The sequence below is a fragment of the Micromys minutus genome, assembly GCF_963924665.1.
Source record: "Micromys minutus genome assembly, chromosome: 1".
NCBI lineage: Eukaryota > Metazoa > Chordata > Mammalia > Rodentia > Muridae > Micromys > Micromys minutus.
In genome coordinates, this window is record NC_137969.1 from 69,726,802 (window position 1) to 69,870,626 (window position 143,825).

The 143,825-nt window shown below is 42.8% G+C and overlaps 5 protein-coding genes across 11 annotated transcripts in view; 2 read left to right on the forward strand and 3 right to left on the reverse strand.

Moving 5' to 3' along the window:
- DCAF8 (DDB1 and CUL4 associated factor 8) overlaps positions 1–36,650 on the reverse strand; it is a 46,201-nt gene extending 9,551 nt beyond the window's left edge. The window contains exons 1-8 of one of the 5 annotated variants that reach the window (XM_080935546.1): positions 36,348–36,506; positions 35,386–35,458; positions 33,405–33,648; positions 18,537–18,604; positions 11,287–11,939; positions 10,195–10,335; positions 8,584–8,678; positions 5,376–5,486 (exon numbers count right to left, since the gene is read on the reverse strand). In XM_080935546.1, coding sequence (XP_080791672.1) covers positions 5,376–5,486; positions 8,584–8,678; positions 10,195–10,335; positions 11,287–11,939; positions 18,537–18,585 — 1,049 coding nt within the window. In that variant the 5' untranslated portion in view covers positions 18,586–18,604; positions 33,405–33,648; positions 35,386–35,458; positions 36,348–36,506. The other 4 variants (XM_080935545.1, XM_080935547.1, XM_080935544.1 and 1 more) reach the window with 4 other exon arrangements.
- An 8,612-nt stretch (positions 36,651–45,262) lies between these two features.
- Positions 45,263–52,870, reverse strand: PEX19 (peroxisomal biogenesis factor 19). The gene is made up of 8 exons (XM_080925459.1): positions 52,788–52,870; positions 51,168–51,277; positions 50,580–50,745; positions 49,925–50,010; positions 49,350–49,511; positions 47,190–47,366; positions 46,468–46,512; positions 45,263–46,333 (listed from the first exon to the last, which is right to left on the reverse strand). Exons 1-8 carry the CDS (start codon positions 52,855–52,857, stop codon positions 46,250–46,252), a joined length of 900 nt encoding a protein of 299 aa, XP_080781585.1. The 5' UTR covers positions 52,858–52,870; the 3' UTR covers positions 45,263–46,249.
- Positions 52,871–57,674: 4,804 nt separating this feature from the next.
- On the reverse strand, positions 57,675–98,829 carry COPA (COPI coat complex subunit alpha). Of its 2 annotated transcripts, none has more exons than XM_080939401.1 (33): positions 98,691–98,829; positions 93,682–93,795; positions 92,249–92,322; positions 90,408–90,488; positions 87,925–88,001; positions 86,928–87,037; positions 81,519–81,628; positions 79,024–79,123; positions 77,826–77,961; positions 76,855–76,937; positions 75,123–75,273; positions 74,129–74,195; positions 73,197–73,272; positions 71,290–71,372; positions 69,518–69,657; positions 68,934–69,019; positions 68,692–68,830; positions 67,633–67,795; positions 67,389–67,535; positions 66,490–66,679; positions 66,276–66,371; positions 64,907–64,995; positions 64,583–64,706; positions 62,914–63,003; positions 62,632–62,741; positions 61,937–62,014; positions 61,700–61,768; positions 61,072–61,208; positions 60,620–60,806; positions 60,429–60,539; positions 59,953–60,114; positions 58,609–58,803; positions 57,675–58,339 (listed from the first exon to the last, which is right to left on the reverse strand). In XM_080939401.1, the coding sequence occupies exons 1-33, from the start codon at positions 98,728–98,730 to the stop codon at positions 58,280–58,282; spliced, it is 3,675 nt and encodes a 1,224-aa protein (XP_080795527.1). In that variant the 5' UTR covers positions 98,731–98,829; the 3' UTR covers positions 57,675–58,279. The 2 variants fall into 2 exon arrangements, with proteins under 2 accessions (XP_080795527.1, XP_080795526.1); XM_080939400.1 differs by having other exon boundaries at positions 68,692–68,857.
- A 28-nt stretch (positions 98,830–98,857) lies between these two features.
- Positions 98,858–114,111, forward strand: NCSTN (nicastrin). 2 transcript variants are annotated; one of them, XM_080939421.1, is made up of 17 exons: positions 98,858–99,038; positions 100,528–100,632; positions 104,958–105,081; positions 105,467–105,588; positions 105,994–106,139; positions 107,373–107,523; positions 107,773–107,882; positions 108,109–108,261; positions 108,797–108,901; positions 109,067–109,144; positions 110,156–110,328; positions 111,503–111,605; positions 111,708–111,803; positions 112,100–112,187; positions 112,340–112,494; positions 112,768–112,980; positions 113,425–114,111. In XM_080939421.1, exons 1-17 carry the CDS (start codon positions 98,957–98,959, stop codon positions 113,545–113,547), a joined length of 2,127 nt encoding a protein of 708 aa, XP_080795547.1. In that variant the 5' UTR covers positions 98,858–98,956; the 3' UTR covers positions 113,548–114,111. The 2 variants fall into 2 exon arrangements, with proteins under 2 accessions (XP_080795547.1, XP_080795548.1); XM_080939422.1 differs by lacking the exon at positions 113,425–114,111 and having other exon boundaries at positions 112,340–112,504; positions 112,768–112,849.
- A 10,965-nt stretch (positions 114,112–125,076) lies between these two features.
- Positions 125,077–125,478, forward strand: NHLH1 (nescient helix-loop-helix 1; the record flags this gene model as incomplete). Its single annotated transcript, XM_080919759.1, has 1 exon — positions 125,077–125,478. The coding sequence occupies one exon, from the start codon at positions 125,077–125,079 to the stop codon at positions 125,476–125,478; it is 402 nt and encodes a 133-aa protein (XP_080775885.1).
- Between the last annotated feature and the right edge of the window lie 18,347 nt (positions 125,479–143,825).

Below are 143,825 nucleotides of genomic sequence, written 5' to 3' on the forward strand. Positions count from 1 at the left end.
AGTATTGCAAAGGTCAGAAGAGGGCATGAGATATCCTGAAACTGGAGTTCTAGAGGTTATGAGCTGCCATGTGGTTATGAAAACTGGACCAGGTCCTCTAGAAGAACAGAAAGTGTTCATAACTGCTGAGCTATCACTCTATCCTTTCTTCCTTTAACTTTTTTGGGCTAGTTTTCTCTCATAAGCCACAAATACTATCACCAAACCAACAGTCTCCTGAAATTATCTTTAGACAACTACAGTCAAAATATTGAATGAAAAGGTCTAGAAAATCAATGCATTAGTTTTAAATAACTTTCATATAGTATTTCTCTAGCATTCTACTTTATTACTATTAGTCATTGCTGTTAAATCAACCAATGTGCCTAATTTATAAACTTCCATAGGTTTATCTCTCACACACACACACACACACACACAGAGAGAGAGAGAGAGAGAGAGAGAGAGAGAGAGAGAGAGAGACAGAGAGACAGAGAGCACGCACACCTTTCGGGGTTCAGTACCACGCAGAGGTTCTAAGCTAACCAGGAAATACAGCCTCTATAAATGAGGGAAAGTTACTGTCCTTTCTTTTGATGATAAAATTCCACTACCATACTTTACCTACTGCATCTCCTGACATCTGGAAATCTACTTTAAATCTGTGTCTCTTACTCTGTGCTTTATATTTACATCTACTTAACAGATGCTGTAATAGGCTGCCCAAAAGCAAACTCATTTTCTTTCCAAAACTAAACTCTAAATCTATCCCTGTCCCTTCAGACTGTCAATGACACTATTCTTAACACAAATGACCAAACCAGATATCAGCTCATTCATGCACAATCTCTCTTTCATTAAGATGCTATTTTTATAAATTCTTTGACAATCTCATACATGTATTCAATGTGTTTTCTATCATGGTTATGTCCCACTCTTCCTTAGGTATTTTCTGTCTTTTATAACCAATTTACTTCTTGACAGCTCCTCTCCCTGGGTACAGTGTTTTGGTTTTATCTGCTCTTCCCACTTCCCTCCATCATGTTCTACCTACACTACTGTCATATTCCTTCTGATTTTCCTGCTAATGTTGCCATCAAGACTATACCCAAAATGCAAAATGTCATGTAAGTTCCCTACTTAAATCTCTTCACTAATTTCTAAACCCTTTACTGAAAACAAAGTTCAAAGTTCTTAGGATGGCTACTTATAGCTGCCTTTAAGGCCCTTCACAATACATGCCTAACACTCCACAGGCAACAACAAGTCTGTGATCAAGCTACGATGGTGGCCCACACTTCCAATCCTAGCAGTGGGACATAGAGACAGGAACAAGAGTTTACAGCCAGCAATAACTACACAGAGCACAAGGCCACCCTGAGCTACATAAGATACTTTCTCAAAATTTAAGAAAGGAAAGCCTCTTCCATGTTTCCTGCAATATACAGCGTCATCATGTACTTCCACACCTCTCCCTAAATTGTTATCTCAAATACTAATTACCCAACTGTCTTTAATACTTTCTGTACAGAGACAAACTACAAATAGTGAAATGTTTTCCAGTGTGCTTGAGTTTTACTTGAGTTCAAATAATTAGTCACTTGAATAATACTGTATAAGTTACAGATGCTAAATAAACAAATCGATATATTCCTGGCAATATCTAAGCAATCTGCATAAAGAGAATACCCAGGAAAATGGTTATATTACTCCTAAGTAAGTTTATCAACTGTCATTTTTTTCTCTTAACTAAGTTTAAACCAACAGCTCTTTTAAAAAAAGATGTAAATAAGAGTTCAAATGCCACTAGCCCATTTAAAAAGTTTAGTAAATAGCCAGGCACGATTGGACATGCCTTTAATGTAACTCAGGAGGCAAAGACAGAAAGAGCGCTCCAGCTGGGAGTACAGTGAGACCCTGTCTAAAAACAAAACAAACTACCACCACCATCACACCAAGTTCAGTATGTCAGCAAATTAGTGGAAAGTACTAAATATTCAAAGCCCATGGGGGTGGTCTGTGGTGTATGGACTCCTCTGTGTTCATTAGTACCCAATACTCTTTGTTTAAGGGATACTTACCCTTCTTTTTCTTCCAGTCATAAAATAGGATGCAGGATGCCAGACCAGGGGCTGGCACACTGATAAAACAAGACAAAGAAGCCTGGCTGGCCACCAAGCATCCACTGTCACTGGAGCACTACTGTGCTGGTGAACAGTATGTGAATGATCAGTCACGGCTATGTTCCAGTAAAACCTTGTTTGCTTAAAAGGATCTTTACTTATGTGTATGTGTACATGCCTATATGTGAGTTCTAGCGTATGAACTACAGAGACGAGAGCACTGGATCCCTAGAGCTGGAATTACAGGCACTTGTGAGCTACCCAACCTGGGTGCTGGGAATTGAACTGTGGTCCTCCTAAAAAGTCATTTCATTCTAACCTCTAAATTGTAAAACTTTGTTTAAAGAAAAAACAAAAGACAAATAAAAAGGTCAGCACAGTTTACCAGGCCCTGCATAAGATAGTGTTATTAAAAAGATGAATGCAAAAATTTCCAATATTTTCTGAACCTTGGGCTTGCCAGTTCAGACAACAAGCCGCAGGGATCTGCTTGTATCTTTCTGCCGTCTAGTGCCGGGATTACAGGTGTCTGCTAACATGCCCACCTATTTCTAAGGGAGTGCTGATGATCTAAATTCAAGTCCTCGTGCTTGTGTGGCAAGCACCTTTATCAACTAAACCATCTCCCTAGCATCCTTCTCACAGCCTATATGCATCCCTCTCTATAAGCTTTCAGGCAACTTCTCACTGGTTACCCTAGACTTTTTACCCCTATTTGACCTAGCTCTGATGTTCTTCTAATGTGCTAATCTCAATCTAAGGATAGGGGCACTATCTACCAACTGTGCCTAATGAACCAAAGCCTATCCCAAATCTCACACTAGTAAGTTTACAAGACAACCAACTAAAACTACCGATTTATCTCTAAAAGATTCACCTCTGATACTCTCTTCTTTTTAGTGCTAGGGATCCAACCCAGGATTCAAACAGTAGACAACTGCTCTGATACTGTGCTCCTCCAAGTTCTTAAACCAATCTCTACAGTTTAATTGTAGGAACTCACACTCATATTGCCTTCATTTGCTAATTTCTTTTCCATTAGTTTATTTTTCTTTTTGTCTGCTTTGGCTTTAAATAAAAAAAAAGTATGTCTCCCTAAACCTGTCTTCAAATGCTTTTTCACAACCCTAAAATAAAATAATTATGTGAAGTCTTGAGGCTGAACAGGCTATTTCTCTATATTCCTTGTTTCTTTCTTGAAAGAAAACTATAGAAATTCTTTTAGGCCAGTAGTAAAAGCAATGGTGTTATTATACCAAATGAAGTATTTGGTATGTTTTCAAATCTGTACCAGAAAATAAGAGATTGCAACAACATTCAGTAAGCTAAACTGAAGTGTAAGAGAATCTGAGATGAGTATAACATTGAAGATCCGGGTACCAAAAAGACTCTGTGCTCATGCAGAATTACTATGGCTCAAAAATACATATGTGCTCCTGTCAAGTAAGTAGGCTGCCATCTGCTAAGACACTAGGGGTGCACAAAGGGACCAAAAATATTGATGCTGATAAAAGATGAGTATTTTATTCCTTTGTGCATGCACTGAAATGCTTAAAACAATTCTCAGCCATACTTTTAACCATGGGAAATTATAAGCTGTGGAATAGGGCACTCACTGAAACTTTATTAGGATCTTCGAGTAAGTCAATACAGCCAACTTACCCATTCCTCTGTAAACATCTTGATCTCTGTAGTTAAATTCTTCATAACAGAGACTTTTCAAGCAATCTATTTCTTCAAGAAAAAAAAAAAATCCCAACTAAAAGTTCAGTGACTTAACCCTGAAAGTTCTGACAACAGCCTTTTTGATCAACAGTATCCTATATAAAAATAGTAAGGGGACTAAAGAATTGTGCCAGAGGCTAAGAGCTCCTAGGACCCACATGGTAGCTCACAACTACCTATAACTCCATTTCCAGGAGATTCACAGTCCTCTTCTAGCCTCTATCCTCTATGGGTGCCAGGCACACACATGATGTGCACATATACATGCAGGCAAAAGACTCATACAAACAATACAAACACAAAATATTGGTACGTATTTAAAGACTATATGTATATGTATATGTATATGTATGTTTATACACACACGCATACATATATATATTTGTTTTTAAAGACCAAATAAAAGAAATTTTGAAAGAATAACAGATTGTCCAGGATGCCTGAACAAGGTGAACTTATCTCATGATTCTAATTAATACAAGTAATTTCACAGTAGGTATAAAAATGTGCTTTCATTATAAAAGAATTTCAACTACCAGCAGAACAGAAAAAGCAAACACCATCTTCCTAATCATGCCATTCCTCCTTCTTCAAACTGACAATCTCTAAGAAATGGCGAGCCGAGTCATGCGGGTCAGAAGTGAACAGCTGGTGAGGTGGGAAGAAAGAGCGATGCGCTTTCCCCGACATGTCTCAATAGCTGGTGCTAAAAGCATATGTTCACAGCAATGAAGACATTACTACAGATAAACAACAGTGGTTCAGAACAGAAGCAAAACTCCTCAGTTACAGAGTGTTCCCAAGGCAAAGTCCTTCTAAATCCAACCACTGTTCAAGACTGCTACTGAGGAGCTGTCAAGATGATTAACTGGGTCAACACACTTGCTGCTCAATGATGCAAGTCTCACAAACTGAGTCTGATTCCTGCAACAAGTGTTAAGGCAGAGCTGACTCCAGAGCTGTCTGCTGCCTGCCACACGCACGCTAATGTGTACAATGGCATTCATGCCCTCATCGAATGTATCATACCCACACACAGTAATACAAAAATTAAATGTGAAAGTTATCTGGAAAGACTGCTAGTACAAGTTTGATTTATATAGGAAAATAGTGGAAGGCACATATGGGTTTATGTCTTAGCCACTATGTGGGACAATTTTATCATTCTTTAAAATATAAAATTTCTTTAGAACATAATAATCCCAGGACATGAAAGCTAGCAAAGCATCAACGCTCTCTTCTGGCTTCCTCAAATACCATTCAAGAACATAGTGTCCAGTTACATATATGCAGACAGAACACTCATGCACATAAAATAGATTAATTTTGAAAACGCTACTCCCCTATAACATGAAACTTCTCCGGTTGTTTTAATAGGGAACAGAATGTCTCAGAAGACTTTTAAGCATTTCCAAAAGGGTAAAAAGTTCAACATGATAGTTAATGGATTCCTACTATTTGCTAACAGCACTGGGGAGCATCTGGCAACATACAATGTATCATCCTAAGTCTCAGACTCTCAAACATCCGAAAGACTGATGAACTCACCTAACAAACTGATCTCGTCCACCCACTGCAAACTGGTGGGTATTGGCAGGGTTCACGTAGATAGTATACAGCCCCACTTTCTTCTCTTTCTCTTTTGTCACCACCAGTTTCCTTCAAAAAGTAGAAAAAGCAGTTATATTCTCCAAAAAACCCAGATGTAGCTCAGCATGGCAGCTCAGATCTGAATCACAGCACTCAAGAGATTCACTACCTGACTTGAAGGCCAGCCTGGGCTACAGAGCAATGTCTCAAAAAGAAAACGAATACCACCAAAAAAAAAAACCAAAAAACCTAGAAGATCCAAGAAAACCAAAAACCCAGCAGATTAAATGCAGACATGGCTAGAAAGAAATCAAATTCTAATCTGTACCAAAAAGAAAAGGAAGTATATTTTGTTTTGTTCTATTCTGAACTACAAAATAAGGAAATACACTATACTATTCTGAGGACTGGGGAAAACCATGAAGAAATATTCTAGTGTTGTTTGACGAACACAGGCTGGTAATCATTGTGGTGACTGAGCCAGAGTCATAGAGATATCCCACCCACTTTCTCCCATGTAGAGGATGGGGGAAGGGAAGTACAACAGGGAAGAGAAGAGGCTGCCACAGTGGCATGTCGGTTAATCCCAGCACTTAAGTCTCAGACAAAGCACAGCCATGACTTCAATCCTTTAGACAGGTGGCACATGGCTGTGACCCAGCACTTAGAAAACAGGCAGGAAGAGCTGGAACTGAAGTCATCCTTAGCTATCTAAAGAGCTAATGACCATCCCAGGTTACATGAGACTTGTCCTTTAAAAAAAGAGAACACACAGGAGACTAGAGAGATGGCTCAGTGGTTAAGGGCACTGACTGCTTTTCCAGAGGTCCTGAGTTCAGTTCCCAGCAACCACATGGTGGCTCACAACCATCTGTAATGGGATCTGATGCCCTCTTTTGGTGTGTCTAAAGACAGCTACAGCATACTCACACATATAAAATAAATAATTTTAAAAGAAATAAATATAAGGAAGACTGTAAAGAAAAGATGTTTTGGGGCTAAGAGAAGAATCCAGAGGTGATTATCAACAAACTAAATATTATATGCAATAAGAATTCATCATTTGTACAATGTATGGAAGCTGAAGCTAGAGAGATGGTTCAGTGTTTAGAAGCACTGGCTGTTCTTCCAGAGGTCCTGAATTCAAATCCCAGAAACCACATGTGGCTCACAGCCATATGTAATGAGATTTGGTGCCCTCTTCTGGTGTGTCTGAAGACAGCTGCAGTGTACTCATATCTAATAAATAAATCTTAAAACATGAATAAATAAGATGAAAGCTGGCAAATAGCTCTGTGGTGAGTGCGCACCAGCCAAGGAAGAATAGACTCCCCCAAACTGTCTTGACTTTCATGTGCACACCTCAGCACAAATGTTATACACACAATAAGCAAAAGAAGATAATTGTTTTTAACAAATGGATGCTAAAAAGATGACTCAGTAGGTAAAGGCAAGCCTGACAACCTGAGTCTGGATTCACAAGGTGGAAAAGAACCAACTCCTCAAACTAATGTCTGATCTGCATGTGTGTATTGTGTATATGTAATGGAAAAACTAAAACTACACATACAGATGATTGGAAGGCACCATGTGGTTGCTGGGACTTGAACTCAGGACCTTTGGAAGAGCAGTCAGTGCCCTTAACTGCTGAGCCATCTCTCCAGCCCCCGAAGGATGATCTTCTGATGACCTTCATGGCATGGGCCTAAGAGAACCCTAGGGAACCTCAAAACCTTGGTTATATAAAAATTAGCTAACCAACCATAATTTAGCCCAAAGTAACAGTGATTTTATAGAACTCCTCCTAGATCTAAGTGCCCAATTTGTCAAATATGAGATTGTGAGTATTGATAAGCTTATAGAAAAGACATCAAGAAACTATAAAGAGCCTAACTTCAACTTTTTGTTTTTTAAGCTTTTATTCATTTTGGAATAATGAAAATGAAAACAAGAAAAAGACAAGTACCATATTTAAAGTTACTAACAATAGTTATCAATAACTAGAAAACTGGGCAAAGATACACCGAAAGCATTTTGTTTTGTCCCTGTATTTTTTGTGATTTAAGTTAAAGATGTAACTATTACAAAATCAATACAAATGAAAATAATGTATATATTTATAGGACTTATAGAAAGAGAGATAGCCAAAGATACTGAAATTCAGATTACTTAAGTTAATTTAACCAATAATGACTGGGTTGAGACTTGGCATAGACATGCCTGGATCCACACATGATTTTTGCTCTTTAACCAGAGAGATGTCAGTGGGTAAAGGCACTTGCTGTGTAAGTCTGGTGACCTGAGTTCAATCTCCAACCCACATAAAGGTGGGAGGAGAAAGCCAACAGTACAAAGTTATGACTTCTGCATGCACACACGCACACAAACACACATACACACAGGCACAAATAGTAAAATAAAAAAGGAATTTTATTCTTCTATTGCATTATACAGTTAGAAATGGACTTCCATGTACAAATGACTTATAGTATAACAAAACTCTACTGTATCATTGATCTTATTTTCAAGATTTTTCATTAGTTTTCTGTATGTGATTTAACTGAAAACATATAGGACTGTATCTCTAAGTCAGACTGTAGAGAAATCTGCTTCTTCTGGTAAGCTGAATGGTAGATAACTAAGTGAATGGAGAACAGATCAAATTATTAAAGTCTACCTATAAAAACTGAGCTTTGAGAAATAAGGTAGATTAAGCATTTCACTCCAAAAAACCGACACAAGAAGCAAGGACTCCCCAGCCCCTTAAGCTATCTCTTTTAATACTTAGGTGAACCTAAGTGTCTGCTATCACCATGCCACGTGGAGTATTTCCAAAGTCAAGGAATACAGTTCTGTAAAGGAAACATGACTATGGGCTAGAAAAATGACGCAGAGGTTAATAGCACATACACCTCTTGCAGAGAATCAGAGTTTGGGTCTCAAGATCCATGCTGGATGGCTCATAATCACCTGCAACTCTAGCTTCTAGGGATCAGATGCCTCTGGCCTCTGTGGACATCTGCACTACTGTGTGCATAGCTCCATACAGACACACACATACACAAAATTTAGGATAAATTAAGCCATCATTCTAGGCCTTTGGCTAAGATTAAGTATAAGAATAAAACAAACCTTAAACAAAAGAAGGCACTATGGTTAAACTTACGAGGCTGGCCGGTCTTGTCTCAGGTCAATGGTGAAGACAACTGCATCTTCGCCAGCGGACAGAAACGTACAGGGAGAGTCTGGTTCTAGGGCCAACTGAGAAAGAGAAAGGGAAAGAATGCAGCTTCTAAAATTTAAGATGAAATCTAGTTCATTCACTTACCTTTAGGAAGGGAAGCAATTAAAATGCCTTAGTAGGTTGAGCATGGTAGGCACATACCTTTAATCTTAGAACTTGGAAGCTGAGGCAGGAGGATTTTTCTAAATTCAAGGACAACCTAATCCACACAATGAAACTATATCTCAAAAAAATAGTCTGAGTAAGTGAAATGTCCAACTTTTTTACTTTGTTACAAAATCTTAAAGAGAAATAATTTAAACTTCACTCACTCCGACTGTATGAATTGATAGCTCATTTATTCTATGCAAGTCAAAGGACAGGTAATTTGCTATTTTAACTAAGTCCCAAAGAAATCTGAACAGACAGCAAAGGAAAAACATCAACTGCTGAGAACTCACTCTAAACTGGGCAGTGGTGATGCACACCTTTAAACCCAGCACTCTAGAGGCAGACTGCTCTGTTCTGAGTTCAAGGCCAGCCTGGTCTACAAAGTGAGTTTCAGGACAGCGAGAGGAGAGAGGGAGAGAGAGGGAGAGAGGGGGAGAGAGAGAGAGAGAGAGAGAGAGAGAGAGAGAGAGAGAGAGAGAGAGAGGGAGGGAGGGAGGGAGGGAGGGAGGGAGGGAGGGAGGGAGAGAGGGAAGGAGGGAGAGAGAGAGGGAGGGAGGGAGGGAGAAAGGGAGGGAGGGAGGGAGAGAGAGAGAGAGAGAGAGAGAGAGAGAGAGAGAGAGAGAGATATGTTTCTCTCTTTTTCAGTCCCTGTATCTGAACTCTTAAGAATGTGTTACCTAGTAGTTGAGGTGGGTATTTTGTATTTGTAAGCCTTCCTTTGCATGGCATGAAAACTATGATGTCTGCCCTGAAACTGGACAGCTCTGAGCGCCTCACTGGCTGCCAACCTAACTACCCACTCTATGTTCACAGCTCTAAATAAAGCTTCTAATAACATTACTATTTTTAGGCTACTAGTTGAGAGCAGGAAAATCAGGAGGTTCCACATCCAAGAATCTAACCCCCAGCACCTTAGAACCACTAAAATAATCTAAAAACAATCAGAGTGAACATCAGGGGTTTAAAAAAGACACAGGAACTCAAGGACCTCTCAACTAACCATGACTCTAGCTTGTTTATTTTTATTTTGGGGTTTAAGACAGTCTCACTCCATAACCCAGACTAGCTCTGTCTGATCTCATAGAAATCCTGCCTCAACTTCAAGTACAGGTATAAACCAGCACAACCAGCCAGGGGCTAGGGCTAATCAACCAAGTATTTTAAGTAGAGAAGCTGAGGATCCCTTTAATGTTTGTTTTTCAGGAACTTTAGGGCAGCTGTTTTTGCTCCCTTCTCCACAAATCTAGGGAGCAAATGAATGTAGTAAGGCAGTAAAACACAATAAAAGGGACACGCCAGGGAGAGAGAGAGAAGGGAAAGAAAGCCCTCTCTGTGATCCACTGAGGACCTGGATTCCCAATCTTGGAAACAAAGACTCCTTACCTTGTGGGATGCCCCCTTGTGCTGGGCCACACGCTTGGTGTTCTTGCAGCACTGTGTAGCAGACAGTTCTGCAACTCGGACCTGTCCATCCCGGGCACACATAGCCAGGGTGGAGTCACCACTGTTAGGAAGGAACTTGGCCTGGAGTATTAATGAAAAAAGGAAACACAGAAGAATTAGAGGAGAGTCTAAGAGAAAGAATGTGTGATGAGCCCTTGTCACCTTCCCATGTACAACTAGGATGTGCTTTTTCTGCTCTGTGTACAAATCCTTCCAGAAGTAAAAGGAAGAGAAAGAAAATCACTTGTGACATAAAAGTGCATTCCAGATGGCTCTGGAAGGGAACACTACAAGATTCAACATGATGGTAAACTACAATTATGCCTTACAGGGGGAGAAAAGCAAGAAACAAACAAGGACGATCTTCAAACCTAAATTTTCCACGAAAGGAAAGAAACCTAGAAAGAATGTTAAAGAAAAAGATCATTCTCATGGATGAGTGTCTGTTATCAGTGTGGAGCATGGGACTGGGGTGCAGTCATTTCACAGAATAATCATTATCAGCCAAATCTTATCCTATGTAATTAAATGCTAGCAATGAATCTACCTGCTTAGCTTCCTTTGTTTACTTTCTCTTTTACAGTATTGGGGAAAACCCAAGAGTCTCAGCATGTGCTGCATTACTGAGCTACACTCCCAATCTACGCACATGCTGGCAAGATGTGGTACAAGCCCTATCTTATAGGTACACAAATTAAATTGTCCAAACCATAGGGCGAGGATCTGAAACTGAACAGTTTGCTTCAGGAGCCTATGCTCCCTACTACACTGCTCCACTGCCTTGTGTCAATGCACCTTTATGAATTTCAAGTATTCTATCCGTATTCGACTTCACAAAAGTCCTGATGTGACATGCAAGGAAACAAAAGGCTTCCATATGTCTCTCAGTGTGTTTCTATGGAGTCAAAGCTGGATCAAGTCCTGGCATCTCACTCCAATCACAACTTACGAGTAACTTCTGCTCTAGGCAACAACTCAGTTGTCTACCTCACGCTTCATTTTCTCAGTTGCTGTTATATCTCTATGCCTTACCTGGAAGACATTACTTTTGTGGCCACTCTCAAAGTCCAGTACTGGCTGCCGCCGCACCCAATCCCACACTACCACCTTCAGGTCATCACTGCCACTGGCCAGCCAGGTGCCACGCTGGTTAAAGTGCAAGGTATTCACACAACCGGTATGGCCCTCAAGCCCATGCTGCAGGCGGAAACGCTGTACAAAGACTCTCGCTCCACAAGCCTCATACACGAAGCGAGCACTTGAACCCAATTCCCGCTCCCGAAGGGCAGGAAGGGCTTGCCAGCGAGGTCGGGGTAAAGCTGTTGTCTCTGAAGATACCCAGTCTTCCAGGGCTCGCTCATCATCTGATGAGTCCTGGTCACGGCTGGCCCGTTTGCGCTGTACACGGTGCCGAGGTGGTTCTTCCTCCTCCTCGTCTGAGTGGTCATGAACTCGGTTTTCATCATTGATGGAATAATGGCCTGTGTCCTCCATGCTGTCAGAGTCCTTTTCTTCACCTGAGCTCTCGGTGTCTGTGCCACGGCTTTCTGTGCTGGTACGGTTGGGGCCACCATCATCCCCAGTCAAGCTCAAACTCAGGTCTGATGCCTCTACTTCAATCCCTGAGGATGTTTCCCTCCCCTCTTCAGCTCCAGACATCTCCTCTGGACTGCTAGACAGGCTTCCTGAACATTAGTGGATAGATGCAGAGAAAAATAAGGAAAAACGGTTAGGACAGTGATCAGAAAGATTTTCCAACTTGGTCCAAAAATCTACACTAAAAACTTAAAACAAATTTTAGTACATGTGTTTACTTTCCAAATGTTTATAAAGAATAATTTCTAGCCAGGCATGCTGATTCATGCCTGTAATCCAAGTACTTGGTAAATAGAGGCAGGACGATCTAAGAGTTCAAGGTCATCTTCAGCAAATTTAGGGCCAGCTTGGGCTTCATGTTTCAAAAAAGGAGACTGGGAAAACTTCTGAGCAGAAATCTTGGTTCCTTTGTCTTAACTTCCAGAATAAGAAGATCAAGGCTGGACAGGTACTTGGCATGGAGGCATACACCGGTAATTCCCATTCTCAGAAGGCAGAGACAGGAGGACTACCCCAAGTTCAAAGCCAGTCAAGGTTATATACATAAAAAAACCAAGTCTCACAAAAACCAAAACTCAGAAAGATGCGGAGACTGGAACACTATCTGAGAAGTGTGCCTGTGCAGTAACTTGGGTCTGTAAAGAAAACATATCATCACTCTTTCTTATGGAGAACCCTGGCTTCAAAATTTTATAACTTGGTGTTTAGTTTTGAGTATCTGTACAGGTCAGGAAACTAGAAAGGGTTCATATGGTGTGAAAAGCAGAGTCCCTAAGAAGAGGCGGAGCTAAAACACACTGAGAGTAGACAGTGGCAGTACTAAGCCTTAAAGAGTTAAGGAAGGGGCTGGAGAGATGGCTCAGCGGTTAAGAGCACTGACTGCTCTTCCAGAGGTCCTGAGTTTAATTCCCAGCAACCACATGGTGGCTCACAGCCATCTGTAATGAGATCTGATGCCCTCTTCTGGTGTGTCTGAAGACAACTACAGTGTACTTATGTATAATAAATAAATAAATATTTTTTTAAAAAGAAAGAGTTAAGGAAGGAAAGGGCCTGTCGAGGAAGATGGAGAGGAGGGAGTAGAAGGTGTGTTAACTAACACTAAGAATATATGAGGAGCCTTATAGAAACAATTTTGTAAGCTAATTAAAATTAAATGTTTTGAATGGAGATGCTCTGCTTCTCAGACACAGGTTAATAATGAAAATCTCAATGCCGATCATGGTATACTTCCCTAGAAGGTTACAGTCAAGTGATGACCCCAAAATAACACTGACTTTTGCTGTTAGCTGTCTACCAAAACTAGATGGTAAAAGTCTACTGCTAAAGAAACCATACAGTTTCTTTACAGGACAGAAAGATCAAGCTAGAACTAGTCTGGCCATCCCTCCTTGCTGGCTGAAGAGTGGGTGCTTGGTGAGAAGAAACGCCAATGGGCTGAACACAGCTATGTTCATATATGACTATGAGCACTGACTGCTCTTCTAGAGAACCTGGGTTTGATTGCCAGCATCTACACACACACCTGTATCTCAGTCCCAGAGGATACAATGCCCCCTTGCCTTTTCAGGCATGCATGTACATGGTGCAAAGACATACATTCAGGCAAAACACCCATATGCATACAATAAGTCCCTCTTCTCCAAATTTTAAAAATACACCAATGGCCAGGCATGGTGGCAAACACCTTTAATCCCAGCACTTGGGAGGCAAAGGCAGGTGGATCTCCATTAGTTTGAGGCCAGCCTGGTCTACATATAATAAACTCCAGGGCAGGCAAAGATACATAGTGAGACCTGTCTCAAAAACAAAACAAAACAAAACAAAAAGCACCACTATTTCTATGCAATGCTAGAGCATGGATGCACAATACTGTCGACCGAAGATGATTCTACAGCGGCACAAGTGTCACAGGGATAACCAACTGCTTCCTGAGGTTGCTCAGATGGGAGCGCTTCATAGGAGGGGATTTACACCTAATAAACCTAGTCAAAAGGTCATGGCTCAAGAAATCCATAGGTCCTAGGGGAAAACCTATTATTGTTGTTTCACTGAAAAGTGAACATGTCAAACTGCCTCCTAAATATCAATGTTTATATTCACAGATATGAGTTCCTTCTTTTTTGCAGTGAGCCATGGTTAACACAGACTTATAATTTGGTCAAGGCACTAAGAATAAATGGCTATTCAGTGCTTAATCATAAATAAAACATTTATATAAACTCCCTATTAAGGCTCAGAGAATATCACAAAAGGGGCAGCAAGAATAAAAGAGCTGGAGAATGGGGAGAAACACTAAGAACTGTTTTCTTTTAGACAAGACAACCACTGCACTAATGAACTCACGGCTGTGGTTACCTGCATGTGACCCGCACAAGGTCAAGTCAATTAGGATTCCAGAATAACTGGGGGAGTGCTTATGATGCCCTGTATCATAGAACAAGTATTGGCAAATGATGGCTGCAGGGGAAAGGGAGTCACCTTTCTTCAGGGGTACAGCAACTGGTAGATTGTCCCCACTCCAAATCTAGTGGGTTATTTAAAAAAAAAAGAGAGAGAGAGAGAGAGAGAGAGAGAATGACAATATGAAAGTTGGAGGAAGAGATGTGAGAGGGGTCAGAGGAAATGGGAAAAACAGGGTGGATATGGTCAAGATATATTTTATGCATGCATGAAATTGCGAAAAGAATAAATTTTTACAATGTTTCTTTAGAAAAAAAGGTGTGTGTGTGTGATGTAACTACTTTAGATTCTGCCCTGTTTGAGACAGGGCCTCAAAGATAACCTACCTGGTTTGCCTAGAACTCATTAAGTAGACCAGGCTGACCTCCAACTGTGGTATCTTTTTTACTTCCTGAGTGCTGGGATTACAGGTATACACTGTGCACCACTACACTGTGCACCACATCTGGCTTCAGGCTATGTTCTGTTTGATTAAGGCCTATCTCAGTTGAACAATGTAAGAATATCTTGTCCAATGTGTAAAAAGGCACAGCCTGTTAATAAAGGCACAAGATAACAGGTAAGACATCCTCCCAGAGAGGAACTCTAGGAAAGAGAGAGACACAGGAGATTCGCCACCAAGATCAGCTATATGGCAGAACTTAGGATGAGCATAAATGGGTTAACATAAGAGCTAATTGGGGGAGCAAGTTTGCTTAAGGCCATAAGCACTTCGAATAAACCTATGCCTCTGTATCATTATTCAGAGCTAGGTCAGGCATAGAAAAAAACCTAAGCAGTTACAGAGAGATCTCAGAAGATTTCTCAGGGAGGACTGCTATGTCATCCTTGTGTTTGGAAGATGGTAAATAAATGACAAGAAAGCACAATGGCCTCTGCCATTTCCCAAGTCAGGAAAACACGGACCTCCTGCCGCTAAACTGCTTTCTTTCAGAAAGATCTCTTTTTGTTACCATGGCATTTACTTATTTAGTGTATGTGTGGTCATAAAAGAACAACCTGAATGAGTCCTTTCCTTCTACCATGTGAGTTTCTAGGATCAAACTCAGTCATCAACCAGGTGGCAAACAACCTTATTATTCACTGAGCTGTTACTAGCCAATCTACTGGTTCTTAAAACCCAGGAAAAGGTGACTTGAAGAATTTTAAGCTGGTCATTATGATCACTTACATAGGTTCTCACCCCTTTTCTAGCAAATATTTTAACTTCAACTAGCTAGTCTTTAAGTAGTCTCATTATATGGCCCACCTAGCCTCAAACTCACAAATATTCCCATTTTAGCTTCTTAACTATTAGGAATATGGGCACAAATCACCAAATCTAGTTTATTAAAAATAATCTTTTCCTTTTCTTCCATGTCAGGGATCAGACTTAATGCCCTGTACTTGCTTGGAAGAGCTCTGCCACTGAAGCTACACACCCAACTCTAACTTAAAATGTTCATACAATTTAGACACAAACTTTCAGTCTCTTGATTGGGTGATCAAACAGTTCTATCAAGAAACATACAAGAAGCTGATAAAAAGCAGGGCTATACTCTAAACAGTTCTTGAGAAGCTTGGTATAGTCTGGAACTGTTATCTTGGCAGCTACATACAGGTGGCTTCCAGTGCTTACAATTAAATGCTTTACTGGTATCTAGCAAAGACATCATGTGATGAGCAATTGAACAATGGTTATACTCAATACAAGCACAATTTCCAACCTAAGGTTAGGTTTGGAAAAATGGAGGGAAGAAAGAGTTTAAACCACTAGAGCACTGCTTACTGTTGCTCCTTTCCTCAGATGAGCACACGTTTGACCTGACAAGTAAATCAGCAGAGGGAGGCAAACCAACTGTGTCACTCTAGTGTAAGCTACTTGGGTCCAGGTCTAATGCTCTAATGCCAGAGCACCTCAGACTGTGTGGTTGTCTGGGTTGCAGCATTCATTTGTTAAATCTGTTGAAGAAATAAAACCTCTTTTCAGTGAACTCTGAGGCAAAGCCTAACACAGAAAACAGAAGTGTTTTCTTTGAAGTAACAAGAGAAGGCTGAACAACACAAAAGCCCACCAAAGAGCATAATAGTATAAAAACTGAGCTAGAACATAGAAGAAAAGTACATGTGTGGGAAGACCCACAGAAACCTGAACTTAAGAAGCAGATATGATATATGTGTTTAAGTGCAACTGGGCCTAGGCTTCAGGGTGGTAAGGAGATAAAAACGCCGCATCTAGGGCTGAGGGTACAGCTTAATGGTAGAGCACCTTTCAGTGTGTGCAAGGTTCTGGATTACATGCTCCAGCTCACATGTAACAGAGCCTTGGATGCAAGCAAAAGTAAAACCCCAAACTTCTAGAATTTACTGTTAAAATTATGATCAATGAAGGCCAGCAAGATGGCCCAGCAGGTAAAGGCACTTGTCACCAAGCCTGACAATATAAATTTTGAGCTTCCAGGCCCACAGGATAGAAGAACCTGATTCTACTAAAGTACCACAGCACACATGACACTGAATATGTAAGTGTAATATAAAGTTTATATTTATGTTTTGTGACTAACAAATGCAGACTTTGAAGGTGGTAGCACATTAATATGAGACAGAGTGTACCACAAACTTGGAAAGGGGCCCAGGAGTCACTGACTTAAGATCTAGCCGATCTAGCTTAAAACCTGGCAAATTGTTTTCTGAACAAGCCCAGAGGGTAAACATAAGTACAGAAAGTCATTTAGCACTGTAATAACTACTAGATCTCACTTGCACAAAAGTAGCTCAAAGATAGTACATAAATGGGTATGATTATATTTTAGTGAACCTTTCTTAACTTTTGAGTATATGCCAGAGGGTCACAAGCATATGTGAAAAGGTATAAGGTCCATTACTTTCCACCTTACAGTTAATCTATCAAGCTTGCTTACTCAGATTCTCTCCTCTTTCCACTTTCTGGGGCTGAAATTACATGTGGGCCATCATGCCCACCTGGTCTCTAAGTCCTCAAGCTTAGGCAGCAAGTACCCCAATAAAACTCTTTACAAAACCAAGTGGCAGGCAGGTTTGGAAACTAGTTTCCTAATTTCCAATGTAGCTAATAAACAAGCTAGAATTAAAAATATACCTATAAGCTAGAGATACAGACCTGTAGCAGAGAAGTTGCCTGTCATGTCCAAGTTTTGATCCTCAGAATGCGTGAATTTATGTGCATGTACACATGTGTACACACACACACACACACACACACACACACACACCTCTAAAATTTCTTTAGAATCCTGTTTCTTTTTTTTTTTTAATTTTTTTTAAGATTTATTTATTTTATGTATATGAGTACACTGTAGCTGTCAGACACACCAGAAGAGGACATTGGATCCCAGATGGTTGTGAGCCATCATGTGGTTGTTGGGAATTGAACTCAGGACCTCTGGAAGAGCAGTCAGTGCTCTTAACCTCTGAGCCATCTCTCCAGCCCAGAATCCTGTTTCTTTTAACTAAGCCCAATATAAAGGGATGGAAGAAAGACCCAATTCTAGATAGTTTGCGTTTAACCCTTTTCTGACTCTGTCTGCCTTTTTGGCACTGAAGACTGAACCAAAGGTCCCATGTACTCTTATCATTGAGGCACACTCCCAGACTAGTAGATTCATTTCTTATTCTCTGAAACTATTATCTAACATAGAAACAGACATCTCAAGCAACAGAGGGACCTCAACTTCCCCCAAACTCCCTCCACTTTTTTCCTTAGTCTACCTGTCTATAAACAAACTTTCAAAAACACAAACCATGTGGCCTTTTAGAAATGCATCTCTGGGGCTGGAGAGATGGCCCAGCAGTTAAGAGCACTGACTGATCTTTCAGAGGAGCCAGATTCAATTCCCAGCACCCACATGTGGCTCACAGCTGTCTGTAACTCCAGTTCCAAGGAATCTAATGTCCTATTCTGGCCTCTGCAAGACTAGGCACAAAAGTGGTACAAAGACATTCATGAAGGCAAAATAATCACACACATTAGAAAAAAAAATTTAAAGGAAAGAAATATATCTCTATATTGATTTTCTGAAACCATAAGTTTGAAGTAGTAAAAGTGGGCAGACAATACAAGGTGATTCCTGTGTACTTTCCCATACGCAGTCAACACACAAAGAGCTCCTCTGTCCCACTAAATTCAGGTCTCCACTCTCCCTTAGGAAAAGGTGGGAGACCTCAGCTAACAGTAAAGAGAGTCCCACCTGTTTTCACCCTCTTACCATTAGCTAAATCTGTTCGCCCATCTCTGTTGGGCCTTTTAGTGGACATCTTGAATAGGGTAGCCAGCCTGGATTTGGGAAGAAGAAAATAAAATAATTAGAAAAGTCCCTGGGAAAGTTAATAAAATAGACAAAGATTTAACAGTTCGTGTTTTACCATTTTCATAAGAACGAATCTTTTTTATGTGTACACTTAACAAGCTATTCTGTTGATAAGCCCCATACCCGGCTTCCCTGGATGTAATTCCATAAAGAAACATACTTGAAGGGAGGTCACTGCCACCTCTCTACTTTCTTACTGAGTAGAAGAATAGTGTTCTTCAGATGGGAAGGAAGGATCTGACCTAAAGCTTGAAACAGTAGGCATACATCTTAACAACATGTTGCTAGCTAAGTCTCAAATCACACAGAAGCCACTCAGCACTGCCCTAGGAACAAGAATCCCACTGTAGGTGACAGACATGTTTCCATAGACTCTGTAAAGCATCTGTTTTCACTAAATGAACAAGATTCTGAATCTCACTCATTTCACATACAAATCAATGGAAGAATCAAGCTATGGGGAAAAAATCCTGACCTTTGGTCGCTCAGATACACAGTGTCAAACCCATGATAAGCAAAGATTATAAGCAGAACCAGGAGGTAGTAGTACACATCTTTCATATCAGCACTCAGGGAAAGCAGAAACAGGCAGATCTCTGTAAGCTCAAGGCCATCCTGGTCTTGACTTCTAAAACAGTCAAGGAGGGCTACAGAAAGAAACCTGTCTCAAAAATGAATAAACAAACAAACAAACAAGAAAAATTATAAGCAAAGATGGAATTTGAACCCAGGAGTATCTTATATTTTTGGTTGTGAGCCTAGCCTTTAACAGCTGAGCCATCTCTCCAGCCCAAATCCAGGAGTATCTTACCATCAAGAAATAACCTTGAGCCCAGACTTAGGAGATGACCAGATTGGCCATACAAAGATGTATAAAAGCAAAGTCCCATTAAACCATCTCAGCTCATTTTACATAGTAGCAAACATCACTTCAACGAATTCTACACATTTTCATCAGTCTTACCTCTGTAGCAAAGCCCTAACTAGAACTAGGGAACATCTCATTTCTTTAAGGCTGTTATAACTCTTCTACCCTCTCCAGGGCCTTATTGCCACCTCCAGCAAACTCCAAAGAGCAAAGAATAGTATTATTCATGCCAGAGTTTTGTTTAGCCCTTTCAGTGTCTTAAACAAAAGGCAGTGGTAGAAGACAAAGTATGATTATGATCCAAGACCAAGTGCCCAGGCACCATCCTCCTATCTTTCAACAGCCTTTTCATTCCCCTAACAATCACCATAGGAGCCCATCCTTATACACTCTCTCTGCTTCTCTCCTTCACAGAAACCTATGCTGTTTCACTAAAAAAACAAAAACTTGTTCTCTGCAGAGACAACTGCCCAAAACTAATGAAAGGCCACCATGGGGAAGCAGAAATACTGAAGAAAAACAAACAAAAAAAAAAAAAAACACAGACAAAAAGGCAAAACAAACAAACAAACAAAAAAAACCCAGTACTGAATCTGAGAAAGCACCTGAACAGGATGACGAAGCCCAGCACAATTCAAGGTGTGAAAAGTAGACAGAAATAGGAGCCACTTCTAGAGCAGACTATTTTATTCCTCTCATTTCTTGTTTGAGACCAGGTCTCACTCTGTACCACAGGATGGCCTCAAATTCACAGGGAACCCTTCTGCCTCAGATTCCCCAGTGCTTGGATAATAGCTGCAGGCCACCACAAATTGCTTCTTTTCTCTTTGATACATATACAAATAAATATACATTATTTATTTTAAATAAAGATTTATGTGTGAGGTTTTTTCCTTTATGTATGCATGTATGTATGCATGCATGTATTTCTGTGCACCATGAATGTTCAGGTGCCTGAGAAAGTTAGAAGATGTTGAATCCCCTGGAAATGGAGTTATGAATGGTTTGTGAGCCATCATGTGGATGCTGAGAAAAAAACCAAGGTCCTCTGTCAGTTGAGTAAGTGTTCTTAACCTGAGCCATCTCTCCCACCCCATGTTGATGTATTCTGGTAAAAGTATTTTCCACACAACTCTTGGTTTTGTCTCTCAATAGTCACTATATTCTTTAGCATCTCAGTAATTTCCCCACTCTGAATCTACAGTTTAAAAAAACTAGATTATAAAATCTTAAGAAATAAGGAAAGTTATTCCACTACTGATCATAAATAAAGCAGACCACTGCTATTATGGCAAAGTAGGAGTAGATGAGAATGTTTTTCCACTTCTAGAATTAAACGGTCTACCACATCACATTCTCACCCCACTATTATCCATTTGCAGAGGATAAAACAGCAGCTCCCCAAAACCATTCTCATAACTAAATAGCCTCAGGCGGCCCGGAGCATGTAGAGTTGTCACAGTTCTCTAAAAAGGTATCTGCTTTCCTAGTCTCTATGATGACCTGGCTCTGAGAAGTAGGGAAAAGAAGCCATAATGTCCAACTCCTATCCAGAGTGTACAATGTAGTCTTCTGGAAGAGAAAATGACTTAAGGGACTTAAAAAAAGGATTTTCTTTATGAAGTTGACAGATCTCATTACTAAACTCAGAATCAAAAAAACCCTGTGAATGCTTATGCAACAAACCACAACAGATAGTTTCTAAAAATTAAATTTTAACAAAATCAGTCTCAAACTAAAATGTAAAAGATCCCAGACAGTAGTGGAACACACCTTTGATCACCACACTCGGGAGGTAGATCTCTTTAGAAATCACAGGTGGATCTTTGTGAGTTCAAGGGCAGCCTGGTCTACAAATCAAACAGCCAGGGCTACACGGTGAAACCCTGTCTCAAAAAACCAAAACAACAACAAAAGTAGAAGTTCAAGAATTTAGCAGTTGAGTGAAGCCAGTAGTCCACTGCATCCTGACAAGCTCCTGACCATCACTGGACCTTGCTTTCTTCATCTATAAAATAACACACTGAAAGCTGGGCATAATAGCACATGCCTATAAATCCAATGCTTAGGAGGTGAAGGCAGGTCTATGAGTTCAAGGTTATCCTTAGACACATAACAAATGAAAGTCAGTGTGGGCTACATGAGACCATGGCCTCAAAAAACAAACAAGAAGATTGAGTGTATCTAAGTTTAAGTATCCAGATGCCCCAAATTGTAAAACTTTCTGAGAATTAACATGATCCTCACTTTCAAATTTTAGAGCATTTCAGATGTTTATGTTATTTATATGCAAACACTCCCAAATCTAGGGTTGAAGTATTGGTTAACAGTAGAGTGCTTAGACAGCCCTATGAGGATGGGCTCAACACACAATGCTGCAACAACAATCTAAAAAGCCAAAACACAGAGAGGAAGAAGCCGCCATGAGAGATGTGGCATGAGCATGTGACCAAGAGAAGCAGCAGGTAACCGAGGACACAGGTGAGAAGCAGAAGGTAACTGAGGACACAGGTGAGAAGCAGCAGCTAACTGAGGACACAGGTGAGAAGCAGCAGCTAACCGAGGACACAGGTGAGAAGCAGCAGGCCTGCAGTTACAACAGTAGATTAGGGCTAAGCCCGGAATTATCAAGCTAAAATAACCAGTCTGGGGGGAAAAAGCCAAAACGGCAAATGCTTCTGGTCTTGACCACTTTAGGTCAGGGATATTCAACTTGTACTTATTCTAGAGATGTTATACATCAGTAACATTTTATGCTAAAATATATGCAGAAAGGGGCAATGATCAAAATTTTATTAATGAACTTCAGTGTAAACTGAGCATTTACCCCCAATATGCATGTATACACATATAATCAGAGTGCATAAAATATTAAGGTTCAACAAACATGGAAGCACAGATGGGTAATCCCAACACTTGAGAAACTAAGAATTAGAGGCAAACCTGGGTTATACACTGAGTAACAGCCAGCCAAAGCTACATAATACAACCCTATCTCAAAAACACAAAATAGGGGATCTGGAGAAATGGTTCAGAGCTTTAGAGCATCGGCTGCTCTTTCAGAAGATCCAGGTTCAGTTCCCCAAACAAATCAACACACACACATAACTCACAACATAGCTCACAACAGTCTGTAACTCTGACTCTAAGGAACAGGATGCCCTCTTCTGGCCTCCACAGGCAACAGGAATGCATGGGATGCACAGGCATGGAAAAACACCCACACACACAATAATAAAATAAAAATAAATTAAAAAAATGCAATAGGGCTAGCAAAATAGCTCAGTAATGTGCCTGACCAAGCACCAAGCTTGCAAATCTGAGTTTGAACCCTGAAATGCACTTAGTGGAACAACTGCAAATTGTCCTCAAACTTCCTCAATTTCACCATAGCACATACAAAAAAAAAAAAAAAGAAAATTTTAAAAAGGTGTGTTAATTTTTCTAGAATATATACCAAATAAATATTTCAGCATTCCTTTTCTATATACTACTGGATCGTATGTATCCTTTAGTGAGTGTATAAATTCTCATTTTGGAAACTATTTCTCTAGAAAACCAAGAAATTGTGGGTTGAGGAGAGGTTTAGTGGGTAAAGTGCTTGCCACATAAATGTTAAGAATGTGTTCGAATCCTCAGGCCCCCACAGCAAAAGCTATGGTAGCTCACATCTGTCATGCCAGTGTTCCTAGGAGAATGGAGCTAGAGACTAAGAGAACTCACAGAAACTTCCAGTCTCGTTAGCTTGGTGGACACAGGTGTAAACAACAAAGACCCCACCACAAACAAGGTGAAGTTGAGGGCAGCCACCACCTGAGGCTGCTTGCCTCTGCCCACAACACAAATGCTATGGAATATGTATGCTTGTTCGTTCGATCTTGTGTTTGTCCCGCTCCCCCCCCACACACACTTATAGGAATTATTACAATAATACAACTAACTAGCTGAGAGAATTATTGAGAAGCTATTTCAGTCAAAATGAAACATCACCAATTCAACTCTATTGCAGAAGCTATAGTAACTGCCTGCAATTCTTACATTGAAAATGTCATTTCTAATGTGACAGTATCTAGCGATGGATGAAGTCTTTAGGATACAATCAGGTTCAGATGAGGTTATAAAAATGACTATCCTCATGATGGGATCTGTGCCACTGTAAGTGACAGGTATTTCTCCCTTTCTTTCTGGCATGTGAGGGTACAGTGAGGAGGCAGACACCTATAAGCAAGAAGACAGCCACGACCAGAAACCATCCACAATGTCGCTCTTAGACTTCATCCTTTAGAATTGTAAGAAATAAAATTCTTTAAGCCAGCAGTCACTAGTATTTTGGCACAGCAGCCTGAGCCATTTTAAGACACTGGTCAAACTAAAGCAGGCAGAGACAGTACAACTGTGTCCTACAACTTAAACCCCATAACCACTGCAGAATCTCTTCCACTCACCAACAAGATAAATACCATTTGATTCAAGCCAAAACCATCGTTTTCATTTTTCAATGTATTACATAACCCAAAACTGTTTCCACTCTGATCAATTAACATGTCAAATCTGGTCCAGAGGAACCCTTCTAGCTGAGGGAGCCGATGAGGTCACTGTCTCAGGTAGCTGCAGGAGTTTAGATTCGCTCAACTGCCTATACTCTAAAAATAACCATGACTCCTGCCAAAGTGAAGGTTAAAGAGGAAACTGTTGAGTATGGGGGTGGGGGTGGGGATGATGTGTTATTTCAAGTTCATTAGTAAATCCCAGTGATCTAGTTTGTTTTTTCTGTTTTAGTAATAACACCTTAAATTTCTAGCTAGCTATATGACAGAATAACAACTAAAACTCAAGCAAAAAATAACTAAGAATCTCTTATTTAAAAATTGTTGGGGGCACACACACCTTTAGCCTCAGCACTCAGAAAGCAAAAACCTCTGAGTTTGAGGCCACGCTGGTCAACAGAGCGTGTTCCAGGACAGCCAGAACTACACAGAGAAACTCTGGCTCAAACAAACAAACAAAAAAAAAAAAAAGGCAGGGCTTCCCTGATGATGAACGATCTCAATAACAAACCGCACGTGCTAGAATAATTGGATATCACAGTGTAAACAACCTCAGCCCCTAAGCTGCACACTACCCACAAGCTGGAAATGAGGCGTAGCATATAGATGAATGGTAGAGCACAAAAAACTTTAGGTTCAATCTCTAACATCCCTAAAAGCAAATAAATCAAAAGACTTGCACAACTTCACAAAGAAAACACCACAGATAATCTTTATAAACTTTGATTAGGTAACTATTCTTAGGACAGGAAACAACCGCAAAGTTTTAACATTAATAATTGGGAGTTATTAGCGAAATGAAAAAGACTCTCCAAAAGACTAGACAATAAAAAGATAAGCTATAGACTGTTAAAGAAATATCTAGTAAACAAATGGATGGCAGCCTAAATATACTGAACAATTTACCAAAGCCTGGCACGATGGGACATACCTCACTTGGAAGGCAGACCTCTGGGAACTGAAGACTAGCCTGGTCTACACAGTAGGTGTCAGGCCAGCCAGTGTACAGAGTGGGACCTTCCTCAAAAACAAAAAGATTCCACAACAACAAAAAAACTTTTTACAACATATAATGATCATTTGAGGACAGGTTCTGAACATTATCAATAATTAGAAAACAATAAAATCAAACCACTGAAACTACTCTAACCATCTTCAGAATGGTTAAAGTACTTTAAGAAAATTTTACTGGCCTGGAGAGATAAAGAGCACTGACTGTTCTTCCAGAGGTTCTGAGTTCAATTCCCAGCAACCACATGGTGGCTCACAACCATCTGTAATGGGATCTGATGCCCTCTTCTGGAGTGTCTGAAAACAGCTACAGTGTACTCATATAAAAGAATTAAAAAAAAAAGAAAGAAAAATTTACTTTATATTGAATATAGACAAAACAGAAATTAACTAGAGGTTTCATATACTGTTATTTAAATTCCAAATAGTATAGTCAGTTTGTAAAAAACATTTTGCCAATTTCCTAAATAAAATATAAATTTCCACATAATTCAAGAATCTCATCGTCTAAGCATTAACCCTACCTCCAAAACTAAAAATGTCTGTCCACAGAATTAGCAAAACCTACAGCTATTATGTTTCAATATTATTTAGATACATTAAAAACACTAAAAATAACTAAATGTTCCTCACCTGGGTCAGAGATGAACATACTCAAGTTCTGTCCACACAGGCGAACTTCTAAGAAACAACAGGCAGACATGAGCTAATTGTCACAACCCGAAAGGGGGATGGAGCTCAGGTTTGCCTTGCTACATATCAGAAACTAAACTCAAAACATCATGATACTGGGTTATCATAGAATTCCATCTGTGGAACTTTCTTTAAAGATGAAACTAAGGCAGACACCGGCTCGGGCTCAATGGGGCAGTGGAAGAGAATGTAAACCGATCACAAAGCAGAGAAGCTTCTGGAGTGATGGGGATATAATGTTCTATGTCTCATACACAGTGCCATTATATAAATGTCTGAGCATTTGTCAGAGCAGGCAACCTAAAATTGTAAAAAAAATTTTACTATATGTAAATTACACTTCAATAAATACAGTATATAAAAAGTAGGTAAAAAGGAGTGAAGAAAAACTCATGGAAATTGCTACGTAACAGATAAGACTTAACAATTAAGCACACTAAATTTGAAGCTGGTTAGGTATCACAGTGGTTAAAAGAACACATTGCTCTTGCAGAGGATCAAAGTTTAGTTCCCCACAATCCACACTGGGTAGCTGACAACCACCTATAACTCCAACTACTGAGGGATCCAATGCCTTTATGGACACCATACATAAATATACAAATACATACATATATACATATAAATTTTTAAGCCACTAAACTAGCAAGGCTGTGTTATTATCCCTATTATTACTCTAGTAGCTTTTTTTTGGAAGGAGGGATTTGTTTTGTCTCTGAGACAAGTTATTACCACGTAGCCGAGAGTGGCCGAGATTTCACCACGAAGCCCAAGCTGGTCTCACACTTGCATTGATCTTATGTACTGGTCAATGCATCATAGCAAATGAGTAAAATGTCACATCTCCTAACCTAAGAGTCAAAGTACTAGAAGAATTTTTACAATTAAAGCACTTATCAGCAACCAGCACAAATGGCAAGATAAATCCAACATAAAAACTTCTAACTTTGTTTTGGTGAGTACTAATACTAAGCTTAAAAAATAATCCAAAGGGGGCTGGAGAGATGGCTCAGTGGTTAAGGGCACCGACTGCTCTTCCAGAGAACCTGAGTTCAATTCCCAGCAACCACACGGTGGCTCACAACCATCTGTAATGGGATCTGATGCCTTCCTTATGGTCTGTCTGAGACAGCTACAGTGAATGTACTCATATAAACATAGTAAATAAATCTTTTTTTAAAAACCCAAAGTATTTCTAGCAAGAGAGCTATTAATTTAACTTTACTTACTGATGCCGAAGATGGAGCTCAGGGGCTCATGCATGCATTATCATCATATACCACCATTAAGCTACACCTCCAGTGCCTTAATATTGACATTCTTCGGGGTTTTTATTTTGTTTGTTTTTTGTTTTTTCATTTTTTTAACTTCTCTTAGACTCAGTTTAAATCCTCTGGTGCCGAGGACCTATAAAAACTGCTCTGGTAACTGCACTTTCCCTTGGGCTTGACACAAATATCAACATCTAAGTAATACATGGTGGCTAACGTTCTTCATCCTTTTACTGAGAACTCCGTTTTAGTTAATTCCTTTGTTTAAAAAGTAGTTATTTTATGTGTGTGAGGACACTGTTGCTGTCTTCAGACACACCAGAAGAGGGCATCAGATCCTATTACAGATGGTTGTGAGCTACCATGTGGTTGCTGAGAATTGAACTCAGAACCTCTGGAAGAACAGCCAGTGTTCTTAAGCATCTCTCCAGCCCTTTAGCCTTATGATTTACATTTTCCCGGCATTCTCTCAAGCCAATCCATGTCTCATTATGCTGTGCAGCTGAAAGCTCTCCTATATAAACTTCTATATTTAGATTAAGTAAGGTTTTCTGAAATTGAAAGGTAATTTTCCAAAAGTTCAATTATTAGTGAGACAGGTATTTGTAAGCCACAGGATTCTCAGTTCCCATTGAGAAGATGGATGTCCCATACTGATCAGAACTGAACAGCTACTCAAGGCTAATCTCCACCCAAAGTACAAATTTGCTTTTCTAGATCCCATCATCACCCAGAATCCTTTCCTTATTCTCAATTCTTGTTTTCATATAAAACCAGCTCATTTAAGATTCATTTTCCAGGCTGGAGAGATGGCTCCGCTCTTCCAGAGGTCCTGAGTTCAACTCCCAGCAACCACACTGTATTAGTCAGGGTTCTCTAGAGTCACAGAACTTATGAATAGTCCCTATATAGCAAGGTATTGTGACTTACAGTCTGTAGTCTAATTCCCTAACAATGGCCAGCAGCAGCTGGGAAATCCAAGGATCTAGCAGACGCTCAGTTCCACAGGGCAAGCAGGCAAAGCCCCACAAGGCAAGCAGGCAGAAAGAGAGAGCCTTCCTTGTTCCAAGGTCCTTATGTAGGTCTCCAACTGAAGGTGTGTCCCAGATGACCTTGAACTCAGTGATCTCCTTGCTTTAGTTTCCTAAGATTTTTAGCCTCTATGCCTCAAGATCAGGATCAAAGGTGGGCCTCCCAATTCTGGATTGTGGTTCATTCCAGATATGGTCAAGTTGACAACCAGAAATAGCCACTACACACATGAAGGCTCCCAACCACTCGTAGTGAGATCAGATGCCCTCTTCTGGTATATCTGAAGACAGTGACAGTATACTCACATACATAAAATAAATAAATGAATCTAAAAACAATGTTTTTCATTCTCCTCTGGTTCCTACAATCTTTCCTTCCCATCCTCTGAGCAATGCAGGAACTGTGTTGTATTTCCCTCTGCTGAAGCTGGGCACCACATGGCCTCTTGTTCTCTACTACCAGATTAGATCTAGAAATTTCAGAAGCTGCTACACTGCCAAGTCTCAGCAGCATGACTACATAGGAGTGACACCAACAGACTTGCAAACATAGAATGGGAACCCTCACCAGGCCCCAGCACAGACAAAAGGAGGAAACAAAAGAGCTGGCAGGAGAGAAAAGGGTGTGGGAGAAAGCCCTCCAAAGAGAAATACCCACAACCCATTATTCAATACCAAATAATCAGATCTAAGAACATAAACATACAAGTGACGTTAAAAGGACCCAAGAGGTTATGTTTATCTATTTAGAGATGTGTGTAAAACAACAATTTAACAAAAGAGGCTGTAAATTTGAGGGGAGGAGTACAGAGAGATGTTGGGGGCAGAAAAGGGAAGAGAGAATATTATATAATTACATTTTCATTAAAAAAAACCAACTAAAAACAATAAAAATGAAAATAAAGATGCTTTAAAAAACAAACTTAGTTATTTATCACAGAGAAATATTCATTTTCTTACTTTAATATTCTAATATTAAGTAACTTCATCTTCATAATAAATAATTCTCCAAGCCAATTTTCTACTAATACTGATAGACACAATCTAGTTTACTATCCAGAGAACCTAAAAGCACTGAAATTCAAAGCAAGAAATTTGTATTGCATAAAATGGGGCCAGGTGGTACACACCTTTGATCCTAGTACTTAAGAGGCAGGTGAATCTCTGTGAGTTACAGGACAGCCAGGGCTACAGTGAGACCCTACCTCAATAAACAGACAGACAGACAAAATGTTAATGGGAGGCAGGACTTTGGGCTACTTTCTATTATTAAATATTTAAATGGGACAAATAACTATCTTCTCCTTTGGGAAGCCAGATGCAAGAACAGAAGAAAACTGGGTATTTCAGGATCCAGGAAATTAACCTCTATTTCCTACTGTACAGAAGAAATCTGTCAGCACGAGAATGCAATTGTACATTAGTGCTGGGTAATCCACTCAGAGGGTAAGCCTCCTGCACCGCCTTCTAGTCCACTGCTGGCATGCACAAGTACATAAGACCGCACCAGGCAGAAGAAGCTGAAAGTATATTGTTATTTTAATGTTATTCTTTTTTAAAAGAAGAGTCTCAACATGTACTTCTGGCTGGGCTCAAACTCCCAGATGCTGCCTGCTTCAGCTTCCCCAGTACTGGCAATTAAAGGAATGGACCACACACCTGGCAGAAGCTACAAATAAAAACAATGCATCCACACTCCTTTATATAGTCAACTAATCAACTAAGAAAAATAACTATACAACTATAATACAAAAGACACAAGTATCAAGAGCACTAAAAATAAATACAAGAGACTGAGGCTTGCAATCATAAGTCATAAGTTTGAGACCAGCCTGAGCTATACAGTGAGACCCTGTCTCAAAAAGAAAACAAAAAATAAAGTGCTATTATAACTTTTGAGAAGAAAGGAAAAGCTTTCATGGAAAACAAGCTTTTAAGGTACTTTGAAGGCAAAATAAAACTTCAAAAAGGAGGAAGAGAATGATGAAGAACAGGAAGATGGTAATGACAATGATATTCTGACAGCTCACCAGGAAAAATAAAATGGAAGTTACAAACCTGATAAACTCAAGAAAAACTCGTGGTATGCTTTAGCTAAATGTAAGAAAAGCTGGTCAAGCAGGAAGCTAACAAAGAAGAGCTAGGTCTGGGAAGTGTGTATATGTGTATGTGTGTGTGTGTGTGTGGGTGGGTGGGTGGGTGCACATGCATGTATGTATGATACATCAGGAAGGTTATTTTGTCAAAAGTAAGACAGTCTGAAATGGAAGAAATAAGTTTAAGCCACTGTACTTGTTGAGAACCTGTCTTAGGCTGATGGCACGTGGAAATAAGAAGGCACACACATGACAAACACTAGAGGATAGACAGTATTTGGCTTCATAAACACTGATAAAACAAAGTTAAAAAGATGCATTTTGAGTACAGAAATCAAATGCCACAAATGACAAGCTATGTTTAAATTCCAGCGGACATGTTACAAAGGTAGTGAGAACCAATGCAGTAGATGTAAAATTTATAAACCAGAGGCTGGCAATATGGACTCCAAAGACCCACATGGTAGAAGGAGATAATCAGCTCCTGCAAGTTGTCCCTGGCTTCTACATACCATCATGGCAAGTGTCTACCACACACAGTAAGTAAAAACAGAATTTAAATGTTTGAAAGAAATAAATCAGAGCTTGATATACAGACTTATACATTATCTAAACAGAAAGTTTAAACCCAGATGATACCTTGTAAACTAAACCTTACTAAAAAACAACCCAATCTGTACCTGAAAGTATCTATGCTCTAAGAAAGGAAGTCTGAGGCAAGAATTTTAGGATCCTTAACAAAAAGCAAGAGTGGACAGAAAGGGTGAGGGAAGTCAAGGACAGAAGACTTCTAATGTTTCACGTTTCATATACTATGAAAAGATCTTAAAAGTAAAGTTAGGCCTTTTGCTGGGGGCACTCGCCTTTCCAGCACTTGAGAGGCAGAGGCAGGTGGATCTCTGAGTTCAAGGTCAACATGGTCAACCAAGTGGTTTCCAGGACAGCCAGGGTTATACAAAAGAAACCCTGTCTTGCACCGCCCCCTCCCCAAAAGAGTGAAAAGCTATTTTTGTGGAGTTACCTAGGGAGCCATTTTGAGCTGGGAGGTGATGGGATGCTGAGACAAGGTCTTATGTAGCATATTCTGACCTCAACTCGCTGTCTACCTCGGCCTCCAGTGTGTGGATTTAAGATAACAGGTGTGTGCCACTGTGCCCAGCCAAGTGACTCACTCTTATTCAAGGAACCAGCTATTTCTCTTACCCATCCAAAGAGCATAAAACACTAGGATTCTATTAAATCAGTCTCACTGAGTTACAGGCTCACACCAGTAACTCCAGCACTTTGGAGGTGAAGGCAAAAAGATTGTGAGTTCAAGATTATTCTCAAGTAGTTTGAGGGCTTCCTATCTGGTGGGCTTGTGTGAGACCTATGTTGTCTCTTCCCAGGAAAACTTGTCACACAACACTCATGAACATAAAATAAAATATTTTCTTGAGACAGGGTTTCTCCACTTAACCCTGGCTGTCCTGGCTCGCTCTGTAGACCCAAGATGGACTCAAACTCAGAAATCTGCAGGCCCCTGACTCCCAAGTGCTGGAAATAGAAAGGACCACCATAGCCCAGCTACAAATAAATCTTTAAAGAATTATACCAATGTAAGTTCACTGTGTTGTCTCTCTGAGGATACTTTATTGCATATCTTAGAAACAATAGCATATGATTCTTGTTCTTTTCTTTGGGGAGGGGGAATTGGGGGACATTGGCCTTGAACTCAAAATTCTCTTGCCTCCGTGGCCTCTGAGTATATGGTATCACAAGCATATACCTACCTTTCCCTTCCTGAGAATTTTCCTCATTTTACTTAAAGGCATTTACTCAGTTTCTCTCTTGTAACTGAGTTGCTGGCATCACTATCCTCGCCTTTAGTGCCATCTAACCACACACACAAACGCTTTACCAATTGTCATGAGTTGCTGAATTCTATACTTTACCAATTAATATTTTTATTCCATGGTTGACAAGAAAAAAAATCCAGACTACAAATAACAGAAGCTTACTGCACAAACGGTTAGGAGACCATCCAGGCTACTGAGTTAGTTTACTCAGATACCTGAGTTCTAAATAGGAAGAGTGAATAACAGATTATCACTGCTTACTGATAACCTACTTAAAAAAAAAAAAAAGAAAAAAGAAAAAGACAGAATCAATCTCAAAGACTGAAAAGCCAACTCCATAAATTAACAAGTAAATTTAAACACAACTCTAACACCAATGTTATATAATAAAAACTTCAGTTTAGATCCTTTATCCGACATGGTCTCTCTCCACAGTTCTGACTGTCCTAAAATTCACTACACTGGCATCAAACTCTGCCTGCCTCAGCCTCCAGAGTGTGGTGATTAAAGGTGTGTGCCACAATACCCAGTACTTGGATCCTTGTTGATTCATAATCTAGCTATTTCCTGCATGGTTAGAATAACTTTTCTATAGCAAAAACAGTACAGTAGTGAATCTACTGAAAGCATAATTTAACTAGTCATTGCTTTTAAAGGCCAGTAATGTAGAGCCAGCGGTGGTCACACGTGTCTATAATCCTAACACTCAAGAAACGAAGGCAGAAGTAGCAGGGCGAGTTCCTCAGACTGAGTTACATAGTGAGCTCAGGATAAGGTTTGGCTAGTGTGAAACTGACTCAAACAAATAAAACCAGGAGAGCAGAACATGTTTATGGTGATATTAGGAAGGTAGAGACAGGAAGACCAGAAGTTCAAGGCCATCCTCAGTTACATACTGAATTTGAGGACAATTTGGGCTACATGAGACTCTTAAAAAGAGAGCAACAATGAAACCTCCTTGTTCTTTGGCAATATTTATAACTCTTAAATAGCCTTAGAGAGGCAAGAATTTTACAGTTGTAATACCCAGACTAAGAATATGATTCAATACATACAAAGAGGTCACCTGAAATCTTTCCTGAAGTTTGGAGAGTGGGTGGTGGGGCACTCACCCAGTACACAAGGCAGTAAGGAATGGTTCAGTTATTCTTTCACATATTTCCTTTTCTCCTCCACCGCTTTATGAAACACAAAGACCAGCTCATCTGCCTAGTTCATGACCACTGCCAAGAGTCTTGACATTGGAATCTAGCCCCTGGATGATGCTGACAAAAGCTAGTCAGCCCTCACCTCACTGATCTGAATGCCTTTATACTGTTCTGTCATCAAAACTTCAACTTTTATGAATTCTCAACTCTTCCAAAACAGACGTAAAAGGAAAAAAAAAACAAAAAGATTTAAAATTCTTTACCTGCACTGTATCGAGATGGTGTGGCCAGGAGAAGAGATGAGTGCTTATTTCTAGCCCTGATTCACGTTAGAAAACAACAGTGTTTCCTTGTCACGTTCTTAATAATCTGTTGGTGAGGCCCACCACAGAGCTCATAATCTTGGAGAAAATGTGTCTCTCCTGGTAGCAAAAGTTAAGCCCCTGTGGAGAGCTGCAGCCCCCGTGGACAGTAGAGAGGAATGAGAACGCACTCTGATAAGGTGTGCTAACAGGCCAAGAGGAAGAAACCAACAAAGAAACAGTTGATGTTTAGTTTAAGAATGCATTTAGAAATAGGCATATGTAAACATTTCCTATTCCTACACTACAGGCACCCTACAGGACATTTACAAAGCAAACAAATAATATGAACAATAAAACTGAATTTGAGGGGACAGCAATTAACGTGCTTACTGCTCTTGAAGAGGCCAAGTTTGGTTTCTGGAACCCACATGATAGTTCCCAACTGTAACTCCAGCTCCAAGGGATCTGGTACCTTCTTCTGTTCTAACCTCCACAGGTACTACCCTCACATAAATTCCCACACAGACACATAAACCTTAAAAATGAATCTGAGGGACAGAGGCTGTGTGACTCAGTAGCAGAGAGCTTGCTTAGTTTACCTGAAAACTAGGCCACAGTTTTTGTTTCTTTGTTAAAAGATCTCACTATATAGCTCCTGGAATTCACTTTGTAGACAATGCTGGCCTCAAACTTAAAAGATCCACTTGCATCTGTTTCCAAGTGCTAGGATCAAAGGCATTCACTACCACCAGCAGCCTAGGCCCCAATTCTTTAAAAAACAAACAAAAAACTAGGAAGATGAGGCAAAACAAACACGTGTTATGTATTACACCTATGATTGGCACCTCACACCCGTACACTCAGTACTTGAGAGGCTAGACAAGTTTGCAGGACCAGCTTGGTCTACACTGTGAATTTCAGACCACCCTGGGATAAAGAGAATTCTTGTCTCAAAAATCAAATAAACAGGCTAAAGAAATGGCTCGCTGTTTAAGAGCACTACTGCCTATTCTTGCAGAGGACCCAGATTCAATTCCCAGCACCCACTCGGCAGCTCGCAGCTGCCTGTACCTCCAGTTCCGGGATCTGCTGCCCTCTTCTGATCTCTAGCATTTGTCATCCAAGTGCTGCACAGACAGCCATGCAGGTAAAACACCCATATCCATAGAACTAAATAAACTGTAAAAGCTGGGTTTTTATTCTTAGATCTTACATATATGCATCCACATTAAAGTTTTTATTTTAGTTCACAATGAGCATTTTCCAGCTTGGGCACCATGAGGAACAAAAGTTAACATAGTCACTCTCAAACTTTTCCCAATACAAATCCTAAAGGAAGGATTGATCAAACCTACCTTCCAGAGCCAGGGAGCTTCTCTACCAGTCTGAAAACACATGATGATTCTTCTACTAAGCAATATTCTGCGAGCTACCCACAAAAGGAACTACTTAAAAAACACAAAATCCCACTATGTTTTGAAAAGTTGTGCCTTTGAGACTAAGTGGACTTAGACACCAACTAAATGGAGGCTCACTCCTCACTCCTAGCTTTTAGCCAGGAGTAGGTAATTCCTCTCCAGATGGCAAGGATGAGAACCTTTGGGTTTGGGAGAAGAGATCTGACTTGACAAAAGGCTAAACACAATTCAGACAAACCAATTCTCAATTTGTAACAGTCTAAGACTGATCCACACAGAGACAAAACACAGTACAAACAAAGCTTAAACGGCTAGAAGACACACAATAGTTTAGGGCAGCAGGTCAAAACACAGCCAATTACATTTATAAGTAATCTAACCAAAATTGCAACAAAGCTACGAAGGATACCCTAACTTTTGGGAAAAGGGGAGATGTTAAAATTGTTGAGTTTAGTGGTCTGCACTTACGCATCAGGTCAAGGTCTTGAATTGAGGGGTTAAACGCCTTCAAGGCCACTCACCTTCCTGCTTTTATCGCCGACCGAAGTCAGGCCCAAGATCCTGAGAAAACTGGTCTGGAGGTTCGCTGAAGAACTGAGAAAAGTTAAAGTTTACATGGCAAAGGTGTCTCTTCTGAACGTAGCCAGAATATTTATGACCACACTTTCCTTAGAACTATTTTAAACCAAAATAACTTACCTAACTCAATTCTGACCACTGAACAAAACCCATGCCCGTAATGGAAACACAAAGGATTAACACAAGATTTAAACGCCAGGCAAGTTATCTCCCAGCTATCACCAACACTAAAAAGTCACTTATGAGGAAAACCTGCATCTTTTCAACTCTAAACCAAACCACCCCTTTCAAGAAACTACAGAGCCGGGGGTGGGGGTGGGGAATCCGGGGGAGAATGTGATAGCTCTAGTGCGGGTTTGTTTACAGACTACACCAACAATCATGAGTCAGAAATTCAAGCCACCAGATGCTTTCCAACTAATAAGGACCAAGCGGGACCGTTTTACGGTGTCCTAAAAGATTTCGGGACCGGGGAAGGTATGCTAAGAGAACTAGATCACAAAATCACAAAGCATTCAAGAACAGACTGCCAGTTTCTTGGACCTCGGCCTTCCGTACGGGGGGTGCTGGGCCTGAGAACTTGGGATGGGGGAAGGGGACACATTGCGCGGGGGCCCTGAAGTGACTAGGAGACGCAGACAGGGCAGGGTCCCCAAATTATAAAGGGAAAAGAGTTTTCGAATGGGTCACCGGACCGACAAGAAGTCCCTGTGAATCATGGGGGTGGCCCTAGGGGGCAACCCCGGGGACTGACCCGGGCAAAGGACAAGTAGTCCTCCCAGCACTGACTCGGGTGAGGGGAATAAGACCTGAAGTCTGGGAGTTTTAGGAAAGGGATCGGGCCTGTCCTGCGGGAAAGCGGTCAGGGAGAGGGGGAACAGGCCGAGCCGGACGAAACACGGACCCGGTAGGTCAAGGGGAGGGCGTCCGGCTGGGGCAGTTACAAGCACGGGAGCTGGCGAGGCCCGGCAGCCCGCTTCCCATCTAGGGTCATCCTTCTGCCAGCGGATGCTCCGACTGTTCCAGGCCCAGCCGCCCCGTCCACTGCCGCCACCAACGCCGCCGCCATCTTACACTGGCCAGCGGCAGCCACCACCACCGTCTCGGGTCTCCGCGCCTGCGCCTGCGCCGTCACGCTTTCCGGCGGGGTTTGCGACGCTGTGCTGGAGGCGACTGAGCGAGAGCGGTCCCGCGAGCTCTGGGCTCCCAACCCTCCCGGTGGCCGCACAAGGGGCGGAGCCTAAGGCCAACCGAAGCAGCGAGGGGAGCGTGCGCGGGGCGGAGGAGTCAAGTTGTTTTCGTAGATTCAGAGGGATAGCTTGTCTTCTGGTAGTCCAAACACATGTGATCTAGGGGGTCCTAAGCGTTGAGACGAAAAATGAACCTCATTCCAAAGGGACTGGCAGGCAAACTACTAGGTGTCCTCCAGGCCTGAGGTTCTAATTCTTGTTCTAATTTTCTTTTAAGAAAAAAAAAAAAAAAAAGAAACAAAGCAAAAATCCCTTTCTCCTTTGAGGCTCAAGGCCTTCTGTCGAGGGTCACTTCCGCCTGACAGCATCCATTTGTCCATTTGTTTAAAAGGGCCACTAAAGTTTGAGGATGTTGCTCTAGTGTTGAAATGCTTTCTAAAGGTCTAAAAAGTTTGATCCCCAGACCTGGGGGTGGAAGTGAGACACCATAAAACAGGATCTAATTATTTATTCATCTGAAACAGGGTCCTTCTACATAACCCTGGCTGTCCTGGAACTATGTAGATCTCATGAAGATCACCCATCTGCCTCATAGGTGCTGGGATTAGGATTAAAGAAGTGCAAAACCACAGAGTTTAATTTTTAAAATTAGTATACAAGCTAACAGGTTACAAACCATACTCAGGAGGCCGAGACAGGGTATACCCAAGTTGGAGGTCAACCTAGAACAAGGGATCTAGTAAGTTCTGAGCTAGAATAAGTCCTTCCCCCAACACACACAACCATACACACAGGAACAAAGTAGGTTTTCATGTAGCATTTTCATGCATATACATGTGTCAATACCTGGTTCTTCCTGATCCCTTCCCACTCATTTTCCCCTTCTTGTTGGTTACCTTCCTCCAACAGTTATCATTAGCTTTTGTGACTCTCTTTATAACTCTTCCTTGCCTCTCAGTCTTTCTACTTCTCTTTTAAGTATAAATAAGTATGTGTAATTAATAGATATATGTACACATAAATTTAAATCCAGTTTCTGTGTATGGGAGAAGATGTCATATGTCTGAATCTGACTTAACATTGCTTATAATCTGCAAATATTATTTCGTTCTCCATAGCTGAATGATTCCATTGTGTATATATTCTATGTTTTCTTTATCCATTCATCTGCTGGTAGATATCTAGGTTTATTCATAATTAAGCTGTTGTAAAACTGTAGCTAACATATGGACATGCCAACTTTGCAGGTGACTTTTGTACATTGCTGTGTACTAACACCTAAAGGAAACCTAAACAGGATCCTAGGATTCCAGATTGCTCCTGGCTGAGAGGCTAGAGCACCTTGTTTGTAGCAGAAAAGTTATACCCAGGGAGTCCAGTAGAATAAGATAGTTGTTTTTCTCTATCTAAGGTAGACAGCAGAAGGAAGAGTCATTTGCTGGAATTTAACTTTGAAGAAATCCATGTAGAAAACTGAGGTGTTTTCTCTCATCCATGGGGTTACTGAGAAGCATTACAGCCTTTGAGTGACTTCTGGGTCTCAAGACAGTTTTTGGCATACCTGGAATGAAAGTAGCAGGGTGTTTTTCTTCAGGAAATATAGAGCTATATAAGGTCTTTAGTATAAAGGAATTTGTTTTTACCTCTACCAAAAGAACAACTTTTTCATGATAATCAATAAACATGCTTTTGGACAACTGTTCAATATTCAGTCCAGAGAGGCTGGCTCTTCCTGCTGCCTGCAAGACCGTATTTCATCCTGCCATGTCTCTCTTTGGCGTGACTCAGAACAACAGTTGTTGAAGATGTTGTTTTAGATAGGGTCTCCTGCATCCCTGTGTCCTGCCTCTACCTTCAGTGCCTAGATTACAGGTGAGAATCACCATTCCCAGTTTATGTGGTGCTGGAGGTTGACCCACAGGGCATTTGGCCATGTTGAACAAGTACCCTAACTACTAAACAACATCTTCAGCCTCTTTTTCCTTTTAACCAAAAGGTTAAGGCATTAAGTTCAGATTCCTGAACTCTACCCCATACCAATATCATTCCCCTCCCCCCAGTTGTTTATTTTGAGATAGGACCTATAATAGCTCAGAACAGCTTCAAATTCACTTCTGTAGCTGCTGCCTCCATCTTCTGAGGGCCAGGCATGTGCCACAATGTCTGATTTTATTCACTGCTGGAAATTAAACTGAGGGCTCATGGATCCTAGGCAAGCACTCTATTAACTGAGCTCTATCCCCAGATACATTCTATTCCAAGCTGTCTCTTGTTGACTACTTGCTGAAGTAGACATGGTAATTAATACTGTTAACTTGACAAGATCTATAATTAGTTAGGAGGCGAGCCTCTAGGCATGCCTGTAAGGGATTACCTAGATTAGGCTAATTGAGGGGGAAGACCCACCTGATTGTGGGTGATACCATTCTATAAACTGGGGGGCTTGGCTGAATAGAGAGAATGTGAATGAGTGCCCGTATTTATTGCTGTGTCTTGAATGTGAACACCATGTGCCAGCAAGCCTCACTCTCCAGCTGCCATGCTTTCCCCACCATGACTTCCCCTCAGACTATAAGCTGAAATAAACTGCTTCAGTCACATAATTTGTCCAGCACTTTGGAAAGCAACAAATACAGCTAGTTTGTTTATTTCCATTAGTGCCCTGGTGCAATTAAACATAAGATAACCAGAGTGTCCTTTAAAATGTAAGTCAGGTCATAGTCCCCTACCCAAAACATCTATTACTTTCTCATCACATAGTCAAAGTCAAAATTATCTGGACTGATGGCTCAGCAGTTAAGAGCACTAACTGCTTTTCCAGAGGCTTCTGTTTCAAGTCCCAACACCCAACATACTAGCTAACACACTCCAGGAGATCTGATGCCCTCTTCTGGCTGTGTAGGCATCGTACACAAATGGCACAGAGACATATATGGAGGTAAAACACCACACTTTTTCTTTTCTTTTTTTTAACCAAAATTATCACAGCAGCCCCTAAGGTTATACATTATCTGGTACCTGTCTTATTTCAGATTTTATTTATCTCTTCCTATGGTGCCTGGATCTATTCTAGCTTCATTGCCTTTCTTGCTATCAGGAACACCACATTATGTTCCAGCTCCAGTTCAGTGGTGTTTGACCTTGGAATGTTCAGCTATAATGTTTATTATATTGCTTCTCTGCTAAGTCAGCCCTCTATACAAATGGTACTTTGGTATAACACATCATTATCTACGTATACAGATTCTGCATCCATCCATCCATCCATTCATTCATGAGTCAGGGTCTCACTGTGTAGTTCCAGCTGGTCTTGAAATCACAGAGATACATCTGCCTGCCTCTTCCTCCAGTGTATTGAAATTAAAGACATGCACCACCATACCTGGCTATGCTTTTATTTTTACAAGAGGAGGTCTCACAGGTTGAGTATGGTGGCCCAAACCTGTAATTCCAGCATTCAAGAGGTAGAATCCGGAGGATCAGTAAGTTCAAGAACACTCTGGGCTATACAGGACCCCATCTCAAAAAACAAAGAAGAGAGGCAGGGAGGAGCAGGCCTCCCAACTGATGGACTCAAGTGATCCTGCAGCCTTACCCACCAATGTTGGAGTACAGATGCACAGGACTGCACTCAGTCTGCAACACTTTTTCTTAACATGTTTACTATGTAACACTTACCCTATAATTACATATTTAATTTAGTATGGGCAGTTTGCTGGAGTGTATGTCTGTATACCACTTGTGTGAGTACAGTGTCTGTGTAAGCCAGAGAGGGCACCAAATCCCCCCAAAACTGGAGTTACATAGTGAACTGCCATGTGGGTGCTGGGTCCTCTGCAAGAGCACCCAATATACTTAACCACTAAGCCATCTATCTAGGCTTCAGTTATATATTCTATATCTAACTGTACTATTAGAATGTAATCTTCACCTAGAAGGCAGCTAATGAGGAAAGTAAAGTCCCATCAGCCAACCTCATCTTTTCATTCAGTCAGCACTGTTTATTGTAATAAATAAGTTGTGTAGAGGCCTTGATTTTGGTACTACAGCAGTAAATAAAACAAACCAAGATTCTTTTGTTTACAGAGCTTTTGGTTTGTGGCTGGGAGCCCAAAGGAAGAGCACATCCACCTTGTAACCCTAGTAACTTAGTTTACATTGTCTCCCTTTATAATAGTTTTCATAACATTTTCTTAAAAGAATTACACATGTACTCATATACACTGTAGCTGTCTTCAGACACACCAGGAGAGGGCATAAGATCCCATTACAGGTGGTTGAGCCACAATGTGGTTGCTGGGAATTGAACCCAGGATCTTTAAAAAAGGAGCCATCTCTCCAGCCCCTGAACTGGGGACTGAACTGCAGCCTTTATGCCTGAGTGGAAGCACACACCAACTGAACTAGTCCCCTCAGCTCTCAAGCATGGGCTCCTGAGGATAAGGAGACTGCTGCTGGGATCCATGGCAGAGGATTTTGCTGGCATAAGATACCAGGTTAAATGCCCAGCATGGCAGAGAGCGAGCTTGGAGAGTTGGAGAAACCCCTTTTCTGACTAAGGACTTCAAGTGAGAAATCAAGCCATACTAACCTGGAAAAAAATGTTCTAGCCAGAAGGATGAGCAAAGACCCTGAGGGTCCAGCGTGCTTACAGTGGAAGCCAGACAGTGAGAGAAAAGGAGGTTCAGATCGATTACAAATTTATGGACCAAGAAGAGAACTGATTTTCTTCTAGGTGTGTGCTAGGGAGTCATAAAAGACCCTGAATAAAAGTGGCATGATTTGATTTATAACTGAAGAAGTTCACAATAGCTGATTTCTTTAACTGCCCTCAGGGAGGCAAAACAAGCTGACAGGGATTGTAAAAGACCTGCAGAACTAGTATTACAGGGAAGTGATAGAGGTGTCTGCACTGAGGTTCTCTCAGATGGCACAAAGGTGAGCTTGCTAACAGACTGAACACAGTGTGCAATACAAGGACAAAGCAAGGATGTTGGGTTGTCTTACATACAGTTAATCCTTCTACTGAGGTACAGGTGGGAGAAAAAAATGCAGGGGTTGTGAGGAGAAACAGTTCTATTTATCAAAGCACAGAGCTTTATGCTACAGAAATAATCTTATTGTCGAAGCCATGTTGGTTGTAATGGTTCCTATCTTGGTTAATGTGTTTGAGCCTATAGTGATTTAAAATTTACAGCCCAAAGTCATGACTTTTCTACCAACCTAATAAAATGGACCACACTTGTATCTACCCAATCTTATGAATTGGTTGGTGTGACAATAACCAGCTGGTTAAACGGGGGTTTGGTTTCAGTTAGTCACCTAAGTTGTTTTTCGTTTGAAGGAAATATTTTGGCTTGTGATTTCAGAGGATTTGGTCCATTGGTTGCTTGGCTCCATGTGCTTGTACATCAGGAGGTGGGTGGAGACTGTTCTTAGTAAACAAGAAGCAGAGAAACAAGATAATACATGGAGAAGCCAAGTGGATGTATAGCTTTAAGGATACGTAGTGACCAACTACTTCCTCCAGCTAAGCCCCACTCCCTCCAACCTTTTACCACCTAATAATACCATCATATTATGAATATATTAAATGAAAACTCCATTGACTACATCAGATCCTCGGTATGTTTCTTGAAAGCCATGGTATTTCACTTACCCCTAAGGCTTTTTTTTTTATAGCATTTTTTATATATGTTAATGTTTTCCCGTCATTCAACTCCTCCAAGATCCTCCCTACCTGCCTATCCATCCAACTTTATATGCCCCCCCATTAAAACAAAAAAAAAGAGCAAGAAACAAAAAACCCCCACAAAAGTGAAAATCAAAACAGTCAAAAGATCATAAACCAAAACCAAAAAAAAAAAAAAAAAAAGCAAATCAAAACAAACCATTAATTTTGTACTGGCCAACAGTCCCTAGGTTTTGGTGTAGTGACAATTTGAAATTTTGGTTTCTTTAAAAGTAAAAAATATTACAAAAATGTGTTTTAATTTTAATGTGTAGGGATGTGAGGCTGCTTTGGACTGACTGCAGCAGCTGAGTGTGATTTGCCAGCTGCCATAGATTCTGCAACTGTGTGACATTTGGAATCCTGGCAACTGTTCAGAGGGTCCCAAAGGCATGTTGGGATGGTCATTCTTGGGGTTGCTTCCGGTCAGTTAGTAATCATGCCTGAGAGAGGAAGGCCCTCCGGAGTCAGAAGCAATTCCATACCAGCAGCACTACCTGCCTGGCGTGGTTCTTGTAGTGAGGTCTCTTTTTCTTTTTAAAAAGATTTATTTTGTGTATGTGCACACTGTCACTACCTTCAGACACACCAGAAGAGGGTATCAGATCCTATCGCAGATGATTGTGAACCACCATCACATGTGGTTGCTGGGAATTGAACTCAGGACCTCTGAAGAGCAGTCATCACTGAGCCATCTCTCCAGCACCCAACCCCCACAAACGCTATATTTCAACACCTTTGAATGTCTTTTCCTGAGTGTAAATGGCTCTTTGAACTGATAGTTTGTGAGTATTAGAACTTTCTGACTCAGATGCTAACCAAAACTTAGAGGACTTTTGACTTCAATTTTGAAGGCCCTATTTATAGACCTTGATTGTCTATCTGCCTTGCTTCTAAGAAAGAGTACCTGTGTGCTATTAGCAATCTCCACTCCAGCCTGTAGAAAAGCTACCAATCTGCCTTGGCTTTCCAAAGAAATGTGGTCAGTTGAGTTTTTCAGTTATACAGCAAACAATGCATGTCCACTTCCTGAGTCCTTCTTGTACATTTCTGTATTACCTGCCATGTCTACTAATGTGATACCGGGCTGGAGGAAGGCTCAGTGGTTAGGAGCTATCTGTTCTTTCAGAGAATCAGAATTCGGTTCCCAGCATCCACATCTGGTGGCTCACAACCACCTTTAACTCCAGTCCAGGGAATCAGACACCCAGGTCACACATACTGACACATATACAGATTAACAATAAATCTTAGAAAATTTGTCAGACTTTTTTTTTTTTTTAAATGTGGACCATTTTCCCCAAAGTTCCCAAAGCTATCCCAATGGCATAGTTTTAGTCTATGGGGCCTTGAGAAGATGTTGTAGGGTCTCTGAAAACATTAAACCTCTTGCATGAATTTGATTCTTGTTTCATGAAACTATTTATCCAGAACACACAGAATTTTGGAAGGGCAGCTCTTGTAAACTTTGAGGACAGCTTAAATACTTCACTAAAGTTTAACTATGCAATTTATTTTTAGTTATCAAGAAAGAGAAGCTAGAAAAAGCACTAGACAACCATGTATGAACAGGCTCTTTGCTAAGGACCATGTTCTCTCATGTGACACAGGAGACTTCAAGTGTCTAAGTCCATTTGCCTGAGCCCTGTGGAGAAACTAGAGAGCAGCACTATCATGAAGATGTTTGCTTTGTCACTGTATCAATTTGTGACATTAGGAATCAGAAATATATAAAATAAAAACTTTAGTATTTTATATTGCTGTGAAATTCAATTATGTGACCAGCTGGATTAACCTGTAATGGAGTCCAGACAGTTTTGGTTTCAAATTTGTATGACAGGTTGTATACAGTCTCAATACATACCTGTTATGGGTAATAGATCCACATATTGATGCAGAAGGACTAGATGTTTAATTTGAGGACTGCCCTAGGACACCAGGTTTTATTTGGCTCTAAGTCCCAGAGTAATTCAAATGGTATTTAGGAAAAGAGACTTGTTCATGTTCAAGCAAAATGAAAATAGAATAAAAAAAAAAAAGTCTTGAAAATAAAGCCATGATCAACCACAGCATCACCCAGCAGAAATGAGAATAAAGGACGGCCAACATGTCACAGAGCACAGTTCCAAGGGCAGGTCATTCTTGTTCCTATCTCCTCCCTGTCCTTGTCAAGTAAGGGGCATTAATAAAATACTGGAAATTCAGGCCCCATTCATCATTACAAATCAGCTGGTACTTTTCCCCTTTCTCAGAGCATGGAGGAGCTGAAATTCAGACCTGGTCTTCTGTCGACAGAGCTGTGCTGGGTGCTCCCGCCTCAGGCCTCAAGCACTTTCCCTCCATAGAATCTGTGGCATCTTTAAACATGGCTTTAACCCAGGGCAAACGTGTTAGGAGCTCGAAGTGACTTAAATGATAAATGTGAATTTGTTCTTGCCAAAGTTATTTTCCAGAGGGGTGGATATGATCAGAATACATTGTATACATATTTAAAATTCCAAAGAATAAATAAAACGTTAATAAAAATAAAAAAATTTTTAACACGTTATTTTCCAAGAGAACCAGGATAGCTACATGGCCTTAAAAAAACTATCCATAAAACAGATGGCAACCATGGTCCTTATACCCCGTGAAAAGGCAGGTTACCTCAAAGTTAGGTAACTTAGAAAACATGTTAACAATATATCATTAACATCGATTATAACCTAAGAAGTTAAGACTGAAGTACCAAGGGGATGAAGACAGCTTCTTTTGCAGAAAGAAGTGCAACCTGAGCTGGAGGGCTGGGTCATGCAGAGCCTAACATAACATTATACAGAACTATCTCCTGACACTTCTCACTCTTCAGCTTAGAGAAACTAAGGAAGATTAGAAATAGACCTGGATGAAAATAACCCACACACTTGCTCAGAATATTTATTAAGATACTGCTCCATGGGGCTAGCAGGAAAAAAAAAAAGACTCTGGCTACACCTCTTTCCCAAGCACCTTCCTGAACCAAGGATTCTAGGGAATCTGATGTCTTAAATAAGCCACAACATATCTGGGTAGAACGGCCATTCACGTACCAGATCTGACACAAGTTGTGTTGGCCAGGGAGGAAAGGAAGGGTCTAGTGAGAATGGTCCAGGTACTCGATGAAAGGAAACAAGATTGGCCTTTATCCATTACAGAGCACTAGTTAAAAAGGGCAGAATAAATAAGACTCTAAAAAGAGAGGAGGTAAGGATAGTCACTGGGCAAAGGAAAGTCAAGAGCCTGGTTCCCTAAATCACAGAGTTGTAGAAAGAACCAGGGTAGCAACTTGGGATCTCAGGAGAAAAGCACCTAGGGACAGAAAAAGCCCAAGGCTTTGATTTCAACCTGGCTAAGTGCAAAATTCCTTTCTCTTCAGAGAATTCCAAAGGAAGGTAAGGAGATGCTGTGGCAAGCCTCCAGACCCAGCCCAGGCTATGTTTCTCCTCACTCCCAGAGGCCCCGCCTAATAGAAGCACAGAGTCTTAGGACTCAGCTTCTGCTCCCAGACACAAGGGAGGGAGTAGAAACAAGGCACAAAGTCCCTGGGAATCAAGGGGAACATAAGTACCACCATATATAACATCATTTTGGGGAGTGGGAAGAAGTAAAATGCCCCACATGGGATGCCTTCCTTCAACTGACAAATAATTGGCCTGTTTCTAACAGCAGAAACCATGATGAAGTAGGGCTCATAGAAAAGGCCTACAGAACAGATCCACAGCTGGTATGGCACAGTCTTGAATGGGATGTAGAGAGAGTGGGGCAGCCAGCTCCCACAGATGATTCTCCTGCTTCAGTTCCCAGTGACTCCGTTTGACTCCAAGTGTTCCACACGGCTGGAACTCAGGGAAGAAACTGAGGTGTGCTTCACATGATCAGACACTGTTCGCCATTAGCACCTGGTGGGCCCGATAAATTGAGGGCATCCAGGTCAAAGTTGAGGCCAGGAGGCTGGAGAAGAGACAAAGGAACTGAGAAAAATCACTGAAGGTCGGTCCGCAGCAGCCACAATGATCACCTTATACAGATTACCTATGGATCACTGGTGTCTGGGAACTGGGTTAAAATATACAAGACATACTCACCATCTCCCCAGCCAGCTCTTTTGGAGGATGGCCCAAGTCCTGTAACTAGAAAATAAAAAGAATATGAGAGTAAAAAAAAAAAGAAGAAAGAAAGAAAATTACAGAAAACACAAAAGCAACAAAAGGAATTGGAATCATCAGATTTCGTCTGACCAGGGTATGCAGTTTTTGTCGTGACATTTTTGAGAATTCTGGAGTTTTTGTTTCTTTAAAAAAACACAGACATCTTTTAAGAATGTGCTTTCATTTTAATCCCAGGTGTGGGGATGTGGGGCTGCTTCAGACGGACAGCAGCAGCTGACCATGATTTGCCGAATGCTCTAACGGAAACATGGTTTTGCCAGCTGCAGATAGTTTCTGTGGTTGTGTGAGGTTTGGAATTCCAGGAACTTTTCTGAGGGCACATAAATTCAAGGGCCCCAAGAGGGGGTGGAGGGTGTTGGTCATTTAGGGATACTGGTTGCTGTTTGTTAGTAGCCATAGTCAAAGAAGACACAATAGAAAAGAAGTTAGATTCAGGGATTTCTTTCCCCTCTATCCTTGTTTCTCTCCTATCCAGTGTTACTGGGTGAATCTGGGGGTGGAGGGTGGAAAGAATGGAAAAGAAGAACCCACAAAGGCGCAAAGAATAGCTACAATTCTTCTTTTATTTTTCCCTCCACCCTCTGCAAATGTCTCCCTGAGGCGAGCACCAGTGGGAAGGCGGTGTAAGGAGGCCTTACCTGTTGCATAAGATCTAGCACCGCCTCAAAGCGAGCCCTGTGAGTAGCCTCGCTGTCCGTGGGCGTCTCTGCTTCAAACTGCTCACAGATTTTGCCCATGACATTGTGCTGCTGCTGATACTTCTCAAACTGCTCCGGAGGAATAGATTCCTGGTGACTCTGTAACCATTCTGGATACTAAAGAGAGGAGACAGACAGGAAAGAATGAAGTAAACCAGGAGGGAAGGGGACCAAGAAGAAAAGAAGGCTAAATAAGCAAATTCATCATGAAAAGCACAAAGTACTGTTGACTCCCAACAGATCATCTGGATACACTGGTATATATGTAATGCAGATTAGTGACCTATGTCTGTGAAAAACAAGAAAGTAAACATTTTAGGCTCTAAGGGTTGTTCTAGTTTCATTCTTATTGCTGTGATAAGAACATCAAAAATAACTTGGGAAAGGAAAGGGGTTTTTTTCATCTGACATTTCCAGGTAAGAGTTCATCACTGAGGGCAGCATACTGGTTTACTTTGTTGATTTTTACCTTTCTTATGCAGTGTAGGCTCACCTGCCTAGGGTTGGTACCACCCACAGTGGGCTATGCCCTCCCACACCAACCATCAATCAAGGTAATTCCTCACATACATGGCCATAGTCCAATCTAGTCTGGGCAATCTCCCAACTGAGGTTCCCTGAGATGACTCTGGGCTGTGTAAAGTTGACAGCTGCAGCTAACTAGGACAAGGGTCACATATGGTCTTTGTTAATACTTTTGGTCTATTGTTGTATTTACTTTTATTTTGTATTCATTAGTGTTTTGCTTGCTATGTATGTATTTGTACCATGTGCATAGCTTGTGTACTTGGAGAGGTGTCAGATCCTCTAGAACTGAAGTTATGGATGGTTATAAGCTACTATGTTGGGCCTGGGAACCAAATCCAAGTGACCCTCTGCAAGAACAGCAAGTGCTCTTTAACAGGCTCCTTCTCTTGTCATTATTTGTATGAATGTATGTATGTATGTATGTATGTATGTATGTATGTATGTATGTATGTGTGTGTGTCATGTGTGTGTCTGGTGCTCTCAGAAAATGGAAGAGGACATCAAATCCTCTAGAATTGGAGCCATGGACCATTGTGAGTTGCTATGTGAATGTTTGGAATTGAACCCAGGTCTTCTGGAAGAGCAGCCAGTGTTCTTAACTGCTGAACCATCTCTCCCTGGCCCTATTGTTTTTAAGCTTAAAAATATAAGGGCTGAAGTGATATATACTGCTCTTGCAGAGAACCTGAATTAGTTCAAGTTCCATTCCCAACACCCTGATCAGGTGGTTCACTGCCAGCTGTAAGTTCAACTCAGAGGCAGTTCGATGCCTGTGGCCTCCATAGGCACCTGGACTCATGTGTGTATATGTACACCTAATTTAAAAATAGTAATAAAAATTAAATCTTTAAAAACAATGTAAAGGGCTGGAGAGATGGCTCAGTGATTAAGAGCACTGACTGCTTTTCCAGAGGTCCTGAGTTCAAATCCCAGCAACCACATGGCGGCTCACAACCATCTGTAATGAGATCTGATGCCCTCTTCTGGTGTGTCTGAAGATAGCTACAGTGTACTCATGATAAACAAACATTAAATAAATAAGGTTTAAAAAATGTAAAAATACTCTCGGCTTGAGAGTTGGACTGAGGCTGTATAAACACTGGTCCGAAGACTCCTGGTCTTGCTATTCAGTCACATGTTGCCTGTGATGCTCAAGAGCTTGCACTTCTCTACTTCAGTTCTCTGGTGAAAATATAAGCTCTTTCAAGCATGGACCATTGCTTAAACCACTCTCAAACGGTTCATAACACCACCACAAAACTGTATGAGTCCTTACTGGAGAAACCAGTAAAGCTAAGAATATAAGAAAGAATGAATCAGTCAAACTCAGTCTTGAACTAATTTATAGAAAACTAGAGCTGAAAATTTCAGCTCAGACACTCCCAGTGTAGACAGATGATCAGATTACTAATGTAGCATAATATTTTCAATAACAACTGTAGAAAACAAAGTGTTTTTAAAAATCATACTTGTCTACTCAAATTTCCCTTTTACTATATATAGTCTGAGCAAATGTCCCTCTGGTTGATATAATGAAGTGAGGAGAAAAGACAGGAATGGAGATTCACAAACCTTTTCTGTGATCTCCTTTAGGGATGGGTACAGTACATCCTTAGACAGGAGATTCTGCATGATACTCTGCATGATGGGGAGGATACTCCCTTCCCCATCTCCTTCATCCATGCCCAGCCCTTCCATGGCTTTCGTCAGTTCCTCTTCAGACATGCCTGAGTTCTAGACAAGACAAACAAGAGGTGAACAGGCACACTGCCTTCCTGGAATGCTTACCATTCTTTCAGGTGGGAAGAACTATCTAACTTTGCCTGTAACAAAAATCAAAGGGGGCCAGATATGGGGAGATACCCTGGAGCTTTTTGTAGAAGTAAACTTTTTAAAGTTTAATCTTACTTATTTTATTTTTGACTGTATGTACATCTGTGTGAAGATGTCAGAAGCCTTGAAACTGGAGTTACCGTCAGTTGTGAGCTGCTCTGTGGGTGCTGGAAATTGAATCCCTGTTCTCTGGAAGAGCAACCTGTGCTCTAAACCATTGAGCCATAGCCCCAGCACCCCACATCCCAAGAGCATCCACTTGTGAGAATGCTCAGGAAATATCTGAAACTGGACCCTTATTCCTTTCCCTTTACCTGAAGGTCAGTGGCATTTTTGGCTAGCCCACTTAATGTCTCCTTTAAGCAAGAAGTAAATTCTTGTTGAGAACTTGCATCACTGCCTAGGAGAGATAAAAAGAACCAGGATTACCTAGGATGTTAACTGTCAGCTTGTCTACACCTATCTAGTTACCAGCCTGGATATAAAGCATTTACTAGCAAACTACTACCACTTCAAAATCTTAACTGTTCTGTAGTTACCTTCACTGTCATGCCATAAATCTATACTGATGATGTGTTAATTCTTCTCCACAGTAACACTCCTTTACAAGGGTTGGTTTGGGAAAATCATATTTATTTTTGAGGCAGGGTCTCACTCTGCAGTTCTAGCTGTTCTAAAACTCACCATGTAAATCATGTTGGCTTCAAACTCACAGAGATTTGTCTGCCTCTGCTTCTCAAGTGCTGGGACTGAATGAATACACCAACTACACCTGGCTGGAATAATCTTTTTTATTACTTTCCAGAATATCTTACCTTTTTCTTTTAATAAGCAAGATTCCCACACCTCTTTCTCTTGCCTTGCCCCACTCCTTGACTGTGACATCATAACTGTTATCAATTTTACAATCCTGGTACTCTCATGCAATTAAGAGGTCTGTCCAGTATTTTATGTTTGGGGCTTCCTCACCCACTCTCCCCGCTGCCTCTGAGAGTTTCTGGAACTGCTCCACCAGATGGGGCTCTTCCTCAGCCAGCTCTTTCATTGCCTTCTCAAACTCTGCAGTAGCTTGGGAAGCTAGCTCACTGTCGAACAGTTCCTGGAAAAATTTCTCTTGGGAGGCGAAGAGAGCATCCTGCAGGGGAGAGATAGACAAAATGTACCTCCTACAGCATCACTCTGGGTCTAGCTTCTTACAGGAGCTCAGATAGTAGGTTTTGGGAAATGAAACATCTCCCCCCATAAGCACCCCCACTGACCATCCATCTGCCTCTTCTCAGGAGGGCAGCAAGCAGACTCTGGCCATTGGAGGAGGAATATGAGGTAGCATACAAATACAACCACTTAAAACTGCTCCCTACTCAAGACTCCTCCTCTCATCCCTCCATAAAACCACAGGTCCCCCTGTTTCATAGGAACTGAGGCCTGGAAGAACACTCAGCAGTGTGAGGTAAAGGTACCCTCCCAGCCACCCCTCTGGCCCACAGGGGCCTGCCCCACCCCTGTTCTGAGCCGCATGCCCATCCTCCCCCTCCCTTAAGGGGGTGGAATTTATACTTTGGCAGTGTCTCCTGGCGATCTCTTCTGAGGCCCTGAAGCATCGGGGGTCGAGATGGTAGGAGGGGGCGCTGGGGAGGGTTTGGCTTTATCGAAATCATCAAGAGCACCTTCAGAGACAAGATAGGTATGTTGAGGATAGATAAGGCTAGACAGCTGTGTGATTTGAAGCAAACCACTAGGAAAATAATGATATAAAGCACCAGCTTTCCTGAACTTCTCTTTTGCCTGGACCACAGGTCAGTAGGTTTTCCATCTTCCTTGGGAACCATCTAGTTTATTGTGACCAGGTGGGAAGAAAGCTCTTTTACACAGAACCAGTGTTCATCTCAGAACTAGGAGGAAAGAATTAGCTGTGCAGAGAAATCTTTACATGCATATTATAAAATTCCCTTAAAAATCCCATACACCTAGCATGAAGAAGAGGGGAGAGAGAGCCTTATTTCTTTGAATTCACTCTGAAGCCTTAGCTAATAACTTCTTGTAAGAAAGCACAGAAGACATCACCCAGCTTTCCACAGGTCCAGCTACTAGTTATACATCCTACAGGAAGGTGTTAACTCTTAAACTATGCTCCAATTTTGTTCTCCCTCAGCAGGCACCTATAGCCTCCTTGGCCACATATGCAGTAACCCTGGGCACTCCTCACTACATCTGTTCATTTTCTACCTGCCTACAATTGTGTCTGAGCAAGAGATAAAAGGTTCACCTCTGCCCTGAAAAGTGTGTTGTCACCACCACTCTGCTTGCCAGGACTAGGGAAAGGGCACTGGCTTCCCTCAGGCAGGAAACTGAAGTGGAGTGCAAGGCCAAGAAAGAAATGAAGGTTCACCATCTTTTCAGAAACTTTTCCCCCTGGGACTGGCTCACTTTATTTCTCCAAAGGATAAAAAAGAATGCCAGGCATGTGGTGCCATGCTAGAATTCGGAGGAAGGGACCAGAATAATCACAAGTTCAAGGCCAGCCTGCAGTACTTAGTGTGAGGCCAGCCTAGATAGACTACAGAAGACAGTCAGTCTCTCAAAACCACACTGATTTTAAAAGGAGATTTCTTCGACTACTTGCATGAACTAGGGGTCTGGTAAAAGAACGAGGAAAGATTGAGGTAAAAAGGCGTTTCGGGTTAAGAAAGATTCTACCACAGACATATGAACCTTTGGAGCTTAAGGGTTATTTTGTTCTGTGAAATCTGCTACTGAAAGGAGAGGTGATTTCAATAATTTACTGAAACCAATCCTGGTGCGTCCAGCCCATGAGCTCAGTACTCCCAAAGGCTAAGGCAGGAAGACTGCCGCTAGTTCCAGATCAGTCTGGGATACCGAGAGCCTCAACAACAGTCCGACAGTCTAAAGCAAGAGAAGTTTGTAAGAGAGTCGTGAAACATCTCATTACAGTTAGTTTTCCCCTTCGCAGGGAGATGTGCGGTTTGGATAGGTCATTGACTAAGGTGAACACCCAGATCCAGCTAATAAAGAGGGCCGGGGTCGAACTCAGACCACCTCCCCCCGCCAACCATTGGAGAGAATCTCTCGCTCCGCCCAGAAATCTCAAGTTCAGTTAACCCCCACGATGGGTCCTCTCCCCCGATACTTCTGGATTTTCCCACTGTGGACTCTTACTTTCCAGAAGCTCCTCCAGTTCCCGGTCCGCTTCGACCCCAACACCGCAACCTTCTTCAGCAGCCGCCATCTTGCTGCCTTCGACTTGCCGTAGGAGGTGGAACCACTGGCGCCACCACATGCCCCGCCCTCATCCCCGCCCCCATGACTTGCCAGCCAATAATATCGTTCTACCGTGCAGGACCGCCATTTTTAAAGGGACAGGAAACTAGGTTTGTTTTTGTTTTTGTTTTTTCTTATGCTGAGACTCAAACCTAGGTTCTTGCACGTACTAAGCAAGCATTTCACCTCTGGAGCTACACAGCCACAGCAGTTTGCCTTGAACTAGACAAGTTGCTCAAGCTGGTCTAGAAATCGGGTGTCTCCATTCTCTGTCTCCACTTCCCAAATACTTGATCCACCAAACGCAGCTGGATTGAGTGGGCGGGGCAGAAGGGGTGGGAGAATTTATTGTGTTGTCTCTTTAATCTGGGATCTTCAATCTGAAGAGGTTTTGTTTTCAGGCGGGGTTTTCTAATCCTACTGTCTCCACCTCCCAAGGACAGAGATTACAGCACAAGGCTCAGCCAAATTATGAAGCGATTAAACGAACAATTTTTAAATCGAGACAGGATTGCCAATTTGAGGCAATCTTGGTTTCATCCCCAGCGCACACATGGTAGGAGAGACTAACATGCACTGGGCTCTGACCTCCGCATATGCTCCTTGACATATACACAAAACAGATAAAGATTAGCAAATTTGTTTTTAGCGTGTAGTGAGCATCTATTGTTGTATACAATCATTCGGAGCACAGTGAAATCTGCAAATGAATTACGGTTGGTCCTACTTGTAAGGGTTGACTGGAGATAGAATTGGAAACACATGTTAATTAAGCAAACTAAAAAACAAACATGATTCTTTCTTTGAATCATTTCTTTCTTTTTTCTTGTGTGTGTGGCAGGGGGTTGTTTTTATTTTACCAAGAAGGTTCTCTGTGTAGCCTTGGCTTTCCTAGAGCTCACTCTGTAGACCAGGCTGGCCTTGAACTAAAAAAACACCCCTGCCTCTGCCTGGAGGGTGGTGGTATTAAATGGGTGTGCCACCACACCTGATTTTTTTTCCTCTTCTTTATTTCTAGTATTTCTGTATTTCTAGCATGCTACTTCAATGATTACTTGTCTTCCGATGGATCTTTCTCCTTCCTAATACATAGTGAATACTGATAAGACATTTTATAGCATCCTTCTCCCTTCTTCCTTGTTTCAACTGGGGATTCATTTAGCCCAGGCTGGCTTAGAACCACTCATTCTGTTGGCTATACCTCCCAAAAGTAGGATCACAGATATGCACCACCATGCCTTATCCTGCTCATGAAATTTTCCCATACTAGTCTTGTTTAAGGACTTAATGGCTCTCTACTGTGGATTGATTAATTTCAGATTCTTGACTGATATTTACAATTATTACACATACATCCATTCTTTCCCCCAATTAGATAAATGTCAAGAAGCAGAGATTGTCAACTTTGTTTACAAAACTCACATTATAATGTTTGTGTACAGCTGTAATTTAATTTGTAAACTTACAAAAATACCTTTTTTTGAAACAAGATCTCACTACATAGCACTGGTTGGCCTAGAACTCACAGGTCTGCCTGCCAATATTTAAAAATATTTTTAATTATTTAAAATTATGTGTGCATGTACACATGCGTTTGAGGGCATGTATATGTGACTACTGAACATACTCTCATGGGCAAGAGTTATAGGTGGTTGGCAGCCTCAGATGTGGGTGCTGGGAACTGAACTTGAGTCTTCTGCAAGAACAATATTTTCTCTATAAACAGCTAAAGCCATCTCTCTAACCCCCGAGATGTCTTTTTCTTTTCTTTTTTTGAGACAGATTCTTACTCTTTAGCCAATTGTTCTGCCTTAACCTCCCAAGAATAGGAATTATGGTGTGAACTGCTGTACCAGATTCTTGCCTGAACTTGAAGGATGTATAAAACTTGAGAAAATATCTCAGAATATACACACTTTTGAGAAAGCAGTCTTAGTTTGAGGACTATGTTTAAGAAAGCAACTCTTAACTCTGAAAACACTCAAGTCCTGTGCTCTTTGAAGCAGCTATTCCTCTTTAGTCACAGGCACACAATGTATGTTCAAGTTTATTTATTGGAGCAATGCTGATAATAGCAAAAGGTTGCAAATAACCCAGATACTATGAGACGTTCATAACTTAAAATATACGAGAAAAACCTAAATATATACATACACATGTACATATATATAAAACTTTAAAATGTGTTGAATGAAAAATATTATGTTCCTGTCATGTATAAAAGGAAGGTGGGGAAGAACAAAGTTATATCTGCTCATAAATATATACTTTTTGAAGGCCATAAAGAAACTGATAGTTATATATTTGGGGAAAGGTAATAGGAATTGAGTGGCTCAGAAAAAAGGTACACAAGGCAACTCGTCATAGTATAGTTTTTTTTTTTTTTTTTTTTTGATTTTTTTCCTCCAAGACAGGGTTTCTCTATGTAGCGCTGGCTGTCCTGGAACTTGCATGTAGACCAGGCTGGCCTCAAATTCAGAGATCAGCCTGCCTCTGCCTCCCTATGGCTAGGATTAGAGGTTTGTACCACCACCACTAGATAATATAGTTTTTTTAATTAATAAAAAAATTTAAAAATTCTGTGAGTAGGTGGAACGGTGCACACACACCATGATGTGTGTGTGGTTATATGACCAAATCAGGGGAGCAGGTTCTCTCCTTCCACCAGGTAGATTTCTAGGATCAAACTCGGGCTATCAGTCTTTTTATTGTTGTTGTTTTTTTAAAGATTTGTTTATGTATGCGAGTACACTGTCACTCTCTTCAGACACATCAGTCCCATTTCAGATGGTTGTGAGCCACCATGTGGTTTGCTGGGAATTGAACTCAGGACCTCTGGAAGAGCAGTCGGTGCTTAACTGCTGAGCCATCTCTGCAGCCCAGGCTATCAGTCTTGACTGTGCCTTCACTTCCTAGGCCATTTCACTGGCCTGACAGTGTAGTTCTAAAGACGGGTGTTTGAACTTCATGGATATATTATTAGTTGAAAAACAGATTTAAAATAAAGTGAAAAATTCAAGTAACTCAGCACAAAAGAGCTGGAGACTGGAAGGTTAAAAATTCAAGGTCATCCTTGAATACATAGTTCGAGGCCAGACAGTCAAAGCCTAGAAGCCGTATCAATAAACCAATACACATTTTATCTTTTTTTTTATCTTTTTCCTGTGGCTATAGAGAACTTAATAGAATACTTGCCTATCATGTGCAAAACCTCAGGTTCAGTCTCCAGTAACTAAATAAGATGCATTTGCCTGTTTTAGGAAAGGGGTGTACTACCACATGTAGTGCTAGGAACTAACCCAGAACCCAGCACAGAACTAGGCCAACACCCCAGCGATGGAGCTGTCTCCAGCTGTGCATTGGTGCAGGTGCTCATGAAGGTCAGGAGAAGCTGGAGTTAAGGTGGTTGTGAGCCACCTTGCCTGGTGATGGGAACTGAACCCAGGCCCTCTGAAAGAACAATACTTGCTCTTTACTGCTGAGCCACCTCACTAGCCTCTTCTGTTTTTGAGATAAGGTCGTTCAGGCTAGCCTGAAACTAGCTGGCATTATCCTAGGCTTAGAAAATGGTATTTTTGTGTATTGCGACTGTATGTAGATCTGTGTGCCATGTGCATGCAGTACCTGTGTTTACCAGAACTGAGTTAGATCTTGTGGAACCTTGATATGGATGGTTGTGAGCAACCATGTGGGTGCTGGGAACTGAATCCAGCTACTCTGGAAGAGCAGCCAGTTCTTATCTCCTGCTGAACCATTCTCCAATCCCTTGTCTTAAGCTTTTGTTTTTTAAAACTAGGTTTCACTGTGTAGCCTGGAACTATGTAGACTGGACTAGGTTGGTCTTGAACTCTCAGCCGCCCAACTACTGGGATTAAAGGCACCATGCCTGGCTAGTCTTGAACCCTTGATCATATTTCCACCTTGTAAGTGCTAGAACAGATGGAGCTACCAGGCTAGGCCTGAATTATGTATTTTAAATCAAAGGAATAATAAATACATCATTTATCCAATTAGTCTTAGAAGCAAAACGCTCTGACAATTGTGATAGTTCTATTAATATGACACAATCTAAAATCACTTGATGGAAGGACCTCAGACAATGTCTATGAAGAATGATTTTGTTAACGGATTTACAAAGACCTGCTCACTGTGGGCAGCAGTATTTCCTAGGCCTGAGGTCCTGAATTTAAAGGAGAAAGCTACCTGCCTCTGCCTCCAGAATGCTGCTATTAAAAAGAGGTAGACTTCTTTCTTCTCTCCAGTCTTGGGCCAGCTGAGTGAGACTGTTTCACAAAGAAGAAAACTCTGGCTCTTGACTGTGGGTACAATGTGAGAAGCTGCTTCAGGTTCTGCCACCTTCGCTTCCCTGCAATGATGGACAATCGCCTGATCACCTGGCACTGTGAGTCAAATGAATCCTGTCTTCCCTAAGGTGCTTTTGTCAGGGTCTTTTATCACTGCAATGGGAGAAGCTAAGACAACTATGTACTTATAGTAAATATGCAACTTATTATATACTCATTCTTTTTTATGTGCATATAATATGTAAAATACATAGAACAGTGATGGACACTGATAGGAGCTCAGCAAATACTGGCTGTAATTAGAAATGAATAGAAAGTTTCAGTAAATATGGAATAGGAAACTCTGTTTACCAGTCCCCAACAATGAAAATGTTTCACGATCTCAGGAAAAACAATATCCTGAGGCAAAGAATCTGCTTTGCTGAGAGAACTACATGAATATGAACAGGGTTAAGTGCCCAAGAAGTAAATGACAAGCCAGGAAGCTCTCAGAAATTTACTTTATTTAGTGAGAGCAATAGAACACAAGGACAATGCTAAGTTATAAAGGACAGAAATAAATCAATGAAAAATGATACACATTTTGCAAAACCAAATGACTTCTCAGCCTGGAAGTGTGTGGGCCCACATAAAGAAAGAACCTATTTATGACATTAAATGCCCAAGAAAAATATGGGATAGTTAACAATTCCTGTGGCTGAGGAGAAATGGCATTTCTTGCATCTTGCTGCTTTTTAGTGGAGTTGAAGCAAAGGTTACCACTAGGTAAGGGAGGAATAAACACTAAAAAATTTGCTAAACAAATGGCCAGCACAAAGTTTTCATTTGTTCCTGGGAAGGCCCAAGCTGAAAGGCAAAGATATCTATGATCACAAGCACAGTAACCTTCAAGACAGAGGTCTGTAGGAGCAAGATCATCAAGCTTGAAACTTTCAATTTGCCATAGAAGAGAAAGGACATGACGTTTTTAGGGAGAACCAACATTAACAAGCTGAATCAGGGCTGTAGGGGAGAGCAAGTGAGGGCTTGCAGCTAGAGACTCTGAAGAAACAGTATGTGATTAACCATGCACGTGAAGGAAGGGCCTTATCGAAACTGAAGAGGACTGATCCTCAGACCAATCACATCTTTGCCAATCTCTGTCACCTGTGGAAGTGGAAAACAGCATCAAGTCAGAGAGCCCCAAAGAGCTATTCCATGTCCCCGCCGATGAGCAGCATGGATCGTGGTGCTGAGAAGTGCAGTGGGGAGAAGCTAGCTTTCCCAGTGTCACTGCCTCAAGGAGCAGGGGAAATGCTGGTGAGGGCCAGCACTGTGCTGCCTTCTCCTGTCCCATCCCTCAATATCCTACACACTTTCTTTAATTGGATCTCCACCCCAACCCTGCTGGACACATTCCTGAGGACAGTACTTACTGTAGTGACCCTGCAGACTTGCCCTTTGAACTCAGGGGAATAGCAGGCCCCACTGAGTGGACACTTCTCCACTGGTTTTCCTCGGTAGATGGGCCGGTAAGATGCAGCACAAATGTCAAAGGGGTTGTGCATGTCATAATTGAGCTGGCAGGCATCTGTGGGGTTTTTCTCACAGGCAGACAAGATTTTTCTTGTCTAAAGGAAGGAAGGAACACTTATTTAAGAGTACAGAAAGCAACACAATCTCTGATACAAGATGCAATTAATTATATACTGGGCATGATGGTTTTTTTCTATAATCCCAGCACACAGTAGCAGGGGGATCTCAAGTTCTAGGACAGCCTGAGTTATATACTGAGACCCAGTCTCACAAAACAGAGTGCGGTAAGTAAAGTAACTATGCTATGAGGATATAGGTCCCATCCTCTGTATAGGAGGTATGTGAAAAAATGACAGTTGCCATTGTGCTGGCTGTACTGCTACATCCCAGAACGCAGATGGCAGAAGCAAGAGGTTCAGGAGGTTGAGGATCAATTTGGGATACACAGTGAAAACTCTTTCTCCAACATGACTCCACTGCTCTAAAGCCACACTCCTTTTCACTTCTGGAGATTAGATTATCAGGACTGGGTTCCATAAAGAGTTGAAACAGGTTTCTAGTGCCCAAGGAGAATGTTTTTAGGTGGCACAGGTACTGGAATATGAATGGAAGTATAATTGATCGGTAAAGATGGGTCGTCTGGAGCTTAAGAACAGATGTATTATGTGCAGGTGCACAGGAGCTACTCTAGGTTGCAACACCACAGTAGAAGGGCTGCTAAGCCCAGCACACATGTCAAATTAAAAATTGAATCAAGCTGAGTGTTGTGGTGCCCACTTTTAATCCCAGCACTTGGGAGGCAGAGGCAGGCAAATTTCTGTGAGTTCAAGGCCAGCCTCATCTACATAGGGAGTTCCAGGACAGCCAGGGCTACATTTAAAAAAAAAAAAAAAAAAAAAAAGAAAGAAATCAAAGTTGGGCAAGGTAAGGTATTTTACTTCTCTGTATTGCTTTCTCACTACTAAAATACAGTCAATTACAGGATCTATTTCATTTAAATATCTCTGTAGAGTATTTTAGAATTTATTTATATTAGCCATGTAGCTAATGCCATATCTGAATAAATTATTACTCTGGTTTCTAGGGGAAAAAGATGCCCCAAGGTCAGAAAGTAACCATAGGGCAGCATTCTACTGGGTTTCTTGGGTTGAGAGCAGTTATACTGTTTCAGAGAGGATATTGGCTTTTGATCCTTGCATTTAAGATCTGGTCCCCCCAAAATCACTGACAAAATCCCCCTGAACCTGTTGGGCTACTTCAGGCTTGGGCCCAAGTTCCAGCAGACGTCGAGCAAAGGTGGCAGCTGTCTTGAAGTTCTTGAGCTTGAAGAAAAGGTTGAGGGCTGTTCGAAGCACCAGGATCATATGCACAGGCTGCAGGTTTGCGTGTGTGAAATAAGCTGCCATCTAGTGGACAGAAAGGAACACAAAGCAAGCTCAGGTTCAGCTATTGTTTATAAACAGCTACACAATTATAAAAAACAAAACAACAATACAAAGACAACACACAATTAGCTCTAAGATAAATTAGTTCTACTTCTTAAAATATGAGGTAGAACTCATGACCTGAGAAATGACAGTGGAGAAATAGAGTACCTCTTCATGGAGATTAACTCCAATTTCTCTTCCTCCCCAAAGCCAAGAAACTTCCAAACCAAACAATTTAGATGGAATGAATGTTATGGGGATGGTGCCTGTGCGGTGCTGGTCTCACAGCTTACCTCACAGATGCGCTTCTGCTGGTCTAGGGTGTCCTTAGGTAGCTTCTTCCTTTCTATCTCCATGCACAAACCCACAATGTACTCGCGGCAAATGGTGATGAGCTGCTGGGCCTGAAGAGGTTGCAGAAGACAGTCATGATATAAACAAGAACATGGAGGAGCCCAGGATCAAGTAAGTGGCTAGACGCTACCTCTGCAATCTCCTGTTTATTGTCCACAACAAGAAGAGGCACACTGAGTAGTATGGAACGGAATTTTTCCACAGCTTCTTCAAATTTGCCAACGGTGGTGAGCTGGTAGCACAGCTGCAATCGTTGGATCAGGTCATTAAGCTTTAGGCCCACAGCTGGCACACCATTCTTTAGCCCTGCATCCTTCCTGGCAAGGGAAAATTATAAATAAAGCACAATAGTCAATAGCAAAGCAGGACTCGTGCTCTGTTTCTATCAAACACAGTCACCAACAACGGACTGAGGAAACAGCTGGAAACAGGATGGCAGCTGGTGTAAACAAACCCCAAAGTAACAAGCTTCAGATCTTCTCTCCTAGAAGCCTTAGCTCTGGAGCAATTCTGTGTCACAGTGACTATCATCTGATGTATCTACTCCAACGAGAACAAATACCAAGGAGCAAGGGTACGTACCAATTGCGATTAGGGTAACTATACATGGAGGGCAAGCAGGGCAGTGCTTGATAGGTAGTACGGCCTCGGGCATATGTCTGTAGGAAGAGTTGCTTATAGGGGCCAAACTGGATTACTCCCACCTGGTCATGAAGAAGCTAGAACACAAGAAAAAACAAAAAAACAAAAATAGGGATTTGTTTTCTACCAACTAAAAATTAAATCAAAGTTGAGCAAGGTATTTTACTTCTCTGTATACAGTCAACTATAGGATCTACTCCATTTAAACACCTATAGGGAGTATATTAGAATAACCAAAAGCGACAACAAATGTTCATGGCTGTTGTATCACCATAACACTCAGTACAGTGTCCTCAGTAAACACCCATTCAGGAAGAGGTGCTGAGTTTACTAATGTAAGCAGCAGAAATGACTGACTGGCAAACATGAGCACAGACCAAGTGGAGAGCAGATAAAAGGCCTTCATGAAACAAGTGTCTTTAGCAAGGCAACAACTGCCATGAAACACTATTTTGGCCCTGTGGGTCAGATTATTCCCACTCAGATAAAAAGATGAGTCAACCATTCTCCTTAGGACTCTGCAATACACACTCAAGAGGAAGGGCCAAGGTTTTTAGGGAAGACTTACCCGCATGGCTGTTTCAAAAGAACCTGCCAGGATGTGATCAACTGGAAGCTGGGAGTTATTGCACCAGATCTAGTAAGAAATAGAAAACATAAGTCAAATGAAAAAATTCCCTTTCTCTTTCCAATTCTTCTCTTCCATATCTGTTAAAATCAGCCAATGCCAATATTTTTACACAGCTATCAAATATTAACCAGCCCAGAAGCACTCATCTCTATAAAATTGTGTTTTCCTGCTTACTTGAGTTGGGCTTGTTCCCTTAGTTGGGGGCACAAAGAACCCATCTTCAGCACCACCGGACACCCCAGAGGGTACATCCTAAAAGGAAAAAAAAAAAAAAAGATTAAGGCTTTATTTATTTGATGAAATAGAGTTTGACAGAGCCTCAAACTCACTCTGCTACAAGGATTGAAGAAACCTCCTGCCTCTACCTAAAGTGCTAGTCTAATAACACCATGCCTGATTTACATATAGTGCAGATCAAATCAAGGGCTTTGTGCATGCTAGGAAATCATCCTTCCAACTGAGCTATGTTCCCAGGCCCCAAATTAAGACATTTAAATAGCCATCCAAGTAGTGTGTTTCGATGAACTCAAGACACAACATTTAGATGCTAACCTTTGCTTGAGAAAAGAGGTGATGATTATGGAAGGATAGAATGGGAGCCACCTCCCCAAGACCAAAGAGAAAGAACATAAGCTGCAGTTTAGATATTAAACACTTCAAGTGTTGGAGCCCCTCCTTTGTGGAGAAATCAGGATAGGCACACTACAAGGTAGGTGTGTGTGTGTGTGTGTGTGTGTGTGTGTGTGTGTGTGTGTGTGTGTGTGTGTTAGAGAGAGAGAGAGAGAGACAGAGACAGAGACAGAGAGACACCCACCAACTTTTTTTATAAGGTAAAGAAAAGAGAAACTCCAGAGCAGAACTTCACTTACCAGTTCAGGTGGGAGCTCCAAATCTTCTTCTACATCCCAGCCACCTCCTTCTTCTTGTCCCTTGCCAAGAGCATCCTCTCCCAAACCTTCTGGAGCCTCCACAAACCCATCTGTAAGGATAATCCATGATCAAAATAGACTTAGATGGGAATATCTGCCCCCCAAAGGCAAAATATTAGGATCCTATTGATTCCATGAATTAGAAGCTTGTAGATTGCTCCACGAATAATTCCTCTCCACGGAGCCTGACATCTCAGCGCAGCCCTAAAACAGCGTTCTTACCTTCATCCAGCTGCAGCTCTGCATCCTCTCCCCAGCCTTCAGTACCAACAGTGTCGATGTCAATGTCAGCAGCCAATGCTCCTCCCTTCCCTATCACGAGAAGGACAGAGGAAACTGGCTAGAGCCTAGCAAGTCTCAAATGTGACCCATCTCCTCTATGGGAAAGGTACATGCTTTCAAAAGTTGCTCAGGGCTGTGTCCTCAGAAATATGTGCTGTCCACTTAGAAACTGCTAACTGAATGCCAGTAAATATGTTTTATTGTGTTGTTAAATCTCAAAACAAACCCCAAACAAAAGACAAAAATAATTGCCAAAGTTCTGTCTTGTTTTGCTCTGTGTATTTGTGTGTGTGTGTCAGACCCTTATGCTTGCAGGGTAGGCATTTTACTGACTGAGCCATCTCCAAAGTCCCCATTCATATACTATGAGTATGAGTATTTATGTTATGCTAACTTGAAACCATTTTCACAAAGAGAAGAAATGGAAGAGATAGCCAGAGTTGTTTTGGTGTTTGTTAGTTTGTTGTTGGTTTTTTTTTTTTTTTTTTTTTTTTTTTTTTTTTTGTGGAGGTGGTAGTGGTAGAGAGCTTGTCTGGTATGCATAAGGCTCTGGCTTTAATCCCAGCTGAGGTAGGCAAGAACTACCTCCGTTACCAAACCTGGCTGTCCCTGGCTGGCCACTCTTAGAATTTCCTTCTGAAACCTTTACTAAGTGATTATTATTATAGTGTGTGCAAAGAATGAAGGCCTGGCGGGTCGAGGAGACGAGGAGAGAGCAGGGCCAGACACAAAGTGCCTGAACTCTGTTGAGGTTCTTGCTTAGAGGTGAACCAGCAGAAATGTCCAAGCAAACTGGAGGGCATGGGTGCCGAGGGAAGCACGAGATGAACGGGAAAACACTAAGTGGTGATGCCTACATGCGTGATGAGCTAGAGAAACACACGGGGTGTTCTAGATGTTAGTGGCAGCGCAGATACCCACTTACCATCATTTTCACATTTTCTCTGTGATGGCTGGCTTTGAGTTCTTTTTCCTCCTGTTTTAACTTTCTAATTGCTGAGGACACAGGTATGTGCTACACTGGGCTCAAGTCCTCTTTAAAAAGACCTCAAAAAGCTTTCCTCAGTTTGGAAACATCCTAGCCTTGGCTAGCATTTCAGTGCTCTGTGGAACTTCACACAGAAAGAACAGGAGAAGCTACCAGTGGGACTTTCTAAACATATTTTGTTTTCCTTTTTAAATGTACAGTTAGTGTTCAGCACCCACATGTGAGGACATCAGATCCCCTGGAACTAGAAGTACAGACATTGTGAGCTGCCATGTGGCTGCTGGGAACTGAACCCGGGTCCTTCGGAAGAACAGTCAGTGAACATAACCGCTGAGCCATCTCTCCAGTCCCCTTTTTGTTTGTTTTTAAGAAATGGTCCCATGTAGTCTAGGCTGTCCAAAAACTGACTATGAAGCCAAGGACAACCTTGAATTTTTTTATTTTCTTACCACCATCTCTTTAGCTGGTATCACAGGAGTTGGCCAGTTGTGTGCAAAATGCTGGGGATTGAATTCAGAGTTTTGTACATGCTAGGTAAGCAATTTACTAACTAAGTGAAGTCAGACCCACTTAGGATAGTTCTGTATAAAACAGATTATTACAAGAGTAATGGGCACTCACCCTTGCTTGCAATGGAGCCTTCAAAGAACCCTTTGGACACAGTCAATAAGGGCCAGTTGGTATCCAATGGCATGATAGGTGCAGGTGGCTGAAGCAGCTTGGCATTAGGATCAATATCTGGGATCTGAGAGGCGGAATAGTAAAGATGGTGAACATGAATAGCTCTCATGAATCACACACAAAGGGTTATGCTGCTCCTCTCGACTTATCTCCTCTCCCCAACCCTTACTCTGGTAATTAGGTGATAGAGTAAAATTTATGATTTTAAATTATCCCAAGATGGGAATAAATCCTGTTATCAGAGACATCTGTGTAAATACTCACTGTCTCCTTCTCAGGGTCAAATGTCTCCTTCAGGCTCTCAGCTTCCTCATCCAAGCCATGTGTAGCAGCTGTGAGGTAGGCCAGGGATTCTACAGAAAACACAGGTTTGTGGTATGGTACATTTCTGAGAGAAGGTTAATTTGGTAGACTCCTGAGGAAGGGATGACCCCTGTCTCCTAGGATTCAAATGCATAATACCCAACCATAACTGTAGGCTAAAGTTGTTAATCAGCTTCTAATGAACAGAATATGTCAGAAGAGATGGAATATCACACCCAAGATTGGCTTACAACAAGTGTGGACTGTTTTGGGTGTCATCTTGTTAACCTGCAAGTGCCATGTTGTGAACTTTGTGATGGAGAAGGTAACATGGCAAGGTGATACCGTTTCTCAGACAAAAGGGAACAAAGACCCAAGGAATGCCCATACCCATGCACATGAGTGTGGAAATGAATTCTTCTCCTGTTGGGTCTCTGTGTGTCTGTAGTGCTGACAATACTCTGACTGCAGCTTTACAAAAGCTAAGGCACACCCTACTTGTGAGGGATGTTTGCTTTATTTATTAAAATTTTTTGTATATTTATTGTGTGTGAATATTTATGTGAGTCTCACAGCTCAGGGGTAAAGGCTAGAGGACAATCTGTCGGGAGTTGGTTCCCTTAGTTGTTTTCAAATATAACTTAGAAAGGAGCATTAGAAACCACAAATGTGGCAATCCTCTGAAACAGCCCAAGAAGTATGCCAACAAGATGGATAGAAAGGTAAAAGAGAAGAAACCTGAGGAGCTAAAAGAAAAAGCAAGGGGGAAGTAAGCAAACCTGGTCTATGCAGTGGGTTCCTGGCCAACCAAGGCTTTATAATGGGACTCTGTATTCTAAAAAAGTATCCAATAAAAAGAAACCTGTTTATTGTGCCTTATGACAGTGACCCTTGATTCCATTCCTACTGAAATACCTGAGTTCGTTGTCACAAGATCTCTTTCCACTTATCACTAGAAGTGTTATAATAGATCTAATACACATAACATGTTTGTCAAAATATGATTTTTAAAAGAACTAAAATCAAAAGATTCTTCTTTGGAAACTACATCACAAATGTTCCAGGTTTTAGAGATTTTCAGATTTTGTAATATTTGCATAGAAATTTCAGTCTGAGTATCCTCATCTGGAAATAGGAAATCTGGACCTTCAAGATGGCTCAATAAAGGCTCACCACCACGCCTGGCAGTCTGAGTTCAATCCCAGAAATACAGTAAGTGAAAGGAAAACCAACTCCCACAAGTTGTCCTTTAACTTACACACACACACACACACACACACACACACACACACACACACACACAATGTAGGAAGTCCTGATAAATACTTACTCTGCCCACAGTTCTTCAGGATTCGCACTCTCTCTGACACATCGCCCAGGTACAGGGCATTCTGATAATGGCCACTCATGTCCTTTCGGATTTCAGCTGCATTGAGTCAATGAGAGACCATCTTAAACCTTCTTTCAAAGATTTCTCTCCTCTGTTTACCTCCCTCCTTCCCTACAAGTTCCACACTTCCCACACACAGCTTTAGAGAGCTCACCAATCTTCATCATCTTTCGAAGTTTCTCCAGGTTGCCAGTAATAAGGTACAAGAAGGAAAGTTTGTCAAAGTTCTTGGTGCGCTGATAGCACATTTCTACAATCTGGTGATTGCCCTGTAACAGGGCCACTTCTCCCAACTTCTCCCAGCAGTTCTTGTCGTCCAGTGCTTTGGCTGCTTCTAGAGCAATCTAAAAAATTCCCATGGTCAGTGTTTAGCGTGGGCACTAGGACTCTAAACCAGCGGAGTCTATCAGAGCAATTGTCTCTAAAATTTCCCAAGGAATTCTCCACACTTACAATCACTACTTTCAAGCTACTTTTCTGGAGAATTTTATTTAAAGTGCGAAGCCTCCAAAGCTCCATAGTACAGTACAATCGCCTATCAGGTGTGTGCTCCAAAGAGCCCGAGCTCTGCTATCCTATTCCTTAGCTTTGAAGCTACATAGCTTTAGACAGGGCAGAAGAAGTAATAAAAGAAGGAGTGAAATACAGGACTGGAAAAGCAGCTTTCCTAAGCCCTTTCTGCTTCAAACAATGTCTGGGCCTCAACACTTCATAAATACTTCATCCAGCAAGACCAAGTGTTAAGGAAAAGGAGCAGAGTCTTTGGATTTCTAGCTATCTAGCTCTATCCTAGAAATTCTTAAATTCAGTTTGAAAATGGTAACAAGAGCCAAAATACTGGGCAGAAGAGACAAGAAGATGCAGAAACAGAAATAGCATCAGAAAAACTGCTCAATTTAAAGTAAAAATGCCCAAAATTCCACTCTGGCTAAAATGCAAGCCCATGATGATGGCACCTTCTGGGTCCAGCTTCTAGCACACTGTTAAGTTGCACTGGCCCTAAGCCTCCCCTTTCCCTACAGCTATCTGGGACTGACGACACATTCCTCTCACCTCAATGTTTCCACACTCCAGGGCCAGGCTGAAACGAGTTTTCTCATCCTTTACAAAATGCAACGCCACTTCAGGATAACCCTTCTTTTGGAGGTAAGCAATGATTGACTGGCCTACTAGTTTGGCGTTCCTCACCATGTGGAGTACCTAGACATTCGGTTTGGTAGGCAGGAAACAGATTACTCATGAGGAAAAAGGAACACTGCCTCCTTCAACACATTTGTTAGGTTGCTTTGCTTCATACCTCATCATACTTCCTGTTGATCAGGGCCAGTTTGAATTTGAACTCAGTGGGATCAATGGTGAGTACCCGAGGACGACACTCCCGGTCTAGGCAGTATACATTATTGCCCTTCACTCTTGTGACGTAGATAGGTAAATCCAGAGTTCGGATAATCCCATGGTCCCTAGAAACAGGGGATAAAAGGCACAATTTTCAGAAGGGAGAAAATCCAGTTTGTAACACAGATAGTATTTTCCCATCACCCTTTCATCAAGTGGTAAACACTGATACAGACAGGAGGTGTTTCAAAATGACTTTATTATTTCCTGTGACAGAACAGATGCTACAAACTTTTTATTTTTTGCAGTTTGAGAACTTGAGCCTTGGGCATTCTAGGAAAGCACATTACCAATGTGTAGCCTCCCTTCAAAAATAAAAAAAAACCTCATCACTATGCAGCGTAGACTTGCATACTGCAGTGATCCGTGGAGGTCAGAGCACAGCTCTGTGCAGTCAACTCTCTCCGTCTACCACACAGGGCTCTGGCGTCAAACTCAGGCTGTCGGGCTCACCCGCCATCTTTAACCTGCTGAGCTATCTAACTGGCCAGTCCTCTACAATTGTTTCCTTAAATTTCGAAATTCTTTTAATTTTATGTGTATGTTTTTACACAATGCAGGTGTGTGTGTGTTTGGGGGGGACAGCTAGGGAAAAACTCTCAGGACCTGGTTCTTTCCTGCCGCTTTGAGGAATCTGGGAATTGAACTCAGGTTGTCCAACCTTAGAGAAACTGCTTCTACCCACTGAATTAACACAGACAGAGACAAACACAGAAACACAGATACACATACACAGAAACACAGATACACATACACAGACACACACACACACGCACGTGCACACATACACACACACACACACACACACACAGAGAGAGAGAGAGAGAAAGAGAGAGAGAGAGAGAGAGAGAGAGAGAGAGAGACAGACAGACAGACAGACAGACAGACACCTAAAGACACCTTTAGCACAGTGACTGCAAGAAGCCACCTTCTCCCACTTTTTCCCAGATAATTAACTTACCCAGTGGTGACAGCATATTTGATGTGGTTGCTTGTGGTATAGATAAACACCCCACTTTCATCCCAGGCCCCACTCTTGACACGAATGTTCTCATGAATGTTACACAGAGCATCCAGCTTTCGGTTACAGATCACAATGGCTGTAAGAGGCAAAGGGCATGAGTGCTCTGTTGGACAGGATGAGTGCAGTAGACTGGCAGGGAGGAAATGGCCTCTAAGACGGTGGATATAATGAAACCTTACCATGCTTGGCCAGTAGTGCAACATGAGACATGTCTGCCGACCAGATAACATATTTCACCTTGGAAATCTTCACTGATGCCAGAGTTCTGGGATAGCAAGAGACAGGTAGTCACAAATAGGCCTAATTCCCTTGTCTCAAGCTATGACCTACGCCTATAGCGGTGAGCTAAAATGTTTTGGCTCACACTTTGCACTGCCTCTTCCTCATTCTCTGCCTCCCCATTCTCTCCTATTATTAGGCTTTTATTCTCTATCAATTTTTACCACTAGACTTACTAAGTTCTTTAAGAACAGGAACTGTGCTTTCCACTTTGTGTTCTTCTCATCCAAAGACCTAAACCCATTCTTTGTTCAGGGATGTACTGCAAAGATACTTAAATATGCAGCCCTTGCTACACTGCTGGAATGCATGCACACAGTGGGAGAATAGCCATGGAAAGGGAAAAGGAATCACACCGTCTTGCAGTTAGTTGAGTGTATAAGAAGCAGTGAAGCCATGTGGCAAGCTTAGAAAAAAGCCCCTATTGAAGAACCCCACCCTCCCTCATTACAAGTTTGTCTGTCAGGGGCATCTGTCATGTTACCGCTTCTGCTGGACGTCAAAGAGTGTGATGGAATCTGCATCCCGAAGCAGGAGGTTGCCTGTACCAGCGTAGAAGATTTCATCACAGTTAGGCACCTGGATTTTCTTTGTGATCTCATTTTTCAGGTTTTTAATCAGAAGCTGAAATGGGTATTGGTAGAGTTACGACAAGTGAATAAAAAAGAAAATAGCTAATGATGTCCCTCAGCAATTGCTTCTTTAGAAAGAAGTTTTTCCCCTGTGCAAGTCATTTATACATCAGGTTGATTACTAAGACTCTCTCGAGGGCCTCTCAATATTCTTTCTTTTCTTTTCTTTCTTCTTTCTCTCTTTCCCTTCCTTCCTTTCTTTCTATGTGTATGTGTCTATGCATCTGTGTGTTCACTCAAATGTGTGGGTACATATAAGTCATGGTGCCCAAGTGTGTGGATCAGAGGACAAATTGAAGAACTCAGTTCTCCCCTCTTACATGGGACCCAGGGACTGAATGAATTTAGGTCATCTACTTTGGTGATAAGGGTCCTTACCCACCAAGACATCTCACTAGCCTCTCACCTCTCTCTCTCTCTCTCTCTCTCTCTCTCTCTCTCTCTCTCTCTCTCTCGCTCTCTCTCTCTCTCTCTCTTTCTCCCTCTCCCTCTCTCTCTCTCTCAAAGAAAGAGAGCTGGAGAGATGGCTCAGTGGTTAGGAGCACTTACTTCTCTTCCAGAGGTCTGAGTTCAATTCCTAGCAACCACATGGTGGCTCACAACCCTCTGTAATGGGATCTGATGCCCTCTTCTGGTGTCTGAGGACAGCTACAGTGTACTCACATGGAAAAAATAAGATCCTAAAATGGGGGTTGGAGGGGCTAGAGAAATGGCTCAACAACTGAGAGCACTGGGTGCTCTTCCAGAAAACCCAGGTTTAAATGTCAGCACCCACATGGCAGCTTACAACTGTCTGTAACTCCAGCTATAGGGGACCTAATACCCTTACACAGACATACGTGCAGGGAAAATATGAATGTACATAAAAAGAAAAGAAAAGAAGTCCTAAGAGGCTGGGCCACTTGGGAGGCTGAGGTAGGATTATAAATTCTGCAGCCCTGTCTTGGCTACAGAGTGAAAGCTCATTCTCAGTCTAGGCAGCTCCTCACCAGTCTCAGTGAGAGCCTCAAAATTACACAAAAGAACAAGTTAAAATGAAAGCTGAGGATATAGTTCAGTGGTAGAGTACTCATCTTACATGAACAAGGCCCAAAATTCAATCCCCTGTACTTAAAATAAGCTAGCAAACAAAAAAAGATAATCAACTAAAATCTGAGTTTCTCAATCAACTAGAAAGAAAATATCCAAGGTTTAAACTTTTGTTGAGTATTTAATGGAAGATACTTGCTTATCTTGCATTGAGCCTATCACATTTTATTAATATATGTACTTATGTATGCATTTCTCCTCCCAGGTACTGGAATTAAAGGTGTGTATCACCATCTGGCTCTCTAAATCTATTACATTTTAAATACCAATTAGGGGACTTGGACAAGGAGGAAAATCTCCCTCTCATCTAATCTGTATACGTAAAATCTGATGGTTTCTCCAGGTTCAGAAGCCAGAGGCCTAGTAATACTAACCTAACCAAATCAACTTTCCCTTGCCAAGGTGTTAGTCTATGACTAAGGCTGGAGGGAGACCCAGTACCCAAGGATCACAACTGCTCAAGACTAAGAAAAAAACTGTTCTTTATTATACAGTATGAACCACCATTGTACTCCCTAAATTGGTTTCCACTTACCGAATGCATTCGATCTAGGACAGCGAACCGATTTCGAGCAACCCAAACCGCTGTCAGGCCTGAGGATCGTTTCCCTTCAGGGGCTGAGGAGAACAAAACCAAAGTGTGGGAGCATGTGGTGAGCCACTAGCAGGTGACAGAGTCAGGTGCCATGGAGCTGCCATTTTGGCTTTGCCAGTTCAGCTGCTTCCTAACTAATTCAGCCATAACCTCAGGCTATTGTCAGTGACTTTATCCCATCCATTCCCTCCAAACTCCAGCCCCCAACCCCTGCCAAGCCTCTTATCTCTAGGCCAAGGGCTGCATTTCAGCCAGCACCACATACTGGCAGAAATGCTGCCCATCTTGAGAGACAGCACACTCCATCAAGCTAACGAGCAGAGTCTTCCTAGCCAAGCTGAGGCACAGCAAGCAGCCTGTCAAAGTCTAAGACCTCCTATCTACACATGCTGGAGAAATGACAGAACCCAACCCCAGGTCGCAGCTGTTCTGCTGCTTTTAACATGCTAATGTAGGACTCCCGCTCAGGCAGGGTGGGACACAGCACTTCCAGCTAAATCTTGACAGGCTCAGAGCTGGGCAACACAGCATCAAGCTGTTGCTCCTGAATGTCAATTCACTATTATCACCCTGAGGAGAGCTATAAAATGTTCCTAGGTTTGCAACTGATTACAATTTTGAAAAAGATACTCTACTCTCTGAGAAACTTGTAAAGAATATATTGAAACAGTCTTATCTGTTTTAGCAGTGGAACAACAACAAAAAAAAAACAAAAAACAAAAAACAAAAAACAAAAAACAAAAAAAAAAAAAAAAAAAACAACCAGAACATGGTGGCCAGACCTGTTTTGTACTCCTCGGATACCTGGAGTGCCAAAGAAGTTACAAAACAAAATTACTACTCCAGCTTCTGCTTTCTACTTTCTGGTGTCCATCACTAGATCACACCTTTGTAATTATTATCCCTCCCAAAGGATGGAGAACAAAAGTTCTAGTAATTGTTAACAGATATGGAAAAACAATGAAACCCAAGCTGGACTGGGCAGCATCAAACCACAGGGTTAGTTGAGAAGGCCTAACCGATTACTTTGTGAAGGAGACTGCTCTATGGACCCCAAACACATACAGGTCTCCTGCTTCTCTCCTCATCTCACTCTAAGCACACTTACAAGGCTGAAATGAGTTAGCATAATGTATAATTTCCATTACATTCCATTTTGCAGAACTTTGGAGGATATCCAAATCAAAATGTACTAGTAAAAGGGAGAGTCTGTGGAATAAACTTCAGACTGGGTAAGGCCTGAAAACCCACTGGAAGAACTGCATTGAAAAGAACATAAATGAGATTCCAATCCATCCACAGAATGTTCTGTCAGCAAGTTCTAATAGTAAGGGTGTCAACAAGGGATGGTGGTGATGAAAGAGGCAGGCAGGGGTCTCAGCTGGATCCTGGGATCCCAGGTGGGTCATGGGGCTGTGAGCAGCCTCATCTTTTTGACAAGCAAAAGGAAGCAAATCGGATCTGGATATAGATAGGAGAGTATAAATTCCCACTCCCAGGATGAGACACTGCAAGACTGGAGCCACATTTTTAAATAAATGAAACTACCAGGGTGAAAGTCATATGAGCTGACAATAATCTAGGGTAACATGCTGTGCTGAAAGAGAAAATGGAGAGTTTCTAATAACCAAATTATAAAATATATATATCTAGCTGGGGTAATAAAATGGAGGCAGAGCATGAATATTTCACACCACAATTGCCTCTGGTGCAACTGTCAGCAGCACCTGCCAACAGACAAGAGTGATACAGCCATGGCCTAGGGATGGGAGATGCAGAACCTGAAAAGAAGGGAGGCTATGGCGAGGAGAGCTGGAAGCAACATGGAGGAGACAAACAGCACCTACCATCAGGATTCTGGGAGTCTGCATCTTTGGGGATGGTGTACAGATCATAGGTACTATTTTCTAAATTGCTTGCTCTCTGTAGAGGAAAAGTGGAAACATGTTTAGTGAGCAGCACTGAAATACTGGTTTTTCCTGACAGAAAAGACATTCTTCCCACTTCCCCTACCTGCACCCAGAGGGTATCTGAGTGATTTTCTCATGTAAGAATTACAGTGCTGTTAGCCAAACAACTAAGCACTGATGGCACTCTGTTCTTTATCCTCTAAAAAATGCAAATATTATCTGACTAAAACCCAAGATTTCTCTCTATTCCACAAATTAGAAGATGATGAACCTGATGTCTCATTTGATTACACTTGTCACGTTAAAAAGAAAACAAAACAGATCTAAGAAGACATTCAAGAAAATCATCAAAAGAATATGGTAGTGTTAAACAGGAAAGGAAATTCTATATGAAAAGTTATCCAGGGAACAGTTTTCATCCAGCCACCTCGGTCCTAAAGTTAGAATGACATTGCTTCATTTTTCTGCAAACTGTGCGGCAGGAAACAAGGAGGGCTCTGATAACTCTGAAGGTAAATTCCCTGAAAAGAATGGTCTTTCCCACATGAGTCTCCTATGTTCACCCAAGCAGAAGGACAGAAAGGCCCTCTTCTGCACAACGAACACATGCCAAGGTGTCTTCTCATCACCTCACAACCCCTAATAGGTTATGACAACTAAAGCCATCTAGTTTGAGCCTCTGAGTGTCTACTGTGTTATCTTTCAAAATGTCCAGTAATAGCTCTAACAGAAAAAAACGACAACTTGCTTAGCAGGTGCCCACATGTTTAATTTTCAGTACCAGAAAAAAGATTTTAAGAGGCCATTAGAGGGCAGTAAATTACTAACAAAAACTAAGGCAAACCTACAGAGACTCCATAATTACTTACGGTGCACAGCAGCACTGCATTTTCAGCTGGATTGTATGACATATTGAACACTGGAAACTTAGAACCACTAGATAAAGAGGAAGAAATAGAATAGGGGTAAGAATAGAGAATTTATCCCTTCAAGTCTACATACTCAGAACATGTATACTCACCACTTCTGTACTAAGAAAATAGATATTGATTGTATTTTTTCTCTTTTCATTAAAACTTGACTAATTAGTTCAAACGGCAAAGCATAACACACGTTACATTGTCATCAGAGGTGGCGCGCGGCAATGGTTCTGCATGGTACAAACAGCTACGCATAGCTGCAGTGGACACCACAGAGTAGTGTGATATGATTTCTCTGCCTGTTTTCTGTCCCTGGGACTGTTCACATGAACCCTTCTTTCTGCCGCAGTGAAGCTAGCGGGTGGTTATCAACCCCGAATACCAGTGTTTGCTACCATGAATGTTTCAGCATGCTGCAGCTGGCATTCCAAAGCTCCTCTGACCAGGCATCCCAGAGGTTATCAAAGCCAGAGTTAACAGTTCTGCTTTTCAGGGTGATAGTACTTCGCTGTAAAGGTAGAGTTATGATAAACTGCAACTCTTCTAAAAATCTTCATTATTTTCTTACTGTTCTGTACTATAGTCATTTAGGTCTATCACCGCTCTCTGCCACAAGGTTCCTCAAGGCAAAGGCAAAAAGTTTTATTACCAAATTGGGCTACTCTCTACCAAGAACTTTCTGTAATCTGCAAGAGATTTTGCAGGCATCAGTAGTAGGCTATCCTCACCACAGGGTCACTAGCAGTCCCAAGAGGGGCCTTTCATTCTCCTCATAGACACCTCTGAATCTGTCATAAAGGGATTTAAATTGAGGCGGTTTAGCCAATGGGGAGTCCATATCTAATAGCTAAGGTCCAAAAGGTTGGTTTAAAGAGCCCTGCTTGAGGACAGGACATTATGACAACAGATAAAAGGATTTGGAGGAGAAGTAAGTCAGACTTGCCTCCTCAACTGCATCACAGCTACGTCTTTGGAGCTGTTGAAATCCAGCTGACGGAGGAACCGGTCCTTCACATAATGCAGCATATTGCCATGAACAGCATAGGCTGGACGCTCACGTTCCAGCTTAAATACAATCATTCCACCATCGTGGCCTAGAGAACAGAGGAAACAATTGGCTGAAGGCAAAAAGGATTGCTAGAAATAGGCGATACACAAGGATGATTATGTTCACATGTTAAAAGGGTAAGGGGCATCTACTATGGCTTGGAGATGGATTGTGCCTCAGGGTTCATGTGGAGAGGCTTGGTATGTGATACTGAGGTGCTAGAATCTTTAAGAGATGAGGCTTACTGAAATGTCAGTAGGCCATTAGAGGAGCACTCTGGGATTAATGTCCTCTTAGGATTCAGGTTGGTAACCTGGGGAGAATGTTGATATACAGAGAGTATCCTGAATTTGCTCTCAATTGTGGCCTGGTCATATGATTCTCTCTCTCTCTCTCTCTCTCTCTCTCTCTCTCTCTCTCTCTCTCTCTCTCTCTCTCTCTCTCTCTCCCTCCCTCCCTCCCTCCCTCCCACCTCCCCCTCTCCCTTCATGATGCTCAGTGTCAAACTGTGACTGAGCCAAAGGAACCCTTACCAAAGGACAAATGGTTGGGATTGTTCCATCTTGGATTTGCAACCTCCAAAATGGTGAATAAAATGCCCTCCCCCTTTTTTATTTTATATCCACATGTAAGTGCCTACAGTCCATGTACACACTATATAAGCTTGGTGCTGGGAAAGCCAAAGAGGGCATCAGATCCTCTAAAACTAGAGTTACCGGAAGCTGTAAAAGACACCATGTGGGTGTTGGGAACAGAGCTTTAGTCCTCTGTTGGAGTGCTGAGCCATCTCTCCAGACCCCCAAATTCCCCCACCCCGTTTTGGTTTCTCTGTGTAGCCCTGGCTATTCTGGAAGTTGCTCTATAAACCAGGCTGTCCTCACAGCCACTACTGCACAGCTCAAATTCCTTTTTTAAATAACACAGTATGAAGTATTTTGCTACAGCTATAAAAAACAGTAATAAACATTGCTAAACTCAGTTTTAGAACCATTTCCAAATAGTTTCCTGTCAGTCGTCTCCCTGACCTCTCTTCTCCTTCTTTAACCCAGGAACCTCACACAAACTAGGAATGCAGCCTGTGACAGCAGTCTCCCTTTTCATTCACTTTCGCTTCTCTGATGCTCACTATAAACCCATGGGCCACCACTGTCACCACCCTCCTTTGGCTTGACTTTTTACTCAAGGCATCTTCAAACACATCACTTTCTATACTTACAGTTTACAGACCATCTTCCTTAAAGCTCCACCAAGACAGAATGTTTTATGCACTGATCCTACACCAGCATCCAGAGTATAGACTGATATTTTATTACGTATTTGACAAATGAATGAATTAGACTTGGCATCTACTTTCTCACTCTGAACTCTAAATGTTCAATATTAGTTTCCTATGAGCTCCTAAAAGCACATCAAAGAGAATGAGCTTAAGGTTAAACAGATCTTGGTAGTGAACAACACTACAGAGCAGCATCTCCCAAGAGAGATAAGAATAATTAGGTAGCTCTGAAATTTCGGCTTCTCTTTGTTTTCCTATTACCACTTACAAGAGACAAAGCTAACAAAGAACCACTTTAAAATCTTATAAACTTTCAACTAAATCAGAGGAGTGAGAAGAAGTGGTCCTTACCTGCTGCAAAGAGGTTAAGATTGGGATGGGCAGCTAGGACCCAGAATCGATCATGATCCCTACGGAAAGTCTGAACCCCAGTCCTAGGAAATCAAAAGGTACCCAGAGAAAAATGTTAGTTAAAAGTCTTCGGTACAGCACAGACAAGAAAAACGAATGGTGTGGAGGTGACTGTCAAAGTGCACAGCTACAAGAACAGTGGGAAGGCTTCACACTAACCAAGGACTGGGACGAGCCAGTTTCTCTCTCATCATCTCCCACCATACTTTTAGTTCCCTTTTACCTCTTTAGCTGAACAATGAAGGGAAGAAGAACATACTCAAATTTAGAGAAAAAGAATACTTGGAGATTTCTACCTAATAAATATTGTTGATATTTTAGTCTCTAATGGTTTTTGTTATTGTTGTTGTTTTTCTTTTTCAGTAGCAGGGATTACACTTAGGACCTCATGCATGATAGGCAAGCACTTTTACCACTAAGCCATATACTCTTAAAATTTTGTAACACAGGACTTGATTTTTCTTTATCCTGAAGAGAAAAATATTCTAATTTTTTCTTTCCTTTTATAGATATTAGTATTGTATAAAGTGTGTGTGTGCATGTGCATGCATGTGTCTACACATGTGTAGAAGACAGAGGACAGCTTTTTGGGAAATGTCCCTCTTCTACTATAGATTAGGAATTAAAGCAGGTCATCAGGCTAATGTGGAAAGTAATTTTTCTTTCTTTGTCTGCTGAGCCATCTCACCAGCCTTTTCTAAAACTTTTTGAGATAGGCTCTCAGGTAGCCAAGGCTGGCCTCCATCTCACTATGCAGATGAGTCTGACCTGACCCTCCTGCCAACACCCTCTTGCTGACACTACAGGTGTGTGCTGCTATGTTTGGTTTCTAATCTAATTTTCAAAGACAAAGAATGAGACAAAGAAAGGGTCCTTCTCTTGTGTTCACATGACATAAATAATTCCCTTACCGCTTAGACATATCCCAGACTCGAATACTCTTATCCTCAGAATTGCTGAGGATCAACTCTTGGCGAGGGTGAAAGACAGCACAAGACACGTTGTTGTAATGGCCACGGCAGGTGTCAACCTCCCATGCCTTTGATTCTGAAGAACAAAAGGAATTGTTATCACAATTCTCTATAATAACTCTGGGATCTATAGATCCAATATCCTTTCTTTACATTTTTTTTATTTGTGTTATTTGTATGTGTGTTTGTGCATCTGAGTAGAGTACCTGTGGAGGCCAGAAGCAGCCTTGATTCCCCTGGAGCTGAAGTAACAGATGGCTGTGAGCTGCCTGACACAGGTCCTAGGAACCAAACTCAGCCCTCTGTGGGTCCACTGAGCAATCTCTAACCCCAATTTTTTGAGAGACAGGTTTTGCTGTACAGCCCAGGCTGGTCTTGTACTTTGATCCTTCTGCCTCAGCATGCATGCGGATGCTGCAAGGCTATACCATCATGTATAACTGCGGTGCTCTTTTAACCAAGTGCTAAGCACTACTGCAAAATGCCTAATTATTTCCAAGATTGGAAAATGTTTTCCATAAGCTTCTTCCTCTTTATTACTTTGTTGTCACTTGAACCTCCAAATCCCCCACCCCCTTTTTTGAGGCAAGACAAGGTTTTGCTGTTGCTCAGGCTAGCTTTGAACTCCTAAGATGAGTAATTGCACTTCCTCAGCCGCTTGCATAGTCGAGCTACCTCAGCTCCAAAATTCCTATTTTTCTGTGCATCTCTGTTTTTATTATGTGCCCCTACTGACTGTAACATCTATATTACACAATTAATTATGCTCCTGTTATATTTTATTCTCATAGTATATGTATTACTTGCTGACAGTTGAGAACAAATATAAACTCTGTAGCACTGGAGTTGTGAGTCACAATAACATAAATAAGGTCCTGAACACAGTCAGGAATAAAGTACTTACTATTTGTCACATGAGTTTTCACTCTTGACTAAGCACATGTCCCTCAAAATCAACACTGCCATGGGTGTGGAGGGGGGAGGAAGAGACTATGACCATGCAGTTAGTAATAGCAGTAAATAATCAACTAAGGCATAAGGCAGAAAACAGGTCAAAGTCCAGAAGAACACCTGGCTACTTTCCCTTGCTGGCCAGTCACTTTCTTGGATACGGCAACATCGCCAGTACCTTACTCACCATTCATACGCCAGATCTTCACTTGCCGGTCATCTGCCCCAGATACAATAAGGGGCATAGTCGGGTGGAAGGCAGCCCAGTTTACTCCACGGTCATGACCCTGTTAAAACGAGAGAAAACGTGGGTCTTCTAAAACAGCTTTAAAAACACAATCCAAAGAAAACCATGTTGGTGATTATAATAAAATGTATGTTTCTTTTTCTGTGATGTGAGCAATCAAACTCAGGGCCTTCCAGGTACAAAGCCAGTACTCTACCACTGACCTACTTCCCAGCCCTCTGAAATACTTTTCAAGTACTTCCCAGCCCTCTGAAATACTTTTCAAGTAAAAAGGTTTAAGTGACTGTGCCTCTGTAAGATTCACTTCTTGTTTTATTTTTCATCTGATTTTTTTTTTTTTTTTTTTTTTTTTTTTGTAACAAACATTTGTTTGGTTTTTGGCTTACTGTAAAACTTTGGACATTAGAATAACCATGTCAACATGTCCAATATTACTTCAGATTCTCATGGGATGTTGCAAACATTTCCACCAGGAAATTCGGCTTTATTCATAGGTAGGTTTTTCCATACTTTTTACTTCTCTATATATTTTTTGAGAAGTTTCTTTTTAATTAATTTATTTTATTTATATGAGTACACTATAGCTGTCTTCAGACACACCAGTAGAGGACATCAGATCCCATTATAGATAGTTGTTGGGAATTGAACTCAGAACCTCTGAAAGAGCAGTCAGTGCTCTTAACTGCTGAGCCTTTTCTCCAGCCCCCTATATGTTTTGTTTTTTGTTTTTTGGGTTTTTTTTGTTTTGTTTTGTTTTGTTTTGTTTTTAAATCTTACTTTCTTTCTCTTTTTTTTTAACAAGATTTATTTTATGTATGTAAACACATCGTAGCTGTCTTCAGATACACCAGAAGAGGGCATCGGATCCCATTACAGATGGTTATGAGCTACCATGTGGTTGCTGGGAATTGAACTCAGGACATCTGGAAGAGCAGTCAGTGTAACCACTGAGCCATCTCTCCGGCCCCTTATATGTTTTATTTTTACAGGTAACTGTAATGTCTTAAGTATAAAGACTTATAAGCTAATGGCTAAATTCTCAAACTATGATCTGGAATCCCTAGAAAGACTCCAAGATCCCACTGGAAAATCTACATGTACAAAGCTATTTTCTAAATCCTATTAAGATTTTATTTGCCTTTATCGTTCTTATCTATGACTACACAGTGGAGTTTTTCACAGGATAATAGGTAATGACATCATTGCTCTGACAGCTAATAAAATGCATGCTTGACAAAGTCCACGTTTTTAAAGGTTCTCGGGTTTAGGCTGGAGGTGTCATCCAATGGTAGGCCATGTGTACAAAAATCAAAAACAAAGGGCTGCAGAGATGGCTCATTGGTTAGGAGTACTGACTGCTCTTACAAATGACCCATGTTTGGTTCCAAGCACCCAGATATGACTTATAACTGTTTGTAACTTCAGTCCCAAGGGATCTGGTGCCCTCTTATGGCCTCTGAAGGTACCAGATATTCACATGGTACATGATACACATGAAAGTAAAATATTCCTATACATAAAAATAAACTGATTAAATTAAAAGAAAGTTCATTTCAAATATGGCTAAAATTGACAGGTGTAACACATACAAATACACTGAGATTCTTCTGAAGATTTAAGAGTATAAAGAACACGAAGGTTAAGGATGCTAACTTCATGATAGTTCCTGTTCTATTTACATGGCCGTACTATATTTCTTTGACAGAATTATGGGTATGGCAACTTTGATCCAGAAGTTTTAAGGGTATTATGTATTTGCAAAAACATTTGGGTTTTGAAGTTGGAGCCCAGAATTTACTGCATACATCTGGGCTTTGGGGAACTGTGTAACTTTTCTAAATCTCATTTTTTTCATCTGTGAGATTAAACAGTTAGCATTTCAGTGAGTAGTTTTAGGGTTTAGACTTTAATTTTAGAAAACCTAGTTTTTTTTCTTAGGATTGCTTTTCTGTTTCCCACCATGAACAAATTTCTTATACCTTATACATAATTGGTTCTTGGTCCTTCTCATTGATTTTTTTCAGGATTCCCTACTTCTACAAGGTCTAAGAATGGCTTTGCTTTGTGACAGCAATAACTCTCTCTGAGATGATCGTCCTTTCTTTGCTGACTTACTTACAATCCTATTCCTCAAATCTCACATGATGTCTGACACTTAAATATTTGCTGGAAGACTTAAATAAAGAATGTGGGCCAGTGAGATGGTTCAGTGGATAAAATGCTTGCTACTTAAGGTACAGTTCAAATCCTGGGACCCACAAAACAACAGAGAGAAATGACTGCACAAAATGGTCCTCTTGGACTCCATACATGTGCCGTGACACATATGCCCACACACATCACACACTCACACAGAGATGAAAACTAAATGAATAGCATACTGATTTGTCCCTAGAGGATAGCACATACTCACCAACAGCGACAGAGATAAATACCTCTAGCACATGCTTCACCACTGCATCTGTAGTTCCAAACAGATCAACCCCAGTTATTCCTCTCACATCGGACTCCACCGCACCAGGAGACAAGTTCTTTTTCCTTAGGCCTGTGGAGGGTTAAGAGTGGAATGAAAGATGCAAGTATAATGTTATCAGTAAGAGCATAGTAGCAGAAAGGTACACTGAAAGACTGAGGTAAAATAAAATGGGAAAATACAATTAGAGGGCAGAAAGAAACACACTCACAAGCACCCACTTACTCCTTCCTTAACACTTAAAATGATCCCCTATTGGGAGCCAACCCAAATTCTGACACAACTAAGTTCATTAAATCTCACCTCAAAGAGCTGTCTACTTAGATTAGTAACACTTTCTATTCTTTAATCTTCCCAAAATGTGGCCTCAAATGGTAATTATTGAATGTCCACATTCTAATTCATAAAATTTATACCTTTTTTCATCACCTTAAAATTTTATTTATTTTATTTTTACCTTAAATGAAAAAAAAAGATTTATTATATATATATGTGTGTGTGTGTGTGTGTGTACACAGTAGCTGTCTTCAGACACACCAGAAGAGGGCATCAAATCCCATTGCAGATGGTTGTGAGCCACCATGTGGTTGTTGGGAATTGAACTCAGGACCTCTGGAAGAACAGTCAGTGCTCTTAACCTCTGAGCCATCTCTCCAGCCCTTAAATTTTTTTTCAAGATTTATTTATTTATTATATATAAGTACACTGTAGCTGTCTTCAGACACATCAGAAGAGGACATTGGATCTCATCACAGATGATTGTGAGCCACCCTGTGGTTGCTGGGATTTGAATTCAGGACCTCTGGAAGAGCAGTCAGTGCTCTTAACCACTGAGCCATCTCTCCAGCCCCCTTAAATCTTTTTTAAATGTATTTTATTATTCGATGTGTATGGATGTTTGTCTGCATGTACATCTGTATAACATATGCATGCCTGGTGCCTGGAGATCCCAGAAGAGAAATACAGAGCCTCTGGAGTTACAGGTGGTTGCAAACTGCCAAAAGGGTGCTGGGAATTGAACTCAGGTCCTCCAGAAGAGTGGTCAGTGCTATTAACTACTGAGCCATATCTCTAATCCTCATAATAAAAAAATGTAAAGAAATGTTCTTGGGGAAGATCATACTTCAGTGTTTTCTGAACAATTTACAGGAAAGTTTCAGATGCACTGAAGAAGTAGACATATTAAACAAAACAGCTGTCTAGTTTGGGAGAACTATTACAAATACCATGAGAAGATATAGCAAAAAGGTACTAGCAAAGTATACTCAAACTTCCTACTTACCTCCTGAAAAGGACATCAAATAAAACTGTCGTGATTTTTCATGTTCTTTGCATAAAAGGCTGATTAGGTATGAACATATATTTTTCCATTAAAACCTATAGAGACTATTTTTCACTGGGAGAAATTATTAGTCTATAATTTTTAAATGACAGGAACAAAAGACACCAGGATAAGTGTCTTATTTGTAGAAGAAGAATGTACCTATGCTTATGATCCATCTACACATTTTTAAGGCCTGTCCACTTGAATTAAGGTGTAGTGGCTCATACATGCAATTTCTGCACTCAGGAGGCAGAAGCAGGAATACTGTTTTAAGTTGAGCCTGGCCTATGGAGAAAAGCCCTACTGCATAAAGCAGAGAAGGGTAAGGGAAAGCTGACTAACTGTGTTAAAACCAGAACTAAAATTATAGTGCAAGTACCAGTATCATCAGATTTGATGCTGATAACAACCTTTAAAGATAGGTAATAATCATATATAATTATACCAAATTACACAAAACAAAATTAAGATTACATTCCTACCTTTTAAAATATTTGGGAAAGAAAATGGTAAAATTACCTAGCATTTGTTAAATTTTTTTTTAAAAAAAGACAGTATTTTAAGCAAAGACTAAATAAAACATATCATTGAAATTAAATCCTTTACACTAAAATGTGTAAAGAAAGGAAAGTTGCCAATGTTGTAAACTATTGTGTCCTTCTACTGTCAGGACTGCACAGTTTTAATTATTTTATGTCCAATTCAAGAGATGCCTTAGCCATAGGCATAGAGACATAAACCAGATGAGAAAAAGAAGCTTTTCTCTCAAGCTTCATAAATACATGATCACAAGGATGCCTTATATGTATTCCATTTGTCCCTTTAATAGGATCTGTCAACTTTTTCTATTGAGTGAAGTGTATAAAACAGGTTCAAAAAGATACAAAACCAGACAGCTGTGAGGAACTTCACCTCCAATAAGCTTCAACAGACACATTAAAAGGAAAGCTATATGACAGAATTAAAGGCTTTGTTGCACTTGCCTGCAATGATCCAGGAAAAGGGGAAGGGTGAAACAGATGAGCAGTGACAGGCAGTGAAAAGATACTTAGAGATGAAGTGTTTGAACCTTCAACAGGGCACTCACTAGGACTGAGCGACAGATGGAAAATTTCTACAGCAGCTACCCAAATCCAGAGGGAGAAGAGCACACTCTCAGAATGGACCAGTTATGTATGCCTCCCAGTGGGGACCAGGGGAAGCAGTAGAGAGAAAGGGATAAAGAAAGGATTTGGCAGCATATTAATACATTTTAGTGGATATTTAAAAGAATGAGCCTGAATTACATGGGCTTGACATGCAAAGGTATAAGCCTACTATAATAATCTAACTGACAGTTTACTTGGAAGCACAAGCTAAAACAGTAACCCATCTTCCTCAGTTTTTAAAACTCTTCCCGTTTAAACACATGATTTTTGCCAAGCTAACAAAATATTCAGGTTGCAGTGAGCTCCAGAGGCCAAATCCACATGGGAGAGCTGTTAAGGGACTCTTCTGCCTTAAAGAGGTCTCTCTACTTTCTCCACTAGCTCCCAGTGTTCTTTTCGAAAGAGAGAGCCAAAATTATCAGAATTTCACTAGTCCCCTAAATTTGGAAGTATTCATCCCCTTATTTAAAATGTACTTTCCCGTCTTGAAAATGTTAATGTCAGTCCCTAAGAGACCAGAAAGTTGGTTTCTCTTCCTGTGTTCAGATTTACCAGAACTAGAGCAAAACAGAATCCCGAGGAGTATGTGAATTTTGTGGAAAGGACTAACCCTTAAATACCAAAGCACCTCTCTCTACTCTAGTTAAAGGATTTAAAGTCAACGGAGTCAGCAGAGAAACAATAAAGAACATTCACATTAGTATAACAGGTTAGCACAACATTCTCACTGAGACGTCTATGATTTATAGCAGTTGCAATACCATACAGCAATCCATGCAATTCACACATTCAAGAGCAACACAAACCCACTAAGGTCACACTCTCCCTCACACCTCTAATCTAAGCCCTTTAATTTCCATGTAAACATATTTTCTTCCAGCAAATAGTGATGAAGGGTACTTCTTGCCTTGGGCATTTCATGGTCACAAATGAGAACCTGGGTACCTTACTTTTCCAAATTGCTTTCTTATTTTAATTAACAAATTTTTAAAAAATGTTATTTCTCAAATCACTTAAGCTAGATCACAAGGAACATGCTGTGCTGGAAGCAGGTAGCACAAATAGTAACTTTAAAGTGGGGCAAAACAAGGGCCTTCTCAATCCAATGTTCTGGGTATGAACCCCTGGAACCTAAAAACAGCAGTTTAAGCATAAAATTAACCCGTGTTCTAGGATGGAATTAGCTGTATACCATTCTTTGGAAAATAGAAAAGTCACTCAAGATACTTCCTATAGCAACTTTCTCACAGAACTCAGACTGTTCTACATAACTGTCCCTGATCAGCTGGAACAGCAAGAGCTGGGAACCAACTTCCTTAGGGGTTTGTCTCCTGAGACAGAGGTGTCTTGAATGTGTGCATGGTGAGACCCTATGGAAAGCCACAGCCAGGTTACAGACAGAGCGAATGCTTAGCTCCCAGTACTGGCAGTGAGGAGAGGGCACAAGCTCACAGAGCCTGTACCAAGCTCCTCCTTTTGGCATGGCTGGTCACATCTGGGTGTACTTCAAATAGCCTAGTCAGTCTGACGGAAAACTGCAATGGCAAAGCCCTGGAGGATATATACCCTATCTCCAAAACAATCTTGTTTACAGCACTGTCTTGTGACTTGAAGCTTTTTGGAAACTGCAGAGACAGCATGGGCAATGCTTCCACTCCCCAGCTGCCTTCCTCTCTCCTTGGCTCATTTGGTTTTGTTCTTTGATATGGTTCTTTGACTCGGGGTCTCATGTAGCCCAGGCTGGCCTTGAACTCACTGTGTAGTCAACAATGACTCTGAATTCCTGATCCTCCTGCTTCTACCTCTCAAGTGCTAAGATGATAGCATCCCATTGGTTTATTTCTACAATATATAAGTCATAATTGCTATTACCACATCCCAAGTACTGTATTCAGGAATTCAGTTTTTTACTTGCTGTTCACTAATGGTTTATGAAAATAGCAAATACTAAACTGCGGTAGCTCAGCAGCGTTACAGGGAAATTGGATAGTTACCACCTTAACAGTGCAATGATGGAAATTAACTCCTTTATTTCCACAAAGAAGCAGGTAAGGGCTAGAAGGGTCTTCCTATTTTGGAAAGAAACACTGATTTGCATTTATCACCACTGACTTTCCAGAGAACTCAATCTCTAAGAATTTCTGAAGTGGCAAATAAAGATAGTTTAGTGAGTGATTTTTTTTTTTTTTTTTTAAATAATGTAACTGGGTAGAGAAGCACAGTAGTTAGTCTCAGCACATTCCCTATCCCAAAACAAAGCTCCTCAACATGTGACAAATAGCTCTCAATGTTTAAATTCTGTGTATCAACATTTTAGATCTCTGTGTTGCACTCAAATTTCAACCCTCATCTCAAAAATCACTATATGTAAACTATGACAGGAAGAACTAGCCCAATTTTCCAAAGTCTAGAAAGTCTTAGAAAGCTTATTAAAAAGTTTTCTGGATAAAAAAAGTTGTAACTCCTTCCTACTCTGTCCTCTACTATATAAAAATGTGTAGACTTTCTCATTTATAAATAAGGCAAACAGGGTCCACAAGTCTCGTTTACCTGTCTCAATTTTTATATTTTATTTTTGTAAAATACGTGAATGGGATACATTTTGTAAAATATTTGAATGGAAAGCTTGGCTCTTAACCAAATAACTTAGATGTACGTATTTTAATGAAAATCTGAGGTAACTAAACCAAATTAGCTTTCTAGAGTAAGCCACTTTCTCAGAAATACTCTAACATGAACGTTCAAAGCAGATTCGATACCTTCAAAAATAAACATGATATTATATAGGAATGGAATATTCTAATTTTTGTTGTTCTAAGCCTAATACCCTTGCTATTTTAAGCAATTGCAGTTTTGCGCCAGACATGACTAGATTGTCCTCTGAACTTGGGCAGCTCACCAGAAATATCCCAAACGCGGACAGTCTGGTCCAGGCTAGCTGATACCACCAGGTCTTCAGAGGGGTGGAACTGAGCACACATTACATAATGGTTGTGCCCTGTTAACACACTGCAAAAAAAAATCATATAAATTATAGACAGAAACCAAAAGCCCCCCCTAAGCTAAATAAATACCTTTCTTCATATTCAACAAGTGTTTATTTAATTGTATTTTTTGCGGCAGCAAGGTGAGTCATCCTAACAACTTTGAGCTAGTAATAAGCAATGCCACCTGTGCTAATAGCTTTTTTAAAAACATGTATTTCTTTTTTTGTCCAGGCAGTGCTGGCACATGCCTTTAAGCAGGAGGATCTCAAAAAAAAAAAAAAAAAAAAGGTGCTTTTATATTCACATTCTTTTCTTATTAGGGGAGCAGCACCGGAGGTACCATGTAGAGTCAGTTTTTCCTTCCACCTTTGCATGGGTAAGACTCAGGTTGCCAGGCTTGCACGACACCTTTATCCACTGAGCCATCGTTGCCTGTTCCAGTAATTCTCTTTCTGACACTAAATGTTTAATATTTAAATATCATTAATTCCATAGAACTGAGATTATACAATTCTCTCAGATTAAAGACATAAAAATATAAAAATAAATGCAATCTTAGTAATTCTTAATTGGAAATATACTTTATAGAATTTAGTAGGGTACCTCTAAAGGCTGTGGCTCTACACAGTCCCTACCTCTTGTGAAAATTCTAAAGGACCAATTCAAACACAAAGACTCACTGTCCAGTTTTATAGGAATAGAACTGAAAAGCAGCTAAACATTCTATTCTAAAAGCCTACTTATATGCCTTTCTTCTTGTTAAGATGTTACAAAATCCAGACTGATATCATTACAATCAGGAGACATGGCCCACATGGGAAGGAAAATGACTGACCTGAAAAGGAGCTGACTATAAAACTCAAGGAACAATCAAACCCTCTTTGAGGCTACTACTGCCTCTTGGTTTACCAGACACAGGTTCTAGACTGCCAGTTCCACACCCGAATGGTCTGATCATCTGAGGCGCTCAGAATCCAAGGATATTCCTGAAAGACATTTCAGACAAGGCTCTAAATAGTCTTGTTCTGTCAGGCTAGAGCCTAGTGCATGCTTGACAAGTTTTTTGTTGTTGTTGGGTTTTTTGTTTTTAAGATTTTATTTATTATATATAAGTACACTGTAGAGGTCTTCAGACACACCAGAAGAGGGTGTCAGATCTCATTGCAGATGGTTGTGAGCCATCATGGGATTGCTGGGATTTGAACTCAGGACCTCTGGAAGAGCAGTCAGTGCTCTGAACCACTGAGCCATCTCTCCAGACCTTGACAAGTGTTTTATTATCCCCAGGCCTTGCTTTTTCAGACAGGGTCTCATTATGTAGTTTAGGCTAGCCCTGAAATTATGTGTTCACAAGTAATGAGGGTGTTAAGATTTAAAAGTATATACTACTATGCCCAGACTTACTCTAGGCAAGGCTCTTCAGGAGGTCTTTTATGATAATCACAAATGGTATTTATTAGTAAATGTTTTAGTTTACTATCATTTTATCCTGTGCTAAGATTATTAAAAGAAAAATCCCAGCTAGGTGTGGTAGCACACACCTTTACAGTGCTTGGGAGGCAGGCGCAAGTGGATCTCTTTGAGTTCAAGGCCAATATGGTTAATGTAGTGAATACCAGGACAACTGGAGATACATAGTGAGTATTGCAGGATATTTGATCACACTGTGAACCCCAATATTATGTTGTTTACTGGAAAAAATCTGTTTCTAGTTGTGGTGTGGTTCAGCCTTAGCACACACCTTTAATCCCTCTGGCTGGAATACAAACACACTCTTAATAAACACCTTTAATCCCAAACAATAAAGGTAAAGTTAGTTTGTAGAAAGAAGCCCCATGTTTGAAAGTGATATCTAATTGAGTGGCAGACAAAGCAACAAATCAGAGAAAGATTGGCAGAATAGGACACATGCCCAAACTCACAACAAGTGAAAGGAAAGGGAAGCTACTTGAGGTGCAGTACAGAGAGAGGAAGGAGGCGGTTTTACCAGGACAGTTATAGAGAGAGACTGCAGAGAGATAACAGGACACAGGTGAAGACAGAAGATTAGGACAGACTGCCAAAGTCAAAATGAGGCCAAACAGAGCAATTTAGAAGTCCAGAAAAGCAAGATTAAATCAGTCATCTTGGAGAAGAGTTTGAGTCAGAACATCTGAGTTGAACCAGCCAGGCAGAGATCCGAAAGAAGCAGAAAGTGGTGAGCTTATTCAGTGGTAAGTCTCAGAGACTGAAAACATTCTAGGCCTAGAAAAGATTGTACAGAGGCTAGAAGCTTCCAGGACTAGGCCTAGGTTAACAGACTGAGGCAATAAGTCTTGGGAGACAATTACAACAGGAGAATAAAAGATAAATTTACAAGTGAGACTATGCTTCAAAAAACAAAACAAAGCAAAACAAAACAACCCATGTCCCTCATCCCCACCCAACAGTAGGCCATATTTTAAATTAAGGAAATAAGTAAACTTAATCAGTAAGTATTTGTTTCATTGAATTATAACACTGAATTATAGGGAGATCTTGTCATTACAGGATTAGATAAGAGGCTAGGAGTCTCTCTAATTCATTTTCGAATCTACCATATGAAATCAGACAAATGGCAAGACATGGTGATTCTCACCTCTAACCCCATCACATGGGAGCCAAGCCAGTAGATCCCTGTGACTTTGAGGCCAACCAGATCTACATAGTGAATTCCAAGGCAGATAAGACTATATAGTAAGACCCTGTCTCAAAGGGGAAAAAGAAACTTGAGAGAGAGGGAGAGAGAAAGAAAGAGAAAGAGAAACTTGATAGATTAAAGGCAGTGAGCCTAAGACTGGCTAAGGAAACAGCTCCACCAGATTCCTAAAGTCCTTAGACAGAGGAATCTGACTGTTAATGCTTCAATATATTTGTTAATTTTTCTGGGTATATCTACTGCTAAATAACAATACCACACATGGGATTAGCCTACAACTTTGGTTTGGCAGCTCAGGAACAAAATAAAATCTCGACATTTCTCTATAAAAAAGCAGTAACTTCCTCTTGGAGCCCATTGGATCCAATTAAACTGAATATAACATAGTTTGTCTGGCTCTGTCTCCCCAACACTGAGATTAGAAGTGTGTGCCACCAGGCTTGGCTTTGGGGACTGAACTGCAGCCTTTATGCCTGAGTGGAAGCACACACCAACTGAACTAGTCCCCTCAGCTCTCAAGCATGGGCTCCTGAGGATAAGGAGACTGCTGCTGGGATCCATGGCAGAGGATTTTGCTGGCATAAGATACCAGGTTAAATGCCCAGCATGGCCAAAACAAAAGGCAGGGAGACTGGTCAGTAAGTATGTCAGGTAAGACACATATATTACTATGGACAGATTCCAATGCTGCACAATGAGGTCAGCAGCCACTTACATGATGAAAAAATGTTGTACGGATATAATCCAAGTGTCCAAGCAAAGTGAAGAGGCAGCGCCGAAGTTTGTAATTCCAAACCTGCAAAGGCAGAAATTCAACCAAGCATGAGGATTTAAATGCCTTGGACTTCTGAAAGGCTCATCAGGTTTCTTTTTGTTTGCTTGTTTGAGGCAGGGGTTTCACATAGCCCAGGTGGTCTTCACACTTGCTATGTAACCAACAATGACCTTGAATTGCTAATCCTCCTGCCTCCAAGTCCTTCCAAGAGCTGAGAATTACAGGTATACATACCCTAGATAAGTAGGTATACATACACTAATAAGTACTCCACTTAAATGAGCCATACCCTCAGCCCCCGAAGTTGCCGCACTATCTTTTACCTTTGTTATAGTTAGTCTTCACAGAACTGCCTCCATCCTATTTAATATCTCACTTGAGAGTGAGCTAAAAGGATTATTAATGAGCTCCTACCTTGGCAATCTAAAGGTTTCTTCTTAGTCTAGATCTCATTCTGATCACTTTATCTTTCCCAAATTTCCTTCCTCCTTGGCATCTTAGACGGTTTTGCTTTTCCTTGGTTAATCTCCAAACTATAAAATTACTCTTTCCTATACCAATACTTCTTTTCCACTTAGAGTTGGGGTTTGATAAAGATATGTTAATGCAGACTTAATCACAAGGGTTAAGAGAAAGAGATGTACTCAGAAGAAGATATTCCCAAAAACATAAACATAGGCTTGGTCTCAAAGAAAAGTCAGAATATAAGGCATATCCACGTGTGGGCAACTTTTCCTCAAGGGAAAGTTGCCTCTTGCTTTTTAGAGGATCATCTGCCCATTACTGAAACTGTTCCCTGGGCAGCATCTTCTATACTGTGACTTTAGCTCCCTCTTTATCGACAACTCCCAAACATCTTCAGTGAGTTTCTTAGGTACCTCAAGCAATATGGAATTATCTATTCCCCCAAACTCCAGAAAACTGTACCTACTCCAGCTTTAATTTCCTCATGAGTAATCTACCTCTCTAGTCCTTACCAACGTATCCAATATTTTGTTACCATCTGAGTAACTTTAAAAAAAAACTGCCAGGTTACGGTTGTGGTGCACAACTTTAATCCCAGCACTTGGGAGGCAGAGGCAGGCAGACCTCTGAGTTTGAGGCCAGCCTCATCTACAGAGTGAGTTCCGGGACAGCCAAGGATACACAAAGAAACCCTGTCTCAAACAAACATACAAATTCCATGTAAATCTTATACTACTTCTATATTTAAGGCCCAGTATTGATTCCATGTCTGTGCAACAACCAGCGAACTCGTGAGCATCACAGACACATACTCACAATCTCATCCCTCTCTATCTTCTGTTCCCTGCCTCCACCTTTTTCACATCTTAACTCTCTAAAACCAACTGGAGATTTACAAACACACCCAGCTATGCCATGTCCATCTCTGCACCTGGACTGCTCTTTCTTATTTTAAGTATTTAATATATCATTCACCAAATTACACATATTATGTAACTGTACATTTATCCCTTGAATTAAAGTCTCTTGAGAACAGAAGTCACTTTGTACTTATTTTCGATTCCCACACAAAGTAAGTTTCTGATATACAATAAGTATTCAGTAAGCATTTGCTGGGTAAGTGCTCTGGACAATGTTAGAAGTCTAAGTTTGGATCCATGATTTCTTCTGTCTTTCAGTTCTTTCTTTAATTCTCAAACCTTACCCCCTCCCCACACAAAAACCAAAAACAAAAAACAAAACAAAAACAGAAACAAAAAACCAACCATACCACATTCTCCTATTTATTATTCCCAGCCATGACAGATCCCCTGTACCTTAATCTTGTAGTCATCTCCTCCAGAGACAAAGAGTGGCTGCTGCTTATGGAAGTCAATGCCACGCACTGGACCTAGGGAAGAAGACAGGCAAAAAGGGAGCTGTAGTCAATTCTCTCCATCTACCACATGGGTGCTGGGGATGGAACTAAGGCATTCGGGCTTGGCAGCATTGCTTCATCCTCTGAGCCACCTCGACAGTTCCTAACATTCTTTCTCTTTTAAACAAAAGCACAGATCCATTTTGTATATTTGATTTTCTTTAGTTTAAATCTGCGAAAGGTACAGCATCACATGGACTCAGTCCAATGGCCTTAGCAGGAAGGTTGCTTCAGAATTCAGCGTGAACCATGCCTCCGTTTCTCTGGCCTGAGTTACTTTCCCCAGATTCCTCTGGTTTTATTTGGTTTGCCTCTGGGAGTCACTGCATTGATTTTTGCTTTATACACATAAGCATGCCTCTTGGCCAAGTGCAATTCAGTTTCATCTTGGGCATAAACACCTTCAGCTTTACGAAGAGCCCTGTGCTCTCTTTTTTCAGAGACCTCACTCCTAGCTAGGAAACGTGGCCTTGCACCACACCTTCCAGACATGTTTGCCCTTTAGAAGTCCTGTTCCCAGCAGGCCTCCATAGGTGCCTGTGGAAAGATAGTGGGGAAGCACTAATATGATCTGCCATCTTCATTCTTCATTTTTCCTCCTCCTCCTCTTCTTCGTCTTTCCTTTCTTTCTTTCATTTTTTAAGACAAGGTCTCTCTGTGTAGCCCTGGCTGTCCTGGAACGTACTCTGTAGACAAGGCGTGCCTCAAACTCAAGAGATTTGCTTGCCTTTGCCTTCTAAGTACTGGAATTAAAGATGTGTGCTGCCAACATGTGGCCCTAATAAAACTCATTTGTAGTTTTTATTTGTTTCTACCCCCTTTTACTTCCACATTCTGCACTTCTAGGGGGAATCCTTATCAAACTAGGATTCTTATTTGGGGGATGATAAATACTTGTCCTTAAAAAAAAAAAATCACTGTTGGGCTAGAGAGATAGCTCAGTGGTTAAGAGCACTGACTGCTCTCCCAGAGGTCCCAAGTTCAAATCCCAGCGACCACATGGTGGCTCACAACCATCTGTAATGGGATCTGATACTCTCTTCTGGTGTTCATGAAGACAAATACGGTGTACTCATATACATTAAATAAATAAATCTTTATTTTTTAATTCCCTTTTATTTTGTATATGTACATGTTCAACTTGTTCAAGTATCAGTGGAAGACAAAGAGTATGACATCTCTTGAGCAATAGTCACACTATTGTTGTGAGCTCTGGATTGTTATAGGTCTTTACTTGAGCCCAGGGAAGTGAACTCAAATCTTCTGAAAGGACAGCTAGCACTTTTCACCACTGAGCCATCTCTTTAAATTTTTCCCTAGAAATTAACTTACCATCATGTTCATCAAATTTGTCAATGAGGGTGCACATCCGATAGTCCCATAACTGGATGACCCCATTGTGCAAACTTGTCAGGATCCAGGGTCTTTTAGGATGAAAACTAAGGCCTGGGGAAGGGGGAAAAGCAGAAAATTATACAACAAGGTAATATCATCTTTTGTCACCTATGACAAAGAAGGAACAACTAGATTAACCAGAGGCTATCTATCTATCCCTTCAAGATGCTTGATAACCTTTTCACTAAATTTTAAAGATGCATCTCTGTGTAGCCCTGGCTGTCCTGGAATTCACTCTGTAGACCAGACTGGCCTTGAACTCACAGAGATCCGCCTGCCTCTCTTCCCTAGTACGTGTATTAAAGGTGCACTGCATCACCACCTGGCTGACGACTAGCTTTTTGCTGGATACCAAATACAATACCTTTTTCGTTAGGTATTTTGTTAAACATTGTTAGGCTTTGTTCTGAGGTACAACTTAATTGGAATCAACAGATATAATCTGGTTTTGTCTGTGAGTCTAAGCTACCTGTATAGTCTAGATCTAACTTGGAACCACTACTAAGGGAATACCCACCGGAGAGGCTCTACAGGAAGCTCAATAAGGGCAAAAGAATCTTCGTTTGTCTTATAAAAGCATAGACTATTTCCAGCCTTGTGTGAACTTTGGGATAATTGCTTTCTCTTTTTCTTCTTTATTTAAATATTATTATTAAGACTTTTTATTATTTTTTTTGACTACGTGCAGGTGTGTGCCTATGTGCAGTTATGAAGGAGCTACAGGTGGTTGTGAGCCATCTGCCATGAGTTCCGGAAACTGAATCTGGGCCCTCTGGAAGAGCATCAAGTGCTCTCAACCAGTAAGCCATCACTCTAGCTCTCGGTTGTTAATTTTTTCTTTATAAAAAAAGACAGATCTTATGTCTAGGCTGGCCTCAAAATCACTGTCTTCCCTCCTCAGCCGCCCAGTCCTAGAATTATAAGTATGTATACAACTACCATAACTACGTCTTAAAAATTTTTAATATAATTTTTTTATGTGTAGGAGTATTTTGCCCATATGTGTCCATGTGTACCACATGCATGCCTGGTGTCTGCAGAACACAGAAGAGAGTGTCAGATCCCCTGGAAGTAGAGTTACAAATGGTTATGAGCCACCATGTGGCTGCTGAGAACTGAACCTGCGTCCTCTGCAAGTGCAGCACGTGCTCTTAACCAGTTTGCCATCTCTCTAGCCCCACAACTGCCTTTTGATGTCTTTCCCCCCTAAATTTTGAATATTTTTCTCACATGCATGTACCTATCAATACTCTGACAAAGGCTCAAGGGAATCCATACAGCCCTCTATCACTCTCCCTTTTCTGGGACTTTCTAAGGTTATTTTAACCGTCTTTGTTGCCCCAAATGCTAAGCTCTGTTCCTCAGCTGTTCCACAGGATTTTCCCTCTTCCTTCACTGCAGCCTGGAATCAATCTCTTAGCACGAACCTAAACAAACAAGGTTCATCTTGTTTATTTTCCTTCCCTCAAAAAATAATTTCCTGTACTCTGTCAACCAATGTCTAAAACCATTGTAATTCTGTTTAGATGTTTAGCAGTTTAAGGAAGAAAACAAATCTAGTCCTTGTTACTCCACCAGAATGACAAAAGGAAATACCAGAAGAAAGAACTGTTAACAGCCTGAAGTGTGTCCTTCAAGTTTTTAGTGAAGCTACATATAAACACATGTTTTATTATTTATGAACATGGAATTACACATTGCTATTTTGGAAACCTTTCTCACTTAAATATATGACATGAATCTTTTTACACTTAATTTAACAGAAACTCATTCTTTTACAGGTGTAAGGGACAAGGGCACTACACTTACAATTTTTAATGAAACTTATTTACTCTGTGGACACGATGAGTGAGTTTTCACGTGGGTACACACAAGCTGTAGTGCATGTGTGGAGGTCTGAGGAAAACTTGCAGGTGTCAATTCCCTCCTTCTACCATATGGGCCCTGGGGACTGAACTCAGGTCATTAGGTTTGGTGGTAAGCCCTTTAACCACTGAGCTACCTCACCTGCCTATCACATTTAGGCTGTTTTGAAGATGGAGATTCACTTCAGTCGGAGAAGGTTGGCTTGTCTAGCTCTGCGTATGATCACTAGCAACACACACACACACACACACACACACACACACTCACTCACTCACTCACAAGCTGGGCATGGTACTACACACATGTAATCCTGCATCTGGGAGACTGAAACAGAAACACTGAGTTTGAGGCCTACACTGGTTTTATAGTGAGACACTGTCTTTAAAAAACAAAACTAAACAATACAAACAAGAACAATAACAAAAAAACCCTTAGTCTTAGGAAACATTTAAATTTCACCTTTAGTTTCTGGCTATAAAAACCATCTACTGAAGGCGGGTGATGGAAGCATACATGTTTATTTCCTTGGGAGGCAGAGGCAGGCAGATCTGATCTACATAGTAAGATCTGGGCAAACCAGGGCTACATAGAGAAACCCTGTCTTGAAAAACCCAAACCAAAGGAACAAACAAAAGGTCTACTGAAGATACTTCTATGGATAATCTTGGTCAATTGCTTGAATAGTGCTTTAGGCTACAGACTTGAAAACTAGATGACTATAAGACAGAACATGTACAATAGAAAGTTTGTGTTACATTTATTTGTGGGTGTGTACATGTTTGTGTCTAAATGCACACGTCATGGCACACATGTATGAGAATCAGCTTTCTCATTTCACCTTGGTGACAGGCACCTTTACCCACTGAGCCATCTTACTGGCTTAGAACATGGACATCTAATGTTTTGGTCATTTTTTTTAAAAAGTGTTTTCAAAGCTAAGGTTTCTCTGTGTAGTCTTAGCTGTTTAGTATGGCTGGCCTCAAACTCAGAGATCTGCCTGCCTCTGTGCCACCACATCAGGAATGTTTCGGTTTTTTACAACATAGCCTCTCTTTGTAGTCTAGGCTGGTCTCAAAACTTGCAGCAACCCCCTTGCCTTAAGTCTCCCAAGTGGTGGGATTACATGTATGAGTCACCACAACCAACTCTGGTAACTATTGCTTAGTTGTAAAAACATTATATGAATATACTCTAATAGCAAGTTAATGAAGGCATCTATTTCGTATGATGTTTTTTTATTTTTATGATATACTGTTAGCCACCTCCTTTTATTGAGACAGTTCTCTTTATGTAGTCTCCAATTTGTAGCAATGCTCCTGCCTCCGCTTCTCACAAGCTAGGATTACAGATATGAACCACCATATCCAACTTAGCACTTTTGTATTTTTAATTTTATGTGTCTGTGTAGAAGTTATATGCACATAAATGTAGGTGCCTGAGACAGAAGAGGGCAATGGATCCTGTGGAGCTGGAGTTACAGGCAGCTGTGAGCCATATGCCTTGAGTGATGGGACCCAACTCTGTAGAGACAGTATGCCCTCTTAACTCTGATCCAGCACTCTTAATTAACTCTCAAGTACCGATTTCCCCCACCCCTTTCTTAAATGCTGAGCCAGCTCTCCAGCCCCTTCCCCACCCTTTTCTAGTACTCAAGAAGAAATCTTAAAAGAGCTCATAGAAAAAAATGAAGACTCATTTCAACTACTCAAATACCAGAAACTGGTTTTTGTTTGTTCTTTTAATTATGTACGTGCACACGGAAGTTCAGGTGCCCAGAGTCCAGAAGAGGGGTCAGGTCGCCTAGAGCTGGAGCTGCAGGTGGATGTGAACTGCTGGACTGCGAACCAAACTCAGGCTCTCTTCAGAAACAGTCAATTGTGTCAACTGAACTATCTCTCCAGCCCCTAGAACCTTTTTTTTGGAATAGAGTCTCAGTGTGTAGCTTCGATTGGTCTGTCACTTGATATGTAGACCAGGCTCCTGAGTGCTGGGATTAAAGCCACCAGGACTGGCACCAGAGATGATGACTCTTTTCTCTTCCTTTTTTGCCATTTTGAGACAGGGTCTCTCCGTACTAAGAATTCTTAATGGCACCCTTTATGATCAAATTTCCCATGAGACTTAGAAACTGCTCAGAATACAGTCTCACGTTAAATAGCCTCCAGTTTTTGAGGTACCAAGTCTGGCCAAGGCACATTATAAACACATTTAATATATTTTCTCATTGTAATTCTCTTTATAAGAAAATGTTAATTACCCTTATTTTTAAAGACAAGCATATAGAGATTTAGAGATAGTAAGTAAGCCACATAAGGTGGCTTGTTAGTAGATGTTTCAGAATTCCTAAGCAAGTTCGATTAACTCCAATGAACAAATTCTAAACCACTTCACTATAGTACATATTATGAAATATTGCAGATATATTTTTATCAGAGTTACGTAGACTTAATTCTCTGCTTTCCTAATATCAACATTTTGAAAGAGTGTGATCTCAGGCCTTTGTCTTTCAAGATTACCACACATTTAATTGTTTATCTGGTATTCAAATCTAATACAAAGCATCTTGAATTTCTTCGGACAATCTTACTAGTCTCGGGACTTTATGGGGCTGTAGGCCTCCATTCCCTAATTCCAAATAAGCAAAAAAGTCCAGCGGAAGCACTGGCCACTGAAATGGTGTAGACAGGCTACTGGAGTACTACTGACTCCGAAAAAGCTACAGTGACAGAAGCTGAGATTCAATCCCCAGAAGAACTTCATATGACATAGTCATAAAGCGTACAAGTCATAAGGGCTTAAGAACAGAAAGAGTTGGAACACACCCCCAGAAGAGGCGGATGCAAAGAATAGGAAGCGGGCCTAAGGGCTCTCCTACAATGCACAAACAAAGCATGACACGAGTCGATCACAGTCCCAGGACACACTAAGCAGCGCGGAGACTCCACTAACCCTAACCCGCCTCCCTCTGGGTTCTTTCAGTAGGCCCAATTCGGTCAACGAGTCCTCCCACTCTCTCTTCCTCAGTGACAGCACATCCCCGAACATCCAACCTCTACCGTTACCCTCTTCTTCTGTGTTACCTTTCACCCGCGCACTCTTGGTCTCGAATTTGGTTAGCATCCTTCAGGCCTCCGGCTCCCAGGTCAGATTAGCGGATCCCGCCACTCCCGGTAGCACTTCCAAAGCCTCCACGTCAGCTACCCTAGGTCGCGGCTCCCGGAAGCTCCTCAGACACGAACTTCCGGTTTTTGGAGCGCTGGGCCACAGAGAGGATGCCGGCGGAAGCCTAGAGAGGCCGTTACGAGACTGGAAGGGACCCGAGGCTTCCGCCCAGCGGAGAGGCAAGATGGCTACGACTAGGGGCGACTCTGGGCCTGACCCAGGAAGTCGGGGTCTTCTTCTTCTGTCTTTTTCCGCGGTACTGGCAGGTGAGGTCACTCCATCCCGGAGCTCTGGTCTTTAAGAGGAACCGTCCGGAACGGCCCATTGCTAGTGCAGGCGTTGCCCTCCTGGTTCCGATTGCCCCTTGTCCCCCGCCCTGTAAATCCTCCTTGTCTTTCGTTCCCATGATATAAGTTCCTCCTTTGCCTGGACCTTCATTTCTTCTCTCCCTTAGCTCGTCCTTTCTCTCCAGCCCTTTTCTGGGTTTCCAACCTGATTGATTCTCTTCCACTTTATTTGCATTCCTCGTTTTCTTTAAAGCCCTGCCACACCACCAGCAATCAAAAGGGACAGGTGTGAAAAGCTTACTCTCCACCCCCCCACCCCACCCCACCCCCCCGTTTAAGTGTTTTTGAGATCAAAACAATCTTGTTTTGTGGTGTCTGTGAAAAGCTGAAAAACATGAGAGCCCTCATTTCTACCTGTTGGTTCTAGCCTAAATTTGTGTTCCTTATTTCCTTTGCTTACTTAAGTGAGGATAACGTTAGCTTAGCTGCTTTAAACTGCTAAGAAGAAAGTAATGATTCAAGGAATTTTAGACGTTTAATGTATATGAATATTTTAGGTTTTTTTTTCAACCTAATGTCTATTTAGTAATCTTGCAATTATGAGTTACAATCAACCAAGGGTTAAGCAAAGCTTTACATTTAAAAAAATCTATAGCTGTGGAATTAAGCCCTAGAAGTGCAACCATTTCCTTGTATAACCATGACTCTGACTTTCTCTATGTTTACATTGCTTTCAACTAACTTCAAGGGAGAAACTGTAGCTGCCCCATACTCTAGGTGTGCTCAAAAAAGATCTAATGTTTCATTAACTGAACAGGTGTGTGGCATAAGGTTTCTCCTAGGTCTGTTCAGATTCTTTGGTGGGTTTTATTGTTGTTAATGCTTTTCTTTGTTTGGTTTTGGTAATCTATATTCTTAGTCTAGAGCTCTTTTGATAACTAATTAGTAATATATATACAAGCTAGAAGAGCAGACTTGTTTACCCCTGCAACTAGACACTGGCACATCTGAGGTCAAAGCCTTTTGACAATTATCTTTTAGCTTTATAGTTAATTGATTATCATAGAGTTTAATAACTTTTTAAGGATTTATTTATTATTATATTTATGTAAATACACTGTAGCTGTATTCTGACACACCAGAAGAAGGCATCAGGTCCTATTACAGATGATTGTGAGTCACCATGTGGTTGCTGGGAATTGAACTCAAGACCTCTGGAAGAGCAGTCAGTGCTCTTAACCGCTGAGGCATCTCTCCAGCCCATTTATTAACTTTCTAAGATGCACACTAGGTACTCTTTACAACACTTACATCCCAGTAATGTGGCCAAGAAGTGAAAAGAATGATCATTACTCTTGTGTTAGCATGATAGTGAATCATTTACCTAAACCATGAATCTAATGGTGAGAGAGGCTAATACCAAATATCTTTCACTTTTTCCTAATACTTTTTATCTTCTTCTGGTCAGGACTGTGTGGGGGAAACTCAGTGGAGAGGAAAATCTACATTCCCTTAAATAAAACAGCTCCTTGTGTCCGCCTGCTCAACGCCACTCATCAGATTGGCTGCCAGTGTAAGTTGAAATTGGTATTTGTATTTGTGGCCATTAATAATTCAGTTTGTATCCTAGATACTCAGAAATATTCATGTCCTGCTTGGGAGTCTTGGCATTCAAATTAGAGTGTATGTTTAGGAGGTGGTTGTTGTCTGTCAAACCAGGCAACATGGTTAATAAGAGCCGAAATTTAGTAAATGCTGATTTAATGTGTGCGTTTTATTTTTATCTCTGCAACCATCCTTGTTATTAACATTGTACAAATGATGAAACCAAAACTTGAGAAAAATCAATTAACTTTTCCAGCATCATCATGGCAGTCAGAAATCAAGCTAGGATCCAAACCTGGTGGGGTTTCCAAGTATCTTGCCATACAGTTCTCTAAGGGAAAAGCAATCCCATATTTTAGGGAGTCAAGTCATCACTCTGTCACTCTGAGTGATCTCCTTTGAACCAGAATGACCCTTTTTCCTGAGATACAGTCTTGCTGTGTACCCCAGGATGGCTTTGGGCTCTGCTGAGTTCTGGGACTGCAACCATGTGCTGCTATTTGCTATTATTATTTTGTGATGCTGTTGATTGAATCCCTACCATTAGCTAGTAGGCAAAACACTCACGCACAAAAAAAAATTTTTTTTAATTACTTTTTATTTTTATTTTCTTAAACCAACTAAGGGCTGGGGACATGGTCTAGTTGGTAAAAAAGCTCTTGGGCATGCATGACAACCTGAATTTGAATCTCTATAACCCACATTTTAAAAAAGCTATAGGCATAATGTGACTTACGGTTCTAGCACTTCTCTGAAGAGATGGGAGGCAGAGGAATCCCTGATAACTTACAGGCCAGGCCGTCTGTTGTGTACAACAGAAAAACAAAGATCCTGTCTCAGACAAGGTAGAAGACAAGGAAAGGACATATATCTGAGATCGTCTTCTAGCGGGCATGTGCACACAGGAGTGTACACACACGTACACAGAAATTCAAAATAAGGGCTGGGATGTAACTAATTAGTAGAGTGCATTCCTAGCAAATACAAAGTCCTGGTTTCAGTCCCCAGCACTATATAAATTATATACAGTGGCACTGCTGTAATCTAATACTCAGAGGAGGGTTGCTAAAGTCAGCCTGAGCTAGACCCTATCGCTCCTCCCATCTGCCAAATAAAAAAGAATCCCTGCCATCAAACTAGTATCCCTACCCCCAGATCAGCCTCTTCAAGGGCAATAAACTAGTTGAAGCAAAGGCATGCTAAGTAGGGCTGCAAGAAGAGTAAATGAAGTATTTGGACTTATCCTTGTGTTCTGTAAGTGTGTTGCAAACCAGAGCATCATGACAACACTGCCATTCTCAACACTGTATGAAATCTGGAGGTGTAGCTCAGTGGTAGAGCACTTGCCTAATATGCTCAAGACCCTGAATTCAATCTCTAGGTACTATACATACTAATAAAACAAAATAAAAGTCACAGCTTGTTTCCTGCTTAGTCTTTTATGGATAGTTCTGTTGGGATATAATTTTGCAAATAAGTAAGGTCTGATCTTGGAGGTCTGACCTTGGCTTTGCCATCAAATTGATCACTTCTGAATTTTCGTGTCCTCTTAATAATGGCTGTAATAGTGATGCACAAAGCTAAAAGTCAAGGTATCTTTTTTCTTTTCTTTTTTTTTCTTTTTTTCTTTTTTCTGTTTTTAAGACAGGATTTCATTATATAGCCGAGGCTGGCCTTGAACTTCTAACCTTCTTGCCTCAGACTCCATAATGCTGAAATCGCAGGCATGGTCCTCCGTTTCCTGATTCAAACACTTCTTAAGTAAATGTTCTGATGTGGAATAAAGTGTCAAGCAGTATTATGTGATTGCCAGGATCCTTCCATCTTGGTAAAAAGAAATACAGTTAATGGCAAGTAAGAAATTTGCTCAGGGAGGTGGGCGTTTCTTTCCACCTATACCCCTGTGAGCTGTGCTACAGCTAATTGTCCCATTACCCCTGTACAGAAAGCACTGCACATTATAGATTCATTGGTTTCAAACAGCCTTGAGGTTTTTGTTGGATTTGGTTACTTATCTGAGTTGTGGATGAAGGAAAACCAGATCCAGGACAGGCTCAGATCAGACCTGACTAAGGACCCCATCCTCCTGAAGTGAGACTCTATAAAGACTCCTGGAGAAGAATAATTTCACCACAGGTTCTTCAAGCAGCCCTTGGGAAGCAAAGCAGTAGCCTCTAGAGATAAAGCCAAGGCCAGAGCAGAGAGGAGAAGGGAGGGGCTGGACTCTGGTCATTTCCTCATGAGGATCTTGTTTCCTTCTCAACCTACTTCTGAGTCTTGCTTCATCATATCTGTTCATTCCTTCCCAGGCAACACCCTTTTTAATTAGGGTTGGGAGCATAATGAAACTAAGAAGAAGAAAAAGGAACTCTGGGTTTGATTTTTCTAATTATAATGAACTTCTTCTGTGGACCCTCAAAGTGCTCAAAGTGACCTATGTAGCTTGGTTTTCCCTCATCCCCTACTTGTATATGGTGAATAGGGGTAAGAAAGCTGTTCTTGCTGAAGGTCCAGAAAAAGCAAGCATGTTATTTAAAACTATGTAATCACAAGTTGGAACCCAGATGGAAGTCTAGGTTTCTCTAGTTCAGAGTTACAGTTTGTTTTTACCCTGTCCTCCCTGGAGCCGAAATTACCTTTATTTACTTATTTTAACTCGCCACACTAGCTTTTTTTCTCATGTCCTAAGAGCTTTAGCAAGCATCATTTTCTTTTTACTGTTGTTTTTCTTAAAACCTTTGTTAGTATTGCTATCTTAACTAAGCTGTCCCAGGCACTGCTATTCTATATTTTATCATCGCCACAGACATGATCCTGTTAAGTATTTACTATGCATAAGCCATAGGCAGATGTTGTAGACCCTTCTGCTGTATTTACTTATTAGTTCTCCAGGGAGAAGATTTCTGTTTGGTTAGCAATTGTGAAGTACTTGGTGGCTTTTAATCTTCTGCAAGTTACAAGTATTTCAGTGCTGTGGTCTAGAAGTCTAGTTCTCAAGTCTGATTGTGTACATCAAAGAATTATATATGGTAATTGTAGAAAATGCATGTATCCACCAAGAGAAGGCCCAAGTGTATGTTTTCCTAAAGGCACAATGGCTGGGGTGCAACTCCCTGATAGTGGGGTATTATACACGGTGCCTTTGGGTCCCTAGCACCAAAAAGCAGAGCATAGAAGACTTTCTATTGTAATTCTACCCCACAGTCCATGCTGAGGACTAGTATCTAAAATAAGTCTTGAATAGCACATCCAGTCTTCAGTGAGGAGAAAATTCTCAGGGAGATCCTAGGATGTCTCTACATGGGTTCCTAGAGACTTGATAGGATGTTAAATTCCAGATATGCTTGACCGTGGCTTGTCAGTCCTCTGAGACAATATTTCCCAGTCTTGGTCACATCAGGAGATGTGAAGAATATTATAATTTAGCATCCTAACACATATAAAAGTGGCATTATTTATAGGCTGTCCTGCGTAAATGAGGCTTGTACTCACTTGGACAACTGATGGTCTTTTGAAATCTTGGATCCAGGAAGGAGTCAGTGATTATTGGCACATCTTCAATCCATTCCAGGCCAACCAGTTGGGAAACTGCTCTAGAGAGCTCAGAGTTCTAGATTAAAATCACCTAAAACTGGCTAGGAACAAATAAAGGTATTCCCAAATGAAGCTGGAAAATGGTGACCCAAGAAAGCTACTAAAACCACAGAATCCGAGTCTTTTCAAAGATTAGAGCTGTAAGCCTGAGCTGGAATTGTACAGTCTGGCATTTTCTAGAGGAAAATGTAGGTTTTGAAACTTGAGGGTCTAATGTTCTAGAATCTTGTATATATAGGTAAGTGTTAGAATTGGGCAAAAAAGGTGAACACTACAGGACATTTCCACCATCGAACACAAAGGCCATAAGGCCAGCGAGATGACTGAGAGGGGAAAAGGACTTTTAAAAAATGTTTTCAGAAAGACGTCTAATGAATAATCCACTTGGGCTTGTCCTCCTTTTCCTCCTATCATGGAGCTGGGGTAATGCAGCTCTTCAAGTCTAGAAGTGGCAGTGTTTACCCTAACATTTTGTAACATCTTTAGAGATAAAAGATCTGCAGAAGCTGGATGTGGTGGCCTTGAATCACAGGACTTGGAAAGCAGAGGCAGGAGGATCACTGCAAATTCAAGGCCAGCTTGGTCTACACAGTCAGTTCAGGTCAGCCAGGGTTACATAGTGAGACCCTGTTTTTGAAAAAAAAATCTACAGACTTGTCAATTGTGGGAGCTTTAACATGACCCATTCTGTCCTGGCAGCTTCAATTAGTGGGGATACAGGGGTTATCCACGTAGTGGAGAAAGAAGAAGACCTGAAGTGGGTATTGACAGATGGCCCCAACCCCCCTTACATGGTTCTGCTGGAGGGCAAGCTCTTTACCAGGTAAGAACTTGGTGTGTCTTCCTGGGACTGTGTGGAAAGAAAGAGTTGGTTCTTGTACTGATGAATGGCAGCTTCTCCTGCTCTAGTTTGATAGGGGACTGGAAGCAGAGTTTGTATTCAGAAAAGAGGAGATACCATCAAAAGGAATCATCTTACTGATCTCAAAATTAGACCTTCAGGGAAGGAGGGGTGGTGTCCAAAATCCCTCAGGGACAAGGTAGATGAAACACAGAACTCAGGTTAGACCATAGTTCAGGCTCAGAAGTTAAGCCCCAACATGAGAAAGAGTGAGTTGGTAGTTTTGAGTCCCTAATGCTCCAGTTGTTTCTACTCTGAGTATTAATCTGTCTGGTACCTTCCTGTCTCCATGTCCTCTCCATCTTAGAGATACAATGGAAAAGCTGAAGGGGGGAACCAGTAGAATTGCTGGTCTTGCCGTGACTCTAGCCAAGCCCAACACAACATCAAGCTTCTCTCCTAGTGTGCAGTGCCCAAATGATGGATTTGGTAAGAGCCTCAAAAGATCCTGAGGGCCTTCTGTTGTTCCAGACTAATTGTTGCTCCAGGGGTAGGAGCAGTTCACACACACACACACACACACACACACACACACACACACAGAGTCTCTGTGGACTGTGAGCAACTGTTATCTCTCTACTTCCACACTCCACCCTCACCCTTCTTTGACCCATGCTCAGATACCTAATCTGCTGGCCTAGACTTCGCTGGTACCAGTTTCTCTATTTTGGCAGGATTGGTGGTAGATTCATGACTGCTTCTTAGAATCACTGGCTCTTTTTGTACTCTTAGCCTCCGGCCAGTGATATCCTAGCCTTCCCACCTCTCCTGGTCCCTAACTAAGTACTTGATGCCTCCTCAGTAAACTGCTGCTCCCTGCTTCCCTCCTTCCAGGTATTTACTCCAACTCCTATGGGCCAGAGTTTGCTCACTGCAAAAAAACATTGTGGAATGAACTGGGCAACGGCTTGGCTTATGAAGACTTTAGTTTTCCCATCTTTCTTCTTGAAGATGAGAATGAAACCAAGGTCATCAAGCAGGTACTAACTCTGTCAACTCTAACAGTTCTAGTGAGAAAGAGGATTATCTTCATGTTCTCGTGTTGTTTGGAGGGAGGCTGTTCTGCTCATAATCACCTTAAAAAATGGCTCCTCAAGACAACCAAGGAGCTTGGTCAAGTGTGGTGGTGCATGCTTTATTACTCAGGAGGTAGAGACACCAAGTGTCATACCAACCAGGGCGCCATAGCAAGACCTTGTCTCAAACAAACAAGAACTTAGAAATTTATTATCTAGTGTCTTGACATTTCCCTCTGTCATTTCTTTTTTGTCTGGTGTTATGGCAGTGAAAGCTTTAGACTGGACAAAAATACAAGGAAGAATATGAAACAAGGTTTTCAGCCCTAGTTAAGAACCAGATTAAAAGAACACTGGACCAGGAACAGGCAGGAAGATTGCCAGTTCAAGGCTGCTGTTCTAGGCCAGCTTAGTAAATCCCTGAGCTCCTGTGTGTGAGTATGGTGTGTGATCCTGTACGTGCAGATGTGTACGTGTGTATACGTGTGTACACGTGGTCACTCTCCACCTTAAGCCCTTGAGACACTTACTTCCTGAACCTAGGCCAGCAGCCTGCAAGCACCTACAGTCCTTTTGTCTCCCATCATTGCTGGGGTTGCAGGTGCGTGCTCGGGTCTCATGGGTGCTGGGATTGGAACACAGCTCTTCATGGTCGCTCAGCAAACACTCTTCCCACTGAGCCATCTCTCCAGCCCCTTGGATCAGTTGTTTGCAGCTCTAATTTGTCATAATTCTATCTAGTCTAGCTTCTTCGTTCTAAGATCAGTTAAAAGATCTGTCTTTAGAATGACAAAGTGAGTTGCTGGCCACGCTGTTGTGAATTCTTATTTTTTATTTTTAGCCGGTACTCCTTATATCAAGACACACTAAGAGCAGTGGCTGAACTCAGGCATGGTAACACACACCTGTACTGTCAATGCTTGGGAGACTGAAACAGGACTATGAGTCTGGGGCCATTGTAAACTGTGTAGGGATAAGTTTATCTGCTCCAACCAATCTGTCGAGTCCATGCCATCTGTACTGATTGAGGAATTTTTCTCTTTGACCTTATATGGTTATCCCAGGACACCTGTAGCTTGGGGACTTATGTCTCCCAAAAGGGAGTGGCTTAAGAATGGAGCTGGGCCTTCCTCTTCCTGGAAAGCCAGAGAGGGCCTCCACAGCTAGCTGTCTCAGTGGGGTCCATCTCCTCTCCAGTGCTATCAAGACCACAACCTGGGTCAGAATGGCTCTGCACCAAGCTTCCCATTATGTGCTATGCAGCTCTTCTCACACATGCACGCCGTCATCAGCACTGCCACCTGCATGCGGCGCAGCTTCATCCAGAGCACCTTCAGCATCAACCCAGGTAGGCAGACCCAAACCATGCAGGTGGACCCAGCCAGGGAGGTTGGTGAGATATATCCAGGGAAGAAGTGGGCCCAGGCAGCAGGTACTGGGTAGGAGAATTCTGAAGAGAGCCAGAGCTAGATGAGTTGAAGGTGGAGAAATGGCCCCTGGGGTATATGAGGACTAGTCTGAAGTATCTTGAAGGCCTTCTCCATGAGTACCTTCTCCCTCAGCCCTATTGATCTCTCATTGTTTGTGTCCTATTTAGAAATCGTCTGTGACCCCTTATCTGACTACAACGTGTGGAGCATGCTTAAGCCTATAAATACATCTGGGGGATTAGAACCTGATGTCAGGGTTGTGGTTGCGGCCACACGGGTGAGTTTTGTCTCTCTGCAGCATGGGCAGGGCTCTTCAGGTATCTCTGAGTTCAGAATGAACACACTGGGGAGCCTTCAAGGAAAGGGAGCTGGGCTGTTGGTCTCCTTAGCTCATACCTGTCCCTCACACGTGGGTTCTGTTGGAGCAGGAGGAGGAGCTTGGGCTTGGCTCTCAGGGTCCAGTTTTAAAGTGTGCCACCCTGTCTTGTGTTCTGCTATTCCAGCTGGACAGCCGGTCCTTTTTCTGGAATGTGGCCCCAGGGGCAGAAAGTGCTGTAGCCTCTTTTGTCACTCAGCTGGCTGCAGCTGAAGCTCTGCACAAAGCACCCGATGTGACCACCCTACCCCGAAACGTGATGTTTGTCTTCTTCCAGGGGGTAAGGGCTTTTTTCCTAGGGCATGATGACAAAGAAGGGGATGGTAATGGTGGGAGAGGAGTTATTGATCTGAGCTGTTAATCAGAGTTTCTACATGGGTCTCTCTGTTTCCCTTTGAGCCCCCCCCCTTCTTTTAGGAAGCTTCTATTTCCTGAAATTATGTCTCCTTTCTCCCCCCCCCCCCATTGATGAGATTTATTTGAGGCTTCCTTTCATGTTTATTGTCCCAGTCCCTGTGGTGTGACAGCCTGGCTGTGTATAAGGTAATAGCAGCCAGAACTGGGGAGAGTAGACATGTCTAGAAGTCTGTGACAGCTGCTGTTTGCTCTGAGCCCTCACAAAGGCTGCTCTCCCCATGTTTAGGCCCAAGAAATCCCATGATACATACATGTGAGAGACAGCTGGTTAGGTTGTTGGTGGGGGATGGTAGAGCACATGGCTGTAAGATGACTAAGATGGACCTAAGAAAGCAGCCAGTTTTGTTGACCTCAGACTGCCCCATTCCTTGGGAATTTCTCCTGTCTCCACCCCTCAGGAAACCTTTGACTACATTGGCAGCTCAAGGATGGTCTATGATATGGAGAACGGCAAGTTTCCCGTGAGGCTAGAGAACATCGACTCATTTGTGGAGCTGGGACAGGTATGCGTCTCTATCCTCAACCCCTTCCTTGAACTTAAGCTCTCTGTTTTATGGCCTGTGCTGCAGGCACTACCCATCTCTCCCCTCGACATCTGTCTCCTAGGCATGGGTTACAGCAAGAGACAGATCATATATGATCATACATGTTGCTCTTCCTCTTCTCAGGTGGCCCTAAGAACTTCACAAGATCTCTGGATGCACACAGATCCTATGTCTCAGAAAAACGAATCTATGAAGAACCAGGTAATCCACAGATAAGAAAAAGGATGGAATTAGGTATTGGCTAAAGATGAACTCCAAGAATCATAAACTCAGTGGTATCCCATTGGTTCCCTGGAATTGGTAGTTCTCTGTGCTCATTCGGTACCTAAATACCACAGTGCTCCTGAAGGACAGGTAGATGAATACTTGCTCCTTTGCCTTTTTCTTTTTTTTTTTTTTTTTTTTTTTTTTTGGCTTTTGAGGTAGAATTTCTCTGTGTACCCCTGGCTGTCCTGGAACTGGCTTTGTAGTACAGGCTGGCTCAAACTCAAGAGATCAACCTTCCTCTGCCTCCTGGGTGCTGGGAGTAAATGTGTGTGCCACCACCCAGCCCAGTGTGACTTGCTCCATCTATTCTTGCTGTCTCATAGACTCTATTGTCATGGCTACCTGCTGGAGCCCTGCCTGCACCAGGCTGTTTTCCAAATTGCCCTCCACTTTATTGGTGGGGCACTGGTATAACTTTATTTTATTTTATATGTATGAGCATTTGCCCACATGTGTGTGTACTACATACATGCCTGAGTAGGTCAGAAGAGGGTAGATCCCTTAGAACTGGAATTACAAATGCTTGTGAACCAGCATGTGGTACTGAGGATCAAACCTGGGTCCTCTACAAGAGCAACAAGTGCTCTTAACCACTGAGCCGTCTCTAGCCAATGCGTAGTCAAGGCTCTTACTGCCTGCCAATGGAGCTGTTGCTCTTAGAGAGTTTCTTCATATTTGGCATTCCATTGTTGATTCCCTCTCCCCTGCCCCCTTGAGTTCTACACAGCAAATCACACATAAAAGAACCACTGAGGAAGTCTGAGTCCTAAGGACAGCTTTTCTACAGAAGTAGAAAAACCAGGCCCTCCATATCTTAATCTCCTAACATGGGAACTGTAGGAAGTTCAGTCTTGTCCACACTGAAGACTCGGAGAGCACAGGGCCACAGAGCCCTCCTACCCCTGTGCCCCACCTCCCAGCAGTCTGCTCCTGTGACATCCTTAGGTGGAGGATCTTCTGAACACTCTGAAGAAGAATGGTGCTGGTGTTCCTGAAGTTGTCCTGAGAAGACCGGCCCAGTCCCAGGCCCTTCCACCATCGTCTCTACAACGATTTCTTCGGTCTCGAAACATCTCTGGCGTAGTCCTGGCTGACCACTCTGGGTCCTTCCACAATCGGTGAGTCACCTGACCCTCTATTCTCTTTGTTTTCAGAGGAAGGCTATTCTGTAGTATGGGAGGAAGATTGCGGTTTTCTCTCACTCCATACACTGACTCCAAAAACTCCCAGGATGTTTGGATTCTTTACACAGTAGCCTATTCACAGGAGGCCTGGAACCCTGGTTCTTAACCTTTAGCACCTCCTAGTACAATCATCCTCTGTGATGGTCTCACTTCTCCCAGGTTCCCAAGGACTAGCACAGAGGGCCTCATCTCAAGCCAAAGCATAGGACGATGGTGTAGTTTCTTGGCTGGAGGACAAGAGTGGTCCCTCTCTGGGGTCCACGAACAGTGTTCTTACTTTGTAGAATGTGACAGTTGTCATTCTGTGGTATGTACATGTGGCAGAAGACCAGAAGACAATGCTAGTTACCTCTGTCCTCGTTCTGTACTGATTCTGTATTTTCTCACGCTGCTTCTAACTTGAGGCCAGGGAGAACAGGGAACTTCCCACTCAGGCTAGGTGACTCTCCCTCTTGGAGCCAAATGAGCTTTTAAGTAAAAGTGTTGAAACTGATTCTCTGACTCTACCAAAGATCCTTTTTCACTGTATGAAGGGAGTGACAGTTTCAGCTTATAGTCTGCTTTCCAAATCTTGCATGGTACTTTCAAGTAAGAGATGATTCTCTGACTCTGTATGGGACAGCAATTTAGTCCTGCATAAGAGACATTTGAGTAGGATGGCTAAAAATACTAAGGGAGCTCGTTTGAAATCTGTCATGTGATTTGATCCAGAGTATGTGTACACGGCTGTGAGCATGCCTGCTCTTAGTACCTGACAGTCTCCCTCTATCACGGTTAGCATTCATTAGCACATTCACACAGGGTGGCGTTCTCTGAAGAGCCAGCCAGCCAGCCCAATTAGAGTCCCTTGTGCTTGGGGATTGCTTACCTTTTATACCTTGTCTGTTCATCTGCAGAAGCTCCAAAGCCCTTTACCCACCCACATTCCTGCTTCTGCATTTCCAATTCCTCTTTAATCATGGGACTCTTTAATTTTCTTTCTCCTTTCCTACCGGACAATGAAGAGTAAGATAGCAAGTTCCCATGTGGAGGGCGTTTAGATAGGAAAGGAAGAAAGGAAGAAGGCCTGGCTTCCTTCAGCCAGGGCTCACGTTGACTTTCCTGACAGGTATTACCAGAGCATTTATGACACTGCTGAGAACATTAACGTGACCTACCCTGAGGGGCAGAGTCCAGAAGAGGACCTCAACTTTGTAACAGACACTGCCAAGGTAGCACTGAGCTGGGCTGGGTGGGAGCCTGGGAAACAACAGAAATACCAGGCAAGTGCTGAAGACAACTGAGCCATCAGCCCTTCTCCTCACCTCCTGCAGGCACTGACAAATGTGGCCACAGTGCTGGCACGTGCATTGTATGAGCTTGCAGGAGGAACCAACTTCAACGACTCCATTCAGGCCGATCCCCAGACAGTAAGAAAAGATGGGTCCCTAGGCCATTCTGTCTCTGTTAACCCAGGCTTCCCCCTCCCCTACAGACCGTGCCAACTTCCCAGACTTTGGGATTTAGTGTGCCCTTTTGTGCCTGTGAGGTTGATGCCTCAGAGAGTTCTTGAGTGGGCTTCATCTACATTCTATGACTGGCCACACCTCCCAGCCCCAGTAGTACAGTTCCTGTCTTGTAACTGGGCTCTGCTCACTGTTTTCCTTGGTCTTGTGGAAAGCCGGAGCAGTTTTTTTTTTTTTTTAGTTTTGTTTCTCAATCCTAGGTTACACGTCTGCTCTATGGGTTCCTGGTTAGAGCTAACAACTCGTGGTTTCAGTCTTTCTTCAGGCACGATCTAAGGTCGTATCTGGGTAAGCATCTGCTGTGAAAAGGGTTCCCTACCTAACAAACTGCAGAGAAAGGGGCTTAATCCTGCTTTTATCTTCATATTTTTTCCTCTACTTCCTTTCCGCCTGTCTTCCTTCCTTTTTCTTGATACCGGTTGCCTTTGGCCTGCAATCAGATGATGGGCCTCTTCAACACTACATCGCCGTCTCCAGCCCTACCAACACGACTTACGTGGTACAGTATGCCTTGGCAAACCTGACGGGCAAGGTGACCGACCTCACCCGGGAGCAGTGCCAGGATCCAAGTAAAGTCCCGAATGAAAGCAAGGATGTGAGTGGCGGTGGGTGTCGGATGTGTCCTGGGGCCTCTTTCCATTGGAGAAGTTGGGAGCCTCCTGGGCACATGCGGGATTGGCACGGAAAGGCAGCGGGTGGTCGTGGCCTGAGTAAAGTTAGACCACCTGTGGGAAGAAGAGTTGTTGCCAGTTGGTGGAGTTGGTTGGAAAACGGTACCAAAGGGGCACAGGGAGCAAGTGAGAAGAGTGTCAGCTCAGACCTGTGCTGTGACCTGTCTCCCTGTGCTGTGACCTGTCTCCCTGTGTAGTTTTATGAATACTCATGGGTACAAGGCCCTTGGAATTCTAACAAGACAGAGCGGCTGCCACGGTGTGTGCGCTCCACAGTACGGCTGGCTAGGGCCCTGTCCCCTGCCTTTGAACTGAGTCAGTGGAGCTCCACAGAGTATTCCACATGGGCCGAGAGCCGCTGGAAAGACATTCGAGCTCGGATATTTCTAATTGCCAGCAAAGAACTTGAGGTAAGACTGGTCTGGAGGGAGGTGCCATGGCTCTCCTCACCGGGCTCCTTGCTTCTCATTTCTGCAGACCTGTTGGGGCTAAGAAGGTCTCCGTACCTCCCACCCCTGCCCAGCAGCTGCTGTTGGGCACAGATGGGGTTAGTCAGTCAAATAGTTATTGGGCCCCTGTTATAAGTAAGTCAGGAACATAAGTAATAAGTACATACAATGCCAGACACCCAAAGCCATGGGCCCCGCCTACCTCAAATCACCTAAACCAGGAACAGACACCTTTCACTGAGGAGCACCCAGTCTGCTAACTGGGAAGATGCTGCTTGTGGTTGTTGCTTGTTCTTGGTGCATGACTTTAGTACCCGAACTGTGATGGCGTTTCTTCCTGAGTTACCTAAGGCTGTGGCATTCTGAGAACACTTTTCTTCCCTGCCCACACCTTCGCCCTTACAGTTCATCACGCTGATCGTGGGCTTCAGCATCCTCGTCTTCTCTCTCATCGTCACTTACTGCATCAATGCCAAAGCCGATATCCTTTTTGTTGCTCCCCGAGAGCCAGGAGCTGTGTCTTACTGAAGAGGACTCCAGCTCTCCCTGCCAGCTCTGACTTTCCTTCCCAGATCAGGTGTCTGGGAACAAACCACTAATTTGTCGCTGGACTGTCTCTGGGCCTGCTTAGACTGGGAAATGACACATAAATGGAACTGAGTGAAGAGATGAAAAAGTCACCACCCCTTCTCAGCCCCCCTTTCCCATTTGTTTCTCCTTCTCTAATACCAGGGATTATGGTAGAGGCTTGCTTCTCCTGTCTAACTCCTCAGTTACCCTTTCTCGAGATACCCCCTGTCTTTCCATCCTGCCCTGTACTGCCCTCTGACCCTGCTGTCACCCGACCCCCATCCCTGTGTTCAGCCACCTGCTGCACCAGGAAGAGGGTGTGAAAGATTGAGCATCAGCATCCGACTACCCCGAACCCTTAGGGAAAGAGTGGGTTCCCTGGCTGAGCCAGTGTCTCTTTCTCACTGTCCTTTCTCCAGGTGTGCAGATGGCATGTTAGTGTGGGCATGCTGTTAGGTGGGTATCCCACCTCTAGCCCACTGTGCTCGGTTGTACTTTTTATTATTAAACTATAATATCTATTTTTGTTGGGGTTTTTTTTCTTTTTTTTTTTTTTTTCTTTTTGTAAATATATAAATAGCAAGTTTCATTAAAATTATCCAATACAATTTGTGCTTGTTACTTGGTATTCTTCCCAGGCCACCGTGTCCAGTGACCTGGACTAGAACGCAGTGTGTGCTGCTTTGCTGCAGAGAGGAAGATACTGTTACAGCTCAGGCGAAGTGAAGCCCCTCTTAGAAGAACAGCGTTAGAGTAGCTCCTGCTTATTCACTGACTGAGCAGGTACAGAGATGAAGCAGGCACTGCCCTGTAGCCCTGGATCGCTCAGGGTTGGAGGGAGAGACGAGGGCAGATTTACAACTCGATGTAACATTTACTGGAAGTGACTGTGAGTCAGGATTTAGAATTCACCACATGCAGAAGCACAGCGAGCAATAGCACACATTTAGGAGATGGTAAATGACCTGGTATGCTTGAACCATGAGGATAAGCGCGAGGTGATGAGGCAGGGACCAACCAGGAGGTTCTTGGATGGCATTCAAGAAAGTTTGAGCATCCAGTAAATGGCACGTGTTTTGTGGGTGAATATAGGAGTGGTTTGGGACAGCTTCAGAAAGAGCCCCGGCTCTTGAATAAAAGTCTTCACAAAGCTAATGTTGTAGAGCAGAGCCGAAGGTGAACGTGGGCCGAGGCTTGAGTCGGCCGAGGACAGGAGAGAACCAGCAGGAGTGAAGTCCTAAGTGGGGCCTTCCCTCCTTGTTACTGGCCAGGAGGCTGTTGCTCACACATACCTAAAGACCAGCAGAGACAGAAAAGTGGCTGTTGTCACAGTTCAAACACTCCCGTGTTCCTTGGTCAAGCCATTCACCTTTTCTAGAATCCTGCTGAGAGGAAATGGTATTTCTCTAGGTTTCTCTCCAGGCTCCCTGGAGGAGGCATGTTTGGGGTTCTGCGGTAGGAAACATACCCTGCTGCTTTCCCTGCAAGCCCCCAGTTGGAGCTGGAAAAGCTGTGTGCTGTGCTGGCACTGGTGGGAGCCGAGCACAGCTGCTGCCATAGTCTGGGCCAGCTCCATGCCTCCCTCGGCCAACAGGTCTCCCAGCGGACTGAACAGTAAACTCCCTCATCCTGCTGGCAGCTTCAGGAAGCGGGGACATGGCTGGGTACCAGAGAGGGGGCTAAGCAGAGAAACAGAGGCTCAGGCAGAGTCAAGGGATCTGGGTGGGTGAAAAGGAGAAGACTACAGGATATGAGCTCGTCCTCTCTCTGTCATGCCCCCTTCCTCCATACTGTACCACTCCCTACCCCACACCAACCCCTCTGCCAACAAGAGCAGAGCCCAGTTCCCGGGTTTTGCAGAAGTCAGTCGGCTCCACAGGAAGCACAGCCGAGACTCACACTCCTCCTCTCAGACGACTGTGCTAGCCCATGGCCTGCAGCATCTGAGGGGCTACATATTTTGTAAGGCCTTAGCTTTCCTTTGTCTCCTAGACAGGCCTCATCACCCTGTGCCTTCTGAAATGTTTCCTTTTCTAGCCCCTTTCTGCTTCCCTCCTGCCCCGCTCTTGCCTGCTCCTATTGACCCTTCTCTCCCAACCCAGGTAGAGAGTTCAGTGAATGACCACGTATGCTCTACTGCCCACTGGGACACCTCCTCCCTCCTGTCTAACCACAAGGCTTTTTCCCTCTACTGGTGCTTCTCCAGCTTATTTGAATAAGGGGGTGACTATTCTTTTTCTAATTTCCTGGTTGGACACTTTTCTTTTTCTAACTTCCTGGTTGTTGTCCAAACGTACGTTGTAGGAGGGGATATTTACTTTTGTGTGTGTGTACATGTGTGTTACAGCATGTATATGGTCAGAGAACAACTTTGGGGTGTTGAATCGCTCCTGTCATGGGACCCAAGAATCATGGGTGGCCATATACTCTTACTGGCTAAGCCATCTATGGTCCAAGACTTTTAAACATCCACTTCCTGTTGTTCTGTACTAAAACCCCACCTTATTCGATAGAACTTTGTGCCTTTGAGGAAACATATTAATTTACGAGGGAATTAAATTATTTATTTATTTATTTTGAGGCAGGGTTTCACTGTGTAGCCCTGGCTAGCCTGGCACTTGTTACGTAGAACGGGCTGACTTTAAACTTACAGAAATCCACCTACCTGCCTCTGCTGATCCACTCCTGTGTCTGCTTCTGCCCCTGGGGAAGCTTAGCAGGGTGTGTAGGTGGAATGCAGGACCTTGGTTGGCAGTGAGTGCGCCGGTAAAGAACGCACACATACCTGGGAATAGCTTCGGAGAACTGGCTCATTTTAATGGGAGGAGAGAAAGTGGTATTTATGGCCCTGTGGGGGTTGGGCAGAGTCTCTGGGGCAAGGTTTGTGTGGCCTGTGGCCATGCACAATTGGCCAGGACAGAGGTGCCGGAAGATACTTCATCTGCATACTCAGGGGCTGGGGGTTCCAAGGGGGGAAAAACTTATAAAGCCAAACAAGGAATGGGGCCTGATAACTCAGGGTAATAATTCTTACTAGGGTTGGTGGGGGGACGACTTTCTGGCGCCAGGTGGGGGGAGGGGAGGAAGCCAGTGCCTGCTGTCCTCATATGACTTAATCTGAGGTTGAAGCTCTCCTCGACCCTTCCCCCATTTAATCTGAGCCATTAACGTCCCACAGGCCTCTACTTTCTGAGTGGTAGGTTTTAAAGAATGTGCCACAGCCAACTTTAAGTTAGCATACAAAGCAACTTAGTTGTGGCATTTTCATATATATATGTATATGTGGTGTGTGTGTGTGTGTGTCATCTTCCTCTACCTTATTGATTTTTTCCATACTCCCTGTATCCAGGGACTTATAATTTCTAGCACCTTACAAATCATGTGGGTTTTTGTTTTATTTTGTTTTGTTTTGTTTGTTTTTTGACAAGGTCGGTCTTGGTAGCCCAGGTTAGTCTCAAATTCAACCATTCCTGCCTCAGTATCTCAATATCTTGAATACCAGAGCTACAGTAGGTGCCACCATGTTCAGCAAATCAACTCTTGATTTGATAATTGGGGACTAGCAGAGGAGTGAGGCTGCTTGCCTGGGGACAATAAGGGGGAGAGTCTAAGAAGAGTCTTAGATCTTTGCCATCTCTGAGCCTGGCTATAGAAGCAGCCCTTTCCCTGTGTATGGTTAAAGCATTAAAGATATGGTGTTTTTTTTTTCTTTAAGACTCTGAAGTTTGGATGCAGGGAAGGGATGTGACCCATGATAACCCAGCAAGGCTGTGTGTATATTCCATATCAGACCAGTTCTAGATGGGTTCTACCCAAGTTCAGAGGATAAGGGATTTGCTTCAGGCAAAGGCCAATGGAGAGGAGCCTCGTATGAAGAGGTCAGGCACAGAGTTTCTGCTCTGATGCTTGTGTGATGTTAGGAGGGGCTTTGCCCCTTTCTGCCCCCATGTTTTCTGTGGAGTGTAGACTGACAAGAGACAGCTCTCTAGTCCACACTGGCTCTGACTGGTTCTGTGAAGGAACAACTGGGGTTTTAGCCTCCTCTTCTAAGGCCCTCGAGGAAGGGGGCCATTTGAAAAGACGATCAATTCATGAACTCTCAGAGATAGCACAAGGGTCAGCACTAGAAAGGAACACCATTGGCCTCCATCCAGGAACTGTAGAAAATTGGGAAGTAAGGCATCGTTTCCTCAAAAGAAATAAAGAGGGAGGAGAGGGAAAGTTAAGAAGGGGGGGGGGGAATAAAACAGAAGAAAAGAAAAAAAGGCTGAAGAATCTGGAGTCCTTTGGAGGCCAGGGTTCCAATGGGCTCCTGGATACATTTTTTTATTCTCCATGAACTTAAACTAAGCAGGCAGAGGAACCTTACACTCCTGGGTAGAGAAGGGCAGTGAAAGCCATGTGCCCAAACCCAGAAACAGCAAGAGTGGAGGGTCATCTCAGGGGGCCTAAGGAACCATTTACCTGAGCTGATGCAACTGTGAGCCAACATTACCATCCTCTGTCCCAACTAAGTGGTTGCTCAGGGGTTAGGGGTGGGACCCTGGAGTCCACACTCTCCCCCAACTCACAAGTAAGGAATGGTCAGAGATACTAGAGGGCTGGGATTTAAAACTGAAGTGAGGGACAAGATCCTGAGAATGAGAAAGTGGCTTAGGAAAGGAAACAGAGGAAGTAGGGTTCCTGCTAGGGCTGAAGGAGGGAGAGTAGGAGCCCAAGGGGAGAAAGGCCAGGCGGGTGTGGCCCTGAGGGGAGTAGGCCCAGTGCTGGTGGTGACAGATGGGAGGACACAAAGAGGAGAGCTTCAGGGAAGACAGATGGATGGGGGAGGGAAGAGGAGAGGCCTGGGGTAGGGGTGGGGGTGGCGCAGTGGATGGAGGTTGTAATGAGATTGGAGATGGGGCTCTGAGCTGAGGAGAGGTGAGTGAACTGGAGGAAAGGCTGCCTTAGGAGACAAAGGCGCAAAGGCCAGGCTGGCAGCACAGAGAGTGACAGATTGTGTAGTTAGCCAGGGTGGAGACCCGCTGTCGCCTTGTAGAGGCACAGAGGTAGAGACAGAAAAAGACAGACTGACAGATTTTGTGGAAACCAAGGACAGAAACTGGAAGGTGAAGACACACAAAAACATTGCTGCCATTTGCAAGGGATGGTAGCTCCTGCTCAGGCTTCCCTTGCCTGCGTGGCCTCCTGTGTCCCAATGCATGCACCTCCAGTCACTAACAAAAATAACACCTCAACCACAGCCACTGTCAGAGAGGGGTCAGGTGGTGTGTACGGCACAGAAAGGGTTAACACTTTCTGCTCTCCCTGCCAGCCAGTTTGCCTGCTTGAGTCCCCAGGGCTCCCCACATATGTCATCCCCTCTCCTGCCAAGCCCACTGCTTCCCAGCTTCTCCAGTCCCTCCCCTTACCCTCAAGAACTAGCCCCAGCCTCTGTGTCTAACCTACCCTTCGATGTTCCTCTCCCCCAGAACCTCACAGTTTGAAAAAGTGAACGTCTATGAAATGCAAAATAACAACCACAAAGGTATAGTCATTTTCTCCATCCCCAAAGCCTGCTCTCCTTGTCTTCCCTTGCAGGTGAGCTTTTACACACACACATACACACACACACACACACACACACACACACACACAGAGAGAGAGACAGAGACAGAGAGAGATACAGAGACAGAGAGAGACAGAGAGAGAGAGAACTCCCAAAATGGAGAGCTATCCTCAGCTTCCCTCAGGCACATATGTGTAGGGAGTTGGGATGAACACCGTACAGTTCACTTAGCAGTCTCTCATGAGCTGTTTCACTGGGTGTCACAAGAGCCCTTTGGTGAAGGTGACATTATGCCCATGTTACAGGTGGTGAAAAGAATCTAAGGAAAGTTACATGACTTTTCAAGGTCACAAGGACCTGGACCCAGGTCCTGCAGACTGAGGTTTAGTAGACACAGTGTTTTCTCTGCTTTGATACTATTAACTCCTCTTTGTTGCCGGTTATGAACTGCCCTAGGAGTTCCTGAGTAAGGCCTGGGACTAGGAGTCCCCAGAGCCTAAGATCTTGGAATGACAGATGCAGAGGGGGATGAAATAGTCCCCTGAGTATATGGGACAGCTAGAGCTGGATGCTTCAGGGACAGAGGTTGTGGGGCTGCACGTATCTGAGCTAAACAGCTTGCAGAGGGAGAGGCTGGCACCAGGACTTAGGCTCCCACACATTGCTTTCTGCTCTGTGATCTCTCAAGGTTCTACTGTGTTCTTTACCTTTTGGGATCTCTGTCCCCTGTTTGGATGACACCTTAACACTTGATTATTGTGTCTCCCTACCCTGCCTTATAGCCCGTAATTTTTTCTCTTCTTGACAACTGTCTGCACCTCCTTCCTGCAGGGCTTCTCTCAGACTTTCTTAGCTTCCTGTTCCTGAATATGTTCCTCCGTCTGAATCTCATAGCAGTCTTCTCAGAGTCTGTCATCTGTCTGTCTGTCTGTCTCTGTCACACACACACCTTAGATCTCTACCTTCTGCAAAGAATTGACAACCTGGCCCTATCCACCTGCCCTGCCTCTCTGTCTCTCCTCCTGTCTCCATCCTTTCCCCCCATCTTCTCCCATCCTCCCCCATGTTACTTTCTCCCACTTTCTTGGATGGGTTGGAGGGCAGGAGGGTGGGGAAGTAGAATTGTTGTTGCTGGGGGCTCATTAGGTGGAGATTGGTTTTTAATCAGCACCATGGCAATGATGATGCAAGAACCAAGCCGCCACCTGATCCCCTGCCCCCCCACCCCCTCCTCAGGCCTTCTTTCCCCTCCAGCTCAGCCCATCTGCTGGCGCCTGGGCACCTGTCTGGGCCTGCCCAGGTGGGAGTTGGCACCTCCCAGGCCTGGGGGTGGGGAGAGGAGGGTGAGCTTGGGGAAGAATTATAGGACTCCCTGTAGGGAAAGCCTCACCCTGGAGGAAGCCCAGAAAAGGTTGAGAAAGCACAGGGAAGTAGCAAATCCTTCCCACCGCCTGTGCTCCTACTAGGGTCTACACTACTACAAGCATTAACTCACTTATCTCCATGGCAACCTACACAGTTATAATTTACCCTGTTTTAAAGAAAAAAGGACATTGAGGCTCAAAGGTCATTATTTACCCAGGGTCATACAGCCAACAGAGCCCCTTTCGCTGTGACTCACTGTGCCTGGAGTCTCTGTCTCTGGTACTGAGGCTCAGTGATGATGTCCTGCCACTGAAACCACGGGAGAAGTTCCATGCTGAAACCCATCCCAGTATTCTCTGTGCTCCCCTTAGGCCTCAGAAACTGACTCCCCCTCTCAGGCCACCCTGCAACACACCCACACAGACTCAGAGCCACACATATGCCCAGGCACAGGCCCTGGAGGCAGTTGAGCTATTGACGTGAACGTAATCAGTGTTCATTTGCACATAATTTTGTATCTAGTTTTCTTGTTGCTCATTTGATGGCCTGCACACTCCGGCAGCCTGCACTGCCCTCCCTCCTCTCCTAGAGCCCTTCCAATCTCTGCCCTGCCTTTCTTGGATCTTCTCCTCCCTCTCTTATTAGCTCTTTCCTCCCAAGCCCCTGATTCCCATGTAGATCAGCTTGGACTGATCAGCCTAGAAAAACTCCTTGTGGGGGTCTCCACCCAGATTCTGACTCCAGTGCTGGCCTGGTAATGAGGTAGGTAGGAGAATGGGGCCTGAAAGAGAAACTATGAGGTTGCTAAAGTCTCAGGATGGCAAGGGCTAGGACCTGAACAGCAGCAAGGGGCAGCCAGTTAAGCCGTGGGTGCTCTCTGTATGAACTTACTTACGGGAAGGACTTCCAGGTTACTGGTTACTTAGTCTTTTCATAGTTTCTCTCCTAGTACTTTGGGGAGCCTTCTTCCCAGGAAACGGGAGACGGAAAAGGGGCAGTCAGAGCCATGCTGGGACTCAGAATGGAACTATGACATTTAAATCTAGCTTCTTTGGTGTCCCTGCCCTGCCACCTCTAGTGTGGGAGACTGAGGGGGTTCATCTGTGGTCCTGCCCTGGCTCTTGCTTCAGCCCCACCCCTTCCCCAGCTTTCTATTTCTTGCTTATGAAATATGCATGGAGAACAGATGTCCCTGCTCCCCCACTCCCCACCCCCCCTCAGGGCCAGCCCCCGCCCCCAGTTCCCAAGGGGTTCCCAGATCCCTCTGCCAATGGCTGCCTGGCCTGGATGTTTAATATTGATGAGGGGGGTGCCAGGGCCAGCCAATAGAGAGCTGGGGGTGTGTGTGTAGCTCCATATATATATACACACACAGAAGGCTGGGCCAGCTCAGGTGTGTGTATGTGCTGTGTGTGAATGTGTGGGTGTGTGAGTGTGTGTATGTATGTATGAGTGTGAGTGTGGGTGACTCCAGTTCTGGACTAAGACAATTTCTTCTGCCTAGGCCTTACATCTCCATCATGTGTACCCTTCTCATCTGTCCTGGATGCTGTTCAGCCACAACAAGCTGCCCCTAAGAGTTCTAGACACTGCTCACTAACTTTGCAGACAGATGACCTTTGAGCAGGGAGAAGAGACTACGCTGTCCCCCCCTTGCTTGCCACCTTGGATCCCTGGAGAGTCCTTCTAGGTAAGGGGAAACCATGCCCTGGGGAAGGGTGGGCATGTCCCTCCTAATCTCTGACTGGAGTCCGCTCCCTGAACCTTCCCCCAGGAAGGGTCTCTCTCCATCTCTGCCTCTTTCTTACCTACTTCTCTTGGATTCTTTGGGCAGCATGGATGAGGGGCAGTTGGAGGAAGCAGGGTGAGAATTCCTATTGGATACTTGGAATTGTTGCTTCCCTGCTTCTGGGCGCCAGAGACTTTGAGAGCAGACTTGAGGGGAATACAGAAGCTGCTGCGGGGAGTGGAGGTGGGGAGAAGGGAGGGGCAGGGAGATGGGTCGCGACAGATGGGGAGCAGAAGGGAGGACACCAGAGGAGTGATGGGGGACTCGGACTCGGGAACATGGGGACTGGGCAGGGGGGGAATCTGGTTGCTATAAATGTCCTGAGAACCCCAAGCCTGAACTCTTGGTTCCAGTTCACTTTGAGAGTGGGGAATTAGGGACACCGAACATGTATGGGAAATGCTCCCCCCCCCCCATACTATTTCTGTTCTCTTCCTTTGGACCCTACAATATAGAGGATGTTCATAATCTCAGCATTAATTAGGTTGTTTTATGTCACAGTCAGTGTGCAGGTGTCTCTCCACCATTAGATGCTGGTGGTCTTGTGTGTGTCCCCTTGAGAGCTTAGTAACTGCTCTGGTCTTGAACCTGTCTTCTGTGGGCTAGGGTGGGGCAAGCCTAGGAGAAAAGGTGGCTCCCGTGAGAGGGTGTCAGCTGTCAGCTGTTGAGCTAGGGCTGGGGATGGTGACTGGGAAGGATCCCAAGAGCCTCTATCTCTTTCTGTCCCTCTCAAGGCTGAACTCACTGGGAAAGGCCCAGTGGTTCCGAGACACGCAAACTTAGCTGAGCTCCACAAGGGTAACTCCAAAGAAGCTGCCTATGTCTTCCTCCTCAGGCTGTGCAACAGGCTGTGGGGTGAGTTTCTGAAGTCTTCCTTACAGAGTCACCAAGAGGGCTAGGGAACGGCTAAGAGCTAGACTTGCTAAGAACAGAGCTGGGGGATGGGGTAGTCTTGGGTAGGTGCATATGCTGAGAACAAACACCTTCCTTCGGTTCTCACTGGCAGGGTGGTAGGGCCTGATGTCTGCAGTGGTGACTTCAGGAGGTTGAGGGATTCTGAGGAGCTGAACGGAGGTACCTGTTCCAAGGTCCATATATCCCAGTCCCCTCAACCACGGCCATCTCTGGGCTTGCAGGTCCCTCCCCCAGCCCAGTTTTTGCTCTGCCTTTTCCCTTATTTATTATTATGCAGGAAATTCCTGAATAACAAAATCTGCTATCACAACAAGTAAGTGTGGAGCCTGAGCCTATTAAGCATATTCTCTGATCTCCAGAACTTTCTCATCTTGTGAATGTGAAATTCTATACCGTGTAAAGGATGGCTAGCTCCCCTCTGCCTTGCCCTCCAGCCCCTGGCAGCCAAGCCACTGGTTTCTGTGAAGTAGATTAAGTTAAAAAGGTAAACGAGTGGGGTCACAGTATTTGTCTTTCTGTGACTGTTTACTTCCCACGGTATGATGTCCCCAGGGTTTAGTTTCCTTTTCATTATGACAGGAATCCTCATCCAAGGCTCAAGGTCCATTATGGATACATTGTATCTACTTTGTATCTGTCTGTTCACTGGCTGGTGGACCTTTGAGTTGCTTCTGCCACTGCTAAGAGCTTTCAGGTACCAATCTCCTGCATTTCCACATTTAGGTTTTGAGGAACATCTGGGCCTTTTTGCCTATAGCAGGTGTACCATTTTACATACAAGAGTATCATTTCTTCATATTCCTTCCTACACTGATTTAGTTTTAAGGTTTGGGTTTTGGTTTTTTTTTTTATACATTCTCGGTCTCTAGTGAATATGAGGTAAGGTTTCACTGTGGTTTACTTCATATTTTTAGTGACATGTATTCACACACACACACACACATATATATATATATATATATATATATATATATATATATATATATATATATATATATATTGGTCATTTGTGCACTGTCTTAAGAGAAATGTCTGTTCAAGTCCTTTCCTCATTTAAAAATTTTGTTTTTCCATATTTTGGTTGCTCTGGACTGTCCTTTTTTGAGACTAACTATCCAGGATAGTCTCAAATTCACAATCCTCCTGCTTCAGCCTTCTGATTGGTGGGGTTACAAAGGAGTATGCTGCCACACCTGCCTAGGAACTTGTTCATATGCTTTGCATATTAACCTATTACCAGAATCCTGGTTTGTGGCCGTTTCTTTATTCCATAGCTTGAATTTCCACTGTAGGAATTGTTCTCTTTAGTGCTCTTTTGTTAAGTTTGGTGTCGACTTTTTTATTTTTTCCTTTTTGCTTATGCTTCTGTTCTCTATTCAAGAAATGATGGCAAGTTAATGTCTTGAAGGACTTCTCTATTTCCTTCTAGGAATTCAGCAGTTTAGCCTTCGGTCCTCTCATTCCGTGTTAGTTTGCCTGCTCTGTCTTTCCTAGGACTTTGTACTTCCTGTTATTCCTCCCGCTCCTTTCCAACCCTCTGGTCTTTCTAGCCTTGTACAACTCTGATGCCAAGTTTGGCTCTCTTTTACCAGGACACACACACACACACACACACACACACACACACACACACACACACCTGCTCTGAGCTGCCTACACCTTCAGCGGTCAATTCTCAATTGTCTTTCTCTGTTTCAGGCTCCAGGCTGGAATCTTAACCATGGAACTTTGAAGTAACTCTGCTTTCCAGAGCTCAGTACCAGACCCCAGCACTCCAGGCCCTTCCTGCTTTTCTCACGGCCCTCTTTCAAGCTCCTAAAGGGAGGGGTGGGAAGAGGATCCGCATTTCCCTAGGTGGGGGTTTTCCACCATGATGCTCAATTCTGACACCATGGAGTTGGATCTGCCTCCCACCCACTCGGAGACCGAGTCAGGCTTTAGTGACTGTGGGGGCGGGCCGGGCCCGGATGGTGCTGGGTCGGGAGATCCGGGAGTGGGCCAGCTCCGGAGCTCGGAGCTTGGAGAATCGGGCCGTAAAGACCTGCAGCACTTGAGCCGCGAGGAGCGCAGGCGCCGGCGCCGCGCCACGGCCAAGTACCGCACAGCACACGCCACGCGGGAGCGCATCCGCGTGGAAGCCTTCAACCTGGCCTTCGCCGAGCTGCGCAAGCTGCTGCCCACTCTGCCCCCGGACAAGAAGCTCTCCAAGATTGAGATCCTACGTCTGGCCATCTGCTATATCTCCTACCTGAACCACGTGCTTGACGTCTGAACTCAGCCTGCGTCCTGCCCTTGGAGTCTCCTCCCCCTTTTCCCTGGGGCCTCTCCAGAGCCCCTGTCACCATGCATTACTTAGAATGGCCGGCTCCTTCCCATCCCAGAGGACCAGGCTCGTGTCTCTAGTCCTGAAGGCCACTTTCTTTTCATTGGCCAGGAATGTGAAGAATGTTTTTATGGGTTCCTTCAGAGAGTTGTTGGGCCTAGCTGGTCAGAGTTGCTTGTCAGAGTGGTCAGAATGGAGTCTTTACTGGGTTCTAAGCCTAGCCTCTACTCAGCTGCTGTCTTTTCTGCCCTTTGTCCAAGTTTTCAGAGACCCCAGACCCCGACTCTCTGTCTTCTTCTGGCAATGGTGGGACTCAGCATCATAATCGGAAGGGGAGCTGACTAGTGGCAGAGGTTGGGGAAGCGGGGGTTCCTAACTCCCAGACCTGTCTGTCCATGCTGGGGTGGGGATGGGGGGGAGGCATGGGCTCTTGGGAGAGATGAGGGAGGTGACTCCGGGATAGCCAGGGATTATAGAAAAACTCTGCCTTTCTTTTGTCTCTCTCGTTCCTGAGGCTTAGGATATACAGACCTCAGATCTAACTTGGTAGTGAGTGCCTTGCCTTCTTGGCGCTGGGCCAGTCCCAGGTCCTTTCCCACACCTGCCATCCCAGAATTCACCTTTTCCCTGTGCCGGCTAGTAAAAGGAAAACCTCAGTTCTGGGATAAGGATGAAATCTCCAAACAGCCCAGGGCACTTTGCAGACGGCTCAGGCTCTGGGTGGGGCAGCTCTGCAGCAGCTGCTTTTATCCCAGTGGACCTTTGAAAAGACGCAACCCCATCAGCTCCTCCCTCGGACACAAGAGGATGCCTGCTACTGCCCTCTATGACCGATCTAGGGCCTTATTACATTTTCCCCTTCCTTTCTTAAACTGCCATTGGAAAGACGGTGCCCCGCCCGCCCGTGCTGCTGAGCCCCACCTGCCCTTCGTAGCCTTGTCATGGGAGTCTACGGGCCTTAGACTCCCTGTAGATGAACTTACTGCTTTTCTCTGCTCCATCCATCCTCACACCAAACTCCTAGCTCTACAAGGATATTTATTTATGTATTTATTTATTATTCACTTATTTATTTATTTATAAATATTACTATTTATTACCGAGTTATGCACTTTGGGGTAGGGCAAGGGAGGCTCCTTGAAGCCAGTTCTAGCTGGGATCGTCTTGCTTTCTCCCAGCCACTTCTTTCTTCACCAGTGCAAGTATGTGTGGGGATACACCCACTATACTGGTACCCCTTCTTCAGCTCCATCTGTCTCTATCCCCTTTCTTCTGGAACAGTACTCCTTCCCAGCCTCCCAGCTTCTGGGGGCCCTCTCTCGATGGCTCCTTGCTGCGCCCACCCTGACAATCCTCCTTCAGTCCTATCTACTCCATTCCTCTTACCAGCCCTGCTTTTTCCAGTACCACTAAGAGCAGACCCTGGGATCTGTGTCTGGTGTCCTGAGTGTAAGTCTTTGTCTGGTTGCATTCCTCATTTCTTACAAAAAAAAAAAAAAAGAAAGAAAGAAAAAGAAAAATTAAAGTGACCTCGATCTAGTACCAGATATGGCTGTGGCTCCTTTGTGTTGGAAAGCTGGCCTGAAGGTTCTGTAGAGTGGCTGTCGGCAGTCCTGACGTGGAAACCTCTTCTGAGCGCCTGTATCACGACAGCTTCATGTGGTAAGTAAATGAAGACAGAGAAGAGCGGCTACAGAGAAAAGGAAGTTATGTATCGTCTTAGCATTCACGGAGTGATTCTGTTTTTCAGATCCGTCTCCCCATAGTCTTGAGAGAAGGCAGCTGAGTGTTCTGACAGAATCCAAGTTAAACCTGTGTCTTTAGAGAAAGCCAGGGCATAACATCGAGGCATTGCTTTTTTGTTTATCATCTATAGGCAGGGTCAAAGTTGCTTGGAACTTCGACTCCTGGTGTGTTCTGTGCCCCCTAGCATTAGATACACGCGTGATGGAGAACATGTTTCTGAGAGAATGAGGAAAGGGCGGTGCTGAGTCTGGGCTTATATGACTGAAGCAGGTAGTCACGGATGCAAGTCTAGCCCCGATTCCTGCCCCAAAACACTAAAGGGGAGAAGGTGCTGAGCTGGCTTTAGAGGGGTTCTAAAAGCTCCTAGAATCGTTTTGTAAAGACAGTTAAGCCCAGAGAACACCTTGCCCAATGTCACATAGCTATTAGGGACACACTTAAAATTTGGTCCCCAGATGTAGCTTCTTTTGGGCAATGGATTGATTGAAGACAGGGTCCTATAGAGCTCAGGCTGGCCTCAAACTGGACATACAGCTAAGGGTGGTCTGAAATTTGAGATCTTCTTTCCTGTTAACATCCCAAGTGCTGGAATTACGGGTGTTTACTGCTATAGCTAACCTCCCTGAAATGACCCAGCCTGACAGGTGATGCTCCTTTGAATTCCCTGTTTTAACAGGAGAACTGAGAAACAGAGAGACCGCTGCGTGGTAAGAAGGCAAAAGTCTGGAAACCACTCTACAAGGGAAACAGAAGATACATTTGGACTTTTGTTTTATTTTTGGTTTGGTGCACGGGATGGGACCAAAGTCCTCACACATATGTCTTTCTTGATAAGAGTATATTTAGAAGCTAGAAAAAATATATAATTTATAGTATATATTAAGGGCAGTTCAGTTGGTAAAGTACATGCTTAGCATGCCCCCAAACCTGGGTTTGTTCCCCTAGCATTGTATGAAAGGGGTTGTACCGACACCTCCAATCCTGGCACGCTAAGGCAGAGGCCGTTGGATCAAAGTTATCATCAGCTACAGTTGAGACAGGTTATGTGAGAGTCTGTCTCAAAACAAAGCAAGTTGGGCTGGAGAGATGGCTCAGCGGTTAAGAGCACTGACTGCTCTTCCAGAGGTCCTGAGTTCAAATCCCAGCAACCACATGGTGGCTCACAACCATCTGTAATGGGATCTGATGTCCTCCTCATGTGTGTCTGAAGACAGCTGCAGTGTATTCACATACATACAATAAATAAATCTAAAAACAAAACAAAAACAAGCAAAGAGTAGATTTAGAGGTAAAACCATCCTCATCTTTGAATACTAAATGAAGAGAATGGGGGTGGGGGGAGAAGGGCTGGAGAGATTGCTCAGTGGTTAGAGCACTGGCTGCTCTTCCAGAGGTCCTGAGTTCAATTCCCAGCAACCATGTGGTGGCTCACAACCATCTATAACAGGATCTGATGCCATCTTCTGGTGAGTCTGAAGAAAGCAACAGTATACTCACATACATTAAATAAATAAATAAGTCTTTTTTTAAAAAAAAAACAGAAAACAAATGTTCTATGTGTAGCTCACGGTCATGGAATAGGAGCACTAGGCTTATAGATTTTAATTCCAAGAAGAACTTTGGGGTTTTTGTAGTGCCTGGAACTGTTCAGCCTCAGAATCACCTGGTCCCACAAAGAGGAACTCAAGCAGAGGGCTGGAAAATCCAGTCTGTATAGAGACACTTAGAATACATTCCCACTTCAGATGGAACACTCTGGCTAGAGAGCCCGGAGCCTGGCAAGAGGGTGGGCTGAACTGAGACCAGGGAAATCTGAGGACCCCAGAAGATCACTGGGTCCAGATTTTTTCTTTCTGCCTCCTTCCCTCTCTTTCTCTCCTGCCTTCCTTTTTTCTTGGCCTCTGACTTGTCATCCTCTGCCTCAGTCTCTCCAGTATTAAAATTGCAAGGGTTTTATACATGTGTGTGTGTGTGTGTGTGTGTATCTGTATTTGCCCTAAAAATTTTCATCGTTTATTTATTTATTTACTTATTGGCTTGAGACAAAGTCACATCGAATAGCCCAGCCTAGCTGTTAACTTGCCATCCCCTTATTTCTGCCTCCAGAAAGCTTGGATGACGGGTGTGTGCCACCATGTCTGCTAATGACCTTTGTTCCAAAGACAGGTGCCTATCCAGAAAGGTGACCTATGATGACAGACTGGGATTATATATAACCCAAGCCCCAGGGTCCGGGGTTTGACTCTAAGTGTGAACACTATGCCTTGGGCTCAGGGAGCGTCTCCATCCCTCCCAGGCTGGAGAGTGGAAGGGTCAGGGGCCCCTCCCCTCCCAGGTCCCTGGGGCCTGCGGATGGTGAGAGGGGATCGCTGCAGCTGTTCTGCTGCTAACTCCAAATTTCTTCAGATAATCAATTGGCCTCGGCTGCCGCGCTGTTGTGCATGGCAGGACAGGGAAGGAGGAAGGAGGAAGGGGGGATGGGGGGAGGGGCAGGGAGGTGGCGGTCTCTGGGCTGAGGGAAGGAGAGAACGGTGAGAGCTCCAGAGCTAATGGGTAGGGAGACAGGAGAGGGACAGATCACCACACTTCACCTCATCCTGTTCCAGCCTCCAGCTGGAAAGCAGGCTACAGTGACTCAAGCTTAGAAGCCCAGCACCAGGGAAGCAGAGACAAGAGAATTCCCTCAAGTTTGAGGCCCAGGAGAGTTCTGGGCCAACCAGGGTTACATAGTAAGACCCCGTCTCAAAAAGCAAACAGACAAAAATAGAGACAAAAATGAAAGAAGACAAAAATAGGGAAACAAAACACAGATCCAGAAGCAGCGGGGTGTGTGTGTGTGTGTGTGTGTGTGTGTGTGTTGCTGTACAAAGGGAGAGGTACCTGGGGGACTGAGGTGGGGGACAATCTGATCCCCCCTTTCTTCTCCTAGCTCCCATGCACAGCATGACCTCATTCTGCTGTTCGGTGTTCACAGCCCCTGGTTTCAGTCCTGTCTATCATAATTGCTTCCCTGCCCTCTGTCTCAGAAAGCCTTAAGTCAGTAACAGCAGAAAGCAAGGCCCCAAGGGCTTCAAAATGGGTCTCTAAGCCAGTCCTTTCTGTCTGTCTGTCTCTCACACACACTCACATTCTCTCTCTCTCTCTCTCTCTCTCTCTCTCTCTCTCTTTCACACACACACACACACACACACACGCACACACAGTGCTGTAGACTGGTAGACATATGGCTCCTTTGTGTCCACACAATGGGGGTTCTGTTTGTGCCCCTCTACAGCCTGGGCATAGAATGCGGGTGCTTCTCTCTCAGCTCACCCACCCCTTCCTTCTCCATGCCCTGTGGAGGGCTCGCCTTCCTTGCCTCCTCTTCTTCCTCTTCCACGAAGGCCCATCCTTTACCTTTTGTGTTTCCTTCTAAAGACCTTTTCTGTGCTCTCAAGTTCCACTGGGTGTGGAAGGTGAGCAGACAAGGGAGCCACCACCTCAGGTCACTGACACAGAAGAACACAGAAACCCATGGCTCTGTGACACTGGTAGGGAGGGGGACCAGGCCCAGGCAGCAGCAGCAATGTGCTAATGGGAATGCCCATCCCATACCTGGTAGGCAGAAGCCTGGTGGAGATCCAGTTTCCTTTACTTCCTCCCTCCATCCCTTCCTTCTCATCCATCCCTCCCTCTGTTTCTTCTCTTCTTCGTATTAGTATTTTTGAAACAGAACCTCTCACTAGAACAATTAGTCCAGGCTGACCTTGACTGCAATCCCTCTGCCTCAGCCTTCTGAGTGCTGGGATTAGGGGTGTGGGCCACCACACCTGCTTCATCTTTACCATAAACAGCCGCTTGCCTGTCGGCTTCTTCCCCTATGAAGAGAATCGAGCCCTGTCAGAGGGCTAGGAGGACTAAGTGGGGTCTGCAGGAAAGTGCCCTGTATGCCAGACAGTGGTGCTGCAGGTCTTTAACCCCAGAACTTCAGAGCTGGGGGTCAGGGGCGGGGGTGGGGAGTGGGGAATCTGGTCTACAGAATGAGTTTCAGGACAGCCAGGGCTACACAGAGAAACTCTGACTCAATAAGAGAGAGACAGAGAGAGACAGAGATATAGAGAGTGACACACACACACATACATACATACACACACACACACACACACACACACACACACACGTAGCAGGGCCAACCTGTGCTTCTGTAATGTTTGTTCTCTGTACAAGGCAACAGAAGTGAAAGGGTCTGACATTCCATTCCTCCCCACTAGACCAGCTCTGTTCCAGGGAGGATGTATACATACATTCTCAGAGAAGAGGCCCTGCGTTCAAGCCTCTCATATGGGTTCCTGAACGTTGGTCAGGAGTTAGTCTTCCAACATTGGGAGTAAGAAATCTGTGACTTCTACTAAACTAGGACTGGAGAAATTATAGCCAAGGAGAGGGTGTGGTGGAAAACACAGAAAAGGGTGTCAGAGGTGTCTGTAAGGAGCTTTTACTTCTCACTTCCCTAATCCGGCTGTAAATCTTGATCATTGCTTGTTGAACACTGCCCCCTGCTGGCCACTAGCAGAGACGCTCTTCAGTCTTCGATTTCCTGATGGAAACTGAAACTGGGGACAAAGAGCAGAGAAATTGTTGGTGGGGGCGTGCAACTAAGGGACTCTGTTCCTGGACGGTGAGGGAAGTTACTGACCAGGTACACTGACTAGGCTTTGTGTTTTATGTATTCATTGACTAGGATTTCAAATCCCTTTTTGTGGCTGTTTCTTTTGATGTGTACGCACCTACACCTTGATGCTTGTTTCTTGTGCGCCCTTCCCCACCCCCCAATTATTAATTGTTCATGTGCTCTTTCGCACATGCACACATACACACACACGCATATACGCTCACACGCACCTGCACACACCGTCGTACGTGCCAGTGGAGGCCAGAAGTTCTGGATACTCCAGGGCTAGAGTTAAAAGTGATCATGAACCACTCCATGTGGGTGTTGGATACCATACTCCTGCAAGAGCAGTAGGCACTCAAACCTCTGAGCCGCTGTCCAGTCCTTCCCTACCCTTCTTTATATCATAACCTGGGTGGCAGCTGTTCAATAGGCAGCAAGAACAGGAGCTGTTTTCTCTCCTTCCCCGGAGGTGTCTTCTTTGCCTCTGAGTTTTACTTCTTTCTTTCAGCTCCATCAGCCACATGGCTGTTTGCACAGTGCAGTTTTTGTTTCCCCCTCCTGGTGCCTGATCCACTTCATTCTTAGTTCAGATTCCAGCTTTTCCCTAACACGGACCACTTGGATCTTCCAAGAGAAGCAAGGGGAGAGATAAAGGTCTGAGGTCACAGCCTGTCTGCCTCTTTTTTTTTTTTTTTTTTTTTTTTTTTAATTTTCTATCCTCCATGGCATCCCTGCCCAGCCTTCCCTTTTATAATGTTAGAGGATTATATTCCACCCAATGCAATGCATAACTATTGCAAAGTCTATGTGTCCAGCATTGCTGAAGGTCCTACTACAGGCTTCGTGCCACCCCTCAAATCTAATGAGGATGGGATGGATGGGGTGTAGGGGCGTAGACGTGGAAACACGTGAGTTAGGAACAGAAGTAGTACAAGGAAGGCTGACGAGGGTGGGAACAGGTAAGATCTGAGCTGGATTCTGAAGGCTAATGGGCTCCCGAAGGTCAGCAAGTTGATTATGATGAATGTTCTAGCGTGTTGCCAAGAACTTGGTCACAGTTCCTTTCTCTGGACAGAGGCACTCTCTCTTCCCATGTGTAGGAGTGCTGACTCAAAGATGGTTTTCTCTCCAGGACTTGCCTTAGGAGGGAGGAAGCTCTCTCCCTGGGGCGTCTGCATGCAATGACTGGTTGGTGCGGGCTACCCCAGCCTGAGAGAGTCCTTGTGGGATCCTCAGAGACCTCTGTAGCAACCCTGTGATTACCTCACACCCGAGAGCACTCTCCTGAGTACAATGTCAGAATCAAGGAGTCCGGTTCCCACTGTGGATGTGGTTTGGCCATGGAATGCTCACTTACCGCACCTATGGGAGGCTCTGGGTTCAGGCTCCAGAAATAAAAATAACAAATGGAATATATTGAACCAAAACAAAACAGTATTTTAGCAGGGCACAGAGAATCCCAGTGCTTTTGTAGCTAAAAGAAAAACAAAACAAAGGCTGGAGAGATGGCTCAGTGGTTAAGAGCACTGTCCGCCCTTCCAGAGGCCCTGAGTTCAATTCCAGCAACCACATGGTGGCTCCCAACCATCTATCTGTAAAGGGATCTGATGCCCTCTTCTGGTGTGTCCTAAGACAGTGACAGTGTACTCATATACATAAAATAAATAAATCTTTATAAGTTACTTTGGTCATGGCATGGTGTCTCTTTGGCAATAGAAAAGTAACTAAGGCAGCAAGAAGACCTTGTTTCCAATCCCTCTGACACACACACACACACACACACACACACATATGTATGCATATTAAGATATAGGATATATGCATATGTATGTCACATACACGGAGATTATATATAGTGAAATATAGAGATACATTGTGATACATATGTGGTACATGACACACACACAGACACACACACACATATGTATGCATATTAAGATATAGGATATATGCATATGTATGTCACACACACGGAGATTATATATAGTGAAATATAGAGATACATTGTGATACATGACACACACACAGACACATACCCCATAGAAGTTAAACCTGGGTAGGGAGCAGTTTTTGGCAGCTGTTGCAAAACTGATTGCAAAAGGCTTTGTATTTGACCTGTGGCAATGGGGAAGGAGGAACAAGTTCAGGAAAGCCCTTTAAAGGTAAAGCAACAGGTTGTGGTAACTTAGTGCACAGGTACGGTGGGAGAGGGCGCCTGGAGGAAGTGGGTTTCCACTTTCCAAAGCAGAGCAGAAAGGAGGAGAGGCTTTGCTGGAGTTGTGATGATGGCAGTAGAGACAGCAACAAGAGAACAAGCTATAAACCAATGTCTGAGGCTCCTGCCATGGAGCAGTCTAGGACGACATTTGCTTCTTGGGTTTGTAGCTGAAGAGCTGGGTCTCTTTTCTAGAGATCATTCCAGAGACCCCCAACTCTACAAACCCCAAAGAGGCTATTTTGTCTTCTCCTGCTCCCCGCATCTCTCTTGATGTCACCCATCAGCGCTGACAGTGGGCACCCAGCATCCGTTGTTTCTGCTGTCACCCACATGCAGCCTGTCGCTAGCATGCCGTCAGAGGCTGCCATTTTATGAGGCTGAACACTCCCGTGTGACCACCCATACCTCTGTTTTCTTTTCAAGGAGTTTTGCAGTTGCTTAGATGTCCCCCTTACCTCCCAGGTCCCTCTTGTCCAGTCTACTGTTCAGTCTGATGTCGGACTTACCCAATCACAATGCAAATCTAACCAGGGCACTTCTGTATCCAGGTCTTTTTCATGGCTACCCATTATTTCTAGAATTAAAAACTCATATTCTTTAATGCAAAATGAAGATTTCTTCACGGTACCTTTCCTGCCTCTCTGCACAGCCTGAGATGCTATTCCGTCCTTTAGTGTTTTGTTTTGTTCTGGTTTGGTTTGGTTTTTTTCAAGACACGGATTCTCTGTGTGGTCCTGGTGTCCTGGAACTAGCATTGTAGACCAGGTTGACCTTGAGCTCATAAAACACTTGTCTCTGCCTACCAAGTGCCAGGATTAAAGGCATGAGCCACCACTGCTTGGGCCATCCTTATATTTTATGGTCTGGCAGTTCTCCTAAGCTCAGCACTCTCTGGCATGTTACAAAGTGTGGTGGTTTGAATAGGAATGGCCCCTATAGACTCATGTGTGTGAATGCTTGGCCCATGGGGAATGGCACTATTAGGAGGTGTGGCCTCATTGGAGGAGGTGTGGCCTTGGTAGAGGAAGTTTGCTACTGTGTAAGTGGGGCTTCGAGGTCTTAAATGCTCAGGCTTTGCCCAGTGTGGAATTCCAGTCTCTTCTTGGCTGCCTGCAGAACACAGTCCCCTTCTGCTGCCTGAGGATCAGGATGTTGAATTCTCAACTCCAGCATCATGTCTGCCTGCAGGCTGTCATGCTTCCCACATGATAATGGTGGACGGACCCTCTGAAGCTAAGCCAGCCCAGTGAAATGTTTCCTTTGGAAGAGTTGCTTTGGTCATGGTGTCTGTTCACAGCAGTAGGAACCGCAACTAAGACACCAAGTATTTCCCACTTCAGTGTGTACGCTAGCAGGGTTCCTTCACCAGATCTTTACCTGGTGGTATCTGTGCTCTGACCTTCATCTGTGTAAGTCTTACTCATCCTTCAAGACAACATAGATGTCTTCATCTTCACAACCTTCTGAGATGTGGCATGCTCCTTCAGTAGCCCCAAGACAGACCACACGCTACTGTGGTCCTTCTCTGTGCATGCTTCTCTCTATGGCTACCCTCTCCGCATGGAGATGTATTGTACTCTCATATGGATGTCTGTGTGAACTAGGATAACTTATTTAAAAATTCCTTACCAGAGATAAGTGCAGTCCCATGCTGATGCACAACAGTGCTCAACAAAATGACCTCTACATCAAGGTAATTAATGCTTTTATCGTCCAGCGCTTCCAACTGTTGAGTTGGCTCAGCATCTGCTTGTTGCCGTCCACCTTGAGAATATGGGTTTGTTTCTCTCTTCAGAGGGGGCTTTTGCAAGTTATTTCCTCTAGAGCCGTGTCTTTTTGTTTTGTTTTGTTTTGTTTTTCCACTTCACTGGGATCTACAGGCTACTAATTTAAAAAATAATAATTTAAGGGCTGGAGAGATGGCTCAGTGGTTAAGAGCACTGCTCTTTCAGAGATCCTGAGTTCCATTCCCAGCAACCACATAGTGGCTCACAACCATCTGTAACAGGACCTGACACCCTCTTCTGGTGAGTCTGACGACAGCTACATTGTATTCATATACATAAAGTAAATAAATATTTCTTGAAAAGGCATGAACCACCAGGCCTGTTCCCTAAAGTAACTCTTGTTAGCTATTTTGGGAAGGGTTCTTTCAGACTGTATTTTACAAGTATTTGTAAACCTTGGTGAGCTACTTTATTATTACATAGTGAATTTATCTCTATGGCCTGGAGAGATGGCTCAGTGGTTAAGAGCACTGTTCTTCCAGAGGACCAGGACTGGTTGAACCCACCCACATGACAGCTCACAACTGACTGTAACTTCAGTTACAGGAGAGACCCACCGTTGTGAACCAGGAGGAAGGGATTACCAGCTGTTTCTCTGTTTTCTGACTTCAGACAGTGTGGTCAGCTCTGGCTGCCCCAAAGGACTGTATCCCTTCTTAAACCCTGAGTTGAAACCTGTTGCCCTGCTGGTCACAGAAATAAGAAAAGAAACTAACATACACATGCTGCAATTTAGTTTTCTTCTAGGAATATATTAGAAACACTTTTCTACAACATCTTACATGGAGAATAACACGTCTTTTATAACCCATACATGAGGCATGTATTGTAATCCATTAAACCGTTTCCTGCTAAGGAGCGTATTATTCCTGCACACAATTAATTAATTGTATGTATTTTTTGTTTTTGTCAAGGCAAGGTTTCTCCATGTTGCTCTGGCTGTCCTGAAACTTGCTCTGTAGACCAGCCTGGCCTCAGACTCAGAGATCTGTTTGCCTCTGCCTCTCAAGTGCTGGGATTAAAGGTGTGCCCCACCACAACTGGTTCTGTGTGCACATTTTTTAAAGATTTATTTATTTATTATATATAAGTACACTGTACTGCCTTCAGACACACCAGAAGAGGGTATCAGATCTCACTACAGATGGTTGTGAGCCATCATGTAGTTGCTGCGATTTGAACTCATGACCTCTGGAAGAGCAGTCAGTACTCTTAGCCACTGAGCCATCTCTCCAGTCCGTGTGCACAGTTTTTGAAGGTAGATTCCTAAATATCAATTTAATGAGAATATGTATTTGCAAATTTAATTCGGTTGTTTCTGTGTGTGTGCGTGTATACTGTCACGCGCCCACGCTTCCCGCCGCTAGGAACAGGCGTGCAACAAACAAACAGATTCTTCTGCGGATAACCTTTATTGTACAGCAGTTTGAGCAGGGGGCTTCTTGAGCAGGAAACTTCTCTCTGAGCCGGGGACTCCCTACCGGGTTCTACTGTCTAGGCAACCTCTCACGCGCAGTCCCCCACGTGCGATCTCTCTGTCCAGTCTCTGTCCACGCGGGATCTCCCACAATCTCTCCTATCGGGTCTCTCTCCACGTGGTACCTCCCGCCATCCCTCCACGTGGGGTCTCCCGCAATCTCTCCACTGTCTTTCTCTTCCACCTCACGTGGGGGAGAAAAATGCACTGCTATATATGCCTAAGAGACTTGTGTTGCTACCTGATTGGTGCATCCTCCTGTAGCTCAATCACGTGCCCCAAGAGTGGGCTGTGACTATGTGGTTGACAGGCAACACGAGGGGAAAGGTTTTTGTAGGCTGAACAATGGGCGGGAAGCTGGCGCCATCTATTGGCGCCAACGGCTTCCTACAGTATACAGGGCCTGCACACACCACAGCACACCTGTGAAGTCAGAGGACATCTTGGCTGTTACCTTGTTGAGGCAGACCGTGTTTTATTTCTGCTGCTGTGTATACACTGCAGGTTGTCTGGCCTGGAAGCTTCCAGGCCTTCTTTGTCTCCCCCTCCTCTCTTGCTGTCGCAGTTCTGGGACGACAGATTTAGGCCACCACATCCAGCTTTTTACATGGTCTCTGGGGAGTAAACTCAGAGCATTAGGCTCACGCTGCTGGAATTTTACCCACTGAACCTCCTCCCTGATCCCACATTTAACATTTTGATAGGTACTAGCAATTGTTCCTCACAAAGGATGGTGTTTTGTTTAATTTTTTTTCTGAGTCAGAGTCTCACTGTGAAGCACTGGACAGCTTCAAACTTTCACTGTTGCTTCTTGCCTCTGTCTCCACGGTGCTGGGATCATAGGCCCGGCCCATCATGTCAGCTTCTGTGTCTTCTATTTTGAAAGTTCACATTCCTCTACACGCCCTTCCTACACACCCTTTTTTATATTGCCAGTTCTCGAGAAAAAACAGGTGATTTGTTTTTAATTACAAATATTCTTATTTGAGGTTGATGCTTTTATGCATAATTTTATTTCTTCTATGTATCTTAGGCTTGCTGAAAGTCTTGTTCCAGTCTATTTAAAAGAAGTTTAGCATCCTTTTAATCTTTAGTATCTCTTTAGTCCTAGCACTTGGGAGGCAGAGGCAGATGGATCTCTATGCCTGTGAGGCTAGCCTGGTCTACATAGGAAGTTCCAGGCCAGCCTAATGGCATAGGCCTGTAGTTCTAGCTACTCAGATGGCAGAGGCAAGAGGAGTACACATTTAATGCTTGGTTGGGTTGTAGAGTAAGTTCAAGTCAGCTCTCTTCATTTAACAAGACTCTATCATTTACAAAGGGGAGGAGAAGGGCTGAAGAGGTTGTTCAGTGGCTAAGAACACTTACTGCACTATCATGAGAACCAAAGTCTGAATCCCATCACCCACAGCAGGTTGCTCACAAATACCTGTAATCCAGCTCCAAGGGAGCCAATGCCCTGTTCTGGCCTTCACAGCCATGAATACTCTCAGACACACACACACACACACACACACATGAAGATACACTCATTCACATCACATCAATAAAGACTAAAATAAACATTTTTTTTAAAATAAAAGAGTTGTGGGGGAGCTGGAGAGATGGCTCAGCGGTTAAGAGCACTGGCTGCTCTTCCATAGGTCCTGAGTTCAAATCCCAGCAACCACATGGTAGCTCACAACCATCTGTAATAGGATCTGATGCCGTCTTCTGGTGTGTTTGAAAATAGCTACAGTGTACTCATATACTATTAAAGCAAATTAAGAAAAAATTGGGCTGTAGCTTGGTGGGTAGAGTGAAGTGGAAAGTTAAGGATTTTTAGAAAGTTGGTGTCTTAGTTGGGGTTTCTATTCCTGTACAAAACATCATGACCAAGAAGCAAGTTGGGGAGGAAAGGGTTTATTCAGCTTACACTTCCACATTGCTGTTCATCACCAAAGGAAATCAGGACTGGAACTTAAGCAGGTCAGGAAGCAGGAGCTGATGCAGAGGGCATGGAGGGATGTTGCTTACTGGCTTGCTCAGCTGCTTTTTTTATAGAACCCAGGTCTACCAGCCCAGGGATGGCACCACCCAGGATTGGCTGGGCCCTCCCCCCTTGATCACTAGATGAGAAAATGCCTTACAGCTGGATCTCATGGAGGCATTTTCTACTGATGCTCCTTTCTCTGTGATAACTCCAGCCTGTGTCAAATTGACACAGAACCAGCCAGTGCAGTTAGACGGTGTTGTAGCAAACACGTAAAGAAATGATTAGTTAAAGTGGCCACAGATGAATAAGACAGATGTGAAAGAACATTTAGTTAAAACAGACACAGGAGAAAGGATGTTCTGTTAAAGCAAACACGTGAAAGGACACACGATGAAAGATTTTTAACAACACACATATATTGATACGCCTTATATTGTGTAGTTGAGTTACATTTGTCAGGACTCTATATAGAGAGGGAATGTATGGAAAACCTTTTGGTGGCGAGTCTCAGTTTTTTTTGTCACTCCTGTGTATGGGCTGATCGGCTGATGTCAGCTGAGACAAGATGTGTGATGACGGAGAATATAACTAAAATGCAGCTGACAGTGACGGAGGCTGAGCTTGGCTTGCTGGTACAGCTAGCTGTGCAACGTTTGTGGGTCTGCAGTCTCTGCTGATTTTCGCTTCCCTAAAGAGGCACAGCGGAGAACTGTTGGTTCTTCCTGCTGACTTAGCCTGGCTGTCTCTGCTTGGTTGGACCACCGCTGCTGATTCCTGTTTGCTATCTATCCCCACTCGACCAAACTGTGAAGTGTTCGCGAGTGGATCGAGCTGCTGCTGCTGCTAACATGTGAACTGAATTGCCAATTTCCACACAACACAGCCGGCAGTTTCTCTGAAAGAACCTTTCTAAGAACCTTTCCAAACAGATCCACTTACCCTCCCAATGCCCCTGCACCGTATCCTTTCTTTTTCACTACTTCTGGTGGGTAGTGGGCTGAAAGAGAGGTTAAAAAATTTAAAAATCATCACTTAAAACTAGGTTTAAAAAAAATTAAAGTTACAGTAGAGTGCTTGCCTCATATGCTCCAGGTACCACACATAATCTTTCTGAAAATTAAAAAATCATACTTATTCATCTATCATTATCTCTGTGGATGTATTTATTATGTTTATTTATTTATTATTATATCCACATGTGTGTGTGCAGGTATGAGAACACCCAAACCTGCCATTGCACATGTATGGAGGTCCCAAGACCGATGACTAGAGTTGATTGTTTCTTTCTGCCACGTGAGTCCCAGGATGGCCCACTTGTGTTATCAGGTTTTCATGACAAGCTTCTCTACCTGGTGGGTCATTTCACTGGCTTCTAATTTTTATTTTAAGTTTCATATTACCATGTGTGTGTGGAGGTGGTGTGCTGAGTGTGTGTGTGTGTGTGTGTGTGTGTGTGTGCATGTCAGTGCCTATATGCCATGGTGTGCACGTGGAAGCCAGAGGACAATCTTTTACAATTGGTTTTCTCTTTTTATTTTCAAACTCAGGTCCTCGGGCAACAGAGCTGTCTTGCCAGCACCATTTTTTTTTTATCTAAGGTAAAATAAAGATATTCATGTTCTTCATAAGATTTAACTGCTATAACCAGTTCTATCCCTTACTCGCTTTTTGCGCTTTCTCTTTTCCATCTGTAGCCTCAGTGAGCTCGTCACTCTGCCCATAAACATCTACACAGTTATTTAGTGCGAGCTTCTAGGTCTTTTCCTTTCTGTATTTGTATATAGAAATGGTAAATGCATTAGTCTGCATATTTTACATTTCAAATGATATTATGTTACACACCTCATAATTCTTTCTCCTATTTTTCTTTTTACGTGTTTTAATCTTTTAAAAATTCCAATTATTTCTTTTTAGTTTTCACAATTACCATATAGTTACATCATCCCCCCCCTTAACTTTCTTCCTCTAACCCTCCCATAGGCACCCTCTGTTCTCTTTCAGATTCTTGGCCTCCTTTTTCTTTAATTGTTGGCATATATATCTTACTCAGTTCAAATACTGTTACCTTGTGTATATTATTTCAGGGCTGACCACTTGGTATTGGTTAACAAATTGGTGTGCTTTTCCCTGGAAAGGATATTTCTCTTCCTCTCAGCATTCCTTAGCTGCCTGTAGTTCTTTGTCTTGAGTGGAGGCCCCCTTGCCTGTTAGCATGTCTGTTAATGTCATTGCTCAGATCTTGTTTAGGCAGCCATGTTGATGAGGTTTCAGGGATGCATTCAAAGTTTTCACAGTAAACTTTCTGTTTCTTTGCTGCTTACAGTCTGTCTTTTCTCTTGCAATGATCCCTAAGTCTTAGATGCAAGAATTGTGTTGAAGGTGTATCAGCTGGGACTGGGAACCACACAATCTCTTGTTCTTTGTATTTTGGTCAGTTGTGATTTTTGAAATGTCCCCTTCTATTGTAAACAGAAGTTTATTTGATGAGGGCTGAAAACTACATTTATCTGTGGGTATAAGTGTAAAAACTTAGGATACAGTTAGGAATTATGTTGGTTTAATAAAATGGTTTTTAGGTTCTCTTCCACGATCTGTGATTTCTCTTATTCTGAATTGTTGGCCATGTTTACAGTTCCAGACATGGTTTTCCTCTTGTTAATCACAGTCTAAATCCAATTAGAGGGCTGTTGGTTACCTCCAAGGCATGTATGCCACTATTGTACCCTATGTTATTGGGGCATGTTGTTCATTGTTGTGGTCCATAGGTATTGTGGCTGCTAGGACTGTTGATTGCTTCCCTCTCCTGGAAGCTTGCATGACATCTTCCTGTACATGAAAGCTATTTCTCAAAGAGGAGACTTTCAGGTTAGATCCAGCTCAGGTCCTCTGAGTCCTGTGTCTTCAGCAATAGGGACTTACTTTTACCTCTGAGAGCCATATGAGAGCAACAGCAAATAGCCAATAATGTTTTGGAAGTCTTTTGAATTGACCAACAATTCAAAGCGGGGAGGGGTTCTCATGCCTGGTGCTGAGGCTTTTGTTAGGTTGTCTATGGATCTTGAGGAGAGCATTCTAGCACAACTACCCTGCTTTTGTACAGTGGATGGAATTTCAAATGCAATGTATGGTATATAGCTCATCATTTATGTGCATACTGTGTGATCTATCAGATTTGACCTCAGCTTTCTGCAATAAACATCCTTGATTATGCTATTTTGTGTATCACATGATTAGTTGAATATGCTTGGCCCTTGGGAAGTGGCACTATTAGGAGGTGTGGCCTTGTTAGAAGTGTGTCACAGCTTTGAGGATGCCTAGTGCTCAAGCTCTGTTGAGTTTGGAAGAAACCCTCCTCTTGGCTGCTTCTGAAGATAGTTTCCTTCTGGCTTCCTTTGGATCAAGATTTAGATCCTCCAGCACCACATCTGCCTGCAGGCTGCCATGATTCCTGACATGATGATAGTAGATGGAACCTCTGAAACTCTAAAGCAGCCTCCATTAAATTCTTTCCTGTATAAAGGTTGGCTTGGTCATGGTGTTTCTTCACACTAATAAAACCATACTAAGGCATAATATATTCCTAAAAATGGAACTGGAGAGGCTGAAGAGATAGCTCAGTGGTTAAGAGCATTGGCTGCTTTCCCAGAAATCCCGAGTTCAGTTCCCAGCAACCACATGGTGGCTCACAACCATCTGTAATGGGATCCAATGCCCTCTTCTGTTATTCAGGCAGGCATGCAAATAAAGCATTCATGTACATAAATAATCTTTAAACAATGGGACAGGGCTATAGGCTACATACATATATATAAATTCAATTTTAGTAGATACTACTACATTGTTTACAGCCACACCACTGAGCTCATGTCGAGTTCCATTTCCTCGATAGAAAGACTTCTCTAACATTTGATGATATTATCTACATATTAAATTGTACCACTTAGAAAAAGTGATATAATGGGAAAGATATTATTTTTCTGTTTGATTGTTTGGAATTTTCTAACTGACTCTAAGGTCTTTTAGAATTACAAAATTGCAAGAGACACAGGATTATAGATCCTAACTTTTGCCAAGCCAAATTTAGTTAGTAATTACTTGTGTAAATTAATCCTTGGGACTAAACCAAGGAGGGAGACAAGCGCTCTATCAGCAAACTCGATATCCAGTCCCATTTTTACTTTCTATTTTGAGACAAGATCTTACTGAGTTGTCCAGATGGGACTTAGTAACCCAGGTAAGACGTGTGCAGAAGTTTGCCCTGCCTCAGCCTCCTGAGCGGCTTGTTGACGGGCTTGAGTTACCAGTCACGGTTTATGAAGAAAGAGTTTTCTTTTCTGTTCTAAAATTATAACAGAAAAAAAGAAACTTTATATATCCCTGCAATTGTTACTGTTTTGTTGTAGTTTCTTGTCTGTTGGTACTAGAGCCCGAACCCAGAG

Coding starts and splice junctions, on each gene's coding strand:
- PEX19 (XM_080925459.1), bottom strand. CDS start 52,857: ATGGCGGCTGCTGAAGAAGGTTGCGGTGTTGGGGTCGAAGCGGACCGG. Junction 51,278..52,787: donor ACTGGAGGAGCTTCTGGAAA/GTAAGAGTCCAC, acceptor TTGTCTCTGAAG/GTGCTCTTGATGATTTCGAT. Junction 49,512..49,924: donor AAAATGCCACTGACCTTCAG/GTAAAGGGAAAG, acceptor TGTCTTGTCTAG/AACTCAGGCATGTCTGAAGA.
- COPA (XM_080939400.1), bottom strand. CDS start 98,730: ATGCTAACCAAATTCGAGACCAAGAGTGCGCGGGTGAAAG. Junction 92,323..93,681: donor CAAATTTGATGAACATGATG/GTAAGTTAATTT, acceptor CTTCTTCCCTAG/GTCCAGTGCGTGGCATTGAC. Junction 74,196..75,122: donor GCTGTGATGCAGTTGAGGAG/GCAAGTCTGACT, acceptor CTCTTTATCTAG/TGGTTCTAAGTTTCCAGTGT.
- NCSTN (XM_080939421.1), top strand. CDS start 98,957: ATGGCTACGACTAGGGGCGACTCTGGGCCTGACCCAGGAAGTCGGGGT. Junction 99,039..100,527: donor TTTTTCCGCGGTACTGGCAG/GTGAGGTCACTC, acceptor TCTTCTGGTCAG/GACTGTGTGGGGGAAACTCA. Junction 107,883..108,108: donor TTGTGGTTGCGGCCACACGG/GTGAGTTTTGTC, acceptor CTGCTATTCCAG/CTGGACAGCCGGTCCTTTTT.